Here is a 141,541-nt window from a genome sequence, read left to right on the forward strand (position 1 = left end):
TACAGGTTTTTCACAATAATTTGATTGGGTTGGATTGGTATTTAGGAGGAAGAGACCTAAAGAACATTACTGGAAATGATGCTGGGAAGCCTGCTGAGTCTTAAGGGAATACCAGCCCAGTGTCAGTACATTTTATGGACACTATTACAGGTCCTCTGGCTATTTTCTGGGTGGGATTTAAGCAGTAGCCTGGAGGGGATTTTACAGACCTCTGGCCTTTTCTGTTGAAGCTGCTGCTTATCCAGGATCCTGTCCAAATTTTATTTAGATATTCCTATTTGGCCTCCCTGTTTACCATTTTTACCATTTTAATTACAGTGAAACTGACCTAGTGGAAGATGTCCCTGCTCATTGCAGGGGGGGTTGGACTAGATGACCTTTAAAGGTCCCTTCCAACCCAAACCATTCTATGAGTCTATGATTCTGTGTCCCATTGCAGGAGCAGATCCACTGTTATCAACCAGTGTACGAAGCTCTGTTCAACTTCACGGTCTGCAAGAGCAGCCCAGGCTTAACTTAGGTCTATTATGTACAAGTTAGATGCCATTTCTAACTCACACAAGTAACATACAGGTTTGTCTTACGTCAGACTAAGCAGCCCATCTGATGTTGGGTTTAGCAGTGAGCTATCGTGCCTTTATTGGGATCCTTTGTTCTTGCAGTACCTTATACCAGACATTTTTTGGAAATGCTAAGGATTTGCATGATATTAAAATGCGCGTTCCGTTGGGCTTTCCAGTTAATTCTTTCTTTCTTTTTTTTCTTTTTTTTAACAAATAGGGCTCAGTTTTACCATTGTTCAATTTTTTCTTTTATTTAAGCAAAATTTTCAGCCATTCAGCGCCTCTGTTGAGATTTTTTTCTTTCATTACTTTATGGCAGATGAAAGTTAAGAGGTCCAATTACTAACATTTTATGATAGCACAGAATATTATTAGAGCACTTAAGAGGTTATTAACACCTTTTATGTACCTCATTATTTAAAAGCCTGCCATATTTAATCATTTTAGCACCATTAAATTGGCATTAACAACAACCCTATGACTTACACTCAGAAATGTCACCATTTGACAACACTAATGCAATAAAACATCTCACAGAAACCTGGAGGCACCAGGTGAACTATAATACTTCACAGAAATTGGGCTTTTTCGTGGCTTTCAACCACACAGAGCTGCAAGGAGTGCCACAGGGGTCCCACTTCACCCTGCAGGCAGTGCCTGCTGCTGGAGAACTGGGAGGGAGCCGGTGCAATGCATTTGGCAGAAAAGCTGGGTTTGGTATAGGACCATCTGCAGTGGTGAGGAACACAAGGCACTGACTGGGATCTCCACGTGCAGAGAAGCAGGAGCTAATCGTAATTCAGTCCTCTCTGGTGTCCGAGCGCAGGTCACAGGTCTTGCCAGTGCAGTGTGAGTCCTGGGAACCCTTTTGTCTCCCAGTGGGTGCTGTGGCACCTTTGCTGTCTCCCAGTGTCCATGCCAAGTCACGGGCTCAGGCTTTGAGGGCCCTTAATTCAATGACTGTTGCACTCCTACCTGTGCCTGATGATGGATGAGTAACTTTGACAGATATGCAAGGGAATAGTAGAAAAGCCCTTCATTCCCTGTCCTGCCTGGTCTCCTTGTTTATAGGAGCAGTCACACATGTGCTACTCCCTCTTGTAAAGTTGTAAAATTATCTATCCCATGACCCTCCTCTTGGGTCCCTTTCCTTTCTTTTCTTCCTCACTCCCTTCGCTGCGGAGGGCTGAGGCTGACATGCAGTCTGGCGGTTAGCAATTACACACTCAATACCAGCCTCTACCCCTTGATTATCAAGGACAAAAAACAACAGCCGCAGAGCGGCTAAGTGGAACATCATGTTAATCAAGTCAGAAATATTATTTTTACAGCCTCCTGATTATTTCTAACAACCTGCTAAAAGCCAGTGGGACTGGGTGGGTCGGAAAAGCTCTGGCGACATTGGGAACGTTCCAGCTCCCACTTTTCAGCTCGCAAGCTGAAACTCCAGGAGCAAGATTCAATTCATATGGGACTTTTTCCCAGCAAAATATGGGATGAATTGTGTTTTCTCTTTAAGGCTTACAAACAAATCCCTTTCCCATAATCATTATTTTCATAGATGAGCTTTACTAATATATTTTGGCATTTTAAAGCACATCTTTGAATTTACTCTGGCAACTGCTATACACCTGAACACAGAATCAGGGAAATCTATTCCATGACTTATCTGCCCAGACTTCAGTAGCATTCCCTTTCTTTGTGATTGTCTAACAGAAAAAAATGGAAGAGATCCCAAAAGCCTCAGGTTTTGAGCCATAAAAGGCCTCCTGAGTTGTTTTTCAGAGGCTGGCACTCAGACAAGTGACTGTGTCAAAAACCCCAACAGGTCTACGTACAAAACATATCAGTCCCATCTGCTGGAAGGATGCCACCACCACTATCAGTGTATTAGTGCAGCCATTTGGGGAGAGTAAATGTCAGTATTTGTAAGGCAGAAGGGTCAGGGCATTCGGCTGTTAATGAGGCTGCCTGTCCACAGCCAAATCCCCCCTGTGTACCTGATCCACGGGCGCTTCCCTCTTTCCATTGCCCTTGGAGGGATGTATTAATATTGCAGCCCAGCCACACCTGGGTTTGTTTTGCTGTTTGTATTACATCTGTATCTGCAGCAGTTAAATGCTGGTAGGTCTTCAGGTCTGTTAAACATATTATGGGAGCCTTTAAACATCATGTGCTGGGCTTTATCCCCCACAGCCAGCATGCAGATCGCTCAGGTGTGAGTGGAGAGAAGTGAATAGGGCTTCCTGCCAATCCCCCTTTCCAGCAGAGCCAACTCCCTCGTTATCTGGAAAGGTGGGGGGTTAATTAGCATGTATTAGTGCAGGGTTTAACAGCAGTGCCCTGGCCCTGAGAAGCATAGAGCTGTGTCTTGTTTTCTCCTCCAGGTCTAGTTCCTATCTCCCCAGGTGCCTCCAATGTCTCTGGAGTTCCCTGCCCCTCCTTCCTGCAGCTCCCCCACCTTTTATAAGGCTTTTTTTTTTTTTTTTTTTAGTTGTTGTAGAGCCCTTCACCAGAAGATTCCTGATAATAAATGGGCTGAAGCAAAAGAGGGATGTGAGATATTTTATTTTTCAAAACAGCTTAGAAGTAAGTGCAAATTTTACCAGGATTTGAGCTCCTAATTCATTTGGCCCTTTTGAGAAATGTCCCCTTGCTGGCCTTCCGCACAGCCAAGCGGTTTCTCAAGCCTCCCACAGTGCTGGCTTTGCTGTGACCTTCTTCCCCTCTGCCTGCTCTGCCGCAGAGACAGAGCCAGGATGCATCCTTGGGACCTGGGCCATGGGGTGCACACCTGCTGAGCTTGCTGCAGGACCCTGGGGAGAAGGAAGGCTGTGGCTGCCTGTGTGTCTGATGTCTCCCTGCCACGGCTGCCCTCCCCACGTGCTCTTGCTGGCCGAGGTGGACAGAGAGAGGAATGTCTCTGTGGGGTCAGCAGCAGCTCTTGCTTGCTGGCGTGGGCAGTGTGGCTATGACGCTCATGCAGTGGTTCTTGCGGCAAAGTGAGCAATCAAGGTGGGCGAGGACTGGGCACCAAGGGGGGGGAGACTAGAGGTGAAGAGCTGCTATACATTTATGTATATTATGTTACATAATACTATTCTTAAAATGGCAGAACCTAGATCCTGCCTATGTGAGCAAGTTTTATCTGTTATAGCAATACAGTTGCAGTAACATGTAACTGTATTGTATTCAATGCGGTAGAATAGCTCCCATGTGGCTTTTTCTACTAAGTCTTCCTTATTAAAAGAGGTGTGGCTTTTTTTTTTCTTTATGGGCAGATAGCTAATATGTGATAACTATTTTCCTGTAAAATCCAGTGACGATGAGACTCAAGACCTAAAGGCAGTGTTGCTAGGTGAGACTGGCCATGGGCCACTTAACATTGCGCAAGTGAAATGGTTTAGTCCCTGTGGTTATTTCAGACTCGCTATTGCTCTTTACCTGCTGAGTTAACTTTAAAACCTGTCTCAGCACTTGTTCTGCTTGTGCAAATGCACTTCACTGGGACATTCATCCCAGCCCGTGCAGCCAAGCCAGCAGAAGTTTCTAGTTTAGTCTGTCCTTCATCGGTCGAGGGGACCGTCTCCTCAGCAAGCGAAGCTAGGCAATTTGGCTGTGTTTTGCAGATTATCAGCCCAGGCTGGTGCAAACCCAGGATCATTTATCATCTGGGTGTATGATGGATGAGGTGATATGAATTGGTGGCTTTGGTCCATTACTGCTGGAACCAGCTGATCTCCTTATTGGCAGCCTCAGCAGAAAGTCTGGGAAAGACTCTTCATGCCCTGTGGCACTTTTCCCTCCTTGGAGGAAGCAGCTGTCCTTCAGCGGGGACTGTGAGCAATCAGCACAGTGACCCTTGAGATTTTGCTGCCTCTGCTTTCTGGAGTTCTTTCCTACTCTGCTAGGGCTTGGTGGATGCTCCAGATTGCCTGCTGCGAGGCCCAGAAGCTGGCTCCCGTGTGACTTATTGCCCAGGACCCCCAGGCAGGTGTTGCAGATCCCACAGATTTCCAGCCTGAGATTTGCATGTCTGCTTAGTGGCTGGTTCGCAGTGCTGAGGTATTTGCATTTGTGAGTGTGTCTTTTTTTCTGCCTCGGATCCCACAGTGAGCTCTGCTCAGAACTGCTGTATCTCGCATGGGGCACAGGTGAGGGTGGCTCACTTGTGCAGCTCACCTGGTGCTTGCCACAGGTTCGACATTTCAAGTTAAAGTTAGCCCTGGCTTTTAAGGTCTATTCCAACCCATTTAACTCGAGCTTTTTGTAAAAAACAAGATGGGAAATAGAAAAGCTTACATCAGCTCCTGTAACTCACAAAGTAAATGGGAAAGCTACAATAAATTTACAGTCAAAAAAAGAAGAGCTGTTCTTTATATAAATTCTCGCTTTCTTCAAAGACAGTTTATTATCAAAGGGTAATTTTAGGTGACGGGTGTTGCTGGGGTATTTTGTGCTGGTTTTTTAATTATTACTACTTTTTTGTTACACAGCGTGATTCTTGAGCAGATACTCAAGCAAGCAAGATTGGCTCATCGTTCCTCTTTAATTCCACATCAAGTCACTTTGGAAGGGAAATGGCTTGGTAAAAGCCAGAGAGTTCAGATATGATGCTGGCAGGTCGTTATGAAATATTCACAAGACATTTAGTTTAACTTGGTGCTAATTGAACACTGACAGCACAAGTTACTCCTGCCTGCAGTACTAGTCTATCACATTTAGGCAAGTGGCATTCCTTCCCCTTTGATGCTCTCCTAGATAGGAGGCTGGAGGGAGCACAGATAACAAGCAGTAAACACTTGGGCGAGCAGTATTAGAGACGGATCCTGCACTCGCGGTGCCAGGAGAATCCTCCAAAGCTGGTGAGAGTTTATTTGCATGGGTGCTGTAAGGAGACTTCAACTCTCTCTATGAAAATCCTGAGTATTATGTGAGGGGTGAATTGAAATTGATACAGATACTTTTGGGATATCTTCCTTAGTGAAGACACTTGAAAGCAAGACTATTTGCAGATTAGGTAATGTCACTTTTCTGAAGCCGTGCCCCAAAAGCCCTCCTTGTCCTGAGATGAGAGGGTTTCCAAGGCAGTTATAGCTATACTGATGTAACAGTGTGTTTCTTTATGGAGACATGGACTTATTTACTTCTCTTTCATTTTTATTTCTATAGCTCAACGTACTGTTTGCTGATAATTGTGAATTTGTTTCTTATTTGTCAGTTCAGCTTCCCCATGGACATTTAATAACAGGAATTTTCCTACCATTTTAATTGTCGCTTATTCCAGAGCCAAGCAGAGTTTGAAACAGAGGAGTAATGCCATCATTTTAGTCATCAGACATGATGTGTGGTCTAAATAGTTTGGATCACAACTCAGCTCTGCCTGAAACCCTCTTCCCATCTGTGATTTAGATGCAGTCATCTGCCTTGGGTGCCTCAGTTTCCCAGCTATGGAGAAAGACCACGTTGCTAATCAAGGACTTTTCCCATCTTCCCATTTGGAGGTGTTTGCTCCGGGCTTGTCCTGTGCAGTTACCACAGCGGGTGCACAGAGGGACCGTGCAGGGACGGCTGCCTCGGTAGGGACCTTGCTTCTCCCTTTGCGCCACAGTCCATTCCAGCCACGTTACGTCACTCTCAGCGTAGCTGAAGGACTAAGAGACTCTTACTTGTAGAAACACATTAGAAAACTGACCTAGAACACTTTTAATCCACTGGGGGAAATGCCCCCGTCTGCCTAATTCAGCTATTTTGGGGAGTTAAACTGGAGATGGAGTCACGTACAAGAAGGCATTACTGAAAGTATAAACAAATATTGGGGTGACAGTGACTTAGATTACATGAGTTCATCTAGCAAATGGCATGGTGACTGTGACATGAGCACTCACTGGCTGTAGAAAGGCAGACAGTAGTACAACCACCAGTTGTACTGACTAAAGTCACCAGTTTAGTGACTGACTAAAGTAGTAGTAGTACAACTAGTAGTAACCATCTAAGAGCTCCAGCAACTCAAAGGAGTGAAGACCCATTGTTCAGTGCTTGTACAAATGCAGGGAAAATGGGCATCCCCTTCCTCGTAATCCTTATGGGAAGCTACAGATGGGTATAGACAGACAAGGAAGACAAGTTAAAATGTGAGTAATATTGCACGGGCAGTAGTCACAGCACACACCAGCGCTGAGGCTTTGTTTTTCCCTTGTATACAGAAATCATTGGAAAAGGGGAGTGTTAAGAAAGGGTTTAAAGGAGGTAGCTGTGAATTCTTCGAAGCCTGGTGGAGGGTGAAGGATGGGTTTGTGAGCTGGGCAGATTGGAAGCAGCAGCAGCTGATGACTTATCTTTGGGGTGATCCCCATTTCACTTGCCTCCAGTGCCAGGACTGGCGCTGGAGGCGACTGAAATGGGGATCACCCCAAAGGAGCTTCCTTCTGAGGCAGGGAGCACCCATCTGGGATTGCAGAGAAGAGTGACCAGGTAAATGCAAGCAACCGAGAAAAAGATCTTTTCAGTAGTGTTCTGCTTGGCCATGAGAGGGCAAGGGGACAGTTCTCAAAGTAAGGGATAAAGATGTTTCAGTATTAAAAAAAGGAGAATTTTAACTACATGAACATCTTGGATGCTATGGAGAATGAATCTGAGATGCCCAAGCAGAATCTGGATGTAAGGGCTGAGCTGAAAGCCCTAGAAACTGAGTATTTCTGCCCTAGAATTTTATACAAGGTGGCTAATCGCTGTAGATAGCAATCTACTGTAAAAACACACCTTGCTTTCAACAGAGACAGTCTTAAACATATTTTCAAAAGCCAAGGATGCAATACCGGACTAAAAGAGCTCCCAGAGTTTCTTCCAGTGAACCTCCCACTCTTGGATTGCTAAATATCGCTCTCCCAGTAATACTGCCTTGGGAGGGTTGAGTAAACTTACAGTCCCCCTATGTCTGTATAAAACATCCTCACCAGGAGAAGTGGAAGGAGGGACGTGAAATGTCCCATCCTCCACAGAACCCTGCTCCAACTGGCTTCCGTAAGCATCAGTCTTCAGGAGGGAAAATAAATGAGGCTTTCAAAATTGTTTTACGTGATTCATTTCATTCTGGGCTAGAGCAAGGCAAATAGACAGTGGGAGGACTTCACTGATAAAGTATTTTTTTTCCAAAGCAGAGAATATCAGAAGATAACACAACAGCAAATTACTGCGTATTTTAAACTCTTGTAGCTAAACATTCCCTTTTGGGGCTGCGCCAGGTATCTCGTGGTGCCAGTGAAAATGGGATACAGATGTTCACTTGTTTGGATGGAGACACTGCAATAATTCATGCCTGCTACAAATGATAGGATGCCTCGTGCTCACAAAAGAATACCCTGATCTTTTTGTCAGTAATAAGAAAATATATTCTCTGTACCTATGATAAGGAAAATAAGGCCTGTAAAAGCTGTGAACTGGGGAAGCATGGGTTTTTTCAGTTTCCAAAATGTAACTTCTGTTGTGGCAACGCAGCCTGCGCTGCTAAAAGTGCTACCACCAGGATACCAACCCAAGGGTGTCATCACTCACAGGGGAGTGAATCGCTGTCTGGGACAGGTATACGGAGTGTTAAGTACCTGCTGCTAAATGTGTATGAACAGAGGACCTGAGCTTGCAGAACAGTCAAGGTTTGGGATGTTGTGTCTGAGACTTTTTTTTTTTTTAACAACTTCAGCTTTGAATACTTGCTTATTTTTGTAAGATTAATTTAGGTGTGTTTAAAATACTACCTCTGAGTTTGAACTCGGTTGTGGTGAAAATAGTCTCATTAAAGTCCATGGTAACAGTATTCAGGAATGCGCTCTGTCTGTTTTAATGGACATTAGGGAAATGGGAGCTTTATACCCGAAAAATACATAGGGATGGGATAGGGAGAAAGAAGAGCTGAGCCCATCGCACTGCAACATAACAGCAGGGCTGGTGCTCACCTTCTGCTTTTTCATGTGTAGCAGATAACTGCAAAACTGGCATCTGCCAAAAGAATTTGTTAGCATACCTGAATACTTGCACCGCTGGTTTCCCCCTGTTGTGCTCCTGTCAGGAGAGGTACAAAAAGGTTCACACCTGCTGTATAGCTTCAGGTTGAAGGAATGCATGTGCAAATTTGGCAGGTAGAAATTGCACTCTTTAGATTAGACTCCACTTCTTGAAATTGGAGCGCTCTGCTTTTCCTGCCTGCTGTTCTATTTTTCACTTTCTTCTTGCAATGCCCATATTAAAATGAAGGGTTGTTTTTTTTTTTTTTTAAATCATCTTAGTTCATTTTCATGGTGGAGCTGTAACCGAATCCAAAATCACACTTCTGGGAATCCAGCACCAATGTTGTATGAAGGTTTTAAAGGTATGCACGGTTTTTCCCTCACTCCCCCAAATTTTACTTTCTCAGTAATTTTTATGAAGTGGGTTTGGGCTTGACACAACTGGCACGGTTTGGGATGTAATGACTTATTCTTCTCGTTTATTTGGGAGGTATTTAACCATTTGCTCACCTTTCTCAAGTTGTAGGTTGACTTTTAACTGAAAAATCTCATTTTGAAACAAAAAAGCCTGAAAATCTTTTGATTCAGTAGCACTTAAATGCAATGCTTTATTTCCCTAATTTTTTTTCAACTGTTTTTCTTGGCTTAAACCACTCACCAGATTTTTTTCCAATTTAATGAAAAGTTTTGGCATTCTGAAATGGCATCTTTTGCAGGACTAACTGTTAACTGAATGTTTTGCCCTCGTACTGTTTACTACATTGAATTTTTCACATCAGTGCAGACCACGGACAACCCTAGCTAGCCCTATATATTAGGGTAGTGATTTTTCAGTCCTCATCAATATGCAGACCATGCAAAACTTTCCAGGGGAAATGGGGATCCCTGGATAGCAAATTTCAGGCTGCTAACAGCTGAATACCTTTTCTCATGTCTCTGTGGACTCCTTGAAGTCCCCAGGCCCCCAGAAGTTCACGGGGCACAGCTAGAAACTACTTCAGGTTTGCTCCCGCTTGCTCACATAATGTAGTAGTTTAGCAAATATGCGCTGCCCCACTGGTATTTCTTCAGTGGAGCTAGTCTCAGCCAGAAATAAAGGCAAGGTCTATTTTTTTCTTCTGTAAGTATGTTCAAAACATGAATTTCCATGAGTTTCCAACATAAGACCTATATCTGCATGGTAAGTAGAGTCACTTTCACTTGCAAATGAGGTTGGATCTGCTAAAAAATCTGCTAATTTGCAATAAAAATAGCATCCATCTTTGCTCTGCAAATATAGCCTATTTGAAAACTGTCCCATTTTCAGAACTGTAGCAGCTTGTAGGATGGGAGAAAGGGGAAGGAGGAAATACCTTGCATTTGAAGTCACTTCATATTTCTCCAGGACTATTTCACACACCTTTAGTCATTATGTTGCATTTTGTGTTGTCACATTAATTTTCACAGCAACAGACTGATATAAACAGTGTGACTGCACTGCAGAAGCAAGGGAAGCTGGATGGATTGAGAGGGAGGGAGGATTTGTTCAGACATAAATATCTCCTGCCATATTGAGGGGAGTTTAAAAAAAAAAAAATGGCCAGCCAAGAAATTGCTTTTTTGTAGGAACGTTCTGTTTCTCCCTTTATCTTTTTTTTTTTAATGTGTGCTTCAGCGTGAGAGACCAAGAACAAGGGGGAACCAAGTGGCTATTTAATGAGTCTGGGATGCTGAATGCAGCTGCTCTTTCGGGTGGGTGAAACTGCAAGGAATGGAAGGCAAGGAAGGTGAACACGTATGCAGAAGATGGTATTAAATAAGGAGGCCTGGTCATGTAGGGTCTTGTTGGGAAAACTGCTGACTTTCTTGCAGGTTAAATGCTTGAAGGAATTGCAGAGTCAGGCTCCAAGAAAATGAGGGCATACACCGAAAAATCAGCACCTCAGCACACAAACAGGTGAAAATACCAGAAGCAGAGAGGAAAGCCAGTGCAATGCCTTCTATCCCAATCTTCCTGCACCCAATGAAGGATGCAGAGATTGCATAGAGAAGAGCAGGTATTGTTGTACCTATAGAGCAATGCCTACCTGGGCATCACTTTTATCCCCCATGTATTGGGTTGCTATATGCATGTGTCTAGGGCTCCAGACTTTCAGAAACCTCCCGTAAGGGCAGGATGAGATGGATTTCTTGCTAGGTAGTTTCCCATGTCACCTGTTGGCGACGTTTCCTATGAGGAACTTGGTGCTCTGGGGACTAGGAAATGTGTGGCATCAATCTAGGATTTCAGAGTAGCGTAGAAAGTGTCAGTAGTATCTTCTAAGGTTACATTTGTAGGACTAAGACCTTCCCTGTTCTAGTACCCACGTCTGCCTGGCTTGGCAATGCTGCTTTTGGCCTGCCGTGGCCAGTGTGATGACATTTAATACAGGCTGGAAACGTTCCCTGTGCTCCCATGGCTTTTCCTTTAAGGGAGGAGCTGGGAGATGCCTCAGCTTTGGAGCTGATGATTTGAGTTCTCTGTTGGCACTCGTCACTCCTTGAGTTTTTTGAGCTAGAGCTTGTGGACTGGTGTAAGAAAATAAATCCACCTGTAAGGAGGTATGAGGAAAAGTCCCAGTATCTGATCAGAGGTTTTGCCAATAAGGACGGGATGGGTTGCGGCTTTATGAATGCCTTATTCCTCACACTCCTCCTGTGCTAAGGCCAGCTGTGATGGGTCACACCATGCTTTGCACAGCGTCTGAGCCTCGAACTGAGGTTTCCACTTAGTATGTCCAAGTTTCTGACACCAAAAACCTTGGGTGGAAACTTGCTTATGTCTGGATGGTTTGCAGCAAGCAAAACTCTTAAAAGAAGAGCAGCTAATTGCATATTCATAATGGCACATACAGTACTTGAGAGAAGCCCTTAATTTCTACTGTGGTGGATCTGGAAATTAATCTCTGGCCATGCTCAGCAACGTCTATCCACAGTCTCTGAAGAGCACGGATCAAGAGGAGCTTTTTGGCCCTTTTCCTCTGAGAAAGAACCACTGATTTCTTCAGTTTGAGCACATTATTATTTTTTTAACAAAAGAGCATGATACAGCTCTATACACCAGTTGGAAGCAACGTGATTTGTGTCATGAATACTAATATGCGTTTGACAGTATCCTATAAATTCTACGCGTTTTGAAGAGCGTTAACAAGAGTTGTAGGAACCATACTTAAATTCTTCCCCTACTTTTTTTTCAATTAAAAGAAAAGGAAGCTAGCGAGAGTCTGTATTTGTATCCAAAACAAATATGGCTTGGGTCACGGCAAGAATTCTGCATGCCGTGCTAGACCTGGGTCTCCAGCACATTCATTGGTTTTTGTCTCCATGAATCACCCTAAAGCTATAGGCAACAAAAGCTGAAGCTATGTAGATGTGATTTCTAGTTCATTTGTTGTTCATTAGAAAGATTTTCTCTCTCTTATTTGCGGCACCCCTGCTGCTGCTTGTTCATTAGGAGAATGGAATGTATTCCAAATATTTCCTAGCTCTGGCAGGGCAGATGGTGGAAAGTAATTTTCCAAACTCTTCTGGAAAAGGGGGGAAACAAACCACCCAAATAACCCCAAGTCACCCCCTGCACACCAGAAGAATTCAGTATTTCTGAGTGCAGACGTGCCGTACACTTTCTGTCTCTCTGGTTGTACAGTGCTGTGTGTCGGAGTGGTGGGAAGTGTGTATGAATGGGAATGTATCACATTACACGTGGGATGTTAGCAAGGCTGGGATTTTTTTTCACAGGAAACTGCATTTGCAAAGAGCACACAGCAACATGCAGTACCCTAAAAGATGTGTGTGAAGGAGTGAGCAAGATTCATTTCCCTAAATCTTCTGGGCAACCCAATGCCTAAGGGAATCCCAGGGAGGGAGGACAGAGCCTGGGCCATGCTCCAGTTTCTCCGTCCAGCCCTGCGCAGAGGCATGAGGCAAACTGGAAGCTCCTCAGACGCCCCATCCCCTGCCCTTCACCAGCGTGGGCAGAAGGATGTCCAAGTGCTCAGACAATGGTGGAGGAAGCGGCTCTGGCTGCGTTTCCCTTCTGTTCCCTGGGGAGTCGGGGGAGCACACAAGCCAGGGCCAGATTTAGCTCTTGGATCCACATGAAACATCTCTGTGCCGACTGCTCCCTTCCTTCGTGCTCAGCCTCTTGTCACGGGAGTGGAAGTCGCACACATACACACACAAGGGGAACAGAAAAGCCGAGTCAATATGCAGCAGGCAGAGCTGGGAACACAATGTGGGCGAAACAAAGAGCAGGACTGTATTTACTGCCTTCCCGGTGGCATTCACTTCTTGTGCTTGGAGCAGTTTTCCTCTTTTCATGAGCCTCTTGACCTGCAGATCCCTCTCCTCGGCAGACAGACCCCAAAGCCCCTCATCAGATCAAACCAGCAAAACACTTTGAACACAGAGCCTGAACTGTGTGTTTGCATCGAGGCTTTAAGCTCCTTGGCGCTGGCACCCGGGGTTCCTATTTGTTTTCCAACTCCTGAGGACAGCAATGGTGCTCTCTAAGTCAATACAAACAAACCAAGAGAGGCTTGAGGCAGCGTGGCAGAGCTTACCCGAGCGCCGCCATCCTCAGGACTGTGCCGTGCTCTGGCCTGTGGAAGGTGCCTCTGGCATTGATTTGGGCTGTCAGCTCAGGCCAGCACCCCCAAAATCTCATACACAGAAACCTGGCTGAACAAGGAACTTTCTCAAAAGAAGGGCATCAATTGCCCTGTCTGTGCCACCGAGACACCCAGCTTCGGAGGGAGGCACTTTCACAGCTGCTGTAAAACCCCACTGGATTTTCAAAGCCTGCTATTAGTGATGGATTTTCAAGCCCCCTCTTTCTCCAGGCACTCTCGCACTGCAGGATGTGTGGGTGCAGGCAGAGGTGTTGGGGCCTCTCACTTGATTCATTTCCACGGCTGGGCCTTCGGGTGCAGATGTATGAACAAGCGGTTCACAAGCAGATGTTTGAAAAGGCACCGAGAAGGGTTGCACCCACCAAGCATGAGGCAGGAGACCCTCTGAGCCCGCGTTCATCTCTCAGGCAACTCTATCCCGTGGCATCCGACCTTTCTGTAGGCTCAGATAAGCGTTAGTACAGTGGTACTGTGCACGTTGGGTGACGGCTTTGCGGAAGCGGGGTTGTGAAATGGATGCCTCCTGTAGCCGTCGTGACCTTAAAACCCATTGCTCGGTCACCCAGCAGAAAAAATTGGGAGAATTCCTTCCGAACAGCCGAGTGCTGGTGCCCTTCAGGAGCTGGCTTTTCCTCTTTGGCTAGCCAGAGCTTCCACCAGCCAGGACTGTCTCACCACACTGCATCAGCTGAGATTCAGGAATTTGTCTAAGCTACATCTAATACCTAAACCTGTATTTTTCACAGCCTGACAGAGTTTTAAACTCCTCTCCGTCAGCTATGGCCCATAGCCTTCAGAGATGAGCAGTGGCTATAATTGATTCATCAAGACTCCTGTTTATTTGTTTTTGCTCAATTGTTGCAATATATTTGATTCCCAATTATTATGCTCTGGAGTCAAGCTTCCTTTAGGTAATTTACAGTGTAGCCTACGTATGTGTAAAAAATTTATCGCGATCGTGTTTTTAATTAAAATGCATACGATAATACCAAAAGGAGAGAGGGGGAGGAAGTGAGGGAACCCAGATTAAGTTTTTAATTGTTTTAATAGTGAGATTTGGTTCAGTGAGAACAGGGCATATTGGTTTCCTTGGAAACATTGGCGATGTATTAGCTGTATAAAATCTAGCATAAAAGATTTGCAAAAGTGAAGCTTTCAGGTTTTAACTGATATTATAACTCTCAATTTGGAAAATCAGATTCACACGTGGCCCCTGGAGTCCCAAAAAGGTGTCTTTTCTGTGTTTTCTCTTAAGCCTTAGAATTAATAATTTCACAGATTATCAGAATCATTAGAAATCTAAAACTGCAATAGCAACAACAAAAAAAACCCCCTTCAACAATTCAATATCCCCGATTCATACGATTTAATTAGATGTGCCTGTAAGTTCTCTTCGTGCCAAGCAGTACCAGGCAAGACTCCATGTGATTTGAGAAAGAAGTACAAAAATTTGGCTTTTTAAACGTTCCAATAAAACTAGAGATTATTGGTAATGGAGCAGTGGGTGATGTTTTATATGCATCCCGTGTTCAGTTATTTTATTGTACACGACACTGATACCTGGGTATGCAATATACAATGCACTCTAGCCAGCTTCAGGTTCAGAGAATCGCTGTAGCTGCTGCTAACGATCTGGCCTCACACGAAGTCTTCGATGCCTCTATTTTTCCTGGCGTATGTCTTAGGAAACAGAGTACCCCCGGAGAGCCTCATCCCCAGAGACAGCACGTCGGGTTTGGGGCTACAACACCCCAAGGCACCACAGGAGGTCAAATGTTCATTTTAAGGTTGTTCTCATCTGAAGTTAAAACATTTTCTTTTCATTCTCTTTGAAAACCAGGTTCTCAAATTACCAATTTTGTCTCTTTCGTGTTAGAAAATAAAGCCTTGTGAGGGAGGATTCAGCGCTCTGCAGTCGAGTGGGATTGAAACAACCAATTTTAATATCTGTGATTCACCTCTGAGCCCAAACTGTGATGATACAGTGCATCTGGGGATCAAATACTGCAGAAACTCTCTCTCTCAAACAAAAGGGAGGAAAAAAAGACTGCGGATAAAGTACCAGATGTAGGATTTTGGACTATCAGAGAAGAGAATGGATGGCTTGGTGTTAGCATGTAAGACTAATCACTCAGTTGAAATCATTTCAGCAGCTGAGTAAATAGACTTACGGAAAAGGCATTTATGGGAGCATTTGTGTTCCAGGATCCTCCCTCTTTCCTAGTCCTCCTGTTTGTTTGTTTTTCTGTCTCTTTGGTGTTGAAGCTTCCCAGTTAACAGGTTTATTAGGTAGTGATGACGATGTCAAATGTGCAGCTAGGCAATCCACACGGCCCCTCAACTGCACCGCAGCCGTACGGGCTGAGCAAATGGAGTGCAAGTTCAACAGCCTGTCCATGAACAATGGGCCTCTCTGCAGCAGTGGGGCTGTTCAGCTGCGTGCTTGGCTCGCCGCCACCCAAAGCCATGACCACTCGAGCACGAGCTCAGCCTGCACCCCACACGCACGCGCGCGCACGCATCTCGTCGGCTCTTCCTTCTGCCCCGTACTAACTCCCATCAGCAGCACCCAGCGCGCTGCCCACGCGTGCCCCAGCAAGCAGCTCGGGCCCGTCCCAGACGACGTTCCTTATCGGTGCTTTCCCAGGTGTCACGGCGGGGCACTTCGAGGGCACGAAATAAGGGAAGCCTAAAGGAAAAGCGTTCAAGGGCACGGTCCTGCCAGCGCGGCAGCCTCTGCAGGCCCTGCCGCTGACGTCTGTGCAGAGACCGGGCTCCGGCATCGGACCCCTGCAAAGGGAACGCGCGGGCTCGCGGCCGAGCCCCGGCTGTCAGCCCTTCCCGCGGCCGGGCGCGGCGGCCCTGCCCGGGCGCGGCAGGGCAGGGTGGCAGCTCGGGAGTCCCTGAGCGATGGTGCTGTGTGCCGGTGCCTGCTGTGTGCCACTGCCTGCTGTGTGCCGGTGCCTGCCGGGCACTACGGACGTGTGAGCTGGCTTCGTTAACCGGGCAGGAAGCGTTGGAGGCGCCGTGGGTGCGGCGACACGCGCCCCGCGCACACACGACGTTCAACTCGCGCCCTTCTCCCCACCACGGGTGCCGCAGACGCCCCGGCTCCGCGGCACCTGGCGGTCGTGGCAGCCCCTCACCCCCACGCCGTCCCCAGACCCGAGCACCCGGGCCGGGCCCGCGGCTCTGCCTGTGGGTGCGGGGCGCGCGCCGCCCCCGGCCCTGGCTCTTTAAGGCGGCGGCGCGGGAAGGCGCGAGCTGCGCCTTTGTCACGGCACCGGGTCAGCGCGCGGTCACGGCGCCGCCCCACGTGGAGTTAGGGCCCGCATGGCCGGGCGCGCCCCGCCTCCCTCCGCTGACTGGCTGCCTTGCGCCCGGCGGCCGGGTCCCCCGCTTCTGATTGGCTGAGCGCGCGCGTCATTTACATGCGGGGGGCGGGGGAACGCCTGTCCGTGACTCCGGGCGCCGTCTGGGGCCGCCCCCGCGGCGTCTGGGGGGATTTAAAGGGGCAGAGCCCCGCCGGGCGCGCGGCGTGGGGCGCTGGGCTTGCGTGGGGCGCTCGCGCGAGGGGGTTTCGGCTCTGTGGGCCCCGGCTGGCAGGCGCGCGTTCCGGGCCGCCCGATTCCGCCTGGTTTTCGATGCGAGCCCTGAGGGGGCATTGCTAGGGAGAGCCGGAACAGCCGCGTGGGAGCGGGGCCGAGCCCCTGCGCCCCCCGGGGCGTGCGCGCCCGCGGGAGCGGCTGCTCCGGGCCGGGAGGGAGCCTCAGGTCCCCTCCCGCGGCGTGCTGTGCCCCGTGGGGCCGCTGGCAACGCCGGCCCTGGCACCGGCAGTCCGGGAACCACCCACGGCTCCCGTGGCGGGCCCGGGTGGGTGGTGTGAGGGCGTTCGACTGGGCGTGAGGCGCAGGGCCAGGGCGGGGGCTGTGTTCCCCGGGTGACTCAAACCAGTGCCGGCGCGAGGAGCCCCTTGTGGGGACCCCACACCCCACCCGGGTGCTCTGGTGAAGCTGGGAGGAGGGCGAGGGCTGAGCACTGGACGGCGTTTCAAGGCGGGGGCATCTTCAGAGCCTCCATCTTGAGCTGCCTCGTGGCCCTCGCCTGTAGCAGGCACGCAGGGACTCCGTGGGGCGATCCGCGGGCTGGTGACGGTGTTGGGCCGCGGTGGCTGCGGAGCAATTGCAGCAGTTGTGTCTGGAGGCGCAGGGCAGGGGGGCCGAGCGGTACCTGCGTTTCCCCCGGCAGGGCAGGGCTGCCCAGCTCCCCGAGAGCTACAACCCGTTGGCGTGCGTCAAGGTGGAAAAATGCAGAACAGAGCCTGGGTTTCTCTGATCGCACCTTTTACGCAAGAATCAGAAGACACTAAACACAGCAATCGTTTTTTGGCAAATACGAGTATGTTCGTGTGTACGTATGTATCCAACCATGTGTGTGGGTGCATGTGGCTGTATATGGGCACCATAAAAGGACAATTCAATCTATGAACTGTTTGCAGCTGCTCCACTTCTAAACCGCTCTACGGAAGGAGCCTGGCAGCAAAGCCGCTGCGAGTGGTTCAGAGCTGGCTTTCAGAATTACTCAAGTGCTTCCTCGGATGAGCTCGAAGTCTTTACTTCGGTATGTCAGCTCTCAGTCGGGGAGTTCAGGGTCACCTTTGTTTGCTTTCCAAAGCCTCATTCCTCTCTCCAAAATGCCTGTTGTTCCATCAAGAAAAGTCAGGAATTATTTTATGTTTATGCATTTAAAACTCTTCCCTGAGCGCTGTTTTATTTTACATAGCCATCCTGGTTTTCCTAGCCCAAGAAAATGAAATATTTTCAGCTGGGGAGCTGTGAATTCAGAGGGTGATTATTTTTTGTTAGTGAAGTGATATATTTCCTACCAGTGCCTCCAATAAAATGTAAAGGTAGGGTGGAGTCTTTCCAGTGACGTCAGCTGGAGTTATATCAGGCCCTAAATGAGACGGAATGGGTTGGAATAACATTCTGGTGGCTTCAGTAAAAATTTTCATTACAAACAAATACTCATTGACTTTTTAGCCCTCCTGGTTGGGAACAAAACCTCCTAAATGGGACCCAGCCCAGCGCTGTGCAGGGATGGAAAAAAGCACTTGGGAGGCAGCTGTGAACTGCCCGGGTTGGTGACAGCAGCTCCTGCCCAGGGTCATCGTCCCGAGGGAGCGGGTGGGCTGAGGGGGGGCTCCCAGCGAGGGAGAGAGGGCAGGGGAGGGTGTTTCGGAGCCTTTTAGGTGGAATATTGTTTGAGGTAGGTTATTGACAATTAGCAAATGGGGTGAAGTCTCAGAAGGAAAATGCTTTTGCTGTTCCAAACAAGGATGAGGGCTTGTCTACCGAAGACTTAATTCACAATACCTCGTACACTTGAAATCGTACCTGAGATGTAGCTGTACTGACTTTCAAAGGCAAACAAGCCCTTAGCTAAAACTGGCGAGCGTCCGCGTCCCTGCCTGGCGCTGTTCTCCTTTGTCGCAGCAGAGATCTTGTTCTAATCACTGGGGAGAAAGCTCGAGCTCCTGGCACCAAACAGTTAAAAAAACCAAAACCAAAACCAAAAACTTAAGAGGTTAGTCACCAGAAAGTGGAAACCATGTCTGGAATTGTTAGAAATAAGGCTTGCTTGAAAATAAATATAGAATTATTCACCATGGTAACTATTGCCCTATTGCGTTAGTGCATATCGATTAAACATTAATCCAAAGACTAATGCTGTGAAATATTTGGTCTTTTTAATGGACAACTGTTTAGTTAACAAATCTTTGGGGAGTTGTGGAGTTTTTTGTTTTTCCTTAGATCGCGTCAACCACTTTTGGAAGAAAATGATTTGACTCTTAGGGTTACTTATTTCTCACACGGATCTCTTTCCAACTACATTTTATGAATTTACCCTTAGTGCTGCACTATAATGATTATGTGGGGTCGCTCAAATCTTTAACTAATGCTGAAGTGTTGCGGTGAGGAATAAAAGGAAGGATTTAAATGTCACCGAACAAGCAAATGCCTGACTTCTGGTCTGGCAATGAGTGAAATTATATTATAGTCCAAAACTAGCCAGAGCAGACTGATGGGTTCGTGTAGTTCAGGTTGTCCAAGGACCTCAGATATTATTGAAGCTCCTGTGTGTCCCTTTCCGTGGACGAAGAGCCTGAGGCCCAGCGAGCAGCCCTGGCTCACCCTGACATTTTGTGGCAAAACCAGGAAGCGAAGGGAGATCTGGCAGTGCCAGACTCATCCTGGAGCCATCAGAAGTGTCGCTAGGGAGAACGTGGAAAGAAACTGAAAAACGCTGATCAGTGACAGAATACAGGAGCCAACGTCAACAAAGGTGTGTTCTGGAAGTATCCCATCAGCCGAGCAGTACTCGCTGCTGGTGTGGAAGAAACTCTGGCAGTGGGCTGGAGGGTGGATAGCATTACTACAAAGACCAGGGTGAACCATTTAAAGTTAGCTGATGTACTTTTAATTTTTACAAGCCCATCTCGGATGACTTTAATTATTTGTTCTTAAATCATGGTGGAAAAATGCTGATTGTTCTTAAAGCCGCATGAGTTGTTCAGATGAAATCGGGACGGTGGTAAACAGTGCATTTTTAAACCAGCATCGACTTGCAAACAGTTATTTTTCTTTTTTTCTTTTTTTTTCTTAAGGTTAGGAAGATGTGTGAACTTGCAGCAGCCTGCATCTGAAACTGGAGCCTTTATCCACAAAAGCTTCGCAAACTTGTAAAAACTCCCCCTAGAACAAGCTGGCTGATTCATGGGGTGAGGGCGGACGCCTTTCTCCCCGCCGGAGCCGGCTCTTCCACAGCTCGGTTGCAACCTGGGCACCGGGTCCTCCCAGCCTGCGCTTGCTCAGCCGCCAGCGCATGGGCTGTTCTGGTTGGGGTCCGTGAGATGCCTCCACCAAGGCTCCTTCTGCCACAGCACCCATCCCCAGCATGTCCTGCCTGAGAACAGGCCTCCAGCCGTGCCCTTCCACGTGCTGCCCCGTCTCCTGTTCCCTGGGCCCGTGGGTGACGCCGTGCCAGTTTGCGAAAGGCAAAGCCATGCTTGTTGCAGCAGAGAGAGCGGAGAAGGACTCTGTAACCCACCAGTCGAGGACCTGACCTGCCACGGAAGAACAAAATATTACTTAAAGCTGCATTTACTTGCTTAAGACCATTTAAGGATGTATCATGTCTGTTGTCTTAAAATACAAGAATTCTGACTCAAACACGAACTACGGCCGCATCCACGCAGCCGACGAACTCGGAGGGCTCGGCAGCAGTGGCAGGGCTGGTGCTGGCAGCTGCTGGCGGCTGGTATCTCCCGCAACGTGAGGAAGCGTGTAGTGCTCACCTTCACTTGTTTATGGAGGCAATATTTTAAGTGCGAAGGACTGTTAGTTGCAAGCCGGTGGGCTCAGCTTAGCTTACAGCCACCTTTTCTGGCCAGTCAAGCAAGAGCCATTGGAAAAGGGTCTCTAATATTCAGCTGCCAAGTGTTTTAAAAAGAAAAAAAAGTATTTCCAGCTAAATAATAATAAAAGTGGGTTGACTGACAAGGCTATCTGAACTGGTATTTGTCCTCAGAGTTTTGACCGTGCGTGTGCCTCACTTTTTAACTTTCGAGCTGGCCTTTCTGGGGCTCCCGCAGGGCTCCCACCCACCCGAGGCCCGTGTCCCTGTAACAGGAGTAACGTCGCTTCACATTTTCACAAAGCATTTCTAGAAATTTGCCTGGCACAAAAAAACCTGAGACTCCAGGACCAACCTGAAGGGATCAGCCAAAAGGCAGGTAAGAATTACCCCTCCTGCATTACCGATGAGAAAACTGAGGCTGGGAACAAAATATAAAAATAGGATTGGAAATGCTTTATTTCCAGTTCTAGCGTAGATTTTTTTTTCAGGTAATTGTCCCTCCTCTCCCAGGCCTGCACAGTGACCCCCACCTCTGGTGCCGCCCCTGGCGCCGCTCCCCCTCGTACGATAATTCATGTCTGCTCAGCACTGGGAAGCACAAACTTCTCAAAGCTCGTTTCTAGCCGAGCCGCAAGATCCTCTTCCGTGTTTCCTTTGGATTAGAAATTGTTGGGAGTTACCATCTGTCAAGTGGCAAAGAGTAAAAGATTAAACAACCTGGCAATTCCTTGTTCTTTCTCTTCAGGCATTTTCACAGGACCGGATGGGGCTGGAGGAGTAAAGCGCAGGCGCGTATTTAACATCAGTTTGTAAGTGGTCATGTAGAAATAAATTCCATTTTTTGGGGGGGAAATAAAGGTTAAACCCTACCAGTGAGCGCCACCATGCCTCACCTGACTCTCGACACCATCCGTCCTGCGTGATTTCTATAGCTTTGTACGAGTTTTGGGTTGGTGGCCTGTCCCCTTCTGGGTGCGATCTTCCCGGCAGCATCTCTCGGGAGCACAGGCCCAGCTGGGGACTCTTCAGATACTTCCAAATCCTAAATCGGAGCTATCAAGAACTTTGGGAAAATCTGCTTTCTTAGGCGATAACTGAAGCTGTCGTTATCTCCCACTAACAGGATTCACCAAGTATTATAGCAGCTACTTCGCACCACTATCGTTAAGCTTGTTTCAGCATATTCATTATAAAGCTCTGTTTTCACAGGTTTATTTCCCAGGAAAAAAATCTATCTCGACTAAAACTTGGCACACTGAGCACTCGGGGAAGAGATGGTGTTTTTTCCTTTTACCTGCCTAAAAAGCGAATGGGGTCACTCCATTTTAAAGCGGGCGGTTTGAAAAAAAAAAAACGGGAACGTCTCCGTCTGAAATGGTTTCTGCGCTCTGCCGAAGCGAGCAGCATCGCTGGCATTAACAGTGGAGCTAACGGCAGAATTTGCACCGAGTTCGGCCACGGCCAAATCGGCGCTCGCAGGTTCCACCCCCCGCCCCCCCATTTCTTTTCCAATCGTCCCCTTTTTTTCTTTGAAACGCTGCATTTGGGAACTGTCTGTGCAAAGAAAGCCGAGAGCTCCGCGGCTCTCCTGCTGCGGTGCCTGGGGGCCGGGCCGGGGCCGGGGCCGGGGCCGAAGCGGGTCTCGGCAGCCGGGCCGCTGGGGCTCGGGCGGGCGTCGCGGGCCCGCGCCCGGCCCGCGCCCGGGTTCTCCTGCGGGGTGGCCAAATCCGGATGCCTTCGGGGCCGGTTTGCAGAATCGCCCCGAGGTCCCACCGCCGCCGGCGGGGGACGGGGGCGGCGGGCGCGGCGAGCCCACGCCCGCAGCAGCGCCCGCCTCGCAGCGGTGGGCTCGGCAGTGCGGGCGACACATAAAAAATGAAATCTGAGCGCGACTCGGGCGGCCGAGACCCTCGCCCTTCCCGGGAGGCGGCCGCCGGCCCCCGCGGCTGCGGGGCGCGGGCCGGGGCGACCGTTACCTGCCTTCATTTTTTCGGAGCACCAGGCTCGGCGCCCCCCGCCCGGGGGCGAGTGCCGCCGGCCGCCGCCCGGCAAGGGCCGACCGTGTTCCGCGAGCCCCCGGGGGGGGCCCGGCCTGCGCCAGGCGGCGCGGACCCTGCGCGGGGTTGCCTCCCCCCCCCCCCCCCCCGCCCGGCGGCGGCGGCGGCGCGGGGGAAAGGGCAGTCCCCGTCTGGCGCTGACGTCACGGAGCCCGCCCGCGGCTGGCGGCGGCGCGCGGCCGCGTCCCCGTGGCCGCGAATGAGCGCGGGGGGCGGGAGCGGAGCGGGGAGCGGGGAGCGGGCGGGCCGCGCTCCCACCGCGCTCCCACCGCGCTCCCACCGCGCCGCGCCGCTCCGCCGCGCCCCACAAAAGTGCGGGGCTGCCGCGGCCGGGCCCAGCCCAGCCCAGCCGCTTCCCGGGCCGGAGGGGGCGCGGAGCAGCCGCCGTGCCGAGCCGAGCGGAGCCGAGCCGAGCGGAGCCGAGCCGAGCCGAGCCGCTGCGGGGGGCGCTGCACCGCGCCGTGCCGGGCTGGGTTTTTTATTTCCAATTTTTGATCGCAGCTGCATTTCCCTCCCCCCGCCCCCCCGCGCCGAGGAGGAGCCCCGGCTTTATGTGGTGCTGCCCGGAGAGTGCTCGGCGGCCGTGAAGTTCTTTGTGTCGCCGTCGCCTTCTTTTTTTTTTTTTTCTTTTTTTTTTTTTTTTTTTAAATGTATAACTTCATGGGTCTGAACAGCACGGCCGTAGCTATTCAGCCCAATGTGTCCTGCACATGCAACTGCAAAAGGTCTTTGTTCCAGAGCATGGAGATCAGTAAGTACTTGTCCTGCTGCTGCCGCGGGGCCGGCCCCGGCTTCCCCCGGTGCCAGTGCGGGTGGGTGCGAGGGTGCGGGTCTGCACGGCGGCTCTGGAGCGCCCCGCGCCCCCGCCGCGGGCAGGGAAGTTCCCGCGGGGGCTCCCGGCAGCGCCGGGACCCTTCGCTGCGACGCGCTGTCTCCGAGTGATTATTTTTTGTTCTTCCCCTCCGTGCGAGCTCCGAGCTCTCATCTGTTGCTGTTGGGGCGTCTGGTGCGGCCGTGACACGGCGCGAGCGAGTGCGTGACACGGCGTGACAGCGCGCGGCCCCGGGCGGCGGGCCGGGGGCGGGCGGTCCCGGCGGGACGGGCTGGCGGAGCGGCCCCGGGCGCAGCCTCCCCGCGCTGCCTGCGGAGCGCGGCCGCTCCCCCGCTCTCCCTCCCGGCACCGGCGTGTGAAATCCCGGCTCTTCCCCACCCCGGCTCCATCACTACCCGCATCTCGCCCCTTCCCCCGCGGCTCAGCCCCGGCGATGCTCCGGCTGGCGCAGCCGCCCCTGCCCCTCGTGTCTGCCCCGCGCGTTTCTCTCCTGCGAGGGGGTGATGCTGGGGGGCCCCGGCCCCCGAGCCTTCTCCGGGGGTCTTCACTAGCCCCGGTGTAAATCGCCTCCCTCCCGTTACGGGGGGTGGGGGGAGCGCTGCGGTGCGGACACCCGAGTAGGGCTTACATTTGGGAACCTGTTCCCCCCGGCCTCCAGTTCCTGGGGGCTCTTTGTTACAAAGGGCTGTTTGCCTTTTCTTATTAATATTTTGCAACCCTCGCAGAGTAGCGGTGCGTACAGTGCCTGACCTAAATATCCACTACTTTTCTGTTTGCTCTTTCCCTCATGGAAATGAAGTGCATGGAGGTGAGAGAGAAAGAATATTATTGCTGAGGAAAGAGAAATGAGTTGGTTTCTCTGGCAATTTAAAGCGAATGGTATTTTCTGTAAAGGGGGGGGGGGGTTCAAGGCATCCCAGGCTGGGTGGGTTGTCAGGATTGCCCCCGCTTAACACCTTCTTCTGTGCCGTGAAATCTAAACCCTACACAGACTAATGCAAAATGGCCCAAAATGAAAACTTGGGAAAGAGTCTTGATTTTGCATATATTCCTGGCACTGCGATGGGGCAGGCTCGCGCTCGGTGGGTGTAGGGGAAAGTCAGCTGAGCTGTGCCTGTTTCTGCTAGCACGGGATTTGCCCCGTTACCCCCAGCGGGGTTGCAGAGCAGTATATTTGTCCCTTGGTATTTTGGATGGCTTTTGTCCAGTGTCATCTGCCTTCGCCTTCTCCAGTTTCATCCTTGTTTAATTCAGGTGTCTGAGTCCTGGAGAAGGTCTAGGCATTTGTATACCGGGTACTAAAATGTGTTCATTCTGAATTTTAGCATAAACCATACCCTTTGTACTGTATGCACATTTAATCTTGATTTAATCTCATTCGTGTTCAGACAAAACTAAGCTGGATTTGCCTGATTTTATTAACACTACCAGTACTGAATAGACCATTATTCTTTCCTGACTTTAACAGGCCGGGCTAGATGTGCATACCAATAGCAGTGTATAAATAATGAAGATACAGTTCTTTTCTGTGTCAGCCAGTTGGTGAACATAAACTGTGTCCCACAGAATTGCAAGGATGAGAGACTTTACTTTGTGTCTGATCAAGGCTCATGGTTATGATAAAAGTTGTGAATTAAAATGTGTAATGTCTTTTGAAGAAAAAGCTTCTCTTCCAGTCTAACTCTTGGCATGAGGTTTTGTTGGAACAACTCAGGCTTTTAATTTAATTCCTTGACTTTTTAGAAATAGCATATTTTGTAATTTTTTTCCCATTTTTTCAGCGTATGAACGGCTTGGCAGGAGGCGGGTGCCAGTTATGGATGGGGGTGTGGGGGTGTGGGGGTGTGAGAGGCTGGGGACAGCAAAGTACAGTGGAGGACACCTTGCCTGAATTCGGACGGGTGTTGCGGGAGCCTCCTGCCTGACGCCATACACCTCCCAAGGTCCTTCCCCGGCTTGTCCTCTGCCAGCGCTGCGCCTGTCCCCCTGTGTCAGCCACTCAGCTCTGGGGTCCTGACACTCAGGTGCTGAGTTCCCATTAGCTCCCAGGAGCCTTGGATCGAGCTCCCTTAATGCTGCCCTGCTTTATTTCGTTTTCGGATAGGTTTCTTTATCGCCGATGTTATTTATTTATTTCCTGCTGGTGGCGGGCAGCATTAGCTCACCTCTGTGCTACAGGAGGGCTTTGGTTGCACTGCAGGGGCTGTTACCTGATTGCTTCCTCCACCTGGGTTCAGTGGACAGGACAGAGTTGAGCCTCCCTGAGAGAAATTCATTATACAGCTTCCCCCCCCCCCCGATCACTTGATTTCATTTATCTTTCTAATACGACTTTGAGGGAACCTCAGAGCAGCTACCACCAGATGCTATTTAATTTTCTAGCCAAAAGTTACCACGCAGGAATGCTTCGGGAAAGTGGCATAACTGTAAACTCTTTTAATTTAACGCTCTAATTAGGTTAACTGTACGATTGATCCCCAAAAATATTTCTTTGCAGGCTTTATTCCGTATGGCAGGCTGCGGCACTGCGGTGGAGGAAGCAGCTGGTTTCTGTGTGTGGCGCTCCCAGATTAGGATTATAAAAGGGCTTTTTGGGGGCGGGGGCACGGAGTCTCGCCCGCCGCCGCCGGGGCTGTAGTGCCAATAAGCCGGGCGGTGTTAAGCAGCCAGACGTCCGTGGCAGTGGGCTCTAATTGCTTCGGCTGGGTGAAAGAGGTCAGGGGTGATTGTCGTGGCGGAAGAGTCTGTAAATAACTAATTATTTGGCGCAGGGAGCGGAGCGAGGCTGCGTGCCTGCTGCCCGGCTGGCTTCCCCGCTCGCTCTCCCAGGGCAGCTCGGCTCCTGCCGCCCTCTGGGTCGGTGTGAACCGCCAGCGTCTGCCCGCTCCGGCCAGCGCTGCGGCCCCGACGGCGGGGGGTCCTCACGCCTGCGCCAGCGCTGCTCTGCGCCCCGCTGGGACTTCTCCGGGAGGGTTTGGGTGCCAAGGCTGGGGATCCTGCCTCCGCGGGCACCTGGGCATCCCTGCGAGAGGATGACTTCAGGCGTGGGCGTGAGGGCAGGTCTCTCTCTGGGCTGGGTGGCTCTCGGCAGAGGCTTTGCTCGTGCAGTAACGTTAGCCGAAGCGTTCGGGAGTTTTAAGAGGTGTCGTTACATCTCCCTGAGGAGATGAGGCTGTTCCCCTCAGCTGGCAGCAGCGCTCTAACGCCGGTGTCAGAGCGGCGTGCCCGGCCGGTGGCAGGCTGGGGCGAGCGAACCGTGAGAGCGGGTTTCTGTCCAAGCGAGGACTTCTAGGTTTTCACATTCTTTGATTTAATAACAAACCAAACGCAGATGGCTCAACCAGGGATCACGTCTCCTTTCCACTTCAGACTGCTTTTTTGGCAAATACATTTCTTTCCTGATACTGTGTCAACGTCACTTACGGCTTCTTCCAGGAGAGAGTGGATAACAGGCATGTACTTCTTTATTCCCCCCCCGCCAAGTTTTCCTCCAGGAGGTAGGGACATAGAGGGAAGCCAGAGCTGCTACCAGTGTTTCAGCAAGCCTATAGAGTGTTTGCAGTATAGAGAGTATGTTCAGTTTGTGGCACCTCAGTTTGATTTCAGCCAAACCGGGGAGTTCCCCGTGTCTGCCTCTGGCCATGTGTCCATGACAAGCGCTGCTTTTTGCCAAGATCAGCGTCCCAAGGTACGACCCAAGAAGAGTGGAGCACGAATGGCTTTTGCTTACAGTGTGTCCCCTTGGCCATCCCCGAGGACCCTGGCGGTCTGCGGTCCCAGCTCTGCGGGTCCCACCTCTCGTACCCAGGGCAGCAGGGAAAGTCCTCATTCCCTGGGCCTGGAGAGCACAGGGGTCTTAAAATTACAGTTTATTTTGTGCTCTCAGGCAGTGGTTTTAATCTTAGTGTTTTATAATCGGTGTTGAATGGGAGAATGAAAAGACACACAGGAGGAAATGGAGGGAAAATAGTCAAACTTTGTTTTTTTCCTCTGGGTGAACACCTGGATTGCGTTGTGCTGCACAGCGGGACTGGCACACACGGCACCAGAGGTGATCCTATATAATCACAGGTGATCGTGTATAATGCAAAGTGGAGACAAGACATGGCTAATTCTTCCTTTTCAGTCAGTATCAAGGTATATTCAGAGGAGGATGTTTGACATAGTAAGTCCTGTTACCTTCTGCCACGAAGGCATTCTCTGCCCGCTGAATAAGCCTTTGGTTTGCCTTCGTTTTATTTAGTAGTACGTTTTCCGATCCTGGTTGTGAGAGGACCAGCACTGAAGGGTGTGTGGGAAACAGCAACCATATTCCTTTCCTTAAAGCCAGGAATTCCCAAGGTAGGGTCTGGGATCACAGCTAAATTTTCAGGATATTGAATTAGCCGAACTACCGCTGCTTCCTCTGCAGATGGAGAGAAGAGTACCTACAAATGTATGTTCGTACCTATTTTTATTTGCTGTTGCTCACCAAATACACTAATATTTTTAGATTTCCCAGGCTGAGAGTTGGTGGCTAGATAAATCCAGTTTTAGAATGAATTTGTAAACCTAAATTATAAATGGATAGACGTGAGGAGACCTTTCCAAGGGAAGTACCAAAATACATGGTGTCACTAATAGACAGTAATTACAATCCGGCTTCTTTCCTGAGTAACTCATTGTACAGTCATGTCTGTTGGTCTTGTTTCAGGTAATAGCAACTGTCAGAATTTGGTAACGCTAATTAGCTAAAAAAGGTCATTTATTTGCAATGGTGTTTCATGTAAAAACTGACTGCCAGTTTACTTCCTGGAAGGAGATCCCGCGCGTGGTGTGCGGTTTGTCTTATCGCATCCCTCAAGTTCCCCGATACATGGTGCATCCGTTGTTGGCGTGTTTCAAAGTAATCAAAGTAATAAAGCCTGGCTGGAAAGCCTGCGAGGAGAGAGGTACAAGGGCCACTTTGCTGCAATTAAGTGGAAACTTGGTTCACACCATGAGCATACTCCCAGACGTCCATAAAGCAAAAGAATCATGAATGTCGACGGGGATGTTTTATGCGGTGTTCTTCCCATCTGTGTGGCTAAATTGCCGGGTGATTATTTTATAATTATTTTGGGTGGCAGAAGGTAGGTCACTTGGGCAGATCCCAGGTGAGGAAACACATCAGAGACCTGCTCTGGCTGTGAGCAGTGCGGCCGAGTCTGTCCCCAGAGAGGAACAGGGAGGATTTCGGCACAAGGCTCTCTCTCCGTGAGAGCAGGATCTGACCCATCATCTCCATCGTTCAGAGCTGATCGTGTGTGGATCAGCTAATATATAGATCGTGTGTCAGAGCTGTTAGCACTTCAGTGCTTGCAGGATGAGGCCATATACGTATGCACCTCTGAGAGCTGACAAGTTTTCAATACTTGAAGAAGTATCAGGGTAGTGTCTGAAGGGGTAGTGTCTGTGTGTGTGTACAGGCATAAACGCATTTGTGAAAGTTAATTGATTTAGTAATACAAGAAAGTAGTTCAAAATGAACTGGTTAATGAAACAGTTGGTAACCAGAGAAAGCAGTTCTGGGGTTTGGGTTTTTTGTTTGGTTTTTTTCAAAGCAGATAAATTTCAGCTGTAGAAGTTTATCATCCAAATCAGAGGATTTGGGGAGCTATTGAGAGTAAAGAGAGCTTTGATGATTTGGCAAGGAATACAGCTTCTAAGGCAGGGCTTTGATCTGCATTTTAAATGCTTCTTTGTAATGACAGTTTCACAATTTCTTTTCTCGTTTTAAGTCAGTTTTGCAGAGGTATGTTTTGAGAGAAAATAGTAACAGCACTCATTATTCTTGTTGGCTTCGGAGCCAGCTAGAACTTGTAGTTCATCCCAGATCTTTTGGCTACTATGGTAAATTTATGATTACACCAAAAAGGAAATTAGTAGAGATGTTAAATATTATCAAAGCTTTGCAAATCTTTTGAAATATCTCCAGTGTGAAACCTAAACTTGCATTAGCATTTTTGCTGCGGTATGTTGTACAGTATTTATCTAAGTATCCACCTAATATTGCAGGTTCCCGATTTAGCTTTTTTTTTCCTTCTAAAGGACACGTTACTGTTTAGGACATGGATCCTTTTAGTCTTGGGTTGCACCTGGAGAACTTGATTGTAGTGACTCAAGCTTTCTAAAGACAACCCGGTGCTGCTGTAGCGGTGCTATTGGGAACCTTTTTCTTCCCCTTCTATCTACAGCACATCCTCAGATAAACTCTCATTGGAGGGAGAAGGTTGTTGTTGCCTACATATTCTTACACAAGAGAGCTTGTTGCATTGATTTATGTAGTATGGATAGAGTAGGAGAGAGGGTACGAATTGGGAATGTGTATTAAAGTTTTCATTTAAATCTTGCATAGCATCTTTCCCTCTTGTAGCCGGTTTGGGGTAGGGTTTATACCTCTCTTGGGAAATCAGCAGCCTTAAGGGTGAGGGATAAATAAGCAAGTTTTCCCAAATTGACTTAGAGCTGTGTGGTAACTCTTCTGGTGCTGTTTTTGGCCCCTCCTGAGCTGTGACTCTAAGCTGTACCAGGCTGGCAGCTCTCAGCTTGTGAACCAAGTTCAGCTGGTGTATAGAAGAGGCACACATTTCATTTGCAAGCTAAATTAGCCCGTGAAGTTGGGTCTTCAGTTACATGTGAAGGGTAGCATCACTGGAAGGCCTTAGACAAATAGCATCATGTGTATGATCACTTTTCCAAACTGTCAGTGACTTTGTTCAGCTGGACGTTATCCTTGTTACTCTGCATATCTCTCTGGTACAGGATGCTGATTTGGAGCATGTGAGGCTGCGTGGCCCTGAGACGTGTAAATTCAGCCATCACGCTGAGAGATGCTACAGCCAGTGCACTGGTAAATTCAGTGTGATGGATCCTTAACGGTACTTTTTCACTGCGTACAGCAAGGTAGCATTGCTAAGGTCATAATCGATACGGTATCCCCTTTTTTCTCCAAGTAGTCAGACTTCCAGTTCTCATTGATACAGGACTAGGCTTACGCTCCATCTAGAAGAGGGTGTGTTTTTTCTGTGTGTGGTGTATGTTAGTGTTGTCACAGGCTGTGGCGTTACATAAAGATGTTACCGTAAGTAACATACCTTGCACATCTTTTGAAACTTGCCTCGCAAGTTGTCAGTGTTGGTGGATGTCCACAGCGCTTTCAAATGGTTCACACATTTGTGTGCGGTGTATTCAGTCTCACACATATCTTTAATAAAATGCCTCAGACTGGCTAATTTTTTACTTGCAGTATACATTCAAAAATGTGCATTTAGAAAGGCAAGTGCTTTTTGCACATGGCAGTTCTCTGATCCGTTCATGAGACCCTGCTCGTGCCCACAGTGCTGAGGAATTGTGCCTGTGATGGTTTGCTAGCATGAGGTGTGCGCGCTTCAGCAGGTGCAACAGGATTTCCCACATTTGTAAACTTGGCCCAAGCAACCCAGCAAAGCAGAATTTAGCCTTCGAGAACGAAAGCTGATTAACCCCCAGGCTTGGAGCACACCAAGATGAGGTACTTGCACAAAAATCAATACTACTTTTCAAGAATATATGCAGGACGTGGTTTGGGGATTTTTTTCCATCTCTTCATTCTGTCCAACATGTTAAGTAGCTGGTTTGTTACTCTAACCCCCTACAAATGATTGTCAGTAATAATTCTGTAAAACTATGAATCAACTCTGCATGACTTTGTGCAAATAGACTGAGTAATTTCTTTGTTCTTTTCTTCTTACTTTGTAATTGGAGTCTGTAAAAGCCCAAAGGTTTGGTCTTGTGGAAAGCATGATTCATTTATTGGTGTCTGTGCCGACTAGTTATCTTTCAGTAATTCCAAAGTGCTGCTACAAGCCAAGAGTGATTCATACATGGCTAAGTGCACAAACAAATGGGGTCATGGCCATCTGCAGAAACTTTTCTAATCTATTTATGGTATCGGAGAAAGAAGTGGGTGTATTAAGGATGATGGAATAGGTGTCAATTACATTAGTGAATATAACCGGTTAAGTAACACTAACCATTACTCAAAACCACATCTGCTCATTGCTGAAGATCATGACAGTAGATCCTATTTAAATGTTAACATAGGTCTGATATGAGAGATGGATTGAGTGTCCAGTTTGCCTCCTAAGGAGCTCACCGTCATAACTGCTATGGTAGTCTCTTCTACCTTCCTTGAGATTTAGATGTTAACTTGCACTATGAGTATTTGTGGCAACAAAGTCTGGCTCTTTGCTGTTGCAGACCTCAGTCATTATATGCTTTACATGCAGAATTTGGCCTAATACTTAATTAACTTGGCGTTGATGATCAGTGGTAGGGTTTCTCATTTGCACATCGGGCAGAATGGCTGTGCAACATCTTAGTAGAGACAGTGGTGGTCAGCTGAGCCGATTTTCCTTCCAAATGCATCTTCAGTGCTTTAAAATCTCAGAGGGAAGACGACCTGCATCTTACGAGGTAGCCTTCCTCTACTTCCGTCCCATTTCACTAATTATGAATTAATTTTCCCCTTTGTAACTCTGATAACAAAACAGCCCTGGCTGCAGCCGCGTCAGAATTGCTTTGTTCAGATTTTAGTCTTTTGCTTTGGGGGAGGCAGTTTGCTCCTGCCGTGCTCGCGAGTGGAGGAGCTGGGCCCCAGGGCTGGCTCTTGGGTGCCTGAGTTGAATGTGGGAAGGAGGGAGTTTGAGACTAGCGATAGAAAATAGCAGGGGCAAGAAGCACTCCTGGGGCACATGGATGAGGGCAGCTGGCAGGCTCGCTCCAGACTGCTTGCTGCCAGTGCCTGCCTGCTCTTCAGTCTTGCACACTGCAGCTGCGGTTTCCACCTGAGATACGTGTATCCAACAAGATCTTGCGCTCGCAGAGCATGTGATGGTCTTGCAGTGCTTTAGAAACATCCCACGTCTGCAGGATGGATGAGCGGTACTCCGGAGGCGAGCTGGAGGCACAGGTGGACCAGCGCCATGAGGTCTGGAAGCGGCTGTGGCCCCGTCTCCCTGAGCCCCGGGAGACTCGTGCGGTCACTCGCATTGCGTTTGATTTCTAAAGGACTTGACTGGAGCACAGAGCTCATGGACTCAAATTTCTGTAAATTGAATTTAAGCATCGTCGCTGGCCAAAAATATGGATTTGGCAACATGTCGTTGTTGTCCTTTTACTGACGTTTTGAACACTGTGACCACTTCTGCTGCACCCTCGCTGCACGTGGTCTCACGGAGGGAGATGGGGCCCTGGCCGACACACGGAGTATGCTGTGGAGGGGGAAGTGACCCAGACTTTTGCCCAAAGGACTGATGAGCCTCTCCTGATGTCTGAACAGCTTTCTTCTTCTGCCCTTGCTTTATTTAAGTCAACAGATTGTGTAAGCCACATGCTAGATTTACCTGCAGGGCAAGTGGGAAGGAAGCAGTGCCATTTGGATGAATTCCCAAAAGATGTCTAACCGCTGAGCGTTAAGACTAACATTTCCAAGCTCGAGTCCCTACAGCCGTCCTCCTGAATCTGCTTGCCGCTGCCTCCATCCATGTGCAACGCACCCGTGGCTTCGGCTGCCATGGACAAGTCCCAGGGAAGCTGCCTGCTGTGGCCGCTTGCCGGCAGGTCTGCTGTGGGTTGGGCTCTGTGCTGAGTGAGCTTGGGAATTCTCCCCCTTAGTGGTTTCTGTTTAATATTATGATTAATATTGTTATTTCTAATAAAAACAAAAAATCCCCCCCCAAGCGAAGCTGTGCCCCGAGCCTCCTGCACCCTCCTGTGCTGCGTTTCCTGCGGCGCTGAGGGTACCGACCGGCTGTTAGAGCTGCGGGGATGAAATCCACAGCTCAGTAGCTTACGTGACCCAGGGTTGGACTTGTTCTTGGTGCACGCTCCAGACTTGAAACCAGGCTGGATTTCCTTGTGCCCTTCACAAGTATTGGTGCAATGAGACCCGGTTCCTCGAGAGTCGGAGAACATCGGTGTCCCCGGCGCTGGCCTGGTCTGCAAGGGCTCGGCTTCACTGAAGGCAGATGTCTCAGCTACCTTCCTGGAGGAGCAGATCCTGCTTTTTCCATGTTTTTTCATTCTTCCCACCATTATTCCCCCTTACCGAGGGTGGTCTCTTGGGTTCAATAACTTAGTCCAGCATATACAGATTAGGCTCTTTAGCACTGAGCTCTGAAAGTACCTTGGCCTGTTAGGTGCTGCCTTTACAACAGTTAAGGAACAACATGATTTATGGACACCTGTTTCACACAATTCAGAGTAAAATTATCTTAAATTGCAATGATTTCCCATATAATAAACAGGAATCTCACTTTTATTGTTACACATATTACTGTAATGGGACTTTGCTTGAATTGGAAAATGCATTTTCGAGTTCAGTGTCTCCCTCTCCAGCGTGCTGTCACACACACGCACACACATGCGGTGTGTAACACTTAATGATACTGATCACTAGTATGTAATGCAATTAATGTTTTATATTTCTCTAGTGTGACTTATTCATAGCAGTATATACAAATTGCACCTTTTCCAGCTTTTGCTATGAATGCGGGTGATGGCTGTCCTGTCGACTGATGTGCCAGAGATGGGCTCAAGAGTAAGGAGGGGGGGCAGAGGTCTCTGGCAGGGGTCTCGTGTGCTCTGAGCGAGGCACAGAGCAAACTATGGGGTTACAAACGTGTTCTGTCTTACTGATAGCTCTTAATCCTCATCGTTCTCATGGGTTTTCTTGATAAATACTTCTCAACATCCATTGACTTGCCATCCAGGCCTGAATTGTAAGGAACAATAAATTGAGGCTGTCCATTATGTTTAATAGATTCACTATGAGCTTTTTATTAGTGCAGCTTTTTTTAAAAAAAAAAAAAAAGGCAAAGATGACTGCATTTATTTAATTTAAGTTCAGAAAGCAGCTCTTTCAAATCTGAGGGAAGCATGCCTGAGTGGGCTCAGTTCAGCTAATTTGGTTATGCAGCGAGGGAAGGATCCGTCCTGCCGTGCAGCCTGCAGAGTGCTGGCTGGTCTCGAGTGGGTTAACAGCCGTGTGCAGATGTTGAGGAATTTCTCTTTTGACTTGACCGTGGGGTTTTGCTGCTCTTCAGACCACAAGTGCACTCCAGTCACAGCAGGTTCATGGGTTTGGAGATGCTTTTCATCCCCTCCTGTTCTTTCTGTTTGCTCGGGAAGGGATCACGCTGTATCTTGCAGCCATGTGTCTTCCTTGGTTACGCTTCTAGAGATTTGCAGACCCACATTAAGCATCTATTAAATTAAGCAAAATGGCCTTTAGAAAGCTACATTTCAAGTGGAAGAAATGCTTTATGTAACACAGGGGTATGTGAGGGGACCCAAATACAAGCTTAAATTGGCTGTTATGAAAATAGGTATAATTGGGTTTTTGCACAGTGATTTTACGGCTTCCGAGTTTAATGTCCTGATGAAATCCTGCATCCAGTCCACACGCAGCCGAGGAGATTGGGGTTGAGGAGCCTGAGTAATGGGACTGGTTCTAGGAACAGCCTTGCCCTCATTTGCAAAATCAGACCTACCTGTTGTTTGCTGAGGCTCTGCTCTGTTAGAAAGGTGTCTGGAGCAGCAGTTTCCTCTGGCCTGCATTTGCCCTTCGGTCTCTCCCTGCAGCACTTGGCCGTCCGGTGCTGGGGCTGGGCAGGGGAAGGGGCATCTCTTACTATGGTTGTAACCACTTGCAGGTGAAAAATGCAAAACCCTTGCAGCTGTACCCTCCTAACTGTGCACATGCCAAGAACTGCCCTTTTGTTTTCCAGACTGATCAATGCAGTTAAAGTCGTTGGGTAATTTAGTAGCTGGAGGTGCTTCTGTGGGCTTGGTGTGAGAGCGACTGCTTTGCTTCCCCCCTTGGGGAAGGCTGGGGAGGGTTTCCCTCTGAACCGAGGCTTCCCCGGTCCCAGACGGGGCCAGGTGATGCTGTGGGGCTGTCACCCAGCCGTTCTGGGATCGGGAGCCTGAGGAAGTGGAGGATATCGTGTTTTGACCTTGCATCCTCATATTAATCCAGATAGTCTTTCCTGTTTCTATATTTAAAGCCTTTCTGTTCTTCTGTCTGGAGAGACAGCATTGGCTCTCTTGGGTAAAGACTGACCCATCCTCTTTTGGAAAGCTGGTCCCCAAGTAGCTTTTCTCCATAGAAAACAAGGCTCCTCCGAATCTTGCTGGCAGGAATTGGAAGAATATTTTTTTTATTTGGTGTATCTTCAACCAGTTAGAATGTAGAGCTGGTTTTCCTTCTAGCTAACTAAAGGTTTTGCGAGGATGAAAACTGTTGCTTTCCTAAGAGTGTCTTAGCCAACACATGGGAGGAAAGCCTGGCACTGTGAGACAGGGCGGAAAAAGCTGAGATAGGATTTGCTGCTTCTTTGAAACTATCCCTTTTTAATTGTCCAAACAGCATTTCAAAGAAAATCTCTGCTCTTCTCTATCTTCTTCCAGCATTATAATTCTATATAATCACTTTCTTTCTCAAAAAGAATAGGGCGTGATTTTTTTTTTTGCAGAAGGAGGAAGGGATAAATTCCAGATGTTGCTGGGATACACTTTTTGCCTCTGTTTAATGTTTAGTGGCTTTCAGTAAATAGGCTGCAAGAGGTGGAGCTGATGTTTTTATTCCAGGACGAATCATCTACAATAAATCCCATCTGCCAGCGGGGGAGCGTATCTTGGGTGTGACTTGGTGCAGTTAGGACCTGATCCTGGCTTTCCTGCCTTGCAGAAAGGCAGCTAAGGCTGAGGCTGGCCTGAGTGCTCCTTTGGGGTCTTTGCCCTTGGTCCTTCAGGGTATTCACCCTCCCCTTCCCACCTCGCTGCTGAGCTCTGGCTTTGTGAGTGAGAAATGCCACACAAGAGTCCGGTTCCCTGCGGACCCTGGCGTACGGCACTGCGGGAATGGGCACTTCTGCTCTAAACTGACCTGGTGCTTTTTCGGGAGCAGCTCTGGTCTGTGGGCAGCCAAGGGCGGGCAAGGGCTGCCCCGTCCTGCGTGCTGCCCTGTGTGGGATGCCTGACTCAGCGGGATCCGTTTGGCCACTGGCAAGCCTGCTGGCAAGGCAGACTTTCTTGGTGCTGGTGCTGGTGCTGGTGTTGCAGCCCAGCAAAGAGCATCCGTGTGCCCCGCACCACAGCACGAGGCCGGATCCAGGAGCTGGGCTCCAGAGACAGGCAGTGCTCTTCCCTCCTCCCGCAGCAAAGCCTCGCCTTTTCAGTGCATGCAATGCTTTTACCTGCTTTCGGAGCCTTCTTGCAGACTGAACCAAAAAACTTTTTCCAGCATGTGTTGCACACAGGCGTCATGGGACAAATGCGGCAGCTCCATTCCCTGTTTCATGTTTTCACCTGTTTAGACTAAGTACATCTTTGTTTTGTTGGCAGCCTATTTGGTTGCACAAAGAGTGTAAGACAAAACCACTAGCAGGTGTTGGTCCAGCCAGTATAATTACTGGTTCCTTGCTGCTGCTGCTGGTAGGCAGACAGCATGAGCCACCCTTCACATGGAGTCGTCTGGCAGGACTGTGGCTGCAGAAGGGCTCCGGGCACTGATCACAGGGTACATGCGCCGACTGCTCAGACATCTCTTCCCTGCTGCCAATTGCATTAAAAAAAAAAAAAAGTTACGCATGTGTGGAGGAAGGGAGGAGAGCCGAGGGTGGCTCTGGTCAAGTTTAAAGCACTGACTTTAAGTGCAAATTCTCATTTGCATGTAAAAACTTGGCAAAATGCATGGCTAAACGAGAAGGCCAAATGTGTGAGTACGTGAGAGCCAGGCGAGCTCAGAGGGTAGAAGCAGTGTCCTAAAATCCTGCCTGACTCCAGAAGGTTCAGACTCGCGTCTCCCACGCATCCCAGGCCATTGCCAAAACATCTTGGGTGAGACATCATGTGACGATGTGCCCGTGAGTGCACAGGGTGTCACGCCTGGGGTGTGCGCAGCTCCGCCGCGCCGAACACCGGCGGGGGCGTTGCCTGTGCTGCGGAGCAGGGTGTGGGGGAGAGCTGTTGCTTTCTACCCTTATGGAAATTTAACGGGAGAACAACTGATCCTGATCCAGCCAGCTGCAGGCCTGCAGGCTCTTTTTCTCAACCTCTAACTTTCCTTTGGACTCCCACACCTTTTGGGCCTCCCATGGCTTTTGGGCCTCCACTTTTTTTCAGCTTCTAACTTTCCTTTGGCCTCCCACCTCTTTTCTACCTCCACTTTTTCTCAGCCTCTACTTTTATTTCAGCCTCCCACCCCTTTTGGGCCTCCCACCCCTTTCTGGCCTCCACTTTTTCTCAGCCTCTACTTTTCCTTCGGCCTCCCACCCCTTTTGGGCCTCCCACCCCTTTTCAACCTCCACTTTTTCCAGCCTCTACTTTACCCTTTTGGGCCTCCCACCCCTTTTGGGCCTCCCACCCCTTTCTGGTCTCCACTTTTTCTCAGCCTCTACTTTTCCTTCGGCCTCCCACCCCTTTTCGGCCTCCCACCCCTTTTCGGCCTCCACTTTTTCTTAGCTCCCGCTCCTTTTTGGCCTCCCACCCCTTTTTGGCCTTGCATACCAGTTTGTACTCCCACCTGTTTTCAGCATCCACTTTTCCTCAGCCTCTATTTTTCCTTTGGCCCCCCACCCCATTTCGGCCTCCTACCCCTTTTCTGCCTCCACTATTTGGCAGCCTCTACTTTCTTGGCCTTCTACCTCTTTTTGGCCCCCTACCCATTTTGGGCCTCCTACCCCTTTTTGCCCTTCACTTTTTCTCAACCTCTACTTCTCCCTTGGCCTCCCACCCCTTTTTTGCTTCCCACCCCTTTTGGGCCTCCCACCCATTTTTGGTCTCCACTTATTCTCAGCCTCTACTTTTCCCTTGGCTTCCTACCCATTTTTGGCCTCCTACCCTGTTACCCCTTTTTGGCCTTCACTTTCTCTCTGCTTCTACTTTTTCCTTCGGCCTCCCACCCCTTTTGGGCCTCCCACCCCTTTCTGGCCTCCACTTTTTCACAGCCTCTACTTTTCCTTCGGCCTCCCACCTCTTTTGGGTCTCCCAGCCCTTTTCGGCCTCCACTTTTTCTCAGCCTCTACTTTTCCCTTTGGCCTCCCACCCCTTTTTTGGCCTCCCACCCCTTTTTGGGCTCTGTGCAGCGAGCTGGCTGCGGAGGAGTGAGGAGGAGGAGGAGAGGTCACAGCTTGTTGCCACACGTTGGTGTTTGGCTCGGCAGAATTCCTTTCTTTTCTTTCCCATCACGATCAATGTCGGTGCCACTTCCAGCGGGGCGGCGGTGCTGTACACGTGCACGGAGGCTCTCGGCTGCCTGCGCACGCTGCCCGTGCGAATGCAGGTGCCGCCGCACGTTTGCACGGTCACTTTTGAATGCCTCCTGCACGCGAAGCATTGATTTGCAATACATCTGAACTCGTTCCTCTAAATCAGCCTGACTTAAAATCAGTGAGCTGACTCTGAGCCTGCGGATCCCAAGTTATTTAGCTGCTGCAGTAATTTACAGCGAGTTTCTGACCCTTAATCTTTTCCTGGGGTGAAAAAGTTGCTTGCCTCTGTCCTCTCAGGTGCATGGAAAGTAACTTTTTAAAGCTTTATTTGGGAGGAATGATGTGTTAATATAACCCTTTGAACCTCCCAGCCTGCTTTCCTGCACTCGTACCTGCAGCTGTCGCGGCAGGAGCGGAGGCAGGAGCAGCGTGGAGAGCGGGCGGTGTGTGAGCGCCTGAGGTGCAGCAGCCACAGCTTGGTGTGTCTGGCAGCTGGGAGCCTCCCTTGCTCTTGGGTTAAAGGCTGCTTTTATAGGCCAGTAGGACTCCTTTGGCATCAGACTGTAGCAGGTACTAATTAGTTCCAATTAACCATTATCAGTGACAGACAGTTCTTATGGGCTTCATAAAAAAGCCTCGTACACAGGTTTTCTCTGGTGAAACCCCCTGCGGGACTGCAGAGCGCTCGCCCAGCCTGCGGTGGCTTGCAGCTCATCAGGCACTGAGGTTGTGCTGGTGGGGTCGGGGGGGGGTCCATGTCCCATCATCCCATCAGTTTTGCAGATAGTAATGCACTGCTCACTGACGGGCGAGAGAAGTCATGAGTTGTCTTTTATTCCAAACTTTTTGCTTCTTTATTTCTCACTTGAAAATACCTCCGCTGGGCATTGCATCTGGGGTTTTGTGCAAGATTTTGCTGTGGGTCTTCCTCTTCAGCACCCCACAGCCTCTGCCCCCCCCCCCCCACTGGGGATGGGGTGTGAGGAAGCCCTGAGCTTTCACACCAAGGCTCAGCAGCACGTGGGGCTCAGCTACATGTGCTTGCAGAGGAGACAGCACATGACAAATAGCCCACCGGCGCCTTGAAGCGCACAGTGCTGCCCGGGGCATGGACAGGCGGCCTGGCACTGTTGGACGTGGCGGGAAGGTCTCTGGGGTGGGCTGAGTGATCCCCAAAACTCCGCAAACCTTCGTAAGGCTTCGGCATGTCATCAGGCGAGTGGCCACGAGTGCTGGAGGAGAGTGGTCCTGGGGAAGCCCGTGCAGTGGCATGGCTGGAGAGGAACGGCACCTCATGCTGCAACTTCTGGTGTGGGAAAAGCATGTGGGGTCATTACCGGGAGCGGTGAGACCCGGCTTGTAGTGCTTTTGGTACTCGTGGCTACTGCGGAGGTGGTAGGCTTGGGTGCAGATGTCAACCGTGGTTGGCTACAGGGGGGGCTCTTCGAGAATGAGTCCCCAAGAGGGGAGCCGGGGTGTGTGTTGCAGCCGGTCGGAGGTGGCTCCCATCACTGACGGATGCTTTCTGTTTTTCTTTCAAATGTCTCCAGGCACTGAATGTTTAGGTCGCACCTTTCCAGGTAAACTGGGTAAGTGAAGTATTTCAAGAGTTGCCAAGATCTAATTATGAAGGCTGATTGCATGATTGCAGCTGCTGTACTATAAACACCCTGATTACTTGCTTGACGAAACGGGTGGTACGTTGCCTGGCCCTGAGAGCAGCAGGTACCTGGTGTTCGGGGTGCAGAGGGGGATGCAGCCGTATCTTCAAGAGGCTGATGGTGCAAACCTGGTGTTTTTTGTCTATCAATAGCAATAGCTGGCTGCACTTTGGTAATCCTGGATGAGATTTTTTTCTTCTGCTATTCAATGTAGAAACCTCTTCAACAGCTGAATGTCTTTTTAAGCGCGAGTATTCTTCCATTTGCTGTTACTCTGGCAAACTAATGAGCAGCATCACATTGAGGAAAAAAACTTTTGCTGTATTTTGTGAAAGTAGTTTGACAACCTGAATCTTTTTAAGTCTTGGCATGTCGAACTTCTGTTGAGTGTGGCAGGAGCTGCCCATGTTCAGGACAGACAAAACCGGGTGTTGGGAGCCTTGTTGAACCAGGCTCCTGGATTTGAGCTGAACATGTTTGCAAAAGAGCCTTTGCTGATTTAAAAAGACATTGTTGTAACATTTATGGGTCCCTCTCTCAGTTTAGAATTGAGTTTATGAGAGTACCTCAAAAGTAAGGCGTCTTTGCTCCAATGTGGTGTTGCAAGCCTGCTGGGGAATAACCAACTAAATAAAGTATTAACAAGTGGTGAATAAATGATTTTAATAAATGGCTAATCAATTGTTATAGGGCCTGGGAAGTCAATAGAGCTTATGACCTTGGCTTATAACCACGCTCAGATCTTTAATGTGCTTATAATACCTACAAATCATTCATTAGGCTTTTATCAGGCATCTATTAGTAAAAGTCATAATCTAAAATAAGACAAAAAAGAATTATTTCAGTTGCTTTATTTCAAGCCTGATGGCACAATTTGGTTGCACAGCAAAATAGTCTTTGCTTATGCAAAAAAGCTGTAAGACACCACCGGTCCCACCAGCAGCGTTATGGTGGTGCAAACATCAGGCAGGGGAACAGCGGGAGCCCAAGGCCGGGAGCAGCCGGTGTGTGCAGGGCAGATGCAGCCCAGGTGCTGGGACACTCAATGCCAGTCCGTAGGGAAACCGTCCTGCAGCAGTCAATGATTTATTTGTATTTATTTTATATTAATGCCTTAAATGACAGATTTCAGCAGATAAGCTGGGTGTGTGGAGGGAGCCCCAGTGTCATGCTGCTCAGAGCAGTGTAGCTCGGGGCGTTTTCACTCCAGCAAAAGGAGTTGCTGGAGTTTGCTGTTGCTCGACTGTTGTAAAACTTGCACCCGTTTTCTTGTCCTATGATTTAGGAAAGCGTGTGAGCAGGGATGTGTTCTAGCTGTGCTGCTCTTCCTGCTTTCCCTGGTCTTCCCTGTCCCATTTTGTGTGTATGTTTGTGCCTCAGGGAGGGAGGCAAAGATGCAAGTGAAAACCTGTGGTTTTCTTAGAACATAAATAACAGAAAATTAAATTTTTTTTGTTGTTGTTGTAGAGCTGTTCCATGTAGTCTCCAGTTGCTTGCTCCTTTGCCACACTCTTGTACTCTTTGGGGGTTTTTAGTCTTACTAGATGGATACTATTTGGAGCATGGTATAGGACACTTTAGGGATCTTGCTGCTAGCTTAATTGTGCGCCCAGCAAGGAGCAGTGTTTGCAGACATCGCTGCATGCCCAGAAAGTCTCCCCGGGCTTCTGAAAGCTGCGGTCTGCCAGACATGGCTGCCTCTATCCGATGGCTTTTTGCCTCGCCTTTGTTGTCTGGGTTCTTGTCTGCAGCTACAGCCTGGGCCAGTATTGCCAGACATCGCCACCTCCAACACCCGCTTCCTCCCAGAGCGCCCTGGTGCTGCCTGCGGAGCCGGGACCCTCGGGGAGAGATGCCCGTGCCCATCCCTGTGCCGCCTGGGCTAAAGCCCTGCACACGGGGGATCAAAACACAAACCCTGGGCAGGGAGCACCACCCGAGACCGACTCAAGGGAGGTTTAGCTTTCATTGTGGGTTTTTTTCTTGCGTTTTTAAACTGTTCCATCGTCTTCCTGGTAACTCCTGGATGTCTCCAGCGTGGATGCCAGACTCTTGAATTTCTGTAAATGACTTGTGGGTCTCTCTCGCCTGCTGAGAGGGGATCAGTTTGGCTGAGCCGCAGCCCCTGCCCAGAGCTGTGCGCTGGGGCATGGTCAGGCGCTGCCGTCCTCCCCATGGGGAGCAAAAAGGGGTGCTGCAATTTCTGCTGGGTTTTGTGTCAGCTCTCCTGCTTCTCAAAGAGGGTGGCTGGGAATGGGTACGGAGGGTGAAGAGGAGATGCCCTCACCAAGGAGCCACTCATCTGATTTACGAGGAGATGCAGTCCTTGAACTCTTTAAAATCAAAGGGTGGAGGGTTTGTACAAAACAAAATTCACAAGGCAAAATATGTAACCAGATGAAAACGTGTGGTCTACTGATTTCTTAGAAGTTTGAGTGAATTCTGTCTGAGTGGACACACAGACCTCCCCTGTTCCCCAGAAGCTGGGTCACGCTCTGCATTCGCTGCAAAGCTCCCCTGTGAAAATGCCCATATGCATCGTTCTTTATTTTATTGTTGTGGGTTTGGGCATTTTGTTATATTAGTCTAGATGGGTTTGTTTCCATAGCTGCATACTGCTGATAAAATCCCAGTGTAGGATCTCTCAGTCTCCCTTTGCATGCGTACCAAAAATAAATCACACGCAGTTGTCAGAAGATGAGCTGCTGCCATGGCAGGTGCCAAGCTGCGAGGAAGTTTGGGCTGGACCTTGCTGAGACTGCACGTGCATGGCATCTCGCCCTGGTGCCACCACACAGCATCCTGCTGCAGCTCCCAGCTCTGCAGGCAGCGTTGGTGCCTGGGTGGCCCCGTGGACCTAGAGCACCTGGGGAAGGAGTTGCTGCAGGAGGGATGACGTTTTGGAAATGGGGTAGGAAGCGATGGAGGCAGGGGGAGGAGAAACTCCCTGACCCTCACCTTTTTTTCAGGTAGAAAGGTATGGATGTGGTAGGGTATGTTGGTGAAGGATTGGCATCAGGTGGCTACCAGGATAATAAAACTCCTCTCTTGCTCTGAATTCAGTGTATTCACCATCAGCTGTTAATATTTCACCTCTCATCAGAAGGGCATGGGCTTTTAATGGCTATATAAACTAGCAGCTGCTGGGGCTATTTTTGCTTGGCTTCAGGCTATAACTCCACGGGTCCAGCCTAGGGGTGGCAGAAGGATGGAGGGTCCCCTGCAGCTGGCTGAGGTGGCTGCTGGTTGTGCCCAGGGTTGCAGGTCCCATGTGGAGCGGTGCTCCTGGGCCAGTGAGTGCTGCTGATGCCCAGGGTGGTACCACACCAGTGCCACCACCTCTGTGCGTGTGGGTCCCTCTGGTTTCCACCATCTGTACAGCTGGGTTGGAGCACGTCTCCTGGCAGAAAACCCAGTTTCTAAGAGGTAGTTATCTTTCCTTCGGGAAGAGCGAAACTAATGATTTTTGTTTTGCCAAAAGTTCTGATCAGCAGGTTGGTGCGTTTTGGTGTGGGACCAGCTGGGAGCGGTGTGTCTGCCAGGAGCGCTCGGGGCAGGTGCTGCTCCCACTGCCTGCGGCAGCGTGGTCAGGGCATGGCCAAGGGCACAGACGGGCTGTGGGAGCACCCCAGGGAAAACCTTGTCCTGAGGGTCCATGGCAGGGCGGCTGGCTGGGAGCACTTCCCCTTGCTGCTCTGCCAGGGGTGTCCTTAAACCCCTGGCTGCTCTCTCTCCTTTAATGCATCTTTTTAAGTACTGGGCAATAGTGTTTTCTTTCTGGCAGAGATGAAGGACGGCTTTTAATAGGTCTTTTGTTTTCTCTTTGTGCAGTTCCCTGGCAGTAACCTGCCATTAGCTCTAGCATTTATTTAGGGTATTTGTATTTTTGTATGTGGGGACCTACAACGCTGAGAAGCCAAGGGGCTTGTCCAGGGTCACACAAGAAATACGTGGTAGAGCTGGGTCTCAACTTCAGCTTTTCTGAATGTTGAGCTGATCTCTAGGCTTGGCGGAGAGGGACTATCTTAGTTTGTCCCCTTTTAACTGAGACAGGGAAAGCGGAAAATAAAGGCTCCATGGAAGGAAGCATTTTTTTTTTTGCTGTCTCCTGTTGGCGATCTGCACAGATGCAGATTGCAGGATGGTTGCGTTTGGGAGTGTGAGGATGGTTATGTGTGAAACACACCAAGGCAAAGGGAAACCCAGGGTCGGTCAGGCTGGATATCCGATGAGCTCCTTCATCTCCACTGGGTCCAGCTGCGCTGGGAACTGGGAGCTAGCCTGAAAGCTGATGCTAAACCCTGTGCCAGCGAGGAAGGGTGGGCTGCGTGTGGCCTCCCTTCCTCAATAACCTAATGCATTTTGGGAGCGATGCCTGTCGATCGCTGCAGCTGGGGTTTGCATCACTGCTCCTGTCCCGCAGCGCGTGTGTGCCTGCCTTGTCTGAGGCAGCCCCTCTGTGCTGGCAGCACAATACTCGCCTTCACTTGCCGTCAGACTGGAGGTCTAGACGCTCTCCCTGCCTTTTGTTATCAGGGTCACAGGTTAGGGAGCGTTCCCAGCTCCTTTTCCCTCTACTGGTCAGGAATCCTTCCCAGAATTTGGTGCTCCACTCGGGACTGCAGCGGGGACCCCTCTGGAGGGAGTCACCCCGCTACCCAAACACACTTAGATCTAAAATTATTGCGGCAGCTCCCAAAAAGAAATGTGCTTTTGAAATGCAGTCGGGATCACCCCCACTCCAGTTCTTGCAGGCACAGATGCTCAGATGACACCAGCTAAATAGAAACCTTTTAGCCCTTGCCAGTAAGTCTAGAGCAAACTGGCAAAAAGCATCGAGGACCAAGATACAAAACAAATTCAGGCCTGAGCAAAGTACTTACAAATGAAGGATGGAGCTGATGTGCTCTGTCTCTTGATTCTTAGCATGAGATGCATCAGTCTTGGGATTTTGTTAAAATACAATGATGGAATTTTAAAGGTTTTCAGCAGATAGAAAGCAACTAAGTCCCCTAGCAACAAAGGAAAGGTTTTTCCCTTAATGCAGACTTTTTTTGACATGAAGCATTTGTGAAATTCCCCCCCCCCCCCCTTTAAATCAAAGATGAGTTTTGCTGAAGGAGACATTTTTAATGGCTTTTAGACATTTTCAGAGATGGGACTTGAACCCTTGATGTGCATCTGCTTGTTCCCCCTGCCCCAGCCCACCCTGGCTGGCTGAGTGCTCCCGCAGCTTCAGCTTTCACCTGGCCTGGAGGGTGCCTTTGTGCTGCTGCTCAGGAGAGCAGCCCCTTGCCTGGGGGGGTGGGAGGTAAGGGGGAGGGAACAGTTCAATAAATAAGTTGGTAGCAAGTTTCTTGCATGGTTTCTTCTTTCCCCCCCCCCCCCCCCCCCCCCCCTTCCTGGCAAGAAGACATAACAAAAAATTGGCAGGTTCATACTTTTTTATTATTGAATTAAAATCTATTAAATAATAACAGTGAGCCAAAACCTGAAATCGCTATTAGGCAGTGCTCTTGGTGAAGTGAAATGCTTCTGGATCTGGCTCACTTGTGCATTTTGTGTGTATGTGCATGTGTATTATGTGTGAAGAATGAGTGTATGAAGCTCAAATAGAGGTTTTAAATAGAAATAACACTGGCAGCTCTTCCTCCGTCAATCCAAGCCTATTATGTGTCTGGCTCTTGCCAACATGAATTGCAGAGGAAGTTCATGTAAACTCCATGGCTGATTTGACAGCTGCACACCCGTGGCGAGTTCAAAGCCTGGATGCTGTTGAGCAGAAGCAATGACATTTTCCTACGTCTAGTGATTTACCCCTTTGCAGAGGGTGAGGGGGGACCGAGGGAGCCTATTTCCCACCCCAGTCCTGGCACCCGCGGTGCTGGTGCGGGGATGGGCACGAGCTGTTGGGCAGTGGTGGCATCGCCTCCTGCGCTGCTGGGGTTTGGTGCTTCCACATTTGACTGAGGGGTTGTGATTCTAGAGTCGCTGAAAACCATGACAACACAGGCGCGCAGGGTGACCGCAGCCGAGCGTTCATCAGGGACCTTGTTTTATCCTTACGGCAAAACCCACAAGTTACGGTCAGGTCAAGGCTTGAACTTCTTCCCTAAAGCTTTATCGGTGGTGTTGGATACTTCCACTCAGGTGAATGTCACTGACTTGCGCTGCCTGGGGGATGCGCAGGGGATATAGGCCATCCCACCGGCGGCGGTGGAGATACCGCAGCTGGGCAGGGTGTCAGCCACCCGCTCGTCTCCCGGGATAGCACGACTGCTGCGGAGCTCTGCTCCGTGCATCCGTGGAGGGGCTGTGCTGCAGAGCCCGGTGGGTCGGGTGGTGTTGAGCCCCTCCAGCGCCATGTCTGCAGCCCCTGGAGGCAAACCTGCGCTTTTCGCCCCGGTGGAAATCTAGTGCAGCGTGGGGAGCAAAGTGTACCTGTACACACCGTGGCAGCGGGAACAATTTGGGGTTAATTCCTCTGCGAACCTGCAATGCACCAAACGATGCTGCTTGCGTGGGGGGAAATAATGTTAAATTAAACTCTCCATAAGGGAAGAAAAGCATCCAGCCCCATTCTTTACTGCTCATTTTAGTAATTTCTTCCAGATAACCTACACATCTGTGTCGGTGCAATTAAAGCAGAATTTCTGTCTAATGAACAGTTGTAGCCCTTGGGCTATTGCGGAATGAACAGTGAAGTTGGAAACAGTCTTATTAAAATAATAATTAAGAAACAAGGGTGGTGAGACAGAGGGAGGTGCAAAGGAGGTGGTGGTGGGATCCTATAGGGTGAGGAGCAGAGAGGAACTGCAGTCAACCTGGTTTTGAACTTCCAGGGGTCACCACCGTGACCCTCCCATAGAAGCGACTGTATGGTGCGGTTGGACCCGGGGCTGGGCACACCCCAGTCCCCCTCCCTCGCCAGGGGCATCTGGCCGTGCCATGTCACAACAAAACAGTCTTTAAAAACCAGTCTTGCACTTTGTTAAAAGCGGCTGCCTGTAGGGTAGCTGTAGGCCTGCGGGGCACTTGCTCCGTCATGGGCAGCGTTAGCCGTCCTGTTAAGCCGGATCAGCTATTCTGTGTATTTTTTTTTTTTTTGGAGATTTTGGTTCTCCAACAGCTGATAAAGCTCAGGAAGGGAGGAGAATATTTCTTGTGTTAGACAGGATTATATCTGGTTTTGCTTTTTCCAGAAAATTGTCCTTTCTCAGTAAAAAAACATGCTGTGCACACCCACATAGTTTGCTTTAACTTTTCTTTCTCTCTTGCTCTCCTGAGGACAGTGACTGCCCAGGCTGAACTGTATCAGTGATGGAGGCCGTCCAGTTTATCTCATGTGAGATAGTTTATTCTTTTGCTCTTAAGTAAATAAAACCCCCCTCTTTTTCAGTACTAACCCTTGGAGTTATAATATCTCTCTGCAAGTCATCATTTTATGTCAATAAATCAGTTAATACTTGGAGCTGGCTTTTTCAAACTTAATACACTCCTATTTAGAAGTGCATGTGCTGCAGAAAGCTAGTGACATCTCAGATTAACAAAATTTAAAAAAAAAAGCAAATGCCATAAAAAAAAAAGGCCAAACAAATCCCACTGGAATGATACATTGGAATGATTTTAGTGGGATTTATATCTATGAGCTGTGGGGTTTCTTTTTTTTTTTTTTTCTTTTGAAATGGCTGTGAACCAGAGTGATTACTTATCATTTTCATTTTAACTCTATCTGACAAATCGTTTTAGATGGAGAAAGCAATACTGCATCTTTAAATGGCTACTCTGTCAGCGCATCTTGCAGGGCTTTAAATGCCCTTTGTTATCGCAGTCTAGACAGGACGCAGGCAGAATATTTGATATGTTATAAGGCAAAGATTTGACAAGGTTGAATTAATTTACTGGCTTATTTAAAACTGAATTTCAAAATATTTTTCCTTACAAACCTGTCTTTCTCTATCCTGTTTTTTTTTTTTTTTTCAAAGTTAGTACAGTATGTTTCAACTGTTTAGACTGGGAGAGGAGACATTAGCTTACTGCAGCCTGCAGTACTTTAATTGCCCTTTTTATGACTGTCTAGACATCATGCAGATGCATGTTTGTGGTGAGAAGACATTTCCCCCTCTGGTTATACGATAGTCTGAAACCTTTACATTGCCTATCTCTTTACCCCCTCTGTCTTGGAATGTGCTTTGCTCCCTTCATCTCTGAAAATCACTTTTTCCCCTGTTTTATTTTTTTGAAGGACACTTCAGTCCCCATTTTTCTGTTCTCTTCCACATACTTATTTGCAAATGCTAATGCTTTCTGGGGGAATAAAGGTATGTGGAGCAAATCGCTCTTGGAGCCTCGCCGGCAGGTCACGCTGCAGAAGCCACAGCTGAGGGATGGCTTTGTGCACTGTTTGTTTCTGTGCGGTGTCCTGTGTGTACCTGCATCTCTCTGCAAGCATAGCAATGCATATGTATGGCTGTGTTTGTTTGGGTTCCCCTTGCCATAAGAGCACAGCCTTGCAGGCCAGGTTTAAGAATGAAAATATCAGCAAGGTTTGAATGGGTTCAGAGTTTTAGTTATGCAAATCGGATGCATTAATTAACCCCGTTGCTATAGCTACTGCTTTATTGTTAAATGCAGTGAAAAGGGGACAAGCTGTGTCCATGGATAATCCTCCTCTCTGTGCTCTTCCCCCCTTCCCCGTCCTCCCGAAGTCTCCCTCCGCCCCAGTGCGAGGGCAGCTGCTGCTCTCCTCCCGGGGGCCGGGGTGCCCACCCGCCGCTGAGCATCCTCGTTCCCGCGGGCAGGTGGCGGGTGGCCTGCAGAGGCGGCTTGAAAAGCTGGGCTAGAAATCACCTCTGTGGAAGGGACGGGCGAGCCGGGGGGCTCCTCGCCCCCGTGGCCTCTTCCCTCCAGCCGCCCCCAAAACCTATTGTCGGGGCTGACCTCGCGGGTTGGCTCTCCACCGCCGCCCCGTGTCATCAATCTGCCGTCTGGGAGCTGTGCGGGGACGGGATGGGGGTGCTGGGGACAATGGGGCGGGCAGGAGGGACGCAGATGTGCCAGGGGATGGGGATTGGGATGGGGCGGCTCGTCCCGCCACAGCCAGGCGAGGGGAGGGCATGGGAACCCATCCCTGTTCTCGGCTCTGAAATTTGTCTCTGCTGAGCAAATGCTGCTGGGTGTTACACGGGAGAACAGCTTCTCTTTTTGTGCGTGCTTAAAAACGCAAGGAATGCACAATGCCATGACAAAATACGGACCTTCCAGCACATCTGCTGTAGGAGTTAAAACCTTTCACAGGCTGTTGCTACAGCTGAGGTGGAAGTAAATTTATTACCTTTAATTTTATCAGATTCGGTGCATTTTTACTCACCTCCCCCATTCACTCTGGCATGTGTATGTGTGTGTATATATAAATATAATTTTTTTTTCACATCTCTGTGAAATGCATGTGCATTCGCTCCCATCTGGTGGTGTTCAGACCAGTTCAAGAACTGAACTTGAATTGAATATTGCAGTGACCAAACACGGTGTGCGTGTCTGGGCATTTGCATGCATTTTGCATATTTTTTTCTGCAATGCATAATTATGTCTGTAACTTAAGATTGTCCTTGTTCCGTGGGAGTGACTTACCTTGTGAAAGGTCACTCCTTTTGTAAGCAAAAGCTGCAAAACGGTATAGATGATAACGGCGCTTAAGAAGAGGAAGAGAAAGGAGAGGTGTCCTGCTGAACGGCCCTGGACAGGGCTGAGGAAATCCGGTCGTAGTTACAGCCCTGTCATGAACTGTGTGGCTTTGACCAACTTGCTCAATCCGTGTTTCGACACCTGTCTGTGAGCTGCTTGTCGGGGTAGCCCGTGCGGCACCGCTGCCCGGGGGCGCGTGTCCCGGAGCCCCCGGGGGAGCTGCAGCTCTGCGACCTCGGGATGGGGGCGTGCCGGGGTCCCCGGCACTCCTCCCAAATGCCGATGGACTCCTCAGGGCTGCGCCAGGTTGATAAGCAAGACAGCGTGGGGGGAGGCATGCTGATTCACCCAGGAAAAATGCCAGAGGAGCAGAGGTTCCACAGCCACGGCTCGTGGTGTTTCATGGCTTCTCTGTGCCTCTGCCGCATCCCTGAGCCGGGCGCTGGGTGCGAGTTGATGGGTGTTGTGCTTGTGGCAGGAAGGCGCGAGTGTTGCTGCTTGTCCCCGTGTCCCTCTTGGGGTGGCCCTGCTTGAGCGCTGGTCCCACAGGACTTGCTGGGCACTGTGCCGGGGGTCGGGTGCTGGCAGTGGGGCACCTGAGCTGCAGCTGGCTCTGGCGGGGCCATGGCCGAGCATGTTGGGAATCGGTTGATGAATGGTTTTCCCAGGAGTAAGTGGAAATGGAAACTTCCTAGAGGACAGCCAGGGTAGAGGGAAGTGAAAAGGAAGGACACCGGGGAGGGAGACCCGGTATATACAATGCTCAGCCAGGAGGGGCTGTGGTCCATGCTTATGACAGCCATAAACCTCCATCTCCACACCCGTGCACTGTCACCACTGGCTGTTTAGCAGGGGGGTGTCCCACGCGGAGCAGGAAAGCCTGCGCCGTCTCACTGCTTTGCAGGCGAGGAGAATGCTTTCCTGTTGCCTTCCTTTCTGTGCACGCAACAAATGCAGCGTACTGGATCCTCATGACCTGCAGAATTAAAGTTGCCTTGTTTTGATGGGCCTGGTGACTAATGAAACGCATATTCCTTAGTCTCTCCGCAGCAGCGGGAGGAGGGTGCAGGCTATGGCACTGCCGGCAGCGGTTGGTGGCGTGCACGGGTGATGTGGTGCAGGCGGCTGCAGCTGACTGTGAAGCTGCAGGTGCCATCAGTGCGAGGCAGCTCCGTTGCAGCGGGAGACAGGGCTCAAACGAAGTTGGAATCGGAAAGCCAATCCCTGTAATTTCTGTTAGCTTTCTGGAGAGGTGGCAAAGCCCTCCCTGGATGGAGCACTTGCTCTCCTCAGAGCGTCCCTGACTGGCAATTTGTCTGTCGAAACAGATGTGGGCAGCAACAAACATCTATTTCTATAACTAGAAACAAATTTGGTAATTGCCTCTTTCAACAGGACTTGCTCAAGCAGGAAATGAAATTCCTAAATGGCAGTTAGCAAAAGTATTTATAGCTAAGTTCATAAATGAGATGTGCTTTCCTTTGTCATGAGTTTCTGCTGGGTGGAAGGAAAAAAAAAGGTCTATGGTAGCAAGCCACATATTGATCAGCAGTGTTTCCAGGGTATACGAAAATACTTATTTATTAATGTGCTTATTTTTACTAGCTGTAGAGATACCCCTGACAAACAAAACCTCTTTGGCCTTTCAGGGTCGGCTGGCAGGGTTTGATCCGGATATTGTGTACTGTGTTTTTTCACTCGTTCTTTGGTAGATTTGTTTTTTTCTAGTTCATGCTATTTATGATTGCAGACTGTAAACTCTTGCTCCTGTGTCCCTCTCTGGATGCTTGTGTTCAAGGGGGTGGGGTGACATGCTGCCCTCGCCCCTGCCCCAGACATCATCCAGGCCTGATGCCGTCATGCCACCTCTCGGGGAGCAGGAGATGCTCTGGTTGTTCTCAGCTTGGTGGGGGCCATGAGCCTTTCTCAGCGTTTTCTAGTGAGCAAGCAAATTTACCTATCTTTTAAGTGCAAAATCAAAATGACTTTATTCTTTTAATCCAGTTTAGCTGTTCTTACCCTTGGGAGTAACTTCAAAAGCAATGTACTCCTTCCAGTCATCTCAGTAGACTGAGGTCAGGCTTACTGTGCATAAAATATGTTGTCTCAAAACCCTGGAAAAGGGGAGGGCGAGAGAAATGGGCACAAAAAGGGAGGGAAGGGGTTGGCGTATGCAAGATTTTAGAGAGTCCAAGTGTCCCAAAGAACCTCGTTAATTCTCATTGCTCAGAGGGAGCTGGTTAATGTCTTTAGGAGTTTCTCTAAACAAGTCTCCAGTTGCCAGGTCCCTGCTCAGGGCCAGGAGGTGTCCTAGCTGAAAGAGCTGCTGACCCCAGCTCTCACGTTTGCAATTTCCATATAAAAGCTGAGTGCTGCCATGCCGATCCTGCCTTTCTGGCCCTTGAATGCAGCTCCCGCTCCCTGCAGCTGCCGCCGTGGCCATGTTAGCTCGGGAAGGTCACCTTTTAAAAACAGGCACAGCAGTGTGATCGGGACAGTTACGGTGTTTTAAGGACTAAAAAATTTTCTGAGGCCTGACCAGTCTGATACTTCCGTGGCTATAAGCATGAAATGGGGCCATTTCCTTAAAAACAAACAAAAAAAGGGGGTGGGGGTACAGGATGAGACCATCATTTGCCAGTGACTCAGAGGATGTGATGCTTGATTACCCGGGGTGACAAATGAAGAAAACGAACTATATTAAACACACAGTTATGGCCCAAGGGTTGACACTATGAACATGACTTCTTGGGGCCCCATCACCCATTTTCCAGCAATGTTTTTTCTCAAACTGTCTCCTTTTCCGAGTCCCGCTTGCTCTCTGCCCTCCTGCCCTGTTCTCAGCCAGCCATCACTAGCTCACATAGCATTATTTCTGCTTGCTACATCAGAACCGGCGATGTTGAATCTGGAAATGCAATTTAGCTGTTAACTGTACTGATGATGTATGAAGCAGGACCAAATCCAACGGGCTTCTTCCCAGCTGTCCTGCCTGTTGTCATGGGTCCGATCCTGCTCTCTTTGATGGCTGGGTGTTGCTGCTGCAGCTCCAGCTTCAAGATGCTGTTGATTAGTGCCAGCTGGGGCAATATCAAGATCAAGATCATATTGTCTATCTATCTCCAGTACTTCCCGTGATGCCTTGTAAACAAATACAATTGTTGACAATCTGATGGGCCCTTCGTATGTGGTTTTATGGAGGTATTATTTAGAAGATAAATGTAGCAGATAAATGCTAATACACGAATACTGCAGTAATGACTTTGCCTGGTCAGATTGTTTCTAAGATGACCTAACAGATGAGCGGCGGAGGGTGAGTAATCTGCTATCTGAAGTTCTTTGTTCTTTCATCTCTTCTTCCTGGTCCACAGTCTCTGAGAGGGAGAACATTGGTCTCTTTAACGAGTGGAGCTTGGCATCTGGTGGGTGAAATGGCCTCTGTAAACCAGGAGCAGTGTTCGGTGCTGCACCCTCTCTGGCAGCCTTTGGATTCCAGCTGTTGCCTGGAGCTGTTTTGGTTCTTGCTTAAATTAGAGCAGTTCAAATGTAATGCTTAGCATAATGGGCATGTCCCCTTTCCAGGCGGGGCTGGGAAGGGTGGGCCAGGGCAGAGCTGCTTGCACCAGGCTGTGTTGCTGCCGTGCCAGGGTATTTTCCTCCATGCTGTGTGTATGAACAGGGGAGGGCGAGGGGCTGCGGTCAGACACAGTCCCAGTGCTGGCCCTGCTGCCTCTCCTGTGGGATGCTGCAGAGTCCAAGCCCCTGCAGCTGCTCGCTGAGGAGTTGAGAGTGCTAAAATCATAACTCTGAAGGGTGACTAGATTCAGATGGCTCTTCTCAAATTCACATTCTTTAGCCTTGAGTAGAAAAAATGAGGTCCACTCTTTGGCTACATTGCTTAACCCACATCCTTTTACAGAGGCTTTGATGAGCATCTGGCATAAGAACTGCGCTTTGGCTGGACTCGATTCTGTTGAGTTTAACCCTCCGGTCCTTCCACATGCTGGTCCAAAGTGTGTCCAAATTGTGGTATAACATTTATCCCCTGCTTTCTAAAAGTGCACTCGCAGCTGGCAGGCACAAATGCAAGCTCTTGGGGCAGGCATAAAACCTGCTCTAAACCAAGCCCAGGTGGGCGTGCATGGGGACCAAGCAGACCTCAGGCCAGCTCTGTGGACCCCTCTTTGGTCCAGGCCTGCTACAGACCAGTTCAGTAATGTCAGCTCCCAACCTTTCTAGTTCTCTGCTTGCAAAAGACGGTGTGTCGGTATGTGTAAGGCAAGACGGTACAGGGTGTCCTCAGCTTTCATTTTCCAAAAGTGATTAGGACTTGTTTTGTGCCCTAATTATTGGGGCATGCAAGGTAGCAGTAGGCTCTCAGCTGTTTGTGGCAAGGACTGTCCTTTTGCGTCTCCTTGTTCTCGACGGTGCCTCTGGGCACTGCTGAAGCTGTGGTGCTCTGAAATGCCAGCAAAGACTGGGGAGGGGAGCGGGTCGGGCTGTCAAGTAGCTGACAGAAGGGATAAGGGTGTCTCTCCTCCTCATCCTCCTCCTCAGCCTACTGGTGCCCGAGCCCCTGCCCTTGCTGCTGCCTTCAGCCGGAGATGTGGGTGCTGAGAATGGCTGAAAGTCAGACCCATCACTTGTAGTTTAGGGCAGCGTCTCTTCCTACCCATTGGCAATGAGTTTTGTTCAAAGACGGCAGCCCAGGTCTGTGTTGGAGAAAATGCGGGGTCATATCCTTCTTCTTGTGCCTGTCAAAGCCCATGGGTGGGGAGGGGAGCAGGCAGGGACCTCTGGACCAGCAGCTGAGGATGCTTGCTGTAGGATGCTAATGAAGCAGCCCAGGTTTTGGGTGCTGACGGACACTTACTGATGCTGGAAGAGGGGGACCTTGGTCCGCCCCTATTCCAAGACTTGTTTTGCATTTGATCTTTGAGGAGCTGTACAAGCTTGTTCAGAAGCCTTTAAGGTTACTGGCCTGAAACCGTTCTTGGCTGAAATCTTTGAACATCCCTGCTTGGCATCCCACCAAGCTTGTAAGTGCAGAATTTGGGGAATCACAGACAGGGAGGAAAGGATGCATGGATGCTCTTCAGCTCCAAGCTTCAAATTATTGCCAGTGCCAGTCCGATTTGGACTTCGTTTCTCCCCACCACCTTCCTGATTACTCTTGAATAGCCTCATCTGTACATGCTCAGTCGAAAAGTAGCCCTACCCTTATTTATGTCTTTTACGTGCTTTTTTTTAATGTAACTAGAGCGCTGCCATCAAGGGCTACAAGGAACCTGTTCAAACAGAAGATGCCCAGGGGTGGGGGTGGATGAAAAGATGAGAAAATTGGGAGGAGAGGGAACTGCAGTCAGGGCTGTGCACATCTCTGCTGCGTCTTGCTCTGAGTCACGCAGCCAGGGCAGCTCAGTGGATATCGGAGGTGTTAATGGAAAATCAGGGATGAAAGTGCTCGCTGCAGATTTGTGAACACTTTTCATTAATTCATCCAGTTAATTTTGCCATGTCTGGAAAAACTCTGTGTGTGTGTGTGTGTAGAGACCTTCCTTTCTCGGGTGTGAGGGGGAGGTGCAGAGGAGGGAGTGTTGCAGTCAGTTGAACTTACTCTAAATCCCCAAGGATTACAGAAGAAGCCGGGACATGTGGTGTGACATTACAGTGCCACCATGTTTAGCTGATGGTAGGCAGCAATTCATTTACGGATTTCATAAGCTTCAGGACTGGACATGACCCGACTGTCCCTGGTCTCCGGTGGCTGTGCTGGAGGCCAGTGCCGCTCACTGGGCGCTGCTGTGGGACAGTCCCCACCGAGGTGCCCTGCTCCACACTGTTGCAGGCTCTTGGCTGGGATCTGTTGAATCACGGTGCTGAGTCACCTGCGTGAACCAGGCTCCGTAAATAACCACAGGCGCTCCACAAAGCGGCTGTGTGCAGTGAGGAGCAGAAAGTGCTGCTTCATAGTTGGAGCAAGGGCTCTGGGGGCATCCTCATCTCAGCTCTGCCACAGCCTCTCTGTAAGCATCTCCTTTCTCTCTGCACAGTGCTGTCAGGTATCCTGCTGCTGCTCCACAGGAGGCATGTGCTCGCCCAAGGGCTGGTCGCTGGCAGAGGGCTCGGGTGCCCTGTGCCGTGGGTTCCCTGCTCATGTCAATAGGCTCGTGCCCCATAATTGCATCCTGCTGCTGGTGGGCTCTTCAGCTCTGTGCCCACACTGGAGCCATGCTCCTCCTGCATGCCCAGGAGGGACCGGGGTCCTGGGCAAAGCTGATTGAGAGCTGGGTCTCATTCCTGGGCTGAGTGACTCGTGGAAGACTTTATCCCTCTGAGGTGGACGGGCTGGGAGCCTTGGCTTGCCACTTGGCAGCTGATCTAGGTGCCCAGGGTCAGAGTGGGCACTCCTCCGCCTTGCCGTGGTCTGTTCCTCGCTGCCAGTGGTGCATCTCCCATGCCAAGCTTTGCTCCAGCTGCTCACCCTCTTTGGCTTCCCAGGGACCTTAATTACATCATTCCCTGCTGCGAGCCTCATTTATCTGTTCATTGACTTCATCCGTAGGCTAAGGCTCTGCTGCAGGAGGAGGAGGGAGGCTGCGGTGTGCCCACCACTGTGGGCAAAGCCTTGCTCTCAAACCCTGCGTGGGCACCTGCGGGCCCTGCTGGGGTGGTCAGGGGTGCTGCAGGGGCAGGACGGGGTGAGGGAGCTCAAGCTACCTGCCGTTAGAAGTTGTCCTTAGCCTATGTCTTCTGGAGGCTAGAGAGATGCTGCTCAGGTTTGTACAAGACCTGATTACATCTCTCTGTACTTCAACAGGCAAGTTAGAAAAGTCTCAATCTCTTTTGCCCATTTTATTGAGGCTTGTTAGGCAGCAGGAGGAATCTCTGTACAAAACTATCCCATTCAGCCTCGGTGTAAAAGTTGTTGTAAGTGTGTCAGGGAAAGTGAAGACCAGAGGTGAAGGCGCAGTACACAGCGGGGTTCCTTGGCTCTTGTGTTAGGCACTCACAGGATGTTTCTCTGGGAAAATAAGTGACATGCAATTAAAAATAGTCCATATGGATGGTGGAAAATGGCCAGTCTGGAGATTTCCATACAGCTGAGTATGGAAAGAGTATGGTATGTACTCTGAGTATGCAGAGTAACATCCCAGCATAGATGGGGAGTCTGTTATCTCAGTTTGGAGGTGTTTGTGGAGGGTCTTCAACAAGACAGTCCTTGCGCTGTGGTGGGCTAAAACCCGAGGCTGGGTCAAACACCCCTCCTGCCCAGCGAGGAGCTTGGCTGCTGGGGGCGAGTACCCGTGTGGGCAGTGATGGCACAGCAGTGATTCAGGCAAAATGCTATTTCCACAGTTCTCTGAAACATCTGAAATAGCAAAATCTGTGTTGTTCTCAGCCCCTTTTTAGTCTCCCTGACTCTTACTCACTTCCTTTCAGATTTTTCTACTACTCAAATCTCACATCAGTTTCTAGATTAGGGGAAAATGCTGGAGATGATAAGCTTTCATTCTAAACCCACTTTTTTTGCCTTTTCTGTGACCTACGCTATTGCAGATGTTGGGGCAATGTTGGAAGTTTCCCCGTAGCGGTGGGGCTGTGCCCACCACTCCCAAAGCCTGATGAAGGCTTTGCCCACCTCTGTTACCAGCTCTCCTCTGTACCAGGCACATGGAGCAACCTCAAAACACAGTTTTAGATGTACTTTCCTGAAGAATGCTGATGAAACAAGTGATAACGGGGCTCTGATGCTGAGGAACTGACACAGGAGCATCCAGCAGCTGAGGTGTGCATATCCCATCCGTCCTGGGTAAAAATTAACTGATGCTTCATCAACTTTCAACAGCGAGGCTTGCTCGGGAGGTATCTCATCCTGGCTTGAAGCAGAACGTTGGGTTGCCTCACACCGGGCTGATGTCCACCAGAAGATGAAATCAGCAGCAGGAGTTTTTTCTCCACACCCTTAAGAGCATATTTTTGATAGTCTGTGCAAGCTTGTGATCGGACTCATTGTGCTTGAACTGTCCCAGCAATCTGTTTCAAGTCAGAACTAAGGGGGTTTTAATGATAGAAATACCCAGAGGAAGCGAAAGTGAACATCGGAGAAGCAGAGAATCCCCTGCAGAATACTTTGCTTGCTTTAATTTTGTCTCAGCAAAACAGACTTGGTTTTAGCATAGTGCACCACAGCATTTATGATGACTAGCACTTTTTTTTTTTAAATTTTTCTTAGGAATTGTGGCTAGTGCAGCTACATTTGTTCAGCTTAGCCATTATGTCCTGAGTAATTTCACTTCTCCTTCTCATCAATTCTCAAACGATATGCAATTCCAATATATATAGAAATCATAATTGAAGCTTACAGAGTATTGTTTTGACCTGCAGATGTGTATTATACCCGGCTGAAAGCAAAGGTCATCTTGGCTGAGACCCTGTCTGAAAGCTGTTCTGTGCACTTGTAAATGATAGCTGGAGTACCCGTAATTATTGCAGCAAAATGCAGGTGTATTTTTTTTTTTTTCCTCCTCTTTGTATTTGCCAGTGCTTTGGAGCATTTGTCTTCAGCAGTGATACTCCATGTGGAAGGAAGAGCATTAATAAACTTTATAGTAAGCATTTTATGAACTGTAGTACAGCTGTAAAAAGTAAGGAAATGCATTTAAAGTGTACCATAGCCTGACTTCCCCTGCAGCCGTTGTGAACCGCATGTGTGTGCAGAGGCTCAGCGCTCCCAGTGCCACTGTTGACTCAAATAGCTCTCCCTCCTTGCAAAAATATTAATGAATTTTAAACCTGTGGGTGCCAAGTATTTTGTTCATAGGCACTTGAGGAAGCTCTTGAGATGCACCTTTCTGCAGCCGCTTCTGTTGAGCCGTGAGCGTGGTCTTCGGTGGGAAGAGTGGGGCCGGGTGCCCCGGCAGCCGTGCCGGTGAGGTGCCTCTGCGTCGGCACCGGCTGCCAGCCAGCTGCCATTTTCTTAAATTTCAGACACTTTAGAGCCTTATTGGCTTGGTGGCCAGGCAGGAGCCCAATGTGGGCAGCAAGGGCACATGCTGCCTTCCTCCAAAAAGCCCTCTGAGCAGGAGAGTGGCCGCAGCCTGTGCTTTGTGGAGTCTGCAGGCTTTGGGAAGCAGCAGTCTCCTATCATTCATTGATGTAATGCTGTAATCTACTGTGAAACCCTTATTCAAGGCCACATGTGGTTTAAAGTGGCAAGCGAGTAACGAACTTGAAGAATGGGACGTGACAAGTGATTTTACTTGATCATGAATATCCCGTTTCAGGATTGTGAGAATCTGGGGGAAAAATGCTTAGTTGCAAAACAGTTGCACGCGTGCTGACCGACTCCCAAAGCTGCAGCGTCTAGACAGAAAATACAGAAAAGCAGGTTGTGTCACTTAAATGTGATGTCTGAACCTGTTAGTTTGAAACGTATTCTGGAATAAAAATTATGCAAAATTAAATTAGTGTGACCTTGCTTTGCATTTGGAGGCTGAATATGCCCATCTTGTAAAGCCTAGTGCATTTATAACACTTCCCTTGGGGAAAATTACAGAGAGAAATGGAATGAGGTCTCTTCTAATTGAAAAGTGACAATGATTAGGAAGCCAAATACAAAATGTGTTGAGTATTTTTTTCTTGTTTTGTTGTGTGTGTGTTTTTAAGAATACCAGTAGAATTATAAATTATGTGCTTTGCAGTTTGGCTTGTTTTTCGTTCCCCAAAGGCTTTTTATTAGCATAGCAGCTGAATTGCACTTGTATAATAACGTATTAACTCAAAGTTTGGGTTTTTAATGATCTTTCTTCATTAGTTTGACTGAGCTGCTTGGATAAAATCTTACTGCGTATATCCAGCTTTCCAGTGTGTTGGGGTTTTTTCCCCCTTCTGCAAACGAAGCCCATGAAGACAAGTTAAAACAGAGGGAGAGTTGGCAGAAACTTTGGTGCCTTGAGTGGGTATGAGTCTCTTGAAACTTGAAAAGCACAAATTGAGTGTGTGGGACTTTTTTTGGTTTGATTCTTATTTTATTTTTTCCAAAGGCCAGATTGGGCAACATGAGCGTTCTTGGGATTAAAGCTCGTCTCGGTGTACCTGATGTGTTTGCTCCTAGGCACTGCGAGGCTGTGCGGGTCCTCGCAGGCTGGGCTTGGGGTAGAGCAAAACTGAGGGCACTGTGTGCCCTCTGCTCTTCCTGAGCTCCTGCTGGTGTGGAGAGCAGAGGTTCCTGGTGGGTTTGGCCTCCTCATGTATACGTGCAGCATTGGGAAGAAGTGTTAGTTTCAGCAGCACCACCAAAGAAGACTTGGGGGCAGATACATTTCTCGTGTATGAAACTGAAACGTTCAAGTGCTCGTCTGTGTTGCAGGACAAGGGTAGATGTGCTCTGCTGCAGTGATTGAGCTGTTTGCTTCCCTGTGCTAACGAAGGAGATCGGAGAAGAGCAAGGCCATTGGCATGAAAAGGCCAAAGTCCGAATGCGGGGAGCTGATCAGGTTTTATCGTTCAGACATGTTTCACCAAACCCGTTTACAGAATGTTAATTTGCAGCTTAATTGTTCTCCCTCCTCCCACAAAGCGAGATATTAAAATCCTTCTTCTATTGATAACACCAGTGTGACTGCCGTAACATTAGACTAGATTCCACATTAAAATAACCCAATTTAGAGTTTGAAGAGCAAGGCATGATGCGTGGCCGAACACTGCCTGCACCTCCTGGCCTCGCCCTGTGGTCCCTGCGGGGGTCCAGCCCGTCCAGATGACCAGCTCCAGGAGAACGTGGGAGGGAGAGACAGGGCAAGGAGGAGCGTCCCTGATGGAAAGCAGCGTCCCCTTCGTTCTGGTAATCATGCTGTGCCCTACTATTGCACCTCTTGGCAATAGTTTTGTAATACCCCAATTACAGGAGCCAGAACAAACAGCATTCAAGGCTGGATGGGGGTGGATGAGACGCTGGTGTGTTGTCCCAGATCCTGACGGAATTCCCACCCTTTCTTCTGCTTCAGGCTCTGCTCGTTATATGTCTGTTCGTGTGTCCAGGAAGCTTGGCTTAGGTTGTTTGTAAATGACACGTATCTTGTGTGTGTTCCTTCCTAGGAAGGAATTAGGGCAGTGCTTCCTGATGGCCAAAACTTCACCTGTGTCACCAAAGTACCGTGACCAATTTAGCAAGGTTTGGTTCACTTAAGGGACCTGTCGTCCTAGGAAAGGAACTTTCCTTTACAACTACTTTGGTCTTGTTTTTCTTCAGAAATACACCCTCTTTTAACTGAAAAGGAAGTTTTCCATCACTGGCCTTATTTATATTTTTTTCTTGTGTTTTCTTACCGTGGCCAAAGCACATGCTTCATTTTGAGGCTAAATTGACTCATCTTCTTAAAAACCTTGGTTGTTTTTTGTTTTGTTTTTTCTTTTCGGTAATGAAGTCTGCAAAAAGCGGGCTCTGCACCCGAGCTGGGTGGATGCTCCCCAGCCTGTGGGCTCTGCTGCCCACATGTAGGTGAGGCAGAAGGGCTCTGGGTCAGTTCCCCCCTGGGGTCTGGCTCTTCGTGGGCGGCCTGGAGAGCACCCGGGGGAGCTGTGGGGCATCCTGTGCCTGGCTGGGGTGCTGGGGCTTCACCCTGCCGGTCGGGTGCTGGAGGTCAGCGGGGATGCTCTCAGTGCCTCTGGGTGCAGCTGGCACTAGGACATGCCTTTGGGCTATGTAGGGACGCTCTCCTACAAAGCGGGGATGACATGGGAAGAGACGTTGTGCCTTTTTTTTAATGGTTTTGCATCATCCTCTTTTCCCAGCCCTTTCAGTTTTGGTGTGTTTGTGCGTCTGGTTTGTCTGATTTGCGTTTAGAAGAAACAAGCTCCTGTTGCAGCCTGTTCCTCCAGCACAGGGCACCTGTGGCAGCTCTCGGGTCCAGTCATCTGTCATTCCCATGGGTGAGCTGTGCCGCTGCTTTGGGGCTGGATCAAAAATTGTTGGGAATATGTTTTTTTCCAGGCTCTTCCCTTCACAGTGGCATTCAGGCACCATGCCGGGGTTGCTGTGAAAGACCCAGAGCTCCTCTTTTAAGAAGATGCCTTTAGCTAAAAGGCATTTTTAAGGCAAAACTCCTTTGCAATGTTTGGCTTTTAATCCCTCTCTTCCCATCCCACGTGCAATCTTGTGGTGTAGAGGCAGCTGCATTTTAGGGGTGCTGTAAGTATACGGGCTCCAAGTCACTCATACATCTAACTTTAAGTGACAGAAGGCTCCTGCTTTCAAGGCATACTTCTGCTTTTTGAAGGTGGTGGGCAGAGCTGGTTAAGCATTTTGGGCAAAGGCAGAAATAGCTGCTGTTTAGCAGAATGAGCTCCGAGGTAACTGGCAGCACTCGCCACCTGGACTGTTTTCTTGACATTTATTTGCTTTTACTGGCACTTAAATGCCACCTGCCAGGAGAAAACTTTCCATACAAAAAACAAAATTAAATTTGCCTGACTCAGCAGAAGCCACCCCAGCTGGTATGAGCAGTGTGATGCTGCCCTTCAAGGCATGGTGGGTCTTCCTATGTATCTACAGATATATATGTGTGTGTGTCTGTATAGATAAAATACAGATGGTAGCATCCCTGATGGCTTAGGTAGGGCACAGCTTTCCAAAACTGGGTTTTATAGTTGTCCCTACTGAGAAGCAAAGAAAGTTTCAATCCCCAGAACTATTGAATTTTGCTGGTCTGGCCCTTCCTTTACGATGAGCACTGGAGTTGCTGCTGCCTGGTCCTGGGCATGGTGAGCCCTGGGCGCTGTTGGCATGAGGGGACTTGGGGGGAGCGACCAAGTGGTTCGGGGATAGCCTCTGCTCTCTGGATGCCAAATGCATGGAAATAATGACCCCAGTGCTACATTTGCCTCCAGTACTCAATTTTCCTTAGCCTCAGAGAGATGTGAGGAATTATTTCCTTAGGAAATTTTAGGAGCGGCTTCTTACTGCCTCCTGCCAAGTGTCTCTGGAGTTAACCAGATAGTCTGTTGTTTGCTTGTTTGTTTGGAGGATTTTTGGCAGTTATCCTTTATGCCAGTTCAAGCCACTCAAGCTGCCACTGTCAGCTGGCCGAGCCCTGAGCTGAGGGATGTCTGGAGCTCTGGGACATGGCCCCCATGGGCAGCCACATTGCGTTCATCTGGCGTCTCACCGAAAAGCAGGAGGTATCCCCACCTGCACCCTGTGGCAGACAGCTGGCGTCGGGGAGAGGGGGGTTGCCAACACCGGTGCCTGTTGTGCTGTGCCGCGGGCTCCCCGTGCCACTGTCTGACCCGCGTGACAGAGGGGACATGTGCCTGCTGCGAGGGTGTGCTGAGGAGGACTTCAAGAGGTCCTTTTTGGAGGAAGGAGTGGTCATGATGGGAAGACCATTGCAGAAATTTAGCTTGCATTTAGCTAAATTGTTTCATTAGGATGAACTATGCTGGTTTGTGGCTCCATGGCCCTGAGCGAGTCATGCAAGGCACTGAGATGCTGCTGGTTTTGTACCCAGGGGTGGGGGCATCCAGCACACTGCAGCTGGGAGGGCTTTGGGAAGCCCTGTCTGCATTGTAGCTTGGAAACACTCTGCTTTGTAGATCGTCTTTAAAGATCCCTCCTAGAGACTCTTCTGTGGCACTGAAAGTGAATTAATGAGTTTTTTATTAAGTAAGTAGCTGGGCTCAAAGCATGTAGAGCACATGTAGGCATATGAGAGCTTTATGGGGGAAGGATGCAGCGGTGTCACTGGCATCTCGGCAACTTTAGTTCTTGTGCTCAATTACATGCTGCTTTTTCTGGTGGCTTAAAGTCTGTCTGTCTCTCTTGCAGCGGAGTTGGAGTTTGTACAGATAATCATAATCGTGGTGGTGATGATGGTGATGGTGGTGGTGATCACATGTCTGCTGAACCACTACAAACTCTCTGCGCGATCCTTCATCAGCCGGCACAGCCAGGGGAGGCGGAGAGACGAGAACCTCTCATCAGTAAGTCACACCCTGCTCTTCCAACCCACGTCATCCTGCGCTGTTTCCCAAATGATGTGACATTGGGGAAACATTAGAGCCAAAGGCACTCGTTTAGGTCGTGTTTGCCCACGTGCCACTTGGCACTGCGTGAAGAGACACCCTCCAGGTTGGGTCTTGGCATCATCTTCTGTCTCTCAGTTACTGATGGGTTGGGAGGGGGGGTGGTGTCCTTTTAGGGATGCCTCTGGCTCTTTAGGGTGCTGTATGTTGTAATATATGGACAGCCACAGCCTCTGCCTTTGCCCTGAGCTTTGCAATTCAGATGTTACATCAGTAAAGTAACTGCACGAGGCTGTTCTTGGTGTGTCCTGTTCCTGAAACCACCACGTACCCTCAGCTGGTTGGGGTACATATGCCTTGCCTTTAACAGCCCCAAACTATTGAGTCCTTTGGCGGCTCCAGCTGGAGAGTCTCAAATGACTGTATGAAAACTTACTGCCTGCCTTGAAGAGAATAGGACATCCCAAAAGACTTTCTCCAGTTTTCAGCAGTGGTGCTGCCATTACTGTGGTGGAGGGGTCAGAAAACACTTGTCAGCCTGACAAGCAGAAATCTTTCCAAGGGGATGCTCGAGAGGTTCCTTGTGTAACCCAGGCTCCCTGCTTCATAAAAGCCTGAGGAGAAACGTGTTAATTGTACCTCTGACGGTGACTTGAGGGGGAGCCCCTCCAGCCTCGAGGCAGATGTTGGTTTATGCAGTTTCCTCAAATGCAGCAGCTCAGAGAGACTTACAAGAACCTACAGGGAAAAGAGATCACATTTTCTTGGAAGGTGAGCATGTACTATTCACCACTGCCTACGTGGCTCTGTCTTCAGTGCAGAGATACCTTGTACTGATACTTTTTTTTTTTTAGTGTGCGCCCTGAAGGATCTTAAAGCTCTTTAAACGATAGGGCTTCCTCAAGGTCACTGCTTCGCGCCCTCTTCTCTGCAGGCTTCCAGGGCAGGCTGAGCACACCCGTGCTGCCTTGTGGTGGTCTGTGTGGGGCCGTGCTCTCTTGTATCAAATCCATGCTCACTGCAGGAAAAAGATCAAATACTGGGATTGCTTTCTTTTTTTTTTCCCTTCTTTTTTTTTTTTTTTTTGAGAGAGAGATATCTAATGTCTTCTATTAAGTCTTCAGTACAGCGCTGTTGAAGGCTGTCCAGCCAGCAGGCGCAGGCTGTCCCTCCGCTCTGTAGCTGCTCTTTTTGTCACACATTACATACAGCAGACGAAGGTCCCTTACTGGACGCTCTGTGCCAAAGTGAGGAAGACACCCCTTGGGAAGGAGAGCTGTGCAAATCCCAAGCTCAATTAAACCACCCTTCATTTTGTGGGCTGTGGAGTGTGTCTCCGGAGGGCACGGCAGTGAGCTCAGCTCGTGGTTGTTTGTCGATGCTGTGCAACAAGATCAAAGTGCCGGGAGTGCGTGATCCCACGTTAAACCAGCCGGTGCGAGGGTGGTGAGCGCTCAAGCACCTGCCTGCTTTGGGGATCAGAGCTAAACTCCCCACACGTATCCCGGCTCCTCCCGGAGTTACAGAAATCTTATGTCTCTTCTGACTGTCCTGTGCACCTGCTTCCAGCAGTAGCAGAATGTGGGCATCCGAGCACATGAATTATTAAAAATAGCAGAAAGATTGTTTTCCCATTTTCAGATTTTTTTACTGTTTTATCACGTCCAGAATGTTTTACTTGAACAATACCAAAATGTTTCATTTTACATTTTTCAAAGCAAATATCAGATCAAGCCTTTTTCATTTTAATACAGTAATTTCTGTTCTCTTAAGTGGCCTGTTTTCTATTTTCTTTAAAAAGAGGAAAGAAGGCTAACATGGAAAGAGAAGAGAAAATCACATGGAGATTGAACCAAAATTTCAGGTTGAAACAAAAATTGTTGACTGTTTAAAAAATAATGCCTTTTCCCCCTTTTTTCTTTTTTTTTCTTCTTTAAAATCTTTTTCTTTTTTAAATTTCACCAGGCCAAAATTTCCAGCCACTTTTTGGCCCAGTCCCCACACCAAAACAGCCCTGTTACTTATTCAGCCTTCAGACGCATCAGCGATTAAATGGCTTTTCAGCAAAGGTTTACCTCCGTGCCTCTGCTAGACCTCAGTGAGGATGCAGAGTCTTCAAACCCTTTCTCAGAGCTAAGGAGAGAAATGCAAATGTACCATTTGGGTTTTTTTTTTCCCCCCTCTTTATAATTCTTCCCCTTCTCCCTGCCGCTGTCTGTGCTGCGAGTGCAGCGTTGATGGAGTGGCAGCCAAGTTTCCCTGTGATCCGAGCGCCCTCCTGACAGGACAGAGAAGCCCCTCGTGCTAAGCGGGAAGCTCGTTACAGTGGGATCAATCATAATAAAGACCTTAAAGGTAGCTCCATTCGGATTCCGCACAGCATGTCTTTTCGTAGAAAACAGCTCCAGTCTAAACGAGCGCTGAAGGCTGGCAGGCTGGCAGGCAGAGGATACGCTGAACTGGATACCAGTTTATGTAACCCATTAAACTTGTGCTCAACTGGTGTCGGGCTTTTTAAATCCCAAACTTCATTTTGCTGTCGTGACCGCAGACGGGCACCAGAACTGCACACACGCTTTTCATCTTTTGAAATATTAAAGTAGTTCATCCCGTGGTCAGGATGCTGCTAGGTCTGCCAGAGTTGTCCTGTTTTTGCTGTTGTACCTCAGAAATTACAACTGAAGGAGAAATTAATTTCCCTAAAGGGTTTTTTAATGTGGTTCTTGCTAGCAAGGAATTCTCGTATTATGTCATGTGTTTCTCCATCACTGTTTTTGCTGAACTTAAACTCTGTCTCCTTATAACAAGTACCTTTATTTTTCCAGAACTAAGAATATTTAAGAAATGCTACTAAAAACTTTTTTGCAATAAGAATGGCACTGTCCATGCACCTTTGGAACAGTGATATCCTGCTCCCCCAAGAAAAAGCGGTATAAATGTAATCTCCAAGCATACCTTTGTCCCCTAAAATGGAAAATATAAGTCCTCCTGAAGGCTCAGAGACTTAATCTGTGCCATGCAGCTTTACAGAGAAAATTCTCTGACGTTACTAAAACAAGCGGTTCTATAAAAGTTGAAGATTGATCTCTAAAAAGGAATTTAAAAGTAATTTTAGGTTCTGCAGTGAGTCCTGGAATACTTGCGGAGGCTTTTACAGCCGTATTGCTCATCAGACAGCAGAATCTCAGTTTTAGTTTCAGAAACCCATAGCTTTCTAGACTCAGCCATTGTTGAGATGAATTCAAGTCCTAAATATTCTGAAAATCAGAGGTGAGCGAGGAGAGCCCTGAGGACGAGGATTTACAGCGGTGATGCTCCCTCACGGGACAGTGCAGTTTTGCTTGGCTCAGTGGGGCTGTGTAGCCATCCCATGGCCAAAGTGCGAAGGCTAAAAGTATGTATGTTTTCTGTCTCTGAGGCTTTGCCCTCCTCTGACTACTGATTTCCAGCAATTTTAATCCCACTACTGAGTTTTTAGGAGAGATGAGCCGTTACCCAGATGGGCTTCACAGTAGTGTGTGAGACACAGGGTCGGTGGCAGTGAGCGTGCTTGTGGTCGGTCAGCTGTGGGCATGTAAGCGTGTCCGGGTCAAGCCCTGGAGTCCCGGGAGAATTGGTTAATAACAGCTGCAGAGATCCAGCTCCTCCAGCAAATGGGTCTCCTGTCTGCTCCTTATCTCTGCAGATCCCATTTTAATGGTGTTTCTACTGCTTTGCTACTCTTGCATCTGTGTGTTGCCCAGAGCATCGTTCCTGGACCTCATCTGTACAAATAGATGTGTTAATGTGTGAGCCAGAGCTTTTCTTCTAAACGCCTGGGTGGGATATTGGGTGGAGGCTTTGGGTGAGTGAGTACTTGGGGTAGGGTACGTTTTGGGTGAAGCAGCTCACGTAAGGGTGTGTACGTGCCCTCCCCATCGCCTGCCGCAGCGGGAAGCCCCAGCTGAGCGCGGCGATGCTCTGCACGCCGGGAAGCGCCGGGCTACAGCCGCCCTCGCAGGAGCCGGCTGACATCACTCCCGGGAAAGGGGGAAGCAGATGGGATATTGCCATGGCACTGCCCACTGCCAAGTTAAATATAAAACATCTAGCAGAAGGCAGCGGGGTACTCACTGCTCAGGAAGTCTGCCACGGGGGCACGGCAAAGTAAACACAGTTTTCGGAGTGCTTCCCGCTCCTGCCCCCTGCTTTGGCGTCCTTCGGGATGAGGTGAAGGGCTGGCAGCGCATGTGGCAGCACTGGAAACCCTCCCTGTGCCCTTTGGTGTCAGCGCCGTGGCTGAGCGGGGGGTTAGAGGCGAGGATTTGATCTCTGGCAGATGCAGTGCCTCTTGGGTCTTTTGGCTGCTGGGAGAATTTGACTGTAGACTATCCCTGCAGGCAAGAAATACATGTAAAATGGACTAGACTAAACAGTTGATGCCTGTGTAAACAGTTGCATATTGAAGTCTCAAGGTCTGTATAAAACATGGCGTTGCATTGCTCGGGAAGGGCAATGCGGCACACAGCTCAACCAGCGCATTCATTAGCTGTAGCCGGGGAGGGTGCCGGTATTGCGACACTCAACCTCTGCTCCAAGGAGATGCTCCCTAAAAAACACGGAGAAGTGGGAAGAATCTGGGCTGTCTCATTTCCATACAAATCACTGTTTTCCTTGCACTGGCGACAGGACCGCCCTGAGGTTTATGTGCAGAGCTGAGCTTCAAAAACAGGAACCTGATGGGATTCTCTCCATATCTGATACCACGTGTGATGCCACAAGAGAAAATATATTCCAAAGTTGGGGAAAATAAGAAGGGAGGCAGGGGGAAGGAGGAGGGGGGGGGGAATATAATGGGTGGCTTCTTTGGAGATTTTTAATGCGGTGCTGGTGCTGCGTTTCGGGCAGTCGGATGCATGTTGCGGGATGCCTGGGTGCCGAGGGTCCTGCCGCAGGGCTTGGGGCTGGCTCTGCCCATAGGGGCACCCCTGGTCTGTCTGCTCTCGGAGGCGCTTCTGGGAGGAGTGGAGATGCTGCTTACTGGGACAGCTGCAAAGGCATGCAGCAACATTTTCCCTTGCATGCTGCAGCCTGGTATGAGGCCAGATGTGCTTCACAGCTGGGCAAGGTCCAAGGAGCATCGGACAGGCAAAATCCCTTCTGACTTTATCAGCAAAGGTGTCCGTGGTGCTGCGGTACCGTTGCAGCTTTTTACAGGCTTTCACCGGGGCACCAGTCTGCCCGGACCACCACCACGGTTATTATAGAAATAGGTATTTTCATAGTAGGAAAGCTTGTGGTTTGCTCGTCTGGAGAGCCCTGCTGCATAGTTTGGGCACGAGAATGGCCTTTGGATGGGACACCTTAAAGGGAAAAAGGGGAAAAAGAAACACCCTTGGCATTTTCTTCCACTGGCGGTAAATACTTCTGCCTGTGCCTGACTTGCTAGTGCCAGAACTGGAGATTCACCTGCAAGGAGCTGAGAAGTGCCAGCTATTCCAGGTTGTAATTATGAGCCTCTGGCTTGGTTTCCTCCAGCCCTGCCTGCCAGAGTTGCTATATGTGAATATTAACAATATTTAAATATTTTAGTTCGTAAGGCAAAAGTGTCTAGGGTGAACTGTTTATGCTCAGAGTATCACCAGCAAATGGGAATAACCTTTGTTTGTTTGTTTTGATCATGAATTGTAAACTGATCTCATGGTTTGGGGGAAACTGGCTTGTGGCTTTATCATGCCTGGGGTTGTGGGCACCTGGGTTCGCATTGCAGGACCAGGGTGATGCTTGCAGTATAAGGAAGCCTCTAGACCACAGTTCCTCAGTCTACTTAAGCCAAGGACCACTTAGCCTTTTGGGACAAAAATACTCTAGAACCATCCTGTTGCTACAGATTTCTTTTTTTTTTTTTAGCCAAATCAAAATTAGGCTTAACATTTGGTTATTCACTTATTATCTTTATTTTCCCATGATTTCCTTGATTGTGTGCATCAGAATGTGGGTGTGAGGGGGTTTTTTTGGTTTGTGGTTTTTTTTTTAAATCTTGTCATTATTTCATGGAGCATTTTCTGATGTCTTGTGAATCACCCGCGGCTCATGGATCACAAATTGAAAAATACTCCTCTGGCATGTTTGAACCAGGGACAGAAACACGCTGGGTGGGTGTGGGCGGGAAGGGGGAAGTCTGTAAATGGGAGAGCGTTGTTTGCTGGTGTCATTCTCATCATTCATTCTGCAAGTGATCTATTAAATGTAAATGGAGGTGAAAATGGAGGGAAATTTTAATCAGAAGTGTTGTTTTCAGTGGTAATATGCTAATAGCCTTAGCATTACCCATGTGATACCCAGCATATATGATAGCAGCTAATACCCCTACTAGAGCTGGTTGCCTGCTTAGAAGAGGGTGCGTGCTGTGTGTTGCTGCAGCCGGGGCAGGAACGCGTTGGCAGCAGCAGCAGCAGCAGCATCTTACCTGGGCTCTGGCGCAGGGTGAAACCTGGCACGAGCCGTTCGCAGAAGGAGCTTAACCACTGCTGGCAGTCAGACTCACTCTGCACTCTCTTGTCCTTTCCAATGCAGGAGGGAAGCCTGTGGCCTTCGGAAAGCACCGTGTCGGGGAATGGAATAACAGAGGTGAGGGCGACGCGGGTGCGGGTGCCGCTGCCTTTCCCGCTCTCCCAGGATGCAGCGTCTCACGCTTTTCGCCCTCTTTCTCTCTTTTTCTCCCTTTCAGCAGCAAATCTACACCCCGAGACCCAGTGACCGCCTGGCAGTGCCATCCTTTCTGCAGAGGGACCGCTTTAACAGATTCCAGCCAACCTACCCCTACATGCAGCACGAGATCGACCTGCCGCCCACCATCTCGCTGTCAGACGGCGAGGAGCCCCCCCCGTACCAGGGACCCTGCACGCTGCAGCTGCGAGACCCCGAGCAGCAAATGGAGCTCAACAGAGAGTCGGTCCGGGCCCCCCCCAACAGAACCATCTTCGACAGTGACTTGATAGATAACTCCGTGTACGGGGGGCCGTGCCCCCCCAGCAGTAACTCTGGCATCAGCGCGACCTGCTATGGGAGCAATGGTAGGATGGAGGGACCGCCGCCGACGTACAGCGAGGTGATAGGGCACTACCCCGGGTCGACGTTTTACCAGCACCAGCAGAACAACAATGGGATGCCCTCCATCTTGGAGGGCAGCAGACTCCATCATTCACAAATCAATGGCCTTGAGAGCACAACCGCGTGGAACAAAGAGAAAGAGAAACAAAAAGGGCACCCCTTTTAAAAAAAAAAAAAAAAAAAAAAAAAAAGGAGAAAAAAGGAAAAAAAAAGAAAAAAGCAAGAAAGTAAATGAAACACTCTGCACTTCTCATTAAAAGAAAAAGGAGAGAGAGAGAGAGAGTTGAGGAAGATGAGCAAAGAAAAAAAAAAAAGCCCTTCCCCATCTCTCCATGTATAAATATTTACTTGTTATGTCTGGTCTGAATGCACAAGCCTACCAAGCTTGCAAAAACATTTCTTTATTGAGCTGTGTCTAGACGTTTAAAAAGGAAAAAAAAAAAAATCAACTGTAGTCCTTTTTTTTTTGTTTCTAGTTGAGCTGTGTGTGAATGCTTTTTTTTTGTTTGATTATTTCACTTATCTTTAAAGACAAAATATTTGCACAAAAAACATTTTGTTTAAAGATCTGCAATATAAATATATAAATATATATTAAAAATAAGAGAAAGTGTATGTGTAAGGAGCAGGAGTATTTTTGTATTAGAAGAGGCCTATTCAAAAAAAAAAAAAGTTGTTTTCTGAACTAGAAGAAAAAGGCAATTTTTTGAGTGCCAACTCAAAAAGCGTGTATTACATTGTAAAAAAACAAAAAACAAAAAAAAATCAAAAGCAGGGGTTTAGAGTTATTTATATAAATGTTGAAATTTTGCACTATTTTTTAATATAAATATGTCAGTGCTTGTGTTGGTCAAAGCCTCTATCATGTCTACCATGAACCTGTTAAGGGATATATGTCGAAGTGAAGAACAAAGTAGCTGGAAGGGGGTGGAAAAACGCTGAAGTGGTGATGCCAGCCCTGGGAGGAGCGGTGAGCGAGACTGCATCTTATGCAAATCCCTAATTTCCAGAGTCCCTGTGCGTGGCCGCTGACAGTCACGGCTTTATACATTCCCTACAAAGCAAGAGGAGTTGGTGTGTGTCTGTATGTCATCCGGTAGGATTATTGGAGTAAAAAGGTAAAATAAAAACTCCCTGCTTCTGAGAGTCAGTAATGACTGAAGCAGACAAAAATTACTTGATTTTTTTTTTTTTTTTTTTTTTTTTTTTTTGGACAACCTCTAACTTTTTGGAGGGGGGTGGTGGGGATGAGAATAAACTTCTGTGTCTGAAGGAACAAAGTGGTTTTTGGTTTATTTCTTTCGATGTTCAACTGAAGGGCCCTATTTGGAGCTAAAGCGGTGATTATGGAAGTTAATGTGAGTACATGGTAACGTACCCACTGGCTGCCTTTCAGCTGGGGTTTAGATGTCTCATTGGAAGTATGAGCTGAAAAGCGTGGTGGTGGTGAAAGTCATTTTCATTTTGTATTAACCTCCCAAACCTCTATTTGGGATAAACGGGCACAGCTGTGGCTCGCAGCGCCGTCGTCCCCCAGGCTGCCTCTGGTCATTGCTATTTTTTACTTTATTATCCTAGCTAAAGAGGCGTCAGATACAGTAGATGGAAATGAATCTGCTCCTGTGATGTATTAATTAAAGGCTACAGAAATATGCTTAATGCTTTAGAAGCAAACCCCCTTTACCTCTTCTGAAGATACCCTCATCCACAGCAGCACGGTCCCACCTGCCCTCCCACCCGCCGGGTGTTGTGCGTCTTTAATTTATCTTGGTTTCAGAAGCATTTTGTCTTACTATGCTATTGTTTACATTTTTATATTGCGTAGGTGTCTGGTAGGTGTTTTACCCTCGTGGTGAATTTGTATGTGACGGAATGAGCGAGTGAGAAACCTGAGAGCGCTAGAGACAAAGCAAAAGGGAAAAAAACCCTGTTCTCGGTCCCGTCTCCCCGGCCAGGAGAGCATCTCTCCGAGCGTGAGGAAGGGTCGGTAGGGGAACCACAGAGAGCGAAGATTTACAAGGAGGTGTGATTTCATTTTCTGCAGGATGCTATCTAGTAGAGTGACATAAATGAAAGATATAAAGGCAATAACTATTGTTTTTAAGCAACTTTTCTATTACTTGAAAAAAAAAACCACAAACCATGAGAACGGTTTTGAAGTTCTGACCATTTGAACAATATTTATATATATTTTAAAGACGACGATGAATAGCTGAACTTGAAGTTTGATCGTTATTTTTTGCTTTTTTTAATTTTTGCCTAGAACTAGTCCTGTACCTTCTCAATATCTCAAACTGCTTTTCCACAGCTCTTGAAATCTTCATAGCTTTACAGTCGTGTAACCTAAATTTTGATGACCTTAAAAAAAAAAAAAAAAGCCACAAAAAAAAAAGTCATGCAAAGGAGTAAATCTAGTTTGTCATGAAAGGTACAAAACTGATGAATTTATACGAGTTTTTAAGATGTATCTTTCCTTTATGTAACATGTCTATTTAGTGCCTTATTAAACAAACAGTAACCCTCCCTTTTTTAGAGAGGGGAAAACAAAATCATCGTTAGCGTCACAAGTAACCAGCGTCTGGTCTCTTGCTCCTTTGGGCCTTGCATTCAATTTTCCAGTCCCTTCTTTCCCGGCAGCGCTGCCTGCTCCCTGGCGCAGCCCCCTGTGCCTGGCCACGCAGGCTGCTCCCTCTGCCGCTGCTCTTCTCCCGCTGTTTGTAAGGGAGCTTGAACGCATTTATGCACATTATCCTACCCGGGGAAGTGGGAAACTGGTGGATATTGTAAATGAGATACCAACCAAAAGAGAAACAGAACTATAATATCTACTGCCCTCTTGAGCCAAAATGCGTGAATTAGTGGGGTTGGGGTTGTTTGGGGTGTGGGGGGGAGTGTTCTGTAATCTGAACTAGTTTGTTTGCTACAAAAAAACTGGTTACCTCAGCAGGGTTTGGGTGGAATACGTATCACGCATTTAAAACTGAGCAGTGAATAAGGAGGTGTCGTGGGGACTGGAGGTTGTTAAGTAATGGGATTGTCTTGTCACGTGGCATCGCCTGGCCACCAGACCCCATAGAGAGGTCAGGGAGGTGGGTAGGGTCTGGAAAGGCGCGGAGGGATAGTGGGAGAGGGTCTAAAAATGCTGTGCAATTAAACCCAGCTGTCATGCTTTGAAGTCCTCAAAATTTCAACCGGTTCTCCCTATTTTTTTTCCTCTCTCCCCAATCCACTCCTAGTGTGAGCTTTTATTTCTCAAGCACCACCCCAAGCATCTGCAGTTGAGTGATCAGTTTGTTGAGTTCCTGGGTCCAGTTTCATTTACCTCTTTCTCTAGTTTGGGGAATTTAATGATTGTGAAACAGGGTGGCTCATCAACACCAAATCTCTATTGCAACTGATGCCTTTCAGTTCATGCCATGCACAAACAAAAACCAAGCTGCCATCTTTCCCACTGCCGGTGCAGGTCCTTGGGGAGCGGCTGCAGCCCCAGTGGGGGGGAGCCCCGGGTCCCAGGCAGCGGGTGCAACTCGAGTCCATCTCGACGGAGCCAAGTTGTCATCTTTTGTCTTTCTTCTGTCCATCCCTCTGCTTTGCAGTCCCGAGACCTGTGTATTTCAAGTGCAGATACCAGATCTGGGGCCCAGATCAACTCCAAGTTCTGAATGGGTGTTTAGAAATAATGGTCTGTTCTTTTTTATTATTATTATTATTATTGTTATTGTTATTGTTGTTGTTATTATTATTACTATTTAATGTTACTTTTTGCCTCGGGGTCCATTTCTTCCCAATTCCCATGTCCCGTATTGCCACCAAGGCAGAGAATTTGCTTTGCACACCCTTGCTGATGTCTCTACTCGTTTCCTTCTGGCCTTCACGCAGCTCAGGAGAGAACTGTGCTAGAAGCTGGACCGCGGTCCTGCTCCGTAGGAGTCTCTAGCATCTTGCAGCTGCCAGCAGAGAGATTCAGGCCCCTTAAGAATGATTTATTTTTAAACAAATACAGAAGAAACAAGGCATTGCTAATGCTTAGCAACCTCTTGTCCTAGCCTGCCTTTTTGCTCGAAGTTTTAAGAGTCACGTTAGCTTTAAAAGGGGTTGTTAATCTTACAGTTTCTTAGCTTACAGTACGGCAAACAGCATCCTTAAAGTGCCCCCAAATCTTAATGGCCTGTAATGGGAACGTGGCTTTGTCAATCAGGATGGTGAGGAAGGATGGGTTTCATTTGGGGCTGACACTGGTAAAACTTGTGTTCCCTTCACAACCCTCGATTTCACCGATTTGAAGATTCAGCTTTACTAATCTAGTGCATTGTTTCCATTAATGTTACGAAATTAATTCTATCTTAAGTGGGGGTATAAGGAAATCCAATTGCTTTCTGGAGAATCACCCTTTTGTATGTGTATTGAACTATAAAATTGCACTAACTGCTATATTAAAAAATAAATAAAAGCCCAACATTTTTACTAAGGATCGGGAAAAGACTGAATCCAGATGTGTAGCATTAACAGTGCTAGGTGAGAACAGAATGAATTTTTAATCTCTTCTGTCTCTGTATCGCTCAGAGATTTTCTATGTACAACACAAAGCTACAAAAAAGAAAAAGAAGTTTTCCAGAAACTGCGCTTCAGATTTTTGCTGTACTATAGAAGCTCATGAGGGACAACATTAAAGTCCTAATTTGCCTGCCTTATAGCCACATTTCATTGTATTAATATTTTCTTAAACTTCCAGTTGCATTGCTTTGGCTTTGGAGTTTGTTATAGGCAGTCCTGTATCCTGAGTTCTGTTCCAGTTTAAACTTATGTAAACTATTGACAGCACATGCAATGCAGTACTTATCTATATTTTGCTGTTTTAGTATGAATATGTACTCTGATGCCAATTTACAAAAATCTGTTGTAAACGCTTATTGTGTAACAGTAACCGATAGTGGCAATTATATGTCATTCTAAAAGCTGCAATACTTATACAATAAATTTTACAATACTTTGGAAAATTTGCCTTCACCTTTTGCTTTGTTACCCAAAAATCAGAGTTTGCCAACACAATGTAATTTCAAAAGCTCTTCTTATTTTCTTTTCAAATATTGGAAAATGGATATTCTCAGTTTTTGATATTCATGTGATTTCCTCCCTTCCTTGTTAAGTAGCCTTCTGAATAACAGGCCAGCCTCTGTATTGCCACAACGTGTTTTTTCCCGTGAAGCTGTAGCTGGTTCCCGGTGTATTTGCATGCTCGGTCCGTGTGTGCGTGTGTGCGTGTACAATTCTGTTTTCTTTTGAGTAGATCAGGTGTCGCAGCTTTAATCCCAGAAGAAGCATTCCTGGTTTGCACCAATATGTCCAACACTTGCGATCCTGCCTTTCAGCCAAGAACACCACTGATGGTCAGAAGGTCTTAACTTGAATAACCGTCAATCAACAAGAACTGTGTAGATTGACTCAAATCCTAAGCACAGATAATTTGTGTGACTTTTTCCTTTCTGAGACTGTGGTCAAATTGCAGTGATCACATTAAAATGATTGAAAACTTAACTGTTTGCAAGGGGTTTTCTTTTTGTGTTTCTGAAGGATGTCCTGTAGATTCACCCAGACCTTGGGTTCCCTCTTAGGACTAAGGAGTGTGTAGTAATTAATCCCCGAGCTTCGCCTGAAGGCTGTCGGCTCTGCCTAAGCCCTCGGTCTCCCCAGCTCTTCTCTCTGTCTGATCGCAAACCTCTGTTTAAGGTGGCAGCATTTTTGAAAGTGGCCCCTCCAGCTGATTTGGATGGGAAAGTGGTGGGCACTTGGCTTTAATTTGGGGGATCTGTGGGCATGAGGAGCTCCTGTGAACTTCAGCGGGATGCTTGGATGCTCTGCGCGGCCGGTTATTTGCAACACAGCCCTGAGCTGATGGCCAGTTGGGAAAATATCACTAGTAATGACTGAAAGCAGCTTAATCGCAGCCCGGGAAGAACCCCAAATCCAACTGTCTGGCTCTGATCCTGGAACTGTGCCACTCACCTCCCGGTTGCGGTTTATTTTGTGGGATTCCTGGTGTCCTCTGTGCATTGCTGCTGGAAAGACGACCCGGGGCAATAGAGCACTGGACAGCAGCTGCCCTGGGTTGGAACACTTTAATTTTTCCCCATGGTAAGCAATTGGCTGCTTTTAACGCCGTGCCATTGCCTGGCTCGTTGGCGGGGCTCTCCTGGCTTCAGGGAACGCTCGCCAGTAACTGACCACAGGCTCCGATGGGCCAAATACCCAATGAGTCCAGTTTGGAGCCCTTCTACCTTTAGACCTGAATTACTCAACATACCCCCCGGTGTCAGCAGCTGTAACATGGCTGGGGGGGGTGTTTGGCAGGGGACTGTCCCTGCCTGCTCTCAGGGCCCTGGCGAGTGGTGGGGCTTCAAGCCTGGCGTGTCCCTGTGCCCTGAGGGAGCCAGAGGTTCCCAAAGAGCTGGGCTACCACTTGGAAGAAGAGTGCATTGCTGTGCAGGCGAGGTTAATGAGCAGCACTGTGGGTTAAATTGCTCTCATTGCCATTTTAGACCGTAGGACACTGGCCCCAGCAGTCTGGGCTCCGGGATGAATCGGTGAGTGATGATTTGGAGGTGCAAGTGGGCTTCTTGAGGCATCATGGAGCACTTGAGATGATGTATTGGAGGTACCGGATAGTGTGCTATATGCAGTACTGCTCAGTGCTGCCAGCGTTCGGTGCCTTCCAGTCCATTTACAAACCACCAGCTATTAGCCAGGAAGCCTGTTTTCCTCTAAATCATGTTTTAAATGAGCAGAACCTTGCATGCTCCATTTTAGCGACTGACCAACTTTCACATGAGCGTTTGGAGCTAAAATTTTTAACCCATTTGCAATCAAGAGTGATGCTTTGTCCCAAAGCCAGGCTCTCCAGGGCTGGTTTTCTTTTTTCCTTTTGGGATGGTACCTTAGCAGCTCAAGCAGGCTTGCGAGGAGGCCAGTGGCAGCTCCCAGCGGGGCTGTGCTACAGGATAACTTTTAGGAAGCAAAATCTGCATTTCAGCCTGAGTGCATGGACCAAGAAAAAGCGTCTCCCCCTGTTGCATGTGTTCAAGCAGGTAATGAAGACATGAGTTTTGTCTTCGTTGCAATCTTCATTAGCCCTGCTCCTGCCTCAGTTGCCATGTGTGTGTGAGCACGGCTGGGATTAACCATTGATATGGTGGGAGCTCCACAGGACCTGACATGGCTTGCAGAAACCGAGGCCCCTATCCTGAAAAGACACAGATGTCTCGTTTTATGCACTGTGAATAACACAGATAAAAATTCAAATGGCTTACTCAGTGTATAACACTGCACATGGGAGTCTTGGGGGATCGGGGCCGGCAGGAAGAAACGAGGCGAAAACCCACAGCAGGAATGAGTTGATTTGCTTTACCAACACAGCGCTTTGATTGACAAATGCGACACCGTGGGCTGCGAGGATGGCCCGGGTAGGACAAGTTGCTCCATGACCATGGTGGGATGCTGATGGCCCTGGCACCGGCTCAAGCGACTCCAAACCCACTTTCCTGTCCCACGTGCAAAGAAACACCAAAATGCTACATTTTTGAGAGGGGGGCAATGCCCCTGCCCCAACCTCAGAATCACAAGTATCCAAGTGGGGAACATCTACCTTTCTCCAGGCATGGCAAGGTGGGGGAAAGGGCAGGGTTTGGTTTGAATCACTGTTTTGAAATGATATTTTTCAATTTTGGATTCACGGCTGAAACCAACATCTTCCCACAGAAAATGGGAACTCAGCTGAAACCACATTTTCCAAAGGGGAATTTTTTTAAATTAAAAAAAAAAGCCAAGTTCAACCAGCACAGTGCGTGGAAATGGGCAGAGAAATATTGTTACTAAGCTACCTTTCTGTGGCTAATAAGGTGATCTGGGGACACTGCAGCACGGCTGATTGGCAAAAGATTATTTTTAACCCTTTTTCTTTTTCTTTTTTTTTTGCAACTCAGTGGAAGAAACAATTTTGTGACTTTTGGCAACCACAAGTGGCAAAGCCTTTGATTTTAAACAGATTTCTGTGTTGCAAATTGAATAGGACTTAAGAAATCAGATTCAGCTTTTCCCTGTGCTTCCACCATTGAAACCCTTTTTGCAGTGCTTCTGGCCCTCCCTGGCTGCGCTTGCTGGAAGGTGTAAATTCCAACTTCAAAGTATCTGAACTTCACAGCAGCTTTTTTTTTTTTCGCTTTTTGTCTCCACATTTTATCTGCTTGTCCTAACCCAAACTCTTCCCCTCTGTCTGCCGGCACCTCCTCTCTGCCATCGCCCTCCTCAGGAGCTGCGTTAATCCCCGCTCCTGCTCTCCCTGGCAGATGATTCATTTCTCATGCAGTCTCGGTGGCAGCTCACGCCACGTCTCTGCCTGCGCCTGCATTTAATCCAGTTTGTGCCTGGAGGGCATGAAGCAACCCCCCCCCCCAAGGGCTTGTTCAGCTCTCGTCCCGGTGCTCAAGGATGGTCCCCACCAGTGATTCCCTCCCAGTAAAGACAGAGGAGATGGCTTGGGGTGCTTTGAGGTGGGTAAGGTGTGAAATCTGGAGTCAGCCTCTTGCTTTTTAACCTGTTCAGGCTGCTTTTCCCTTGAGTTGATTTATTGGAGGTTGTTTTTCTCCATGCTGCTGGCCCCGAAGCCCCTGCGCAGGCTGAGACCTGCCTCACCGTCGAGGGAGGGGAAGCCTTGACCAGGGACAGAAACCCCTGAGTAAGGTGGCTGGAAACACAAATTCTCCCTCATGGCGGGTGTTGCAGTGATGGGTTACACTGAGATTTATTAAGAAGGCAACGTGCTCTCACAGGAATCCTTGCTGTTGACTATCCTGACCGTAATGGGAATTTACTCCAAACACTTGGCTCCTATCCTTTTTTTTTTCTTTAAAAAAAAGAGTCTAGAAATTCCCACTGCTTTGACATAAAACAGGACTGTCTAACAGTGTTAGTAGCAAAAGCAAAAGACTGGACAGGAGAAAAGAGGAAATAATTTCTGCCTTGTGCTCCTAGACATGATCAGGCTGGAAAAGCACTGCTCAAGATTCACTTAATTTAAGGTCTGATGGGGTCAAAACTGCTTCCCCCTCCCTCTTTCCCCTTCTCAGGAGCCCTGCAGACAACCCACCCCTCTACTTTGAACCCAGTGCAGGAAGACTCATGGGTTTTGCTCGGTGAGCGGGCAGGCAGGGCAGCTGGTCCAGCTGGGGGCTTTGGCCCAGGTGGGCACAATCCTGCCATGGCCCAGCAGGCAAATTTAAGCAGCTCCAGGGAGGGTAGTGGGTGGCTGTGGGGGCTTGTCTGTTCTTCTGCTGAGTAGGAGCTAAAGGGGGTTTTGCAGAGGGTGTTTCCTGACCACCCTTTGCAGCTGCATGAGGTGGGATTTGGTTTTGGTTCAGAGATGCCCCAGGTTTCTGAAGCTGCCTGGGTGACGCAAAGGAAAGACAAGTCCTCTGAAACAGTAGCCACTTCAGTGCTTACTCTTTCTGAGGTGAGACTGAGATTTATGGCATTTTTTTAGGGTACCCAAAATTGAGCTTCAGGGTGTCCTGGAGTCACGTGCTGCAGGAGCTGTAGGTGTGCTTTTTCTTCCTCTGTGGCTGAAAGTGCATTGATCACCACAGCTCTGGGGCCTCCTCCCTGGCTACCTTCCCCCTGGGGGAACGTGACCTGCTGCTCCCTGCATGAGTGGGGCTTGCTGTCTGCTGGAGAGCATCCCTTGTCTGCTGGGTGGTGTTGCCCAGCAGGTCGGGTTGGTGCTCCCCAGCTTCCTCCCTGGCTCTGCATATGGAGAGCCTGTTGTCAAGTAAGATTAAAAGATGCATAAATGAAATTCAGAGCTCTGGCTGACCAGACTGATGGCTCTGGACTAGGCAGAGGAGAGGTGACATGAAGCACTCTACGCAGTGTACTTGGCGTGGGTTTTGCAATGCAGAAATGTGGGAGAGTGTTGACTGCTGGTCAGGACTCATTAGTTGTCAGCTCTCGGTGGGTGTTTGTTCTCCCCGCCCCTCATGCAGTCCTGACTCTCAGTTCAAATGCACGCGGTTGCCTTGAGATTGATTGTTAGCAGCAGCAATAAATCACAATCACAGCAGCCAGTGGTGAGTTTTGGATGCCAGTCAAAATGCAGCTCCTAGGAGTATTTATCTCTTGCAAAGGCAGGGAACCTGGACATTGAACAATTAGATCAGCATAGCTCTATGAAGTTGCATTTGATTAAAGGAGTAACTCTGAAGTATAAAGCTATTGCTTTGGTGTTGATGTGTGTTGCTAATAAGCAGCCTGATTTTAAAAAAAGAGACTGGAGACTTAAGTATGAAGCACCTCCACCGCGTTGCTCGCCAAGCAACGCGCTGCACCAAGGCAGGTGGCTTTGCACCGGGCTCTCACCTTCTCCTTTCTGCTGTGGCCTTGCTATTGTCAAGGCATAAATGGAGAGAAAAAGGTGGCTTTTGCTGCATTGGAAGCTTGGCACAGATGTCGTATCTTGTTTCCCAATACTGCTGAAGCTACTGGGCTACTTCAAAGACCTTTAAGATGGATAAACCTGACCCAGGGAGGGGAATGGCTGCGCTGTTCTGGGGACCACAGAGGCTCTGCTGAGTCGCTCATCAGCAGGACATGGCGGTGGCCATAAGTCGCAGGCTGTCACTGTAGTGTCACGGTTGAGCATTCTCAGTTTGCCATGCTGTGTCCCCTTTGTGTTACCTACAGAGAATGGTCTGTGGCCACAGCTCCTACTCCGGTATTGTAGCATTGAGTTAATATCTTCAGTACCTAATGCAGTCAGCTACCTTATTGCAAGAGGTGTTTACAGTGTTTTAGTACTTGGGCCCATTAAGATGGGCAAGAATTAGGCATCCAAAACACTTTAGGAGCTCTAAAATGTCATGCAAGCATGCAGTTATGCAAGACCAACCTCTTTGGAGTGCTTTGTGGTATTTTGAGGAGAGTCTGCGTAGGTCTGGGGTAGTCAGCAGAGCTGGTGTGAGTGCGAGGAGGGAGCTGGGTTGGGTTTTACCTCGGGATGAGTGCACACCGATGGCTTTCTTGGGGAAGATGATGAGCTGTAAGCATGTGTTCACTCCAGACAACTTATTAATGTACTTGTCCATCACAGCGCACACAGATTTTTTCCTTGAATCTCAAACCAAGGCTCTGCAACGTTCAGATGAGCAGAATCAGGTTAAAAACCAAATGATGCACAACCCTGATGGGCCCCACTGCTTTCTTTTTCCCATCTCTATTTTTCTCTTGTGAGAGCTGCTGTTCCCCTCTGCTCTGCCGAGCAGGTCTGTCCGTTTCCTGTTCCGAGGAGGAAAGCTTGAGGTTCCCCAAGAGCCTGGCCCTGGTGCCCTGCCTCCCTGCTCCCAGGGCAGCCCATGAACATGGAGGAGCCGGAGCTAAATATAAGCTGGGGGGGGGGGGGAAGGGGAGTGGGGGAGGGTGAGAGAGAGGATTTGTTTATTTTCCCTCTGATCTCTGAGCCCTGTTATGTTTTATTGCTTTGCAAACAGGAGGTCTGGAAAGCTTCCTTTCCTCCTGTGCCAGTGCAAGGTCAGCTGGGTGGGTAATTCCTGCACTTGAAGGAAAAAATACTAAATATGACTAGATTTACAGTAATGTTGTAAGTGGCGTGAAACTGGAACTCTACCCTCTCCAGGCCAGATTTTACTGTAAATGCCCAAATAAACTATTTATATAAACAATTTCTGCAAACTTGCACAGTGCCTGGATGCCCTTGCACCCTGCTGCTGAGAATTTAGATCTGATGAGTAACCTATGGCAGAAGACCGACTTTTATTGCAGAAAACACCTACGGAAGGCGATGCAGGCAGGTGCTTTATGTGCAACGGATCTCAAGGAAGGTGAGGCACATTCAGCACACTTGCTCTTTATGTATGCATAAGGATGTGGTCACTGTTGCCTATAGCCTGGCGATGCTTCAAAGGAAACTCTTCTGTTTCGGGGTGCATCATGTTTGAGTAGCTGTGTTGGAGAACAAAGGGACAGTATCAAGGAATATAATCGAGACTCCTTGTGGTGTAGAAAAGCACAGTATGAAGCAAAGCTTTACGGAAGTAGACTAACTTTAAAAAAATTTTTCAAGTTTACTCAGCTCTTCCGATTCATCAGAAGATGCCCGACTCCTCGGTGAGGTTTCTGCCCTGAACTGAGGTCTTCTCAGACTGAGTCATGAGCAAATGTAACTAGTTGTGAGTAATTGCTGGAACCAAATGTGAATTTGGAAAACGGGCTTTGTCTTTTCTCTTAAAGTTTTGGTTTATGGGAAAAGGCATTGGTTTCACTTTCCTGCTCTGGCTTTCAGCGCCATGTGTGGGTAAAAGTGCAGCCGTGAGTCGCTACTTCTGCGTGTGCTGCCTGTGCATGGGGGTTTCTGACACCCCCAGGAGACTATGCCCATCGCTCACTTTCCGCCTCGGTCTTCAGAGCTTCTGGACTGACTTTAGCACTCAGGCAAATGGCACGAATGTCATCCAGCACAGGTACATGCTGCTTTTAAAGAAATTCTGCATTATCAGTCCTACACAGAAAAAAAACCCCAAACCTTCAGGGACTGTTGTCCTTCATCCCCATGTGCTATCTGTGTGTGCTGTCCTCCTCTCTGCTTCTGGGTTCCTGTTAACCCAGGACTTGTTCATGGCTTGAGGAACAAGGTTCAGCTGCAGAAACAGCCCAGTCCCCCAGCTCTGTCGTTCGATGCATCTCAACATCCTCACGGCAAACTGGCGGGCGGCACTTCCCACCGCTGTGACCCCTGATCTGCCTTCCCTGGAGACTCTTGTTTCTTCTCCAGATCTGGCTGAGATACAGGGTGGCAGTATACGACTTGAGTGGAATCAAAATTGCATTTTAATTGTAAACATTTGTCCAGAAATTAATGTTTCTGAACTAATGTTTCTCTCCAACCAATGTGTTCGGAAACAAATTACTCTTGCTAATTGATTCCACGCCCCGTCCTCCCCCTTCCCCCCCCCGTATAATGGGAGATGTACATGTAGAAAATCAACCATGCATTACTGAAAATCCCCCTCTTTCAGCAGGTATCCACATGATCATTCAACTGATGTGTTTGCTTGTCCTCTGGCAGTTATCACCTAGGAGTCACATGGCTGTCTGGAGGGGGTTAATTTTTCTAATTTTTGTTTCTTGAGCTGAATTAATGTTGAAAGTCACTATAAACAGGCTTCCAAGTCTAGTAAGTTTGCTTATAGTCCCAAATAAGTGTACCCATAGGGGGAATGTTATTGATGGCTTCCTCCTTTGGTTGGAAAGGTATATTTGATGTCTTCACACCTCTGAGATCAGTAATTCCACCATTTGTCCCAATATGTAAAACGGTTTTGAGCGACATCCAAGGGCCTTTTAGCAACTGATCTATGGCTCCTCCGCAGTGAAGGTACTTGTCTCCAAAGCCCTTGTCTCTGCCATGCCGAACCAACTGCCTCAAAACCCCAGAAACCTAACATAGAGAACTGACAGTCTGAGTGAGTGGGAGCAGAGTGTAAAAATAAATGTAAAATAAGTTGTAAAACTGAAAAGCTGTGATTCATTGCCTCTCATATAAGGCAGGTGAGACCTTATCCTGCTGCAAACCAGGTCTCGAAGGTGACAACAGATTTCAGTTGCTTTAGGAGGGTAAAAGCAAGTCCTGCACATAGCTGGTGAGTAAATCAGTGTGTTAAAGGAGAGCTGCAGGGTCAGTGTTCCACCCAGGGGCATCCCTTGCCTCCCTTTGCTGTTTTGGGTGCCTTAGCCCAGCAGCGCACGAAGCTTTCCTGCCAGCGGAGATGGGTTTCCTCTAGGAAGCATAGGAAAGGGTCAAAATGTAACCGCTATGCTTCATTTTGCAGTCTGTAGATGCTGAGGGGAAGGCAGGAAAGCCCAACTGGGGAGGGACCCGAGTCAAAAGGAGCAAATTGGCTTTGACATGTCCCTGCAGGAGGGGGAGCAGCAGCTTGCGGGGAGCTGAGCGGGTGGCTTGGCCCTTCCAAAGGGACTTGTGGCAAAAAAAGACCCCGCCAGAATGGCACCTGGCCATTCTGCAATTCGGAAAGCAGGGTTTGCATGTGGGGAATTCAGCTGTTTACATGAGCTGGGTTTAACTTCTCATGTGATGGAAAAGGTTACAAGATGTTTGGGGCTCTTTGTGAAAAGTGCTGTGAAATCCAGGAATTATGCTTTCAGCAACCTCTTACTTAGATGGGCTGAAGCACTGGATGACATGGTTATATTTAGTGGCTGCTTGAGGGCCAGATTCTACCCATATGAGATTTGTAAGTGGCCATGAGATTACAGGACTCGGCTTGCACCAGGAGTGACTACACAAATGCAGTTTTTGGCCCCTTTGAAAGCCAGGGATTACATGGAGCAACTTCCCAGCCATTGATTGATCACTGAGGTCTGAGCCTTGGAAATGCTGAAATCCAGGAGTGCGGAGGAAAGCGAGACCACAGCCTGGGGCAGCTCAGGGTGAGTGTCCCAGCTATCTGGTGGCCGCAGGCAGGGAGAGCTCGCAAACGGGGCTGCGCGTTGTGCTGACAGCTGTCCAGTATCCCAGGCTGTACGTGGGATGGATATACCTCTTGCAGGTGTATGGCAACAGCTTACTGTGTCCATGATGGTATTAGTCAACTTTTGCTTCATACAACTCTCTCACTGCACATGTTCAGTAACAGCCCATGATGGGTCCTAGCAGTCGTTTAGTATTTTACGGTACTTCCCCTGTGTTGCTTTGACCTCTTTTACTGTCAGCCTGGACAGACAAAAGTAATCAAGGTTTGTTCAAAAGTAATTTTGCATTTGAGCTTCTCTTGAGGAGCAGATAATCTGGGTTTGGTTTTTTTTTGTTGTTAATAAAGCTGCATAACAAAGGATTTCATCATTCCAGTGATACTGAATGTAATGTGCTTGCAATAATTAATGGCGGATTGGAATTTTGCCTTAATTATATCATTAAGATACATTTCATGCATTTAATTGTTTTTGTAAAATGACAGCTAAGCTCTCCTGCCTCACATTTCCCATTTCCTGATTCAATTACTTCACATGCAAGGGCAACCTGCTAGTAATGGCCTTTCACAGCTTTTGCTTTCCAGGGGAAATCAAGTGGGTTTTGGTTAGATATGCCAATACATTTCAGGTTAGCAAAGCTTTTCTGTGCTCTTTGTCAATGTTAGTGGTGAACAGATGCACTGAACTCTCTCCTCCTCTTTGCTGGCTTGGATTTAACGAAAAGTAGGAGGGGGGGGGGGGGAAGTGTCAAGGCAGGCCTGGGAAGAACAAGAAGGTTAAAAATCAATCTGCAGGCCTTATCGCATGCCCTGCTGCACCAGTGGGAGGTTAAGTTTGCGTAAAACATGCCATGTCTGGCCCCAGTGCAGGAGTCTCTGGATCAGGGACTCCAGCCTCAGAGGGGATGATGTGTTGATCCAGGGATTCACTAGCGAAAGTTCCTGGGGGTTGATCACATGAAATCCAGCTGCTGGAGAAGAGCTGGCAGCTCCGAAGTGGTCCGTCCCTTGCCACAGTGAACAGACAGAGCTCAGCTATGAGAAACAGGATAGGACCTTCTTCTGTCCCCAGCTCCGAAGCTGATACAGCTTGCACAAGGTAATGACCAGAAAGGATATCATGTTCTGGAAGAGATATTTTTGCAGGAAGACCTGGGAGATCTGCTTCATTCCTGGTTTGTTTTCGTGTGGTAGTACTGATTCGTTAGCTGTGACAGTGCTGACCGGTGGGAGCAGGTCACTGATGGGAGATGGAGCTGCAACTCTGGGCCTTCTCGTGGGGCAGTGCCAGCCAGGAGGGTCAGGCCTTTCCTCCTGGACAGATGCAAAGTTTCCTGCTTGCTCTTTGAAATTAAGTCAGCTTGAGTCTTTGCAAGGCCAGAGCCAGTCACCCACAGCAAGCCCAGTCTTCTGGCAAGGCATCTAGGAGGCATATGAATCAGTGTGGTCCATTGTGGTCCAGTGTGGTCCAAAACAGGACCTAGAGCCCTTGGTAATGGTGACATACATGGAGTTGTTTTGGATGGGTAAATACAGTTTTCACTGGACAGGAATTTGTAGTTATGTTTGCAATTCCCAGCTGCTCAGGGGGATGGGAGTGGTGTGTACTCTCTACTTTGTGCCTTTTCTGACTGCAGCTCCCTCCCAAATCTGCAATCATCGTTACCTGACTACACAAAGGCAAAATTCAGGATGAGGGTGCTTAGGGAACAGGGGAATCTCTGGCTGCAATAATCACTACAGAAAATATTGTTAAGTTGCCTTGAGGTGTAGATAGCTTTTTGCTTGTCTTTAGCATCACCGCTGGATTTTGGACCATCTGAGAATAGCCGAAACTGCCCCGAAGGCCATCCAGATTGCTACTGCTGTTTGCATTGCAAAGCCAGAAGCCCACAGTGTTATACGTGCTGTGTAATGGAAAGCAGGTAAAGCAAGTGGAGAAATGCAAGTGGATTTGTGCAGATGACAGAGTTGGAACTTCCATGCTAGGCAACAGACACAGCAACTGGTAAATACTTTGAAAACCTTTCCAAGTTGTTACTGCAACATTGACCGTGGGAAGCATTTGGGAGCAGGCTTTTGTTCTCAAGACTATAACCATGCTGCTGACTCGACGAGTCCTTGACCTCAATTAGTTGTGTTTGTTATTTGGAGTCCAGTGGGGATGAAGTCAATTGCCTCTTTCTTTCTCTTCTTTCTTCTCATCCTTTCTTGCTTGGTGTATGACAGAGCTGAAACTTGGCTAAGGCACAAATCCTGTTCAGCACTTGATGGGTTTTGCCCTAACAGTGTCTTGGGGGATCTGCAGAAGAGGCAGAGGAACCCTTTGGGCTCTGTAGAGCCACAGCCAACAGAGGGGAGTCCTATGTTAGAAATGTCCTGCACATCTGCTTTGCTACTGGCCTGCTAGAAGCCTTGAGCAAGAAGCTTCACGGGGTCTCTTTCTCATATATTTTGGAAGTGATGGAAGACATCCATGCACTACGTCCTAGTCACATGAAGCTCATTAGGGATAATAACTCAGTTACTATCTATAAAAAGTGTTGTCAATCCTGAATGGTTTCAAGCCACTAGTACACCATGACCCGTATCTGCTGGAACAGGGTCTACGCTGTATTGTCAAGCTCTGGAAGTCAATAACCTTCATGCTGTTTCTCAGGTAAAATAATTGCCTGTGTTTCTACATCAAAACAGACCTCAGAGGGCTTTAGGGGCTGCTTGTTGGAAAGACAAGGCAGAAGGCTGTCAGTCCATGTTATACAAATTGCAGAGAAAGAGTCTTGAATTCTGATCAAACACAAAGCAGTCAGTTAATGACCGTGCAGCAGGTATGTTCTGAGATTTATTTTTTTGTTTCATCAGATGTTGGGTAACCCTTAAAGGAACTTTGTCTTTTTGATTATTGATACTTTCAATTAGCCAACAAAAAGTTCCCTCCCAGTTCTCTTTTGGGTTAGAGACCACTGACTACTCTTCAATTTTCTGATGCTTTTCTTGAGTTACTGATGCTAGTGGTTATCGCTGGATTTATCTTTAACCTTTATGATCAGGAGTGGGGAGGCTGGGTCTGAGCTGCCTGCGCTGTGACAGGGAAGAGGGCGGCGGGTGAAAGGAGGTGGAAAAACCACTGAGCTCCTACTCCTTTCCACCCTTTGTAAAACAGGGCTAAGTCTGAGACACCATGCATTTTTGGCTCTATATAGGGATGAGACATTATGAAAATGCATATTTATGTCAGAAAAAAAGAATCCAAAATTAACTAAACTTCCTTCTGTCATCAAATAAGTTGCACTTGCTTTCAGCTCCTTCCTACTGATGCTTGGGCAAATGGCAGTCTGAGACGTTAGAGAAACACTAGATACCAAAAAGAGCTAAATAAGAGGTGTGAGGAGCACTGATTTCCACTATATAAAGTAGTGCAATACCATCTCACATCTTTCTACTAGGAAGCTGAATTTCCCGTTCAATTTTGCTTATAGATTCTGTGTCTAGAGTGTTTTGTCAAGAAATACCTTCCCCCCAACCCCCTCCTTGCTGTGATTGTTAGTAACATTTATGTTGTGTTTTATTTCAGGTTATCCGACTAAATTTGGAACAAAACTGAGCACCATTAAGTGTTGTTCTCAGAATAAACCAACAACATAATTTATCAATGTGGCAATAACAGTAATGTTTGCATTTCCCAGTCTTGAGATATTTGGATTGGAAATGACAACATTATAATTGAAAATAATGGTAATTATCTTTCTGCAAAGGTGTTTTGTTGCTGCACTCAATATCTTCTTTGAAACCAGCCATGAACAGAAGTCACCGTAAGCAACAATAAACTAAAAATTCATTTTCCTAGAGATTGTTGCACTGCATCTGTTGTGTGGGAAATAACTCTGATTTTTGTTTTGTTTGGGATTTCAAAATGGTTTGTGGATGGGAAATTTCAAACCAGTACCATCAGGAAAAATCAACTGCTTCTATTTAGCTCAATTTGAAATGTTATATGATAATGAGTTTTTTAATGCAGTGTGTGTATGTGTATATATATGTATGTACACCTTGAGATCAATATTAATATGGAAACAAGACACTTACTGTATCAAAATGAAAAAGAAACATCAACATAATTCTTCACACTTTCCTACTGAAAAATGCCAAATGTTGCATGTTGTCAAACTGTGGGCAACATACTGAGTTGAGCACTGCCTGAGCCCAAGGGAACAGTGTTTCCTCCTGGAACCAGGACCCTCAGCACCACTCGCACCCACCTTGTGCTCAAGGACCGTGGGCAGGGTCTTGGTGAGGTCTCTCACCCGGCCCCAGCAAATTTTGGTTGGTTGGTTGGTCCAGAGCAGGTTTAAACTTCAACTACTAAAATGCATTCTCAGTCCTTTCCTGGAAAATAATGTACCATTGCAGGGCAGGGAAAGGATGTTTTAGATTGTATTTTGTACATATTCCTCCCTCTTTATTGCTCATTTCAAGTAACACCACCCTTTTGCATTGCTGCAGTGCCAGCAGGTGAGACACCTGCCCCAGCTCCTCCTTTCCAGCAGGGGGGAGGACAGCTCTGGAGAGCATCACCAGTGGAAGCGAGAACCAGATGAGCATTTAGGACATTTCCAACCTGGATTTGGGGCCGGAGGAGGCAGGCAAGAATTTCGAAGGCGAGGTGGCACCCCACAGCTGGACTCAGGGAGGGACACCTGGTCCTAGGGTGGGGTCCAGCACCAGCTCCATGCAGACATTTAACACCTTCTCCTTAGATTCTTATTTCACCTTAATCTATTGAAATGATTCCCTTATGAACTAGTTCCTGATGTCCTTATTAACCAAGGATTAATTAATTATTAATTAAGCAGCCCAGGCTACTTATTAATTCAACTTGTTAATTAAGTATAGGATGCTAATGAGGCAGCTTGTTAATTGAGTTGTCAGGAGGTGGTGAGGATGGGGAGGAGGATCTCTGCCTGGTTCCTGTGGCAGAGTCAGGAACGTGGCTCCTCAGGGGGCCATCGGTCATGGGAGCTTCCTGAGCTGGGTCACGCAGCCACAGCTTGGGACAAGCTTTATTTGTGTTTATTCCTGTTGTCATCCCAAAGCAACCTGTCAAGAAGAGACTCCAGGACCTGCAGGCCAATATTTCAGTGCTTCATGCAGGGCTAACGCTTCCCCAAGCGTTGGGACAGGACCAGTGTGATCATGGGATGAAGGTAAGGAAGATGACTTGGAGGTGTGGGAGGTGATGGACAGTGGTGACCTCCTGCTTTTGTCAGCATTAATGAGATTCACAAACAGGAATTGTGCTCCTTGAAATGACTTTTGCCCAAGATAAAAGATCTGCAATTTACAGACAATAACTAGAGCAAGAGACAAACAGGAGTCCTCTGCTTTGCCGGAGCCTTTGCAGCGAGCGAGAGCCACGTATCTCTCTCTGGTAAGTTAGAGCTACCTGTGGTCTGCCCCAGCTCTGCTCCTTCTTCTATTTGCAGGATCAGGCCAGGATCTGTTAGAGGATGGAGCCGCTGAGCTGTGCTCCTGTGTCTCCCCGGAGCTGTGAGGACAAGATCCTTCAGTGTTAAAGCTTTGTGAGATAACCCCATGCAAGCATCTTACTGCGTATTAGCATCAGGTAGTCAGGACTGATATGGTAATTTCAGGATGTTTTCTCTGAAAAGTTTGCTGATGGGCCATTTCTTGTTGCCAGCAAGACTGTAACGTCATTGGTTTGTTCCACTGCTAATGCCATTCCCCAGGCAAGCTGAAAATAAAACCATTTCTAATCGCTTCTGAAAGTTTCTGAAAAGAACTGGGGGAGAGAGAGCGCTAATGAGGAAAACACACAGCTTTAGAAACAGAAGTGCATTCCCTGAAGTCAACAGCTTAAAAAAATTTTTTTTTTAATATTAATTTCTACTGAGATTTTCTATCACTATAATTATTTTGTCACAAATACACTGACAAAGCATTTCTGGTGGAGTGATGAAGGCTACAGGCAGCGGTTTACTTAGTCTCTTTTGAAGAAAAATAACTATCAAATAACTTTAAACTCTTAAAGCTTTACTGGCCTGATCCTGCTTTCATTAAAGAATGCTACTTGGCTTTGAAGACAGCTAAAGCTATTGAAAAATTGTTATATGGATTTATTTTTGGTTAATTCAGTCCCCTTCTGGTGTATTGGTATATTATCCACAGATACTTTGACAGGCACTGGATTTTTGTTTTCTCTTAATGGAGAGGGAAGAGAACAAAACCTTTAAAGCACCCACAGAGTCGTTCAGGTTTCAGTTCTGCTGGTTTTCCCCTTCCTTTTTGCAGTAACGTTGGGGTCCTTGGTACGCTTACCCGAAGTAAAAGATTTCTGACAGCAGCCAAATAGCAAATCGATGCCAAATGTCTCGAATGACTGACACGTAACGACATCTGCCTTGTTAGATCAGATCACCGCTCCCTGCCAGGCGGGCTTGCACTGCCAGTGGTGGTCAGTTTGGGGAACTAAAGTCTTCAAGGTTTCCTCCTTTGTCTTTCTACCTCCAAAGTAATTGCTGCATGAGTCATGGACTGGACATCCTTGCAGGACCCAGCGACTGACTCAAATCGGCGGGAATATTTTTTTGATGGGAGAAGGATCAGACCTGATTCTGTGACCATTACTCACCCCGAGTAGCACTAGTTCAATAAGTCTATTCATGTAAGTAAGCCTTCACTGATGTGAGTAATGGTGGCAGATTCTGGCCCTGAGTTATTACACGAAACCATCTTGAGCTCAGGAGAAAGCTGCATGACTCAGATCTAGCTTTAAAAATAAATGTTTTAAATCCCAAGTTATGATGTGCCATTTGGCTCCTGCTGAAGTTGGTCTAAAAAGGCTGCGCTGAATAATAAAAAAGATCAAGCTTTTGATGTTAAGTTGCATGTTCAAGCATAAAATCCAGCCTTGATGATGAAGCTTAGCCTGGCTTATTTCACTCAGGCAAAGACACTTAAACAAGAACCTTACACTATTTCACACTTAGAGGAAATGTCTGTGCATTAAAAAAAAAGTTTTGACAGATAAGTAATTAGGAAACATCTGGCCAAACTGAAGGCAACAGAAGTGATTCCAATCAAAGGTGGTTCACTGAAAGCTTTTCATCTCGACTCCAACAGAAATGGCAAACTTAGCACTTAAAAAAAAAAAAAATAAAAAATTCCAGCTTTCTGATGAAGTGTTAAAAAGTCAGACAGCAAAAAGTGCATATATATCCACCCAGCCCAAGAGGCTAAATGGAGGAGGAGAGAAAATATTGGGCTGTGCGTATGCGGAGGTGTGTGCCAAGGGCCCAGAGGCAGGGCCAGCGTTTCGACACTGTCACGGTGTTTTTGATCTAATTCCCAGCAGCCACGTGGCTCCAAGACTGACATGTTATTGCAAAGGCTGATTACTGAATGGCGCTGTGGTTGCCTTGCGAGTCCCTGGTACCTGCTTCCAGCGGTGCCTCCTGCACTGGCTGCTCCATGTGCCCCTACCTATGGGCACCGTAAGACAGGCGAGGTTTGTGCGAGCGGTTTGTGGCTGGTCTGCACCAGCCGGCTGGGAGGTCACTGCAGTGCTGACAGCCCTTGTCTCATTCCTCCTTTTCAAAAGCTTCGTCAGAGCTATGCGCAGAGTAATGGAATATCCTTATCGGGCATTTTGGGTGAGTGATGCTCCCTTTCAGTAGGCTCCGTTTCGCTTGGCGTGGTGTTTTGAAGATCTTTCCCCACATTTAGTGAATTCTGGTGATTTGGAGGCTCCATTAAAAGAAATACCAGAATTGTGTGGATGCTTCCCTCAGCTAATTGTGTTGGAAGGACTTTGACGCGCTCCTTAAGAGGTGATGTTTTCTCATGGCATTCTGGCTGTTGCAGGGCCTGATAGAAATGGTCCTCCAGGCTGTTTTAAATTTCAAACAAATTTCATTCTGAGATTTTGGGCAAAGTTTTAGATATATTTTTTTACTTCAAACTGGCAGGTTTACACATGTCCAACCTTTTCAGCCTCCACAGCCCTTCCTTCACAGCATTCACATGTGGTATCTCAGCAGGGGTGGACAGGACAGCCACCTCTGTGCTTTGCAGGCACTCTGAATCGAACCCTCGTGTTGGTGGGGGCTGTTGCTTCTTTAAACTGCCCATTTTTATATTTTTAACACACCAGACTAAAAGCCCAGAGCAAAACTCACTGCATCTCAATGCTCAGCATCCAGCTGCAGACCTGAGCTCTGCCAAGCAGGGCAGGAGGGGCTGCAGGGCCCTGGAGAAGGGATGGGAGTGGGCGAGCGCTGGCCATACGTCCCCTTGCCTCCCTGCCCAGAAAAGGAGGAGGGGGAAGGAGAGGATCGGTGCTCCAGCACAGCAGCCATTTTAAGCTGCTTCTTGCACAGCTGGAAATCATTGCGATAGCATCAGCTGCCAAGGAGAGTTATGAGATTTGGCAGAATTCAGAGGGAAAGAGGTAGCAGCTAAATCACTTGTGAATAGTAAATGCTTCAAAGACATAGCGAGGGGCCCTGGCTCACCGGCGGGTGCCAGTGTGGGTCCCGCTGCCCAGCCCCACGGCGGGATGGAGCAGGACCCAGCACTGACCCCACGACAGCATCCGGGAGGGCACGAGGCTCTGTGCGGGGTGAAGGGCACCTGCAGGTCTTGAATTGCTCCTGCAGTTTGTTGCCCCACCAGCGTGCCCCCAGGCACAGACAGCTGGAATACCTTACAACTGGGATGGATTTATTATTGAGTAAGGAAATATGTGCTCTGTAATCCCGCCGCAAAAAACCTCCGTAAAGCAAGAACAGGAAGTGTACAATATATTCCTTTCCAAATTAATTGCTATTATTTTGATTAAAACACATTATCATATAAATATTTGATTAAGAATGCGATTAAATCTTTCTTGCTCATGAACTGTGACAACTTTAAAGTCTAACCTTTTATAGCTTGGCACCACATCATTATTTTGCTCATTAGCTACGTTTAATAATTCGATCGCATAATATGCTTTGCCATTTGGAACCTGCCTTTGTGTGCCAAGTTCAAATCGATGCTGTTAGTTATTTGTGCCACTGCAGATAATTAAACAAAAATTAAAAGCAATTTAACCTTGCAGTCTGGCTTCGGGTAGACGAGCGTTCGAGAAAGGGAGTGGATCACAGAGCACAAGTCAAGGGGGGTTCTTCTGCTGTTGGCTGCGTTGGTGCAAAGCTGGCCAGGAGTGGTGTGAGAAAGCAGAGGTGTCTCCTGGGGGGGGCAGGGAGGCTCCAGTAATTCAGAAAGTCTCTTTCCACCACGTAAAGCTGCTGGGCATCACAAACAGAGCGGGCAAACGTGCTGTGGACTTTTATAAATGGCACAATAGGGTAAAATGGTGAGCAGTTGGGTCTTTGGTGCGCTGGGAGGGGAAGCAGAGCAGCTCCAGCTGAGGCTGCCAAGGGGTCACCTCCAAGGGGAGCGGTCTCCCACTCCCCCGGGACACATCTCCCTGGGGGTGAGGGTGCTGCCTTCCTGCCCTGGTTCCTTCTGCTGGCTCCAGGCTGTTACTTTTGGATAGCACAGTGCACTGCTGGCTCCTCCTGTCCCTCAGCAGGATCAGGCCCTTGCAGGCTGTCTAGAGGCAGAAGGATGCCTCTGTCTCTCCCAGCTCACTCCAAACAGCCAGAGCCCACTTTCCTAATTTAAAATGCACACAAAAGCTTGCCTTACATGGTCATGGATGCTATTTTTAGGTTTGCCAATTAATCCAGCTCCGTTTGAGCTGGATTAGAAATCACATACCCCCTTAATTATAGGTGTATAAACTCCAGACTGGCAGCTGTTTTGACATTCTCAGCTGGGAAATTTGCCCTAAACAGCCGTCCCCCTCCCCGAGCTGTGGCAGGATTGTGGGCTCGGGGCTGCCTGCCTTCGTGCCCATCTGCTGCGATGGCACCGCGCCTGCTCTCGGCGCACTTGGATGCCTGCCCTGGGACACAGGTGCCAGGCAGCAATGAGCTGAGATGGGCAGCCTTCCTTTCTTCTTTCTCCTTTTTTTCTTTCTCCCCCCCCCCCCTCCCGCAGGAAAATCTCCCCTGTGTCCCCCAGGCCTTTTCTTTCCGCTCAAGACATCTGCCAGGAATGAGAAGGGGCTCATGCCAATGCTTCTGTGGCGGGGTCTCCATCAGGGGCTGCGGGAAGTGCCTGCCCCACACGACGGGGAATGGGGCTGGCTCCTGGCACTGCCGGGCACCAAGCCCCCGTGCAGGGCTGCTGGCCTGGCACAGCTTGAGCTCCCCACACCCAGCAGTGCCAGCCCATGCGGGGCTGCCCACGGCACCTCTCTGTGTGCCCACAGCTAGTGCGGGAGGCTGTGCCGTGAGCTGCTATGCACTCCCCAACCATGCAGAGGTACACAGGCAGCGCTGGGACCATGGGTGACCCCCACAGCTGCTGCTCTGGGTGCTCGAAGGGTGGGATTCTGCGAGGGTTCCTCTCTGGGGAATGGGAAACCTGAGTGAGGAGCTGTCTTATCTATTTTAATGTGGGTGGGGGAGATTTTAAAGATGAACCTCCATAGTATTGCCCATTTCTAACACTGCCAGTTCCGCTGAATGGTGGGTTTCTGGTGAGAATCCATTGTGACCTAAAGCAAAGAGGAAAAAAGCAAATTTCAGAGACAGTTCCGTGGGGATTCTCCCTGGCATGGGGCTGTATCCAGCCCAGAGGCAGGAGCTGTGCTCAGTCACCAAGGACCACTCCATGGCACCTCCAAAGGCCCCACGTGCCGGGGCCAAGGCAGGGCCGGGTGGTCAGACCCTGCATTACCGAGTCCCACCCCGAGGAGATATGCCCAGTGCAGCTGCTGGAGCATCGCTGCTAATTGTGGCTCCTGGCTCGCCACAGCCGGGGGAAGGTTTGTGGCTGAGCCATACCTGAGCAGTGACCTAATTCCCCAGCAGCGCTGGGTCAGCGTCATTGCCCCGCGGGAGGGTCCCCGCCTGTCCTGCTCCGACTCTCCATGGGTTTAAGGCCTGGTGGTCATCTTGTTTCTTTTCTTCTTTCCTGGTAGCTGGAGGTTTGACAATAGCTGGCATGAGCACTGTTTGATCTTAACAAATGCTTCTATTTTTTGTTTCAATGTAATATTAAATGCTTTTAAGTCTAGTGAACAAAGTGCCCTGCTCGCTTGAGCTCCATGACGCTTCCCTCCTCTCATTTTATGGCAGTGTCAGCAGCATTAGCACATAACAGTCCTGTGTGCTTTTCCTGACAACCTCACTGCATCTCTTGGATCCCTTTTAATTCCGTGCCCCCTGAACCAGTCTCCAGGCTACCCCTGACTGGAACCCCTCCCTGCTGAAAACTGCACCCCAGAACTGTCTCCATCAGGAGCCTGGCATCCCACCCCCGGCAGAGGTGGTGATCCCCATGCCACAGGCAGCGGCTGTGCAGCGCAGGTGCTGATACCAGCCCCTGACATCTGCCCATGCACCCGCAGCCATGCCCTCTGGCTGGCAGGCAGCTAAAACATCTCCTTGCAGGGGAAAAATCACCCCTTTTTACAACCTGCTTGAGTCACTCCACATCCTCCTTGTTTATGTTAAAGTCTGGCACACTGCATCTCGTGGGACAGCTCGCCGACCAGGCACAGGCACCCAAAGTAGTTTTCCATTGAAGCTGCAGCCATATACATTTACTAATCATATTTTCCGCTGCTCATCAGAAAAAAAGATGTTAGTGTTACAACTGCCAGTGCTGCCCTTGGAGAGGGAGAGGTTTAATGCTGTGTCGGTGTGTCCGGCCGTTGCCTTCAAGCAAAAGTCTTCCTGGATGCAGGCGATGTGGAGGGTGCTGCATGAAGATCCTCCTGCCCCAGGGCTGCCCCAAGGGTTGGTTTATGAAGCCATGGGCCACGGTGAGTGATAAGGAAGCGAATGAGCTCATTTCTCAAGTCAGCTCTTCAGCTGCATAAGACAGAGAGGCCAGCTCTCCCAGTTGATGGTGACATCCTGGGGGTGCCAGAGGAGCCCTGGGCCACCCTGGGGTCCTGGCAGGAGGCACAGCACCAGGCGCACACCACTGCCACAGCTCCTGCTTCTCAACCAAGAGCTGGAAGGGAAACACATGAGGATTTCCCAGGCTTTGCTGCTGCTGGTCAGACCAGCAATGCCCTGGCAGAGCATCAATCCCACCTGCAACTTTACAGAGCTGTTTGGAAAGAAATGTGTGTGTCTGGCAGGGGTCGAGAAGGGGAAAGTGGAGGTACCTGCTTTTATGGGCTTTGGAAACTCATAAAAGCTTTGGTGGAGTTCTGGGGGAAGGCTTTGAGGTCATCCTGGTCCAACCCACTGGCTTCGGGATGCAGGGGCTGCCTCATCCTGTGTAAATTGCTGCCTCATCCTGCTGCCTTGCTGCAGCTCTTTTTGGTGGGCGCGATGCTTTACCGCTCTTGATGTCCACCAGAGCAAACAGGAGGTGGTTACCAGAGCCTGTGATACCGGTGCAATAAACCCGGAGCCCCTGCTCCCCGCTGTGAGTCACGCCGCTGACACAAGCCCCTGTTCCACTGGGTGGCGGAGCAAGCGGAAGCAGGAAGGTTTCATGTCTGACAGTGGTTATTGCAGAGCGACTCACAGGGCAGCAATTCTACCCATCCTCACCTGGCTGCCGCTGAGCGAGGACATACCCGCGGTGGATTTCCTGAAGCTCCCTGTGGCCCCCCCCAGCACGACAGCAAAACCATCACCCAAAGGCAGTTGTCAGATATCGCTGTGAATCAGCCCAGGGTGTGAGGGGTTGTCATGGTGTCCCGTGTGCCCATGCCAAGGGCTGGACCACCTGTAGAATAGCTCTGCCAGCCGCTGCATGCAGAGAGCCGAGGGAAGGGTGACAAACCAGAGGCTCAAATCTTCCTGCCCCTGTGCTCCCCGGGCCTCCCGGTAGCTGCCCTCCAATGTGCCACCGGTGTCACCTGCGGTGTGGTTACGGCACTAAGATCCCATGTGGTTTGAGCGATCACCGTGGTGCTCGAAGACCACAGCCCAAGACAAGGCAGGCCTTCTGGCCCTTGGCGAGCACCGGCAGGTGAGGCCAGTCCTGCGAAGGGATTTACACAGGTACAAAGGCAATGGCTCATCGAAGCAGCAGATGTTCCTGGTCCCTGTTGAAGCCCCTGTTATGGCATGAGCATTTCTGGGCATATTGTTTGCATACATCCTATAGCAATGTCTGGAAATGAGTAGCTTTGGATGCAACTGGAGTTCCCTGGACTGCAGGGGGGTTAGAAAAGACAAACACAGAGGTGAGCCTTGATATTTATGTCCAAAGAGGAACCTAATTTGAATGTTTCCAAATTCAGACCTAATTAGCAAAATGAAGATGTTTTGTCCTGCCAGTAGATCCCCAGATACATGTGTACCTTACAGCTGCGTTTTCTAAGCAAGGGACCCACCTCCCTGCCATGAGCAACCAAGCTGCTGCCACCGCGAGCCCACTGCTGCAGCCGGAGTGGGAAGTCTGCACCACCGGGGAATCCCTTCCTGCAGCACTGCCAGCCCTGGGGCAGCTCGTGCTGCACCAGCTCTAGCCCAGGGCCTTAACATCCCTAAATGCACAACGGAGGGACGGAGAATAAACTTTAAGAAGTCCTTTTTGCCTTCCCTCCAGGCTCTGAACTGATTAGCTGCTGCGGGGCCATATCCAGAAACAAACCAAGAGCCGTGAGCCTCAGCCCTGCTCCTCCACGGTGCCTCCCTGCTGTGCACTGCCTGGCCAGGATGGGAAGGGGGACCGAGGAGAGGACATGGGACCTCCTTTCCGCACGCAGTCCTTGGCTGCTCTCTGCTAAGACTAATGAGAAAACCAAGCGGGGGAAGAGAATTTACAAATCTCTGCAGCGGGAACTGAACAGGGACCTGCTGACTTCGTCTTTGCATGCTGACCAGTGCTGGCCAGTCCTGACTGGGGCTGGCCACTGGGAGAGCAGGGCTGGGATGCTGCTCACAGTACCCGGAGCCATCCAGACTGCCTCGTCCGCTGCCAACACAGTGAAGAAACCCCCTGTGAGATGAGGGAGGCCCTGCCAGCCTGCTCCGATGCCTTCAAGTTCTTGCAATAGCCAGTGGGAACTACAATTAACGTCTGCTGCAATTTCTTCATTATCATAATGACAGTGCTCAGCAAAATATACAGGAGACATTGATGGTGACGCCCAGATGCTGGAACCATACGATGCCACATGGAAAATCATGGTGTGGTATAAAAACTAGGCTTTTATATGGTACACCTGCCTCTGCATAATGCCCTTATAATTTATCAGTGTACAGCATCTGGTTCTTTGCTGTCATTCTTCGACTTTCAGACAACCATAATCTCAAGTGTCTTAATAATAACACAGACCTGCCAGACAGGGGAGGAGGGAGGATGGGAAGGGGGTGGGGAGCAAAATTGGTCCTTTTGTGCCGTTCATCCCAAATTAGAGAGGAAAACCAGAAAAAGGATAAGTCTGGTGAGGACTGGGAGTGCTGCAGAAGTGGGAAGGGTGAGGGATGCTGGAGGTGGGGCTGGGGCTGCACAGCAGGTCCTGGAGGACCCTGCCCAAGTGGGCACATTGCAGAAGTGGTGGCTTTGGTATCCAGGCTTGGAAGAGCTTCCAGGCATTGGCTCTTTCTGGGGCGAATTCCCCTTTGTAGATTTAATGAAAACCATTTGGCCAAGCCTGCAATTTGAGTGCATGCACAGCGGTGGTGCAGGGTCTGGCCCCGCAGCCTGGTGCGGGGTGGCACCATGGCAGAGCTCGCTGGGGCTCAGCCGCCAGCACCGGGGCTGCGCAGGCTGAGGGGATGATACTGGGTCCTGCATTGGCAGCCTGGAAAAAAAATGCTAAAAGGGTTTGAGGCAGTAGCTTTGCAACCACACTGCCGGGTGGTTGCAAAGCTGTGACAGTGCAAAGCTGCCCACCTGCTGCCCTGGCGGTCCCTCCATCATGGAGGGGTTCTCGTGGCATGTCCCTTCCCATTGCAGGCACTTGTGAGGGTGCCCGACCCATGACACCTAAAGCAGTTTTGGGGTCCCTGAGGGTGGGCACCCCAAACCTGGTGTGCTGGGGGTGTGAAGAGCCAAACGTAAAATGCGTTACAAGACTGGGAGCATGAAATCTCATCATCACCCCCATTGTCTTAATCTCCTGGTGCATCTCCTAGCGAAGTCAGGGGAAATTTCTCTGAGCCCTGAGTGTGAGCGACTCCACAGAGAGGACCTGCAGGCACGGGGCCAAATCTGTGCTCTGGTTACACAGGTGTAAACCCACCGACGCCGCTGGGGCTGGGTCACACTTGCTCCGGGATGAGCAAGGGGGACCTGACTGGCATCTGGTGCAGATGGGTGCTGTGGGTCCCCAGCACCCCATGGCGCAGCAGTGCCCCAGATCCTGCCCCGTCTCCAGCGTGCTCTGGGCCCCTGGCGAGGGGACGTGGGATGTGGGACGTGGCAGGCTGCCTGCTGCCACCACGAGATGGCGAGCGAAGGAGCCTCTTTGCTGGCTGTCCTAGGGAAAGGTGCTCGGCTCTCGGCTGCATGGGATATCTCAGCATGATTTTCTGTAGCAAGGGATGAGAGGAAGGTGGGGAACAAGTATGGGGACACCCATGGCCAGGCTGCGTAAGAATAAGGATGTTTGAAATGATCTGAGCAGAGTTTGCGAGTACGTGGCGGTGTGTCCTGTGGCCGTTCATACCCCTGACTACCCCCCTTTTCTGACACGCTGGATCTCCAAGGGAAGGGCTGCCTCCCTGCTTCCCTTCTCCATCCCCGTTACTGCCAGGATAACCCATTGCTTCCCCACCTCCGCAGCAGGCGGGATGAGTGGGAGCAGAGCCGGGGCAGGAGGAGGTTAACGGCAGTCCCGCTAGTGTTGATGAGGGGCACCTGGAGGGTGGGGAGGCCCTACAAGAAGGAGTGGAGGAGCAGGAGCCCTGCTGGAGGTGCTGCCTGGGGAGCAGTGGAAAGGCCCTTTCCTGGGTGTGGTGGAAGAGGGGAATGTGTGGCTGTGTGGAGGCAAGTGGTGGGTGTTGAGGGCTGGCTCTGCCTGGGGGTGGGGAGGCTCTGGGTGAGCCCTGCAGGAGGGTGAGGGTTATGGTGATGACGAGCTGAAGTCTTGCTCAGCTGATGCTTTCCTCTGATGTTGCCAGATTTCTGTGGCTGCCTCCTGTCTGGCCCTCTGGGTGCTCTGCTCCAGTGCATGCACATGAGTCCTATCCTTTGCTGGGCTGTGCATCTTCTCCTGGTGCTTGCCTGGGGGCTCTGACCTGGCAGGAGGGCTTGGGCCATTCCCAAGCCAGCCTGTCCCCTGTGATGCAGGGTGGCAGCGGTCCCTCTCTGCCCCAGTTTGCAAAAGGGGCAGCCAAGCAACTTCCCCCTGGATATTCTGCTGGAAAAGCTTCCTGTGGAAACCAGCTCACACCTCCACTGGAAAAGATATCCACAGGAACAGAAGGGGCTTTTTGTTAAATATGTGCACACATGGAATTTGTACGTGAGCTGCCTAAACGCTTCCCCAGCACTGCTGATTGGGGTGGGCATTTGTACGACTGCCATTTAGAAGTGAGGCTTGGTCTGGCTGCTGTGAAAGGACCAGGAGCATGTTCAGCACCGTAACCTCCAGAACCGAATCCTGGTGGTGCAGCGCTGAATGGGCATTGGAGTCCCCTTATCTTTCAATATCATGGCAATTACTTTCCTACCCTGTTGAGACAAATGAGGCTGGTTATGACAGCCATTTTGTAATGGGAATTAGTAATCTAGTAGACACACAGCTAGCACTTCTCCACTAGTGCTTTGACCTGCAGGCCTGTTTGAGTAGTTACAACTTGAGGCAGTCCAGAGTATCCTGCCTTTTTTATTTTTAGTGCACAGAAACTTCTGGCTACTTTGTCCTTTTAAGATAGGAGGCGAGTAGAGAGTAGTATTTTGCCCTGCTCTCTCTGTTTGTGTATTAAGAGATAAGTACCGTATTACGTTAACAATCAGACAATATGTGATAAACTGGAGCTATTGGTCCTAGTTGGGACAGAAGCTTTATCTTGGGAGGGTGCCTGGGTGGGGGGAGATCCCTGGCTGGAATGAGTGCAGATGCTGCCAGCTTCACCTTGCCATCGGAGGTGAAGTTTGTTCAGGCTTGCTCTAAACTCTTTGGCAGGCATCCAGATGTGAGGCACCTCTCTGCTGGGTCATTTTAGGTTACTGGGGTTAAACATTGATTGCAGTGAAGGGCTCGAACGCATGGGCAAGGCACTGTAGCTTAGCGGTAATGTTAGCTGAGCCACAGAAACTGGCCCATTAGTCCTCAGCATGTGTGCTGGGGTAGTTTAGGCTCCTGTGAAAGAGGTTTAGGCTAATGCAGTCTGTGCTAAGAGCGTGTTTGTGGCCTGGGACTGCAGTTCAGCTGAGAGAGGGCAACCTAAGTCCTGGCAGCATGCTCCCTCCTAAACCAGTGCACGCTTGTGTAGTCATCAGGGGACTTTTTGCACCATTAATGTTGAACTTCCCTTCAGTGGTTACCTGAAACACTCTCTGAAACAAGATGTACTTTTAAAACAAACAAAACATCCAGTTACAGAAACCCCAAATCCTGCTTTATTTCATGCAGCACTAAGACTAAGTGACCCAAGACAGCCTGCCCTCTGGTCGTGCAACAGCCTGTCCCGGCTGGGTGGGCACCCAGCCTTGTGTGAAGGGACTTTGTGCTGCTTTGTGCAGGATGGGAGTCTGTGTCAAGCCCACCCCACGGCTGGTATCAGTGGGGGTCCTGTGTAGGAGGGAGCAGCCTGGCTCTCAAGGACTGATTTCCCTAGGACAAGGGAGCTGGTTTGGGCAGAGAAGGAGGCATCATATGGGCAATGCAGCATTGGGTAACTGGGAGATGTGAACCAGCCAGTGAGGCAGCTGGTGTGTTAACCTCACTGTTCTGATCCCAGCCCTGAACTGCTGGCCTGAAGCGTGGGATGCTTTCGGTCTCTGCTGGAGGCACATGTCTCCTTGCAGCCTTCCTGAAATCCTGCATGCTCTTCTGTACCACCAAACACACGCGTGGCAGCGGTGTGCAGGGATTTGGGTCAGGTCTTCTTTGGGGCTGCCCTCTCCAAGGTCTGTATTACCCTTCTGCCCATAGGCAACAACCCTGGGGAGGGCTGCAGTGGGGTAGGAATTATTTCCCAATGTGTCTTAAGTGTATAGACTAATACACACTTGCAGGCTCTGGGTAGGAATTATTTCCCAATGTGTTTTAAGTGTATAGACTAATACACACTTGCAGGCTCCGGTTAGATTTCTTTCTTCCCAAGAACCAAACCATGCTTACAGCCCAGGCTGCCTGCCCCTGCTTAACCACAGCCTGAGCCACCTGGCAGCCCTGCCTCTTCCCTTCTCTTCTGCCCCCTCAAAACCCAGACCACCACAAAAAGTCAACTGGTTTTGCTTCTGTGGGAGTGGGAGCCCATGAGTCTGGTGGCCTGGGCTGCTGTGATGCTTTGGGCCTCCAGCTTCCCCATAACTGCTCCTCCAGCCCCCTCCTTGGAAAGCGAACACCCCCACCCCCCCGCCAGCACGATCCCTGTGATTTCTGCAAAACTGGCACAGTCTGCCCTGGTAATTTGCTGAAAAGGCTGAGTATAAATAAAGTCGTTATGTCTATCTGTTTACTTAACAAAGTGGCATGTGTGTTGCCCTCTGAAAATACAATGTTTACCCTGGTGGCTGTAGCACTGAGTTCATACATTCAGGTGAAATGTTCCTGGACCAAAGTACGGCTGTACAGCCGGCTGCAAGCAGGAATCCAACACGTCGGAGAACAAACACGTTACGCCAGCGGGTGAGCTGGAGCTGCATTCCTGAGTGTTTTTGCCCAGCGTGGGTGTCCCTGTGATAGAGCAGTCAATGGGGGAGCTGCTAAGTGGGCCCTTCTCTTAATTAAAACAAATGTGTATTTAGGCTTTATCAGGTTCAGTGTTAATTAACACACAGGAATAAATCCACTTATTTTAGAGCTGCCTCTTTCCTGTACCTGCTGGTTGTATTTTTGTGGCCAATCTTGTATTCATCTCCTTTTGCACTGATTCCCTTTGTGTTCATGGAAGTGTTGGGTGAGAGGGACCTCGGGAGGGCTTGTGTTTGGTTCCTGAGATGTTGCCAGGGCTAGTTTGGGTCAGCTGTGTCTTGGCTTGGAAACCTCCAAGGACAGAGACTCCTTGGCCTCTTGGGCAGCCTCACTGCATTGCACCAACCCTCCAGGAGAAACTTTCCTGATGTTCAACCTGAACCTCCCCAGGTGCAGCCCATGGCCCCTCAGCACATCTCCAGCATCGCAGGACCTGAGGCTCAGCTCTTCCAGCTTTGCCAGCCCCTTCTGCCTCGTTTCCACCTTTGGAGCAGTTGGAGTGAGGCAGCTTGGTAGGTCTGGGGTTTGCCAGTGAAGGTTATCATCCAAAGAAATACGTATTTTTCAGCAAAAACAAACACCACGTGCTCTTGTTCTTGCTGCTGGCTTGGGGTCAGTCCTGAGGTCTGCTCAGTCCCTCCCTCATGGGCAGGAGACTGCAGATGTCCTACGGCTCGGAAATGAAACCCGCCCTGAGAGGAAATGCCGTCCTCGTGCCCCACTGAGAAGCCCGAATTTTTCTGTCCCTTTTTAAAACATTTATCTTTTAAATGAGACTTATCCACCATTTCAGCTGAAGCTGGAGTGGTGAACACTGCTGGGAAATGGGGTTTGGATCTGAACGCTTCCTCTGTGAGCTCCGGCGGGGTGGTGGAGTCTTATCTCTCTTCAGTCTCCCTTGGCAACATCTATTTACATGGCTGCACAAGCTGCTGAAATAGTTACTTCATCCTAGCCTTTTGTTTTGTTTCATTGGAAACCAATATTTTGGCCATGTCAAGGCTTGAATTCTTTCATGGCATGTTTAATCCAGGTTCGATGGCTTGCTCTGGTCCCAGAGGTAGAAAACCGAGTAGAAATAAATACAGGGAAAGAATTGTTGGGATGTAAAAGAAACTGGGGGGGAAAAAAACCCTGAAGTCTCAGCAATTTGGCAGAAAGCCTCTATAATTTTTTTTGTAATACAGCTCATGAGACTTTATGAATCTTTGTTTAAAAAGGAGGGAGATAGTTTCAAAGCCGCTGGCGGCATGGCCAGGTCATTAAAAAAGTTCTCACTGACTGAAGGATTTGGGGTTTCTGAGCGCGGCTGATGGGGCTTAGCCCATCCTGTGGGTTGAGGATGCTTCTGTCTTCTGTACTTTTCCTCCTGGCTGGTGGCAGCAGCATGGGACAGTTTTGATGGGGTGTTGTCTCCTTCCAACATGTGGTGATAGGGATCTTGTCGGTGGTACTGGCCTGTGAGCTGGCTTCTGGTGCCTGCATCTCTCTCCTCTGTATTTTGTAAGCTAACAGCATCCTCACCCTTACACAGAACCAGCCTGGGGTGAGGCTGCTTCCCCAGGGGTGGTGGCCTTGGCTTGTGTCTAAAGATCCACCTCCTGCTGGGTGTCCCACCCGTCCCTGTGCCTCCAAGGAGGACTCTGGGTGCCTCTTTTTCCTCCCAGCTGCTCTGTCTCACCTGTTTTGACCATAAGTTCTCTGGACAAGGAGCTTTTGATGGAGACGGGAGGTTATTGTCCTGTTTGTGCTTGGGGGTGCTGTTATTTCAAACCACCACAGCAGTATTTCTGCTGTAGCTGAGCAGCCTTTGCCCAAGTCTGTATTTGCATGGGAACCTGGAGGAGAATTTCACTTGCTGCCTTATCAGCCTTATCTGCTTCTCCCCTGAAGCCAGAGTGGTGACGAGTGTTTTCATCTCATTTATCTGTGTACCTGCCTTAGTGATTGGCCAGAAGAGATGGGGAATACTGTAGATATCTAAACAAATCACTTTCTTCCGATGTACATGTTACTCCAGGAACCAATTTTGCCGCGTTGCAACGGGAGCAGCAGTGCCCTACCCGGGCTGATAAGCAAAGCTCAGACCTGAATCTAGGCAGAATCTCTTGGAAAGCTTTTATCTAGGTTTTGATTTCTAGCAAAGATAGCCATTATCTGCACAAAATAACCTTTTTTTGCCCTGTAACCCCCAGTGATGTTACAGATGGGAGACCGTGACAGGACTGCCAAAACAGAGCCGGACAAAGGGCCAGTTTGCATTTGCTTCTCGGGGTTAGGCCATGCCAGCAGCAGCGTTTGGCTCCACTTGTCAAACTGCAGCCTGGTCTCTCTGGGCTGCTCAAACCTGCCTTCGAAGGTGCCTCGTTCCTCGTCACTGCTCTGCTGTCTTCCCCAAGCTCCCCACGTGCTCCCAGCCCTTGTCCCACCCTGCAGGTGGTTACCTTCTCCTTTTCCTTCCTTCCCCCAAGCCCACATGGATGCAGTCCCAGGAGGTACCGCAAGCTACCATAGCACAGGACAGTTGCTCTTCCTCTTTCTCCCTTCCCACTGATGTTAAGGGACCGGGTAAGTCTAACCCTCACCCCGAGGGGACCCGCATCACACCTTCACGATTGTTGTCTTGTGTTTGGCAGCAGTGACACAGGATAACTTGGCCTAAATAATATATTACTAGAGCTGATCTTACTGTGCAGATCACTTTGCTGGCTTTGTAAAGTTAATCAGTTTACATGTTGCCATTAGGTCAGGAAAGCTCCATTTACCTTAAATAATTAATCAAGATCAATTAAACACGGGGTAATTGTGAAGAACAGCAAAAGGCAGAATGACCCTCGTTTCTTCCACTTCTTTATCCTGCTTAGACAACCCAGTGCAATAGCATAGCTCACAGAGCTTGGGCAGCGGGAGAGTAACTTACATTTATGTCTTGTGATGACAGCTCTATCCCAAAGGTTTGACCTAATTACTATGTCTTGTCTCGACTTCTGTCTGGGAGTTATTGTTGCTGTCATAGTGGTAAATGCAGCTAATGAAAACATCCAGTGGTTCCATTAAAATACTAGCGTGGTGAGTCGGCTCTGTTGTGCAAGTGCAAATGAATGTTACTGTATTTCTGAATTTTTTTGGTGACAGTCTTATCAAATGTATCATCAAAACAAATACTTGTTAGGACTCCTGGAGGATATTTTCCAAAGAAAAAACTTCTTGAAAATAATTCTATAATGTCTTTGGTAATCATTAAAATGCTAATAGAAACTACAGAGGACTGAGTTTCTAGCAAAGTCGGATGAGGGAGGAACATGGCAGACCAGAAAGCAGTGTAAAACATCTCCTGTAACAGGGAATTGAAATGCCTCTTACGTAGGAGAACTTTACAGAGGCTGAGAGACCTTTGGCCATTTTAGCTGATCTTGGAGCTGCTTGGTGGTAACTTGTACTAGTTTACACAGACTGTTTCTTGGGATCTTTATTGCATGAATAAGTTGGTTCAACATAGTAGCAGCCAACAGAGAAACTAGCAGAAAGGAGCACGATATTTCTCAGCGACAAAGATTTAGACAAGCCCTTTGGAGGTGGGGGCAGGAGAGACGATGCAGGATGTTCCTGGAAAGAGCCCATTTCCTTCATTCCCACTGAGTTACAAAACTTGTTTTCCAATTCTGAGAATCATCAGCGCAAAAGGACCATAAAGAGTTTTAAGAGGACTTTCTTTGGCTTGCTTGTTAGGAAGCTCTTTGCAGTGAACTGGCAAATGCCTGCTGCTTGCTGGCTGGCCTCCTCCCAGAGCAGGGGAAGGGTTAGGTAAGGTGGCTGTGTTTGCAGTCCTCTTAACTGGTGTAAGAATTACTTTAGTATGATAATCTCTCTGGCCCTAACTTCCAGAAAGAAGAACAGCAAGTCCCTGAGCCATGGCAGGCTTTGAGAGTAACACAGACTTGCAAGATACTGTAACATGGGCTCTTTTTTCAAAATGAGACACTCATCCCAAAGAAGCGAAGGCAAATAGTTTCTTGCTCAAAAGGGTGTGCTCAGAGAGATGAACAGACTAGACATGAATTACTGCTCTGAAACGATCTCTTCTGCTACCCTTCACTCTCGTGGAGTCTGTCTGCTTGTGGTCTGTTGTGATAGCTTTGCTTGTTCTTTGTCCTCAGACATGGTATTTTTATATGGATACATCTATAGATAATACATTATAAAAAACATTCTGCACAGTGATAACTCACTGATCTTTTTGCTTCTGATAGGGAAATTGAAGAGGTTTTGTTTGGCTGTAATTCCTAGAGATCAGCATGTTAATGAAGTAGTCGACGAACTTTGGGTTGGATGTTGCAATGTCCTGTAAACTGTAGTACTTAATCTGGATTACTTTTCAGAGGACCCATGTCCTATCTGCTCCACAGGGCGGTTCATAGAGCAGTCCGTAAATCCTCGGTAATGCACACAATGGATTGTTTTAATTTATAATCTACCCCAAGTCACAGTACACTGCTAACTAGTTGTTGATCTGGCTGGGGTGCCTGCTGCACCGGCATAACCTGTGTGCAATGTACACTGAGTATCTCTCCAGGCAGATGTGGCTCCCCTTCAGTCTAAATCCCCCTACCTGGCAGCAAAGCACAATGGTCTAATATGTCCAAGGCCTGGAAATATGCTACAAGGACTTCTGGGCTAACGTGTGGCTGGTATTGTGGGTTCCTGTGTTGTGTACACCATGCAACAGCAACTGTCAGCCACCTAATTTCAGTAGTGTTAATACTGAGAGGTATCTGGTTCTGCACACAGGCAGGCTGCAAACCTTCTGTTAACAACATAACCTCCAGCCACCAAAATCATTGACCTACTTTGTTTAGAGGGGTTGCATTCCTTCTCTTAGATGCTTTTGAGGTTTAGCGATAAGGGAGTACTTAGCACTATAACCACAAGTTTCGGGGGAGGAAAACTGGCAGCTGTGGGAGCCTTGGGTGCCTGCAAAGAGTTAACTAGCACCACTAGTTGCATGACAGCCCCCAGCTGTCTGTGCCTTCCCCTCCAGCATTTCTCTCCATTATTTCATCAAAGCAACAGGCATGGTTTTAATTTTCCATGACTTGCTTATGAAATATGATCCTTGCTGTAATAAAGAAATGATTTGGTTTGTAATGGATACATAAGAAATCAATTTCCTATTTTTAAATTAGGTGGGATTAACAATGAAGCAAACAATAAGCAGAGTGATGGGGAGAGAAGAAGGATGGGAGAAAGACCCAGCAGCCCCCAGACAGGGCTGACTGCACTTGGACCTGTTACACTGCATTTGTTAATTGCTTCACTGAGGCAGTCACAGCTGTAGTGTTTCTTCCAATGTATATTCATTTTCTGCTTGAAAATCATGATGTTGGGAAGATTGCTGAAGATTCATGACTTTCCTTCTGCCTAGCAGTGACATTTAAGGTGCAACATGGTTTCTGTTCACATTCATGGTTCAAAAAAACCGGCACTATCGTAAATGTCTTGGGAACAGATGCCGTCCCTGGCCTTCCTGCTGCGTCTGCAGCAGGGACAGCATCCAGCAAACACATTCACCTGGACTGGGAAGCTGGGAGCTGCTCTCCAGCAACTGGAACAGAAGCAGCTTCCAGCTTCTACTTTCTAAGGGTATAGCTATATGGGAGAGAGCTGCTTGTTTGGACATATCGCAGCAGTGTGACATAGCCTGCGGGGAGTTTTCTAGCTGTCATTGCTAGAAACTGTCTGGTCCCCAAGTATCTGGTCCCCCTCCTTTACCTTCCTCCTACAGCACTGAACAGTGCTGCTTGGGGACCCCCAGGCCAAACAGTTGTCAGCAGTCCCACAGACCTGCACAAGACTAATCAGTACAGTCACCTTCCTGGCAGCTCTATGCACTGCATCCCTGCAAAAAAAAAAAAAGGCATTTTCCAGTCCCTGCTGTAGTTAATATTCCCAGCACCTGGTAATCCTGTGCTGGTGTCCCACATACTCTGCCTGCGCTGGCAAAGCAGTCCCTCCAGTGAGATCCATTGGAGGGGTCCGAGAGGCACAGGGATTAGCTTTTAGCCTCTCAAGATGCTCTGTGTGCTTTTTTTCCCCTAGCTCTCCTGGGAGATTCACCTCCTGTGTGGCACGAAGCAGGTACAGTGCTCGCTTGGCACGTGTCAGGGGCCCGGTGCAGGCTGTGCGCTGCAGAGGCACCAATTTCACTCCAGGACACAGTTCCTTGAAGTTGCAGGCATCTCTGAAGGCAGATTGCCCTTTAGACCTTGGACTGCAGACAGTTGATATAGGTTCCCCTGCCAAGCCGCACTGAGCATTGCCAGCGTGTTTTTGTCGTTAACAGATGTGCTGATACTCTGTTTTCCTATGCACGCACACAGCGCACGCTTTGCTTTACAGGGAGCTCAGGGATCACAGTGTCCCTGGAGCTGTCTGACTTGGAGGGTTTTGGAAGTGGGGAGCTACGTGTTCGCGATACTGGGGGTAACAAGCCTGTCCAAGTCTGTCCCTCTCAGCAAATCACCAAATTGCAGTCTGGACTTGCTAGGGCTGCTCTTCTGGTGCCAGCGTCTCCTCCTGGCCCAGCTCCATGCTTGTGCTAAGTGGCTTTGGAGCTGCCCCAGGGGTCTGTCACGGGTTGGAATTAGAGTTGCATTTGGCTGGCTGGTCTGTCTTTCCTTCCTGGATGCTATTGCTTTTTTTAGCTTATCTCAGTTCTGCATGGGTTTGTGAGTTCCTGCTGAAGTCTCTAACAAGATTTGTATGGTGGCTTCTTTTTCCTCAAAGCAATCATAATTTGGGCAGAAATAAATGTCTGCAAAAATCTTTTTAAAGGTTTCAGCAGCCTTCTTGAGAGACAAGACAAAAACTGATGGGACTTTTGGAAATGGTTGGTGGGACTTCTAGGACTGGGCAGAAGTCCAAACAATTTCTTGTCATCTTCTCCACATAGATCTGTTATTGCTGGGGCAGGTACCAGATGCATTATCACTACTAATCTCCTGCAAGGGTGGAGGGGTGCCCAAGTGTAGATAACTATGATGAAATAGAGCCAGATTTCTGTCTTTATAGAATAAAGACCAAGAAAACTCCATGGAATCTGAAGCCTGCTTCTACTTACTAGTGTCAGAAGGATATTGTTTTTATACTCTAAGACCACCAGTCAACCCACAGTTCTCAAACAGCCTCCCTTTCCCAACTGCTGTCCTAGTTAAATTTATAGCCTTTTTTTTTTTCTACCGGCTACCTCTGGAGCTTCAAGTAACTGTTGGTAGTATCCCAAACGGAAAGGCAAAACCAGACCAAATGTACAAAAACAAACCTCAGCAAAGAACCCACAGATTCTTCTTGTCACCGCCAAAGCCAGCGGGAGCTCTGCCGTCCAGCTCCACTGACGCTGCCATGTGGCTCCTCATGAACTTGCTATTTAGCATTAAGGCAATCCAGTGACTGAGGTGGAACAAAAGTTCAGGCACACTTACCTTAGCCTACAGGAGGAAAGGTAGGAGTCAAGGAAAGGAACACAGGAGTCAAGTTACTCAATGAAAGTCAGTGCAATGCACTGTCACCTCCAGAGGGTTCACTTGGGTCTTACCACCCTTCTGGCTTCTGCCAGCAGGAATAACTCCTGGGAGAGTTGTACCGCTCTAGGCTTAGTGGTGCGTAAGTCACACAAAGTCATACCACTTTTGCAGCGTTACTGGATACTGATGGTGATGTTGTTCACCCTGTGGGCCGGAATTTATCTCCATGCCACTTGCAAGCAAGGCTCTGTTGGCTTCTGAGCCAGCTGAACTGGCATAATCTTGTAGCATTTAGGTTTCACTCTCTTTCCAACCCTGGTTAAATTTAAAGCTGCTATTCATAGCTGCTCTCAGGATCTGGAGCTCCAGAACACCATGGGAAGTTTCTCATCTGTTCAGGAAGACACAGATAAATATAGTGATGGTTTCCGGTGGGTAAAACAAGGTTTTGTTGTGCTCTTCACATTCATAGCTGAGATGGCATTTGTACGCACATGCTGTTGCTGTGCCAGCCTCCACCATGGTGACAGGGCCTTCCTAGGATTTCACTGATGAGGTGAGGAGGGGGAAGAGTTCAGACTATTAGTTTAGTTTAAAGCCCCCAAAACTATACAAAGCACAGGTAAGATCTATTAACTGTGAGCCTAGAAGCTATTTTCCGTGGAGGATGAGCTTAGTTTGTTCTGGAGAACAGCTGTTTATCAGAAGCAAATTTCTGGGAAGGACCATTCCTTGGCCATCTCAACGTGGGAAATGGCGTTGTGGTGCTTTACAAGAAAGAACAAAAGCTAGTAGCTTGGTTTAAAAAAAGAACAACCACCAAAAAACCCCCAACCCCACAGCAGTTTTACAAAGGGATTTTTTTAGCTGAATAAAAGGCCTTGAGGCTGCATAAAAACAGCACAAAAACTTTGATATGTTCCTTTGGGAGGATTAAAACAGATGTTTTCTCTTTTCCAATGGCCAGTATCTGACATTTCCAAAGAAGATGCAAAGAACATTTCTGGGATGTGTGTTAGAAAAAGTTCTGCTAGCAGCTTACCACCTTGAATAAAAGCTGGAGTCAGATAATCTCAGAACCTACATCTGGTCACACTTACGCTGGAGAAAAGCCACGGCAAGTTCAATGGTGGCAGTGTAAGGAGGAGCAAAATTAATTCCGAGGTGATCAGTGTCATTGATGGTAATAAAGGCAGCATAAAACCCTTCACACTGGGTAGGGACAGTTCAGAGGTCTTCTGCATTGCCTCTTACAACAAAGGCACCATAATGATGTTTGTGTTTGGAAGGATCAGATACAGCCTGAATTTTGCACTTTAATATATGTGGATTTCCTCAATTTGCTCACGAAATCCTTCTCCGTTAAAGTTTTGCAGCCGAAAGTTGTATCTGTGATGGCTGCAGAATGCAGTAAAGGCATACAATAGCAATTTGGTTTTTTCTTTCTCTTTTTTCCACCTAGCTGTTTTGCATACAGATTCACAGATGTGGCAGGATGTGTTTTGGAATCTTGGTGACTGGGGCTTGCCAGCACCCATTTGACAAATGTGCCCTTCTGTATCACTGAGGTTAAACCACTGCCAGAAATGTCCTCCATGATCAACAATAATGACTACTAATTTGGAATTTAGAGCGCTCTGCTTTGCCATTCATAAGCAGCATTTCAGTAGTCTTCCAGCCAGGTACGTCTCCAGTTATGATAATTGTCTTTCAGTTAGGGAGCTAATTGACTATACTGCAGCAAGTATGGAATAAATCATGTTACTATGGTAGCCAAAGTTTCTGGAAAACAGTATTTCCCAGAGCACAAATGCCATTTCTCTGAATTTTAACTTCTTTCCCTGAAAATAGCCCTATCATCACAGAATTGTGAGAGATTTGAAGTTGGGTTTCACTTTTTTCCAATGAGAGTTCTGCAGAAAGCTGGATGTTGCTTTTCAGTTTTATTTATTTATTTGGTTTAACCTTCCTCATGTTGACCAAACACAGGTGTGTGGATATCTTATGCACTCAAGCTAATTACTACTGAGACTGACATCTGAGAAAGGGATTTGAAGGAACAAGACAAAACACAGTCAAAATTTGACCTTGAAACATTAGAAATGAGTCCAAAGGATGGCATCAGGCTTGGAGACTTCTCAACCTGTGCAAAGATTGGACCAAGGTCTGGGTCTGAGCTCTATGGATTTATCTGTGCTAATAGGAGTCCTTGGCACTGAAGCCAGACTTTTTGCCCGAGTAGATAAAGGTAGATTAGAGGGACTGCACTAACTTTAAGGGAGTCTAGCACAGCCTCCCCTGGATGTGGTGTATCCATCACGGTGTTGTCTTGTTCGGTGAATCATGGCATAAACAAGGTACCAGAGACCGTATCTTCAATAGCATTAATGGTTAAACTGTGATTTTTGATTTTGTCTCTCTTCTTTTCAGCCACCGGTACATCCACAAGTGTTTTAACAAAGTATTTTGTTTCTCGCTTCCCAGAATACCAAGTGCATTTCATAACACAGCTGTTGCAAATGTTATGGCTCCGTACACTTCATGTGTTAGTCTTTCCTGTGCTTCCCTTCTCTGAATCACATTTAATAGGCCAAGTTTTATATTTCTCTACTAATTTGTTGAAATTTATTGCATTTGTTGCCTTCCCCTCTTTCTTTTGAAAATCAGGGGAACTTCCAGATTTCAATTTAAAAGCATTTTGTTCTAATTCATTTTGTTTTTATGGAGCATAGTATTTGTTGGAGGGAGAGAAGTTGAGATCATAATCTGGCACGGTTGACTAAGTTTCTAAATTTTAAACCGCCGCCTTCTCTCTTTTTAAACATTTTCTCTGCCAATACTAAACATTTTGATCATTCAAAATGTAAATTGTACTTCCCCATAGATGCTGATGGGTTGCGGATATATTTACATACAAAGGAGCTGCTGAATGACTCACGCAAAAAGTTGTTTTTTTGTTCTCAGCCTTAAAAGTACAGTACTTTCCCCCCCCCCCATTTTCTGTAGTTTCTGGAATGATTTGCATGCCCGTCAGTCTCTGAGCAGTGTTTGAAAAGGTGCGTGTGGTTAAAATGTGTGGAGCGGGAGAACCACAAATGGTTTAAATATTTTTGCCAGAAGTGCTCGTGATAACACAACTCATGGAAAGTGGCTATGTTATATGGAAAGAACACCCAGAGGAGAACCCTGAGGGCAGCGGCGGTCAAGGGAAGGAAAGCTTGCCAACCTCTCGGGGTGAGGAGGAGAAAGTGAGGGTTTAGTCAGAATACGAAACCCAGTGGTTTGGGCAGGGGTATGATGTTCTCAAGGCAGTTAGCACCTTATAATACCAATCTTGCTAGCTGGGTGTGTGCTACAAGATCACGGTTGTGTTGGCCCGCAGTGATGGTACCTATCTCCTCATTGAGCAGCATTTTATGGGACAAGTGTCACTCTGTTCTCCCATGTCCATACGGCTGCTGGGCTTGGGCCTTTGGCACAGATTCCCCTGGCATGAAGTATGAGTCGTTTCTTTTGTAATATTCAGAATATCAAGCCTGGTTCTATTTGAGAAGGCAGAACAGCACACTGGAACTGCTCAGAGCGCTCTGGAAAGCCCTGAGCTTCCGTACATCGCCTGGGCAGCATTTCAAAATGTGCTTGGAACATGTTTGCACTGCTTAGGACTGGGATCATCTCATGAGGCCCACAAGAAACTCTGAGACTGTAACTGGCCATAACTCTCTGATATTAGCATGACAGATTTTCTTAGATCTCCTTGTTCTTCCTTAGACATATCCAAATACTAGGTCCAATACTGTCATACCAGTTTGGGAATGGCCCAAGCCTTTCATCAACTATTTATAGGATTACTTTATAAAAAACTTTATTCTATACACGTGATAGTAGTCCTTGAATCTGAGGAGTGCATATATTAGTCTCTCTTGGCTCACTTCCTCTGACTTATTTACTGTCTTCCACCTTGATTTTTCTTTTAATTTGGAGCCCACTCAAGAGTAGGGTTCCAAATTAAAAGATGACCCTGCAGGAGACCTGCATCCATGCAGTTGTTTTTTGACCAGCAAGCCGGTCAACCGATGATCATCTCTAGAGGCTGCACTGCTCTCCTCCACTTTCGTCACAGCTTTCTATTGTCTGGTTTTTGTGTGATCTATCTATTGACTTATGCTGTATTATTTGCTTCAGAATTGATAATGTTTGTGTTAAGTCCTAAACATGGAGTCAGGAGGTAGGTAGAGGCTTTTCAGGCTATGTGACCTCTCCTAGCAAACTTCGAAGGGCATCTGTTGACCAGCCCTGGTACTGTTTGTTTTGCAAGGAAGCAGGGTCTATAAAAAGGCTTATTACTCAATGTAAGTGATTTTCTTTTTGCTAAGCAAATATTTGCAATATATTTTGGGAGATCAAGCATTCAAAGTGAAAAAGCAGGATACCTGCCAGGGACATGGGAAGCATGTAAAGGACACCTTTAATTGGGAGAATATGGGATGGTTTTAGTATCTTGGATCTACAAGGAAGCCAACACAGGCTCCTACCCGTATTTTCACTGAGCTCTAAGGCTTTAGGCATCTCAACAAATCCAGAAAACTCTTCCCAAACTGTCTTTACTTCAACAGCTCGACTAGTTATTCTTGCAAAAGCCAAGGTACTGTGGAACAGAGACAAATCCTATGACTTTAGCAAATGAGCAAGGTCCTAATATGGGGCTTTCCTAGAGAGTAGTTTATTTTATAAATGCCTGAAGTAACTAACAATGCCTAGTTATGGAGAGCATGTCACTAGCTGGATGACTGCTCGCAGCTGGTATCATAATTTCTGGATCATTCCTTTGGCTTGAATAAAAGTTACAAAGTTAGTATGTGGCTTAAACTAGTTGGCTTAAGAGTAGCAGATCAATGCTGGTCAACATGTAACTTCCACGTGAATTTCTCTGTGCTGTGGTATTGACAGGAGGCCCAATTTATACGCATGTAGTTTATGAACAGTGAGAATACTGGAAATGAGGTCATATTTTGTATAAACATTTATTTCAACAGTTTAAAGAACAAGCCATTCAAAACATCTGGAAATCACAGGAACATGAGGCATATATAATAGCAATATCTTAAATACGCATTAGTAATACAAAGTCATCTTTCACTCTGATAAAAGTTACAAATTCATTTTTCTAAAAAATATTCAAGCCATGAAATATGTTTAGGTAATACATATATACAGCATCTAAGTTTCTTCTTTCCTGTAGAGTCCGAGATGCTAGTGGTTTGTATGATAGAAACAATGTGCTACACCTTAAAGGCTGGATTGGTTTGGATTGTATATGCAGAACTAGGCAAGTAATTTACAGACATCATGGTTAAATGTGCGTGTCAGTGACAGATCAGGGTTTTGAAGATCACGTGCACATACATTCCCACAGCTGCTCACCTATTCAGAACAACTGATGTAGTTATAAATCATTAGGTCTGGAGTTACTTCTAGAATGCCCCTACCTATATTCTAATTAAACTAAGACCTACTTTTCATTATAACTCCCTGCCATCAGTATGCTGTTATGCTTCCAGTGGTGATTTGGTAAAATGTGTTTGCCCTGTTTTAGTATGTGTGGATTGATAAATAATTGTGGTTTTGATCAGCTACAACTGTTTTAGCCTCATCTCTAAGGCAAGCATTTCTCTTTCTATTTCATAGGGAAGGTCAGCATTAACCTGCACTTCAAAGTATTGTTTGATTTCTTCTACCTCCTTTTCCCAGAACTCTTTGGAGATATCAAACAGTTCGGTCAAGTTGACATCTTCTAAACCCTTCAGGTTCAAAGCAGTGTCAGCAGGGATGTAACCTATGGCAGTTGGCTTGGCAGAGGCTTTCCCTTCAATTCTGTTGAACATCCACTCCAGCACACGGGAATTTTCTCCATAGCCAGGCCACAGGAATTTCCCTTGGCTGTCTTTCCGGAACCAGTTAACATGAAAGATACTTGGTAGTTTTGCAGCTGGACGATGTGCCATGCTGAGCCAGTGGGCCAAGTATTTGCCAAAGTTGTAGCCAAAGAAAGGTCTCATGGCAAATGGATCGTGCATAATGATTTTGCCTGTTCAAAACACAAATGGAGAATGTAAGGTAATAAATAGCACATTTATTCTAAAGCACAAAGATCCAGATCCTCCCAGGATTTAGTACCCATGGTCCCTGAACCACCCTTCTGCATCTGAACCAAAGAGCTTTAAGAAACAATACGAGCATTATCCTTGATATACAAAAAAGTACAAATTAAATTAATTTTTGTGATCAGTGGAAATTAATTTCCTAAATCTCATGTCAAGCAGCCTAAATGAAGATCCTCAAGAGCTGGCTTTCATTGTTCACGTATTTATGTTGAGCTCTAGCAGAAGAGAAAATTTAAGTTTATTTATCCCAGACTGTAACAAGAACTCCATATCAAGGCTTCTGGCAAACACATGCCTGCACCCTGCTCTGTATGCTTGCCACCTAGGGGATTATTTTCCTTAATTTGACTTTTACAGAGAATTTGGCTTTTAATTCCAGTACAAATATTTTCTATTGTGAAAATGCACAGGTTGCAAAATTAGCTGTCAAGACTGAAATGCAAAAGAGCAGGGGAGGAGGACAGAGCAGGCAGTCCAGGGAGGATTGCTTTTAATACTACCTGTATTAAAAGCAGATTAAATTTTGATTTACCTTTGTGCTCAGCAGCTGCTGTTGCTTCAGATCTCATAGCTGCTCCTATAAATACTCCATGCTGCCAGTTAAAGGCCTCATATACAAGAGGCACACCTGTAAAGAACAAAATCACTTCAGTAATTAGAGGTCCAGAAACATTTTTATAACAGGCTTTGCTACCGGAGATACTGCTAAATGTATGTTACATGTATTCTAATTTTTCCTGGGTTTTAATCAGTTCATTTCCTGCCGCCTTATAGCAAAGAAGTTTATATGAATGTTTTCAAAACTGGCTACTGATTACTGAACACATCCATGTTTAGTTGCTCAGTGGGAGATATCTGGGACCTCAGAATCCCCAGCAGATTTTACTGGAAATAGAATCTGGTCCTGTGGTCATAATATTAGGCTCAGACCGAGCATTACTTCTATTTCTTTTCCAACTTTAGGTGACCTTTAACAGATGAATTTATTTTACTTCCTTTTCTGTAAACTGTCTACAACTCGTTCATTTCTCTAACCATTTCCTATATGAACTAGCTAAACCGCAAGCAAACTGAGACAAGTACAGCAATTTGCTATGTGTCTATGTATTACCCAGGTTAGTGGGTCCTGATGTCTCTCCAGCCCTTTATTATTATTACCTGTCTTGTGTTAACATCTAACAATTCAGACTTGAAATATCAATGGCTGTAAGTGTGTGTGTGTCAAAGACTAACATGGAGAAGTTAGTCTAACATGATTATTTCCTTGCTTTTGCAGCTGTGAAAGCAAAACCTGTGTCTATGCTCTCCTGGTTGTGGCTGGGATAGAGTTAATTTTCTTCCTAGTAGCTGGTACAGTCCTGTGTTTTGGATTTAGGATGAGAATAATGTTGATAACACACCGATGTTTTAGGTGTTGCTGAGCAGTGCTTACACTAGTCAAGGACGTTTCAGCTTCCCATGCTCTACCGACTGAGAAGGCTGGGGGTGCACAAGAAGCTGGGAGGGGACACAGCCGGGACAGCTGACCCCAACTGGCCAAAGGGACATTCCATACCATGGGACGTCATGCTCAGTATAGAAACTGGGGCGGGGGGGCAGTGATCGCTGCTTGGGGACTGGCTGAGTGTTGGTCGGTGGGTGGTGAGCAGTTGCATCACTTGTTTTTCCTGGGTTTTGTTCCTCTCTTTCTCTTTTGTTTTCCTTTTCATTCCAATTTGCTGCTGTTGTTGTTATTATTTTAATTATTAAACTGTTCTTATCTCAACCCACGAGTTTTCTTACTTTTGCTCTTCCGATTCTCTCTCCCATCCCACCGCAGTGCGGGGGGAAGGTGAGCAAGCAGCTGTGTGGGGCTTCGTTGCCAACTGGGGTTAAACCATGACATATGCCCAGTGTGTTTCAACCCTTCTGTGGTCAGCACTTCAGCCTTAATACGTGGCTGCTGCATCTCTTACCAGCAGGCCTGCGGCCTCCAAATATTATCCCTTCAATGGGCACGCCTTCGGGTGATTCCCATGCAGGGTCCATGATGGGGCACTGGCTGGCTGGAGTGCAGAATCGTGAGTTGGGATGAGCACAAGGTTCCCCTGTATAGAATACAATGAAAAGGTCATAATGGCAGGATTAACTTGAATTCAGCAGAGAAAGCCAAGAGAGACTGTGGAGTGGGCCAGGTTACCGTTATCTGGGGTCCAATCCTTGTTCTTCCATGAAGTTAGTGTTACTCCTGGTGGTAATGGCTCATCAATGCCTTCCCAATAGACACCTCCATCACTGGTTTCTGCTACATTGGTAAAGATGGTGTTCTTGAATATGGTTTTAATAGCATTGGGGTTTGTTTTGACTGAGGTTCCAGGGGCGACACCAAAAAAGCCATTTTCTGGATTGATTGCCCTTAAGTTGCCTGGAAGTTAAATGACAAAATATAAGTAAATCAAACTGTTTTAACTCTATCCAGAATTTTGTAGCATGTCTTGCTGCACCTAAAAGCAACCCGTACTGGACTGTAAAACAATCCAATTTCAGTTCCATACCTTGTTCATCAAATTTCATCCAGGCAATATCATCACCCACACACTCAATTTTCCATCCTGGCAGGCTTGGGTTCATCATGGCCAAGTTAGTTTTTCCACATGCACTAGGGAATGCTGCAGCAAAATACTTCTTATCACCTTCTGGATTGGTAATGCCCAGGATCTATTGAAAAATTAATCAACTGTTAAGCACAGTCTTTTTTCTTGCACTTTTCATTTTGAAGATTGTCTCCCAGCAAGTGGTAATGATAAAATATTTAATTATGCAAATTTGTTCCTACAGAAGAAACACCACATAATATAGATGACAAATAACTCAAACTATACTTTATTAATCAGAAAGTCTACTCTTCTTGCACTTAGAATATCTGTAAGGAGTTCTTTTAAAAAAAAATCAGGTATGTATATAATTCAAACATTTATTTTTATTTTGCTGATGAAAGATACGCAGACTATACAGCTGTGTTTCTCAGCTGAGCCACAAGAAAACCAGGCAATATTCTTTTGGCTGCATGACTGGAGTGAAGTGAAAGCACTTCACGTACGGATACTTCTGCACTTCTCAGAGTCCACAGATATTTTTTTCTGAGACTGTTCTCTTATGCACTTCAAAATTCTTTTTTTCAGTGGTATTTTATGGTAGCAGAATGTTTAAATGACAGCAGAAAGTAAAGGCAGGAAGGGTACAAAGCAGAACTCATTTAGAAAATCTAATATTTGCAGATTTTTGAGGGCATAGACCTCTTGAAAATTGTCTTTCATATTATAAAAACTTGCATTAATCTTTTGCTATTAGACTTGCAGGGGCAATGTGGATGCCCAATGATGATGTTTAGGCTCTGCTCAAGTACATGGGTCTGCCTACAAGTAGCCACTGTCAGAAGTTCCAAATCTTTCTTGGTTTCTGATTTTACAGGTATTATTTTAAAATGTTTGGTACTTAACCTTGCAAACAGTTTCCTATTTCTCATAAGCCTGCCATGTGTTAAATTCATATCTAACGTTACGGGACTATCCATATGAGACTAATTTCATTGATAGCAAGATGTGATGTATTTGTGTTGAGCTAATTTAGGGTTTAATGGCTGTTCAAACACACATGATTTAATAGCTCTTACCAGCATGTGCTCAGCTAGCCAGCCCTCCTCTTTGGCGATTCTGCTGGCAATTCTGAGAGCAAAGCATTTTTTCCCCAGTAAGGAGTTTCCTCCGTAACCGCTGCCAAATGAAATGATCTCTCTGCGATCTGGGAGATGGGCAATCAGCGTTAACTCCGGGTTGCATGGCCAGTTGTTGATTAATGGTTCTGCAGAACAGAATGTTGTACTCATGAATGCAGCAGTTTCCATACTGGATCACGCTGTTGTTTTATCAGCATCGAGCCTCTGACAGCACCCATACCAGATGCATTAAAGGAAACCCCCTGGTAAGTACTAGGGATAATAAACTTTCCGTGAAATCCTCATTGAACTTTAATTCCTTTGAGTTCTGAACCTAGTGCTGTTGCACAAACCACCCTGGTCTTCTATGGTCAGTGTCTCCCACGTGCTGAGAACATGCAGTCAGCTCTAAAACATGCCCCTGGGAATTTCCAGGGGTGACAGTTTTTAAAGTCTCTTACCTTTTAGTGGTAGAGGACATCCAACTGAGTGAAGGCATTTTACAAACTCCCCATTGCTCAGGGCTTTCAAAGCAGCTGTTCCCATCCGTGTCATGATCCTCATGCTGGCCACTACGTACGGTGAATCTGTCAGCTCAATCCCAATCTTGGACAAAGGAGACCCAATAGGCCCCATGCTGAAGGGGATGACATACATTGTACGTCCTGGAAAACAGGGAGCAGCCAGATGTGGCAAAGAGGGAAACAAAACTTCTGAAATAATCTTTATTAACATGGAGGTTGTTTCTCACTCCTTTAAAAGCTGTTTGTCTTGTGGGTGTTTCCTATGATGTTTAAAGAGCTGTAGCTTTGTTTGTCTAATTGTGTAGCAAAAAAATTTATCTTAAATGCTGAAAGCAGCTGTTCAGACAAATTATCTAGCCAGCAGTAAAGGTGGGTGGAGGCCAAGTTCTCTGTTGGTATAAATCACTGAGCCTGAAATTAATGCTGGGGATGGGGGTCCTCCATTCTCACCTGACTTCCTATCTGCTGCTTAGTTGCTGTGTGACTTCCTGAAAAAAATCACCCAAATTTTCCTACCTTACTTTGCCCCTCTTCATGAAGAGAAGAATGCTGGAAAGAGACCGAGGACTATCCTTGCACTGGTATTTGGTTTGATGGTAAAGATCTGGATGAAACCATCAAAGTGATTAATATCAGGGGTATAAACCTAAACCTTCAGCTAAAATCTTTCTTTAAAGATTACAGTAACTAGTAGTAGTAGTGTCTCTGTAATCCTAGAAGTTCAACGTCAACTGTTCTTTTCTTCCCTACCTTGCATGCAGCCTGGGAACCTGGTATTGAAGGCTTTCTCAAAATCTTCTTCAGACATCCAGCGACCCAGCTGGCTAGTTCCAGTTTTAGGGATCGGAGTGGTATCTCTCTGTTCTTGAGTGATGATGACAGTTTTGCTCTCAATTCTTGCCACATCTCTTGGGTCAGTGAGAGCCAACCAGCTGCATTTCACCAAAAATCAGGAAAATAGACTTTAATTACCAATATAGCACTTTTCACCCTTCTGTGAGACTGGTTTAGCACAAAAGGGTACAATGTTTTATAAGGCCAAAACTACAGTGACAGAGCCAGTATAACAGACAATCTCAAAAATCAGTCAGATACATTCTCTCATGCAAATTGTTGCAAGACTTTCCAGTACGAATAACAAATTATATGGCCTAGGAAATTCTGGTTACATGTTAATAGTACTTTGCCTCTTATCTCAGTCTTATTCTCCGTTGCTAACTTCCAGGGAAAAGTTAATCTCATTTAATTGCCATTCTCATCAGTGTGAAGTTGTTTTGCATGGGGACCACAAAATGATGCCTCAAGCAAAGTGGATGCCAAGCAAGTACTTTAAGTGTTGGTATAAGTGCCTGTGGGATCAGAATCCAGCTTCGTGGTTTGGCATAGTCCTTTAAGTTAGAGGCATCACGAAAGAAATACTGAGTATAAGCATGATCATAAAAAGTGAAGGAGTTTATTAAAGGGGATTCTTTTTCCCCTCTAAAGAATTTTTGCCATCTATTTACAGTAGGGAGGATTGTTTTACATTTTCACCTCTGTGCATAGAAATTTTCCATGAGTATAAAAATGTTCTAGTTGGGCTGTCATAACCATCATCACTACAGCTAAGCATATAATTAACAATGAATAATTTATCTGGTGAATCTTGCCCTTTTCTCTCCCAAATAGTCTGCAAACAGATTGCCAAATTCCTGCACTTAGTTATTCAAAAGTCTTTGCAGATTTCTTCCATGAAGATCTCTTGGTCGGCACGTAATTCCTGAGTATGTACTTGTTGTTAATTTTCTCCTTTCATGTTGGATTAGTTGGGAGAGATGATGAAATATTTGAAAAAAGTATTTGCTGAATACATTACAGTCAAAGCTCATCGGCATGATATGAATAATGCCTATATACTGAATAATATTTGAACACCCACAGAGCTATCTGAATGCCACAAAAAAGTATTTGATGAATAAACTAATTGACTAAAATAGTAGAATTCTTCAAAAGATGTATTTGCTAAATAATATTTAGCCATTGCTAATGATTAGTTACATAAGTCTTATGACATTATTTCAGTTCCCTGATGTAACTAATCAATAGAGGCAATGTACAGTTGATAGTCCAATTGAATAATATGCTTTATATTAATTTTTAGAGGAAAAAGTTTACTTTTCCTGAGTATTTAATCTATGTAAGCTACAGTGCCAAAATGTTCATGGAAAGCAAATACTGAAAGGTTATAAGCAGTTTTAAAAGTAAACAGGATAGAAAATGCATATTGCAGTTCTGAGTTAATACTTGGACTTCCTTCAGGCTACTCACCAGTTCTCATACTTGCTCAGCTTCTTGATCATGCCGTGTTCTACCATGATGTCCAGAATTTTTTTGTTTTCTTCTTCTGAGCCATCGCAGATATGAATGCTCTCAGGCTGGCACAGCTTGGCATTACTTTCAATGAAATGCCTTGCTTCTGGAGGCAGGCTCTGCAAATCCCCCTGGACAACCTTGGGCATGACATTTACCTCGGCTTTCAACTGGGGGGGCATTATTGAACCTGTAGTGGATCTTGTTGATTGCTTTGAAATACTGATCACAATCTAAAATCAAATATATTGGGTGTGTTAACATACTATGACATTCTAATCAGTGTCAATAAGCCTTCCTAACAACGTGTAACACAAAGGTAGAATTTGTAATAGACTTGATCATGTACTTCTGCTTTAAAATCAATATAGAGAACTTGGATTACTGGTAATTTCAAGCTGGAAAAAATAGAGGTCATTCTACTTACTGTCTTTATAAGATTGAGTCGGATGTCAGAGAGGATTCTGCTGTCCCTTTCAGTTGATCCTGTTTCACTTGCTTTGGAGTACTCTTGCAATCACTGCTTTCCAAGGAAGCATCCTCCTTCCTTAAATATTCTTCATGGTAGTGTCCATCCCACTAGGTGAGGTGAGGGAGGCTTATCCTTTACGTCACCACTGGATCTGTCTTGGGACAGTGCCACTGACATTGTCATCATGCAGAGTTGTCAACAAAGCAGCCCTGACGAGGTAATCATTTAACAGGTTTGATTAATGAATGCTGAAAGCGGTGATTCTTAGCCCCTGGGTTTGCTGTTTTGAAGCAGTTACAAAATTTAGCAGTTTAACCGAATTTTAATTCAATTTGGCTTTGAAACCAAAAGCGTCGTAACTTCTCGGTGTGTGGGAAAGGTTGAGTACAAAGAGTATCTGGAACCAGGAACACAAGGGTCGTTCAGGCAAAGCGCAGTTGGCACATTTGGTAGGCAGATGCTCGCTAGTTGGCTCTGAAGTGGAGGCTCGTCTAAGGTGTGTTTACTCACCTTGGGAACATTGCCTGATCGGGGGATAAAGTCCAACAGTGAGCACTGACAGGCCTGAATAACCCTACATATGCCTGCCTTGGAGGCCTTATTTTTGTCCATGCAAGTCTAAAAAAACCAAGCAATGTAAATCTAAATGTTGGGTTTCCTTCAGTGCAGGAGAGAAGGTTTTTGATTATGGCTTGCTTTAGCCTCTTGCAAACTGAACAATTGTTTTCTATTGCTACAAGCTCAGAAGAGGCAGATTAGCAACTTTCTCAGTAATTAACCCCCTCCTTCAAATGTTATGACCCACATAGGACTCCCAGTAAAATAAAACATAAAATATTAACCTGTCTTTAAATTAGTACTCAAAGAAAAGGCACAAAACTGCTCAGGAATGTGGCTGCACACTTTGTTATATGTGTGAAGTGCACTGTATGCATATGTACATATACAGACATGTACATATCTGTATCTGTTGTGGCAGTATATGATACCAACAGCCACTACTACTCTTACAATTCTGAGGGTGAGCGTGTGACCTTAGACATTTTGAGGTCTTCCCTCTAACTGTTCCTGCCTGTCTGTCTTTCAGCTCTTTACCTTCCCCCACTCCATTTTAGACCATCATGCCCATAAAGAAAGGCTGATCTTCACATCCATTTGTCCATGCAGTTTGGGTGTGTGAAGACTGAAGTATTTCAGACAAATAAAACTGTAGAAATAACCCTGCTGTCATTTCATCTCTCTCTGCTTGCACCCAGTCCCAACAAAGCATCTGGAGCCTGGATGAGGCGATGCTTTCATGCCAACCTGTCACTTTTTATATTGATGGGGCTTCCACCATGCATGTAAAATATTGTCAATGGTAGTTTGCAGAACAGGAAATCTAGGAATCCCAGCTAAGTTTCAGGGAGTTCTTTAAAGCAACAAAATTGATGTGAGTATGCTATATAAAGGATGTTCATAATCCGTTACCCGCTCAGGTTCGTGCAGTCAATGAGATGTTTCCAGCAAGGCTTTCGCTGAGGCAGCCAGCAGTGATTTGCAAGCCCTGAACAGCCAGGTCTGGTAGAGCAGCACGGATCAGGATTGCAGCTCGCCTTCCTGCCCTGCAAGTCTAAAATACCACAGAGCTGAATCTCACACTGCAGGAACACTTCCCCTGGGACTGTATCCTCTATCTGTCCTGCAAAGCTTTTTATTGTATTTTGTAAATGCGAAGGGAAGAAAATAGTGAAGTAAGAGGGGCTGTCCTTGATGCACTGCAAGGCCAAACATTCCTGAAAAGGAAAACAAAAATCTGGTAGGATAAGAGGTGCTAAAGATTGCTCCAGATGGGGCTCTGCTGTAAGCAAAGGTAAAATCAAAGACAATTTAATAATGACAGCGGCGGTGGTTGTCTTTGGAGTCCACATACTGTGTTGCTGGTGGAGCTGATCAGAAATATTTCACCAACTGTTTTCCTTTTAAAACATATCATTAAGTACTTCATTAAAATAAAATGGGCCATAATCTTCAGTAATACTAAGCAGACCCCTTTTTCAGTGAAGTACAAAAATACTGAGTCCTTCCTGCTGGCCAGATAAGTCATCATACATAGAAATAACAACTGAGAGTAAAACAGTAATGCTTCAGTTGTCGGAAAAAAGACAGTGGACCAGAAAATGATCATATTGCAGCACAAGAAAAGTCAGAATAAAAGCTTAAAATTGACAGTGTAAGACAGCAGGATTAGTCCTAGTGTCTCTTCAGTTTTGAGCGGAGGAAAATATCCCCAAACCCAGAGCATTAGTTTCTGCCAATTAAATTATAGTCAGGCAGGTGTTGTGCAAATTTTCTCACACTGCAATCCTAACCTCCCACAATCTTGCTATACAAACTGTGGGCTTCTCTTGAGAAGACACTAAATATGCCAAATTGGTGGCACTGTGTTATGAACATATGTCCATTAAAAATCACATTAAGGATTCCAAATGTTTTTCATTTGTGATGGCAGCAGGGCTTGAGTGCAGATGTCCACTGGGAATTCTAGACACTTAAGCATCAAATTACTTGTATTTAGGTAACACCTCCCATCAGAGGATCTCAAAGCATATCACAAACACACAGTAAGCCTCAAGCCCATATATAAAACATGCATAGTATTTGGTGCAATGAAATAACTGGAGCATATGCAAATCAGGGCCAAGATTTTTTTTTCAAGAATCTTCTCATTTAGAGATTCAGCTTTTAGATACCCAACAGAAGGCATTAAAGGTTTAATCTGAAGATACTGAATTCTCATAACTCCCAGTGGCTCCCACAAAAAAACCCCAGAGGTAGCATCTCCAATGGCTCAGTTACAATGGTCTTGAGGTGTTCACCCAATACCAGTGTGTACTGCTGTTTGCCATGTATGCGTCTGCCTTCTGGATTCAGTGAGCTGGGAGATCTCGCTAGTGAGAAACATGGGAGGTGGTATGGGGGCAATGTAAGGTCTTTTTAAAAAAAAAAAAATTGTCTTGGATGTAAAGTTTATTTTCCATTTAAATGAGAAATCTTTTTTAGTAGTAACTATATTATAATACTCATCTAATAGCTGATACAATTTCTTCGGATTGAACTTTTTTTGGCACCTTTTCTCTGTGCTTCTTGACACTTGAATGTGATGCTCATCAGGTGTCTTCTTGGAAGCTGTCAAATTATTTAAATGAGTGTAAATCTGACATTTCAAGATGATAGTGTTCAACAAGTGCCTTGAAAGGAGTGTTTTCAGGATGTTTGCTTTGATGGACACTATTCAGGCTGTTCAAAATAGAGGTTTTGAGGCACTTTGACTTTTATGGACTTACTGGAACTCAATGCAATAAATGTAAAGGTTCTTAGATGCTCAGAAAAAGTGTCATAAGAAAGCTTAACTCATCACTACAAACCAAGGTGCCACAAAGAACTCTCAATGAGATCTGAAAGTTGTTAATGACATATAATAATACTCAGAAATTCTACTCCCCTCCCATTGCTAATTATCCTACGTATTGTCACCTCCAAAGAGTTTGTCACTTGGGTTTTTGTTATAAAATTGTAGCTTTTTTAAAGATTCTCTGAGCTATTCTACTAACGGAAGAACATTGCTTCTTGATTGTTATTTTTGCTGTGAAGTTGTGCTCAGCTGATACTGAGCATACTGCGATTGCTGCTGGACTGGATGCTGCATGAGCCCAGATCCAAGGGCAGCCCTTGCAAGCGTACAGCTCACAGAGATCAGGGCAGGGACTGCTCCCTCAATTTCCAGAAGAAAACATGAACCGTGCAAATTGCCTGCAGTTGCAAAAGAGCCTGTGACTGAGCCAAGTGTTTATTCCGGACCCTGCACAGCCCTGTGTGATATTTCTGCCTCACAGCCCCTTTTCTTACAGGCAGTTCTTCGGCACTGACCCAGCTGCAGGAGGTCTCGGGGCCCTGGCCACATGTGCTGCACACTCCTCTCCTCGTGTGTCACATGAACCGTGAGACTGAGTCTCTGGGACCAGGCAGAACAGGTAGCGGCAAACTGGGAGTACAGTGCTTCCCTTCTTACCTCCCTCTCTCCAACCCTAAATGATACAGTATTTGTTTTGAGCAGATTGTAAGATACAATATTTGTGAATCACTAAGGTGATGTAACTTTGTTTGCCTGTCTTCAGGTGGCTTGTTCTGATGGCAGAGGAATGAGAAAGGGGAAAAAACCACCCAGATTTATCGTAATTAGACTGCACTTTCATTAGCCTGTCCAGCATTTTCATCTTGACAACAGACATGCTAAAACTTCTCAAAACAAATGGAAGTACATCTCAGCAGAGGGGAACATGCATTAGTGCGTGTTTATGGTCTCTGATGAAAGTCACCAACCTTTGGTGCTTCATTTAGTATCAGCTTGAGCGATCAATCCTGGGCTGTATTTTAGGGAAAGTCCTGGCTGTGCCACAGTCCATGCCAAGGCTGACGTTATACCACAAGCAGACTGGCTTCTTGCTTGTTATTCTTCTGCTTTGGCAGAGAAACTATTTACTCTTTTTGGTTCTCTTTTCCATTTTCTCTTGTAAGGAATAAAAACTGGAGTCTTGGCTAGGGTGGTACTGTGGCACATCCACACGTTGCCTGAAGGATACTGGAGGTTTAATTCCCTCCTGTCACACTGGTGACCCTTCTCAGCAACACAAGACACTTAGTTTGGACTGATTTTACACCTAGATCTCAGGTGGGAGACGGCACCCCACATGCAGAGCAGCAAGTGGCTCCCCATTAATGGTGTTTGCTCAATTAGTGGCTCTGAGCAGCTTGTTATTTGCTGTTCATCATTCTCTCTCACCAGCTCATTGGCTCTGGAGATGGGATTGATTCATGTAATTTTAACCCTGACAAGTAATCGCTTTTTTGGAACTATTTCTCAAGCTGTGACTCTAATCTGGAGACTCCTCCCCATAGGAACACTGTCCTCTCTTTTGTAAACCCCATATCAGGGATGAGTGTGAATGTGAGTAATGGGCTCTGTAGCCATTGGTATCTGATCAGTGGCCGGGTACGTGTAACCCTGTCAAGTGTGAGCTCGGGAGCTCTTCCCATCTACTGTAGAAGGCCTAATAGGCACACAGAGAGTCTGGGCCCACCAAGACTTCACTGACTTTACCTTAGCCAGCACAAGGTTGGTAAGAACATGACTATGATTTTTGCATAGTTACTGCATTTTTTTGGCTGGATGCACAGCAGAACCACAGCCAGGAGAGAAGGGGACAAACTGTACTAAACAGAGTGGAAAACAGTCAGCATAAGGTTGTGTGTTTCCCTTCACCTATGTAGCATCTGCTCTGCTCAGTCATACAAAGCCCAGATGGCACCGAGATTCAGCTTTGCAAATAAAAATGGTAACCCTTGCTGGAGTGAAATCTGTTTACCACAGAGGTGTGTGTTTGCAGCTGTCAAGGGCTCCCTGCTTCCTACCCATGGAGGGGGTAAATGACAAATCCTTGCACACAGGTTCAAGCAGCAGGAGATGTTTCAACCTCTTGTTCAAGAGCAGTCTTCTGGCTTCCTGCTGATAACTAGGGTCCTGCTAACTGTGCCCTTTTACAGAGATTTCACCTCCTCAGGCCTTAAGAAATGATATGGCAGTACCTTTTAAAATTTAAACTGGTTTATTTTTTTCTAGGATGAGATAACCCTGTCTCCTCCTGCTTCTTCCTTCTGCTTGCCATTCATTATTTCTCTGCGATCCTTCACTTGCCAGCAGCTCTCTGTTCTCAGTTGTCATTTCAGGGTTACACAGCTCTGTCTACCTGACTGGCAATGTGTTTTTTGTCATTCATTTAAATACTTCCATTCACCTTTTCTCTCTCTCTTGTCACTTTTATCCCTCATTACATGCAGTCTGACCCACTGGACACAGTTCCAGATGTCCTTCATGAGCCGACTTCTTTAAAGAAGGATGGCTCTAACCAATAAGCGTGGGTGCAGATTCAGAAGGTTTAGGTTCTGTTTCTTCCTCTGCTATGGATTTCCCATTTAACTTTGGACATGTAACTTTACATCCCCAAGCCTTTATCCTCTCCATGGGAAGGGGGTTGGGAGGTGATAATGCCAATTTCTCTCTGTTCTTGTGCATTCTTCCTAGTTTGGTAGATAGTTCCCGGCCAGAGGAGTTTAAAACCTAATTAGATAAGATCATTATCTCTTCTCATCTTTAGATCTGTGCCACAGATAGTCCCTGCTGGATCCTCTCTAGATTATTGTAATGCAAATGGTATGTTCTTATTTGAAATGAAAAACATTTACTATAACCTGTTTTCTCCTTTGATAGCAACACAAAAGCACCAACTTGGGCTGAACTGTGTTTTCTGTTTCAAGTGAGATTTGTCTGTATTTTTCCCAGGAAAATAGCTTTGATGAATATTTCAAGCATTTTGTAACACTGGAAGCAACAACAGGATAGAGAAGCTGATTGTGCAGAAATAAAAGCCAGGCTACATCTAAAGGTCAGAAGGCAAATGTGCCTATGTCAAGCACTACATACCTTTTGGTTCTTGAACCTGACTGCTGTAGGAAAATCAACATTACAAAAAAACAATTGCTTCTGTAATAGATCCTGTGTTTACTGGAAAACCCTGATGTAAGTGTTAACATGCCAGGTGAAATCCTACGTACTGTACACTTATGCTTAGCACATTTCTAATAGGAAGAAGGCAACATGGGTGGACCACAATGGGATTTTTTCAATGTAAAAGCATTTTTGTTTTGTCAGTGTAAATGGTTCCTCCCGGACAAGTGCCACAAGTATGATTATTGCTACAAACATCACTCGGTAAAGAGGTCAAGGATTCGACTAGACCCTGGAGATCATACATTTTTCTTAAGCTTTTAGGAAGACAGAATTCTGACTCTGCTGTACATGCTTCTGTTGACTGACCATCTGTACCTGTCTCCAAATTTACTGATTCAGGATGATTCATACACATATGAATACTGTTCACTTAAAGAGAAACCTCATACATGAGCTTAAACTAGTATGTACAAATGAATAGCAACCAACTTGCATTCTGCAAATAAAAGAAAACAAGTAACCTACTTGTTAACCTTGTATAGTTCAGGTATTTGCATTGCAATAGCACTAAGGCAGTACCTTGTTATTTTGAGTGAAAGCATAAATGCGCTCTGCTCAGGAGATCTTACTGTTTAAGACAGAACAAACGAAGGGTATGAATGACAGATCAAGAGACTGTAAGTTTGTAGAGGCAGCTCTGAACAGAGTAATAACCATTATTCACAAAACACAAGTATTTGCTTTCCAGGCACTTCCTCATCTTGCTGTTTAAAAAGATTATGAAGAGGAGGACTAGAAGGCTGACTTTGTTTATTCTTACAGGAGCATAAAAGGTGTACAATTATGCCTGCTATACCATATTTCTGTTACCTGTTCCTGATGGAAAGGCATGGGGCTACCTGGTTTTGGTCTTTAGGTGATGATTTGTCACTATAGTAGGGAGGAAGACTCTAATATTTAAGGTATCTCTGCTGATAAATATCAAGGAATAAATCACCTCCTGTCAGTGAAGTCACACTAATATACGTGTCTTTAAATATGCCCTTAAATGTTGTAGCCCATTCTAGATTTCTTTGGATTTTTGAATTGAGAAGCTTGATTCAGGCTCCTCAGAAACTTTGGCGCCCATGCCGATTTGTGATCTGAGCTGGAAAAATATTGCACTGCTCTTCTGCACCAACCAACTCCTTACTGCTGATTTTGCAATGTTTAACGTGCACTTGCTGCATATCCACGTGGAAGCAGAATTTGAACTCCTTTGGGCTGTACATCTCACTCATTGATTTATTAAGACAATGATTTAATCATCTCGTTCTCTGGTGATCCTATTAACTTCCAAGCAATGGTGCCTGTTTAGCTGTGCACAAAGAGCTGTTCTCAGAACTGTTTTCCTGATTAAAGATTAACAATGTGATAAAAGCAAGGAAACATGGGCATCCTTGGAGTTTGTTTCTTACATCAGTTGGGTTAAACCTTTACTATCTTTTCTCACTGTGTATCTTCACTTTGTGTTTGGCAATCAAATTCTGCACAGCTCTAGCACGTTTCCTCCAGTTTAGTCAAAACAAGAGGAAAACTTTCTGCCTTTTAAACTTTTAACTTTTTGACCCTTGCACAAACAGCAGCAGAAACCTTTACTAACTAACTAAGGGGAGTTGTCTTTAAAACTTTCTTTGCTATCTCTCGGATTAAAGAGTATTCTGTAAAAACAGTGGAAGTCACTGAGGTGTAGTTAACTGTATAACCACACTAATGTCTTTTGAAATGGAAGAAGTAATATGCTTCTCAGGTAAACATCCTTCTTCCAAACAGACCCAGGCACGCAGATCTGCTGTTTGCCACAAGCAGCAAACAGAGCATTACTGGATGGCAGAATTGTTTCTAAATATATCATGATGTTAGATGAAATGGTTAAGAGATAAATTGCAATTATGGTTAATATTTTTTAGACCACTTCCCTGACTTGTATCTGAGCAATCAATCATCCCTGGTACTTTCAGCTCCAATAAGCTTATGTTAAATACTTCCCCTTTTATATATTCCACATCTGTACACTATTATGCCCTGGGTTTTTTTGTCATGCTATATAATTATAATCATTAACAGTATGGAGCAGGATTTTAAAAGCATAGGCAATACTTGAAAGTATTAAGTCTTTTAACTTAATAGAAGTTGCTTTGGTTCTTCTACAAGAACCACTCGTATTTAAAGAGATGATTTGTCTTCTCAAAGTCAAGATTAGCACTGGAGAGAGAGCAAAGCAAGGCTTTCCCTGTGCCTTAGGCACAGCCCACATCTAGCTGATTGTGCGAGAACGGCACAGTCCAAGCAAGTACTGTGCCTCCGAGAGGGCTCTGCAGCTCTCCTCGCCCTCCTCTTTGCACTGAGAAAGAGAAGTGGTAATTTATAGCCGGGCTAGACACTAGTCAATCAATACTCTCCAGGATTACTTCCATCTGTCTTTGCTTTGCTATGCTCCCATCTTCCCTTTGCTTTGGGGAATAAGTAAGGAAACAAGTAGGACTGTATATTCTGAAGTTCCTGGGTCTGAGGTCTGACTAGCTTTTATAGAGATGGGGACCAGAGAATTGTGTTCTTTTGGGTAACAACAAATTCAAGTCAGATCTGAATCCTAAATGATGTCTGCTAGAATAAACTGCAGCTCCCATCTCAGAACCAGATGTCTGGGGGGAAAACAAAAAAGAAAAAAAAAAGCTAGAATATTTTAATAATACTCTTCTTTTCAAGTGATCAGTATCTTTTCTGAAATTCAGACTGTATAATTTCTCCTGAGAATCTTCCAGGCCAGCACTGAAGCAGTAAGTTAATTCTGAATCTGCAACTTTCAGTTGCTTAGAACAGCATCCAAAAGAACATAACACACACACACCCTTTTTTTTTAATCTCACTCATTAGCTGACATGCTTTCATTTTTTTTTAATTAAGGTCTTTGGTGGTCTCTGAAGAAGTGCTTCATCTGTGTGAAAGTGAGATGCTAAAAGAACAAGTTGACAACAGCACCAGAAAGTACAGCAAAAAGATTTCAACCATTTAGTGACTACAACTTCATAAACTGAACAATATTTAAAGGAGCTACATGAATTAGGAGATTTTAAAAGTATACTCACTTTCTCTGAAACAGGTGATGGTGTGAAGGAGGTTATCTACTGCTGTCATTATTAACAGGGGCAATATCTCACTGCAAAACAGGTGATGAAGGTAGCAATTGTCCCTGGTGTAAAAGCAAAAGTAAAGGCGTATATGTTTTCAGACCGGTGTTAAGGCACATAGATACCACTATGACAGGTGCAGTGTGAATATGACATATACTTGGAAACAAAAGTGAGACATTGGAAGAAAGTGAAAATGGAAAACTTTCCAGATGCCAGGTGGAAAATGGTATTAAAGCTGTCAAAATAAGTCACAACAAAGACTGGGTTTTCTCATAGGCTAACAGGAGTCATGTTCTGGAGGAGAATGGAGTTTTCAATTACAAGATGGAATATCATAAATGAAACAATCATGAGCATTGGAGGTTAAATTGGGGCTTATTTGTTTGGGTTTTTTGCTTTGGTCTCTCTCTCTTTTTTTTTCTTTTTCTCTTTCAAGTGTACTGCAACAGTCCTGATTTACTCCGAGTTCTGTGGACGGGTCAAAAATGGGTAAATAAATCACACTGTTATTGCTTCACATAGTTATCTATTCTGGGCCTAATTCCAAACCCATTTAAATCGATGGCAATCCTTCTGTTGGCATCAGAGGATTATAGTTTAGGACCTATGATAGGAAGATGGAGGTGCAAAGCATACACAGTCAAGGCTGGCTATGCAGCCTCTGCAGTCATCCAAAGTGATTTTCTAAAACACAGGAAGGGAATGAAACTGAAGACTTTGAACTACCTTCAAGGTCAAATATGCTTTATGTTACATGGTAATGAAGCTTTTCAAAAAGTCAGCTCCATCTAACAAGCATTAAGCATCTTATACTATAAAACACATTATTCAGATTTAAGACTGACAATCTGAACAGATAATCCAATATTTTACTCATCAAAGAAGTCAGCTGAGCTGTTTATACTCGGAGGAATACGCAGATCAGAACAAAGTTTGCTGTGTTTCCTTAGTGCAGCCAAGGGTAGAATTTACTCTGCTGATTTAGGATTTTAGTTGTCCGTGTATTCACTTTCATGCACTGGTAGATTCTTATAAGCAATTTATCTGCAATTTTGTGGCTGAATTTTGTTTCTTTCTGTAATATTACTTTAGCACAAGAGAATGTGCCTACATTAAATTCCTTATATTCCTTATAAAATACTCCTAACAAACAATAATTCATATTGAGTATGTTTACCCCCCAAAATGTAATTATGACTTAAAAAATAAAAAAGGTCCTCTATTCTTTTCGTGATAGATTTTTCATGCAGACTGTTGATCTGTTAGAAAGAAATAGACCCTTTAGAGGAGAGGGTAGAAGCTTGACTGCAGTTAGAGATAGATGATGCAGTAGGCAGTATTGGTAACTGGAGATTGTATACACAATAGACCATAACGGCCATTATGGAGCTGTTAACCTCTATTGTGTCAAAACGTAATTAGAAAGTGGTTGAGTTTGTAGATTGCTGATCCAAGTGGTTCCTTTAAATCCAACAAAAATGAACTGAACGGTTATTCTGCATTTGAGTTATAAATCCTTGAAAATATCAGTTTATAATGGAAATAATGACAGACCTTTAACTGTAGCTGCATGGATGGTGCTGGTATTAATAATGCAGAAGTACAAGGCAGGACAGCTCTTGGATGCTGATGACTGTTCAAGTGCAGAAAAACTCATTAAAATGACCTAAAGGAGGATATATTATTATAACAACTTTTTTCCTCAGTGCCCTTCAACTATCATAATTGCACAGTATATGTAGCAACTTGAAAAGATTCAGAAATGTGTAAGAAGTATAATCTCTGGCTACAGTCACCAGCAGCATAACTATATGAATATACTGTGTATTCTGCATCCTGTTCTTTGGTTTTGAGAGCCCACAGATTCTGTAGATGATGAATAATGTGGTATCTAACTAAAATATCAGCCCTAAATTGCTGGAATACATATTCAACCTTAAATAATTGCTTTGGATTTGTGTTGATTCCAAGTAACATAATAGTTATGACTAATTTGCAGTTATTAAATGTAAAAAATTTGTATTACTTTTGCATTTAGGATTCTGCAGAGTTGTGGATAGGAGTAGTTGTTGTCAAGGGTATTTATGGGAGTTACAGGAGCTTGCTATCTCTAAGGATAAGGCCCAGTAAGGTTAAAAACCTAAAATCAGACTTGCCATGAGATTTGTTTTTCAAGATGTGAAGGTTTTGATTTTTCATTCTTACAACTTGTTACAGTGGCCCCGCCGATGTACTTTTCACAGCTACATCCTTTGCAGTAATCTGAATCACTGGCTTTTCCAATGGTGCCACATAGCACCTGCTATATCTCAGGCACCCAAAACACAGAAACAGTAATAATGTCCCTGCCAAATTCGGTGGAAAAGGGGACGTGTGGTTCCTGGGTACCCAGCAGTGTTAACTGTACTCAGAAACACACCGTATAATATTGGCTTTCTGCAAAACACCACCTTGTCTGATGGAATAGTACAGCTAAACAGGCCAGTGGCATTTGCTGCTATTTTGTGCTAAGGATATTTCACAAATGCCAGGTTTAATGGGTTACTTACACAGGCAAGGAAAGCCACAAATTGGTTAGGGGTTTTGTTTTGTTTTGTTTAAAGGTCAATACGTAGTTTAGCAGGATGTGGACCACGCTGGGCTATAGTCACTTTGCAATGTACTGTACTTTGCAACTCACTGAACTATTTAGAGATAAAGCTCCAAATCCATTCTTTGCACTAGTGTATAATAGAGTATTAATAGTAAGTGGGCCTTATATAATGTTTGATGGTTGGAAATTGCTAGTCTAGAAGGGTACACAAGATTAAATGTTAAGTCTCTCAAATTGTACAAGTTTACCTCAAAGACATTTTTACAATGCCTTTGGAGAACTCTTAAGTCTAAAACTTCTTGTTCTCATTGAATAACCAATCCTGGCCTAAAGTATAGTTTAATGATGCTTATATATCGCTCTACTGCCTCTGCAAACGTACTTCAGCCAATTTTACAAAATACTTCACCTCCCAGGGTAAGAGATGCTGTGGCACTAGCAGTCAGCCAGCTCTTCAGCAGCACTCCAGTGACATGGCACCCAGGCTGAAGTGTTTCCGTGAGAGAAACATGGGAAGTACTTCAAATATTTTGCAAGTGGGGTGTGCTGGTTTTGGCTGGGATTGAGTTAATTTTCTTCCTAGTAGCTAGGATGGGGCTATGTTTTGGATTTGTGCTGGAAACAGTGTTGATAACACAGGGATGTTTTCGTTACTGCTGAGCAGTGCTGACACAGAGTCAAGGCCTTTTCTGCCTCTCACCCCACCCCACCAGCGAGCAGGCTGGGGGGACACAAGAAGCTGGGAGGGGACACAGCCGGGACAGCTGACCCCAACTGACCCAAGGGACATTCCACACCATATGGTGTCATGCTCGGCACAGAAAGCTGGGGGAAGGAGAAGGAAGGGGGTGACGTTCGGACTGATGGCGTTTGTCTTCCCAAGTCACCGTTAGGCGTGATGGAGCCCTGCTTTCCTGGGGATGGCTGAACACCTGCCTGCCGATGGGAAGGAGTGAATGAATTCCTTGTTTTGCTTTACCTTTTAAACTGTCTTTATCTCAACCCATGAGTTTTCTCACTTTTGCTCTTCCGATTCTCTCCCCCATCCCACCGGGGGGGAGTGAGCGAATGGCTGTGTGGGGCTTAGTTGCCGGCTCAGGTTAAACCACGACATGGGAAAACCGATTGAGCTCAGCCCTGTGGTCTCCAGCCAAGTGGGAGCAGAAGGTTAAGGGCCTACAATTAAGGCCGAGAGATCTTCATCTATAACTCGAGTGCGATAAAATGGCAGGCTGCTTTTACAGGAGGCCTTGCTGCCTAGCAGCACAGATTTGCCGCGCTTTCACCGTGAGAAGGGCTCTTTGCTGAGCGTCGGGCACGGGCCTTGCACGGGGAGGGCCATGTCAGATCTTTGGAGGTTCGCCCACGTCAGGTTCCCCTTGCACCTCTTGGGGAATTAACAGGTGAGGAACCAGCTCTCCCCCACGGGAGACGCTGCCCACGAGTGGGCTTCCCCCCCCCCCCCCCCCGCCGCCGCCGAGGGGGCAGCTCCCCCCTGTGGGCACAGGGCCGCCCATGCCGAGGTGCACAACAGGGAAGGGGCCCCTCGGCGCAGAGCCCCTTCTCTGCCCGCCCTTCCCTGGGGGGGAAGCAGCAGGGCACGGGGCAAGCTCGCTGCCGACAGGCCGCCGAGGCTGCCCGGCCGCCCGCGCCCCGCGGGCTGGGTCCGCCGCCGCCGCGGGAGAAGCGCAGCCGCGGGAGGGGGGAGGAGGGCGGCGGCCGGAAGGTGGGACCTTTCCCACTGCGGGGCCGTGAGGTGGATTGGGGTGGGGGGGAACCCCTGCCCGAGGAGCAGGGGGAGTTTGAGGGGGTGAGGGCCGGCCGAGAGGTTTTGGGAGTGGGGCTGCGGGCAGGGGTGAGGTGAGGTGAGGTGGCGGGGGGCGCAGGGGGTGGCAGGCGTGCTGTGGTGGTCAGTGTGCAGGAGGTCTGCGGGCGAGCAGGCCAGCAAGGTGGTTCAAGGGCTGGAGCACCAGACAGGGCCAGGGGGTTGTCCTGAAAGCTGTGATTTGCCCTCGTTTTTAACCTTGCCTTTTGAACAGGTTCACTCAGCAGCATACCTGGCCTTACGGCTGCTGGAGCCTTTCACCAAAATCGGTGGGTGGGGAAAAAAACAAGGACAGAAGAGGAGAAGAGCGTGACGGGGACAGGAAAATCCGAGTGAAGGAGAAGAGCAGTGCCAGTGACCACAGTGCAGGACTCAACATGCAGACGGGGGCAAGCGTCCCCCCAGAGTGGTCCCTGTCTCCTGAAGAGGGTGAAAAACACTTGCTGACACTACAGACAGTGTGCCTGAAGGCAGAGGCAGAGGAAGAGGACTTGGAGGGAGTCTGCCAGATAACTGCCCACCCGCAGAAGAGCGTGGTGATAGCGGCGCTGGCCGGGGCAGTTGTGCTGCAGCCTGTGGTGCAGCAGGGGCAGGGTGTGCTGCACAACGTGCCAGCAGGCATGGCTGTAAGTGTGAGGGAAGGTATCTGTGTTTTTTATGACTTAGGGCTGACGCAGATTAACGTTTTGCAAGAAAAAGGGCAAGCAGCGAATTCAGAAAGCAAGCCAACAGAGAAACCACCAGGCATGCTACTGATTGAGGTACAAGTTCTGGATGAGGTGAAGATGGCAATATGTTAGCTGTTAGCTTTTACTATCACACTGATTTGGTTCTGACTTTAATATTATTTTTTCTAGGCATTCAAATGTGTTGGACTTAAGTATCTAATCCTTTGTACAGCTTTTTATAATTCCATCCCATGTTTAAAAAGGCAAACTAAAAATTTAGCCTTTCTGGATGAATAATCTGTTGAAGTTCAGACAAGTTTTTAATTCAGTTCGCCAGTTTGGTGCCATTTGGTTTGACAGCCCAGATCTCTCAAGTAGCATTAGACAATTTCCCTTCTTCCCCTGCATTAGTACAATAGAGCAGTCGTTGTTAAAGCTGGATGTGTAATATGGTCTCATTTGAAACGCATTTTATTAAAAGGACATGCAAACATTGGTATTTATCCTGTGCTAGCTATTGGTTTTATAATAAAATATTTATTTTCTCTTAAAACTCATGTGCCACCCTATATAATTTCTGAGGTATGGTCATATTTAAGTTTATCTAATGCAAAAAGTATCACAACCTTGTTAATTGCCGTATGACAAGGAAAAATATCTAAGCATTACAATTAGGCTGCAAAAGTCCTATATTAGTTTGGTAAAAAATTGAGAGCATACTTTCTTGTCATTTTCTTTTAAAAGGTAAATGTACTGCGATTAAATTTAAAATGTTTTAAAAAAATGAGGATATAAGGTTCTATGTTCTCAGTGCTGTAATCTTAAAATGGTGCTCTGAAATTTTAAGCAATATTTTGAAGAGCTAGGGCTCAATTTTGGTAATTGTTCACCTCCCAGTTAGGCTGCTGTATGTTAAATGCAAATTTTTTGTTGCAGTTTTGTCCATCACATTTAAGGCTGAAAATCAAAATGAATTAGTAGCTTGCATCTTGTTGATAGCTCAGGTGTTTTGCTACTAGCGACTACCTTTGATTAGGGAAGTTGTAAAACATTTTCTTTTTTAAATAGGTTGACAGAGATAATGATGTCATTGCATTTGAAAATAAGGACCAGCAACTGACCTCGTCTGAAGAGGGGGGAGGAAAGGAACTTTTTTTCACTCTTGGGGAAACAAAGAGCCAGAGCTTCAAAGCCAGAGATGATTTGTCAGACTCATACGATGAAGGTAAAGAGCAGGAATATGCAACTCCATCAGAACAAACAGTTGTAAGAAATCCCAAGAATCTA

The 141,541-nt window shown here is 47.3% G+C and overlaps 3 protein-coding genes and 1 long non-coding RNA gene across 11 annotated transcripts in view; 2 read left to right on the forward strand and 2 right to left on the reverse strand.

Moving 5' to 3' along the window:
• Nucleotides 1–19,681: 19,681 nt before the first annotated feature.
• Nucleotides 19,682–22,155, reverse strand: LOC143166903 (uncharacterized). Its single transcript, XR_012996463.1, has 3 exons — nucleotides 21,528–22,155; nucleotides 21,165–21,317; nucleotides 19,682–20,341 (listed from the first exon to the last, which is right to left on the reverse strand). It is a non-coding gene; the product is annotated as an uncharacterized LOC143166903 (long non-coding RNA).
• A 1,104-nt stretch (nucleotides 22,156–23,259) lies between these two features.
• Nucleotides 23,260–72,471, forward strand: PMEPA1 (prostate transmembrane protein, androgen induced 1). 2 transcript variants are annotated; one of them, XM_076351855.1, is made up of 4 exons: nucleotides 23,260–23,442; nucleotides 63,972–64,126; nucleotides 70,724–70,777; nucleotides 70,881–72,471. In XM_076351855.1, the coding sequence occupies exons 1-4, from the start codon at nucleotides 23,340–23,342 to the stop codon at nucleotides 71,424–71,426; spliced, it is 858 nt and encodes a 285-aa protein (XP_076207970.1). In that variant the 5' UTR covers nucleotides 23,260–23,339; the 3' UTR covers nucleotides 71,427–72,471. The 2 variants fall into 2 exon arrangements, with proteins under 2 accessions (XP_076207970.1, XP_076207969.1); XM_076351854.1 differs by having other exon boundaries at nucleotides 23,262–23,442; nucleotides 70,878–72,471.
• Nucleotides 72,472–117,253: 44,782 nt separating this feature from the next.
• PCK1 (phosphoenolpyruvate carboxykinase 1) lies at nucleotides 117,254–125,495 on the reverse strand. Its single transcript, XM_076351815.1, has 10 exons — nucleotides 125,404–125,495; nucleotides 124,935–125,209; nucleotides 123,378–123,559; nucleotides 122,565–122,768; nucleotides 122,062–122,249; nucleotides 120,944–121,106; nucleotides 120,589–120,813; nucleotides 120,365–120,496; nucleotides 118,942–119,037; nucleotides 117,254–118,333 (listed from the first exon to the last, which is right to left on the reverse strand). The coding sequence occupies exons 2-10, from the start codon at nucleotides 125,156–125,158 to the stop codon at nucleotides 117,879–117,881; spliced, it is 1,869 nt and encodes a 622-aa protein (XP_076207930.1). The 5' UTR covers nucleotides 125,159–125,209; nucleotides 125,404–125,495; the 3' UTR covers nucleotides 117,254–117,878.
• Nucleotides 125,496–139,692: 14,197 nt separating this feature from the next.
• CTCFL (CCCTC-binding factor like) overlaps nucleotides 139,693–141,541 on the forward strand; it is a 15,083-nt gene continuing 13,234 nt past the window's right edge. For 6 of the 7 annotated variants that reach the window (XM_076352094.1, XM_076352100.1, XM_076352095.1 and 3 more), the window contains exons 1-2: nucleotides 139,693–140,347; nucleotides 141,323–141,541. The exon at nucleotides 141,323–141,541 is cut by the window's right edge and continues 34 nt beyond it. In XM_076352094.1, coding sequence (XP_076208209.1) covers nucleotides 139,964–140,347; nucleotides 141,323–141,541 — 603 coding nt within the window. In that variant the 5' untranslated portion in view covers nucleotides 139,693–139,963. The remainder of the gene's footprint in view (nucleotides 140,348–141,322) is intronic. The other variant, XM_076352098.1, reaches the window with a different exon arrangement.

This window comes from Aptenodytes patagonicus, chromosome 14 (genome assembly GCF_965638725.1).
Source record: "Aptenodytes patagonicus chromosome 14, bAptPat1.pri.cur, whole genome shotgun sequence".
In the NCBI taxonomy this organism is placed as follows: Eukaryota; Metazoa; Chordata; class Aves; order Sphenisciformes; family Spheniscidae; genus Aptenodytes; species Aptenodytes patagonicus.

Coding starts and splice junctions, on each gene's coding strand:
- PCK1 (XM_076351815.1), bottom strand. CDS start 125,158: ATGCCCCCCCAGTTGAAAGCCGAGGTAAATGTCATGCCCAAGGTTGTC. Junction 120,814..120,943: donor GATGAAATTTGATGAACAAG/GTATGGAACTGA, acceptor TTTAACTTCCAG/GCAACTTAAGGGCAATCAAT. Junction 119,038..120,364: donor TGGAGGCCGCAGGCCTGCTG/GTAAGAGATGCA, acceptor TGTTCTTTACAG/GTGTGCCTCTTGTATATGAG.
- PMEPA1 (XM_076351854.1), top strand. CDS start 23,340: ATGTATAACTTCATGGGTCTGAACAGCACGGCCGTAGCTATTCAGCCC. Junction 23,443..63,971: donor GTTCCAGAGCATGGAGATCA/GTAAGTACTTGT, acceptor TCTCTCTTGCAG/CGGAGTTGGAGTTTGTACAG. Junction 70,778..70,877: donor CGGGGAATGGAATAACAGAG/GTGAGGGCGACG, acceptor TCTCCCTTTCAG/CAGCAAATCTACACCCCGAG.